Raw genomic sequence first — 139,585 nt, forward strand, 5'->3', positions numbered from 1 at the left:
TTGCTTTCCCGTACTGCTTATGGGACATACCCTGGAATAGCCATGCCAAAGGGTTTCGCTTTGGCAACACGTACGCTTGAAGCTGTAAAGTGGGACCTAGCAGCTGTTGTGGAATTGATATAGACCAGCTGTGAGTGACATAAATACTTCAAAATGCAATTTTTCCCTTGCCTTCTAATTTAATTACGTAGTCTGGAATGGTTGATCCTCTCCCTGATAATGTTTGTTGACTACCAGCAAAGGTGCTCCCCTTTTGGTAGCTGGAATAAGTAGGAACACAGTCTGGGCAAAGCAGAGGCCTCAGATCTTACTGAAACAGGTAAGAGAATAAAAATGAAACCATGACACCATGTGTATGAAACTGGAATAGCTTTACTGACATTCAGAGGTGTAACACAACCAGTTCAGAGACAGCTTTGAATTTAAACATTCCTACAAAAAAGGTTCTAAAAACCATTTAAAAAAAACCCCTTGTGTCTAGCATGAAGTCACAGAATGTTAAAAATATCACAACACAATAAATACACCCAGCCTTTGCTAGAGCCAGGAGCCACGTTAGCTCAGAAGTTAAAAAAGTTTGAGGCCAGGAGGAAAGTGGAGGGTGCTGGTGGAACAGCAGGGGCAGGAAGGTGAGTGGATTCCCAAGGCCTGCTCTTCCTTTCTGTGCTCCCACTCCTCCCAACTCCAGCTTTTCTGTCCAGTCTGTCCAAGTGGAGACACCACCTTCTCTGCCCGCCACGGTTTATTACTTGTTCTGTCTCCTAGATGGCAAAACTGCCAGCTAGCTCTGGACAGACCCTCCGAGCTCCTGTGCTAACACTAGGATAGATCAAGTGAACCATTTGTCATGTAAGAACCAGCTTTGCAGACTGGAGTGGTTTGATAGAGTCCCACCTCATCTAAAACCCAGTTTCTGACTTGGCTCGCCCACTGTAAACTGCAGTATAAACCCCATCCCTCCTGCCCCACCATGCAATTCTCCGAGAAGTACCAGACTGGGTAAAAACATGGGCTACTGTCACCTCCACAGCAACAGGGTGAGGAGATCCCTTTTGGTTTGCAGGTGCTTCAGGTATTGGTCCAGATTTTGTGTACCCTGCACTGGCCATGTTCTAGTCTACAGGACATGGTAAAAAGAAAAAAAAAATTAAAAAAAAAAATCTGTCCTGCTCCCCCCTGAGAGATGTCCAAGAAAGGCTGGCACAAAGTAAAAGCCTTCCATTTGGCTCTGGGTAGAACAAGCTGTATGATCGTGTGTGTGTGTGTATATATATATATATATATACACACATATACATGTATATATATGTATGACAGAGTCTGCCTCCTTCTGGAGAGCAGCTGCACCTTAGAAAGGCTGACCTCGAGGGAGATCCTAGAGCACTGCTAGGCTTCCTGGCACACAGCCCACAGCCCAAGGCTCAGCATCCTGGAGGGAAATGGATTCATCAGAATACCAGTGCGCTAGGGACAAGCGCTGATAGGCATGACAGGACTGTCTGATGTGTTCCCTACAAAGCCTGGCTACTAGCACCCAGAGGAAGATTAGGGTAGCCCCTTTTCACATGGTGCACTACTCTGCCTTTTGCATTAATCATAAGCCCCAACGGATGAAGAAGTGGAGCAAGAGTGACCCAAGGCTACAGGATGACCAGGCTTTACCTAATGGAGTCTATGGACTCAGCTCCCACCTTGCAGAGAAGCAGAGGTCTAAAGATGCTCATCCAATGGAGGGGAGGGGAAGGAATCGGGGAAAGCTTAATAGACTCGTTCAAATGTCACCGCAGGCCCCATCCCAGTGTAGGGAGAATGGGACAGGACCTGTAAGGGGCTTTATTCAGACAAATGCTTGTGGAGGTGATGACAAGGAGAATCTAATGTGCTTACTATAAGGAGAGACAAAGTATAAGGTAGGGGAGGAGATGGTTGCAGCATCCCAGGCTCAGGGCTCAAAGAGTGCAGTGAGGCCCTCTCCATCCTCATTTTCTAGCACATCTGTCTCCAGTGATGGCTTCACCTTTTTGAAGAGAGATGGGAGGTTCCGGATATGAACCTCCTTGCGGAACTGCTCCCCGAGGGGCTTCTGCAGAGGACAGACAGGCAGGCATCAGTCATTACTGCCTTCATAGTAATGGGGCAGCCTGCTTGCAGATCAGAGGCAGACCCCAGATTCTGAGCAATCCCTAGGCCCAGACCCCGTGCTTGCATTTTGGGGAATCTCAGGCCTGGTCCTTCCCAAGTGCCAGGGCACTGAGGTAACCACCAGCGCACCAGCTCCCCAGCTTTTAACTCAATGTACCAGACTCCAATGCCACCATCCTCACGAAAGCCCAGGACCCGCTTAGCAGCTTCGTCTGAACATTTTAACACCCTGTTCGCCTGGGCACCCTTGTGCCAAGGGTAACCAAGGGATCAAGCTCAGCCAGCATGGGTTTAGGAAAGGCAGGTCCTGCTTGACCAACCTGATCTCCTTCTACGACAAGGTGACCTGCCTAGTGGATGAGGGAAAGGCTGTGGATGTTGTCTATCTAGACTTTGGTAAAGCCTTTGACACGGTTTCCCACAGCATTCTCCTGGAGAAACTGGCTGCTCATGGCTTGGACGGGTGTACTCTTCGCTGGGTAAAGAACTGGCTGGGTGGCCAGGCCCAAAGAGTGGTGGTGAATGGAGTTTACTCCAGTTGGCGGCCGGTCACAAGCAGTATCCCCCAGGGCTCTGTGTTGGGGCCAGTTCTGTTTAATATCTTTATCAATGATCTGGACAAAGGGTTCAAGTGCACCCTCAGTAAGTTTGCAGACGACACCAAGCTGGGCGGGAGTGTTGATCTGCTTGAGGGGAGGAAGGCTCTGCAGAGGGACCTGGACAGGCTGGATCAATGGGCCGACATCAATTGTATGAGGTTCAACAAGGCCAAGTGCAAGGTCCTGCACTTGGGCCACAGCAACCCCATGCAATGCTACAGGCTTGGGGAAGAGTGGTTGGAAAGCTGCCCAGAAGAAAAGGACCTGGAGGTGTTGGTTGACAGCTGCCTGAACATGAGCCAGCAGTGTGCCCAGGTGGCCAAGAAAGCCAATGGCATCCTGGCTTGTATCAAAAATAGCGTGGCCAGCAGGACTAGGGAAGTGATCGTGCCCCTGTACTTGGCACTGGTGAGGCCACACCTCAAATACTGTGTTCAGTTTTGGGCCCCTCACTACAAGAAGGACATTGAGGGGCTGGAACGTGTCCAGAGAAGGGCAACGAAGCTGGTGAAGGGTCTGGAGAACAAGTCTTATGAGGAGCGGCTGAGGGAACTGGGGTTGTTTAGTCTGGAGAAAAGGAGGCTGACGGGAGACCTTATTGCTCTCTACAACTACCTGAAAGGAGGTTGTAGAGAGGTGAAATCGGTCTCTTCTCCCAGGTAACAAGTGATAGGACGAGAGGAAATGGCCTCAAGTTGCACCAGGGGAGGTTTAGACTGGATATTAGGAAATTTTACTTCACTGAAAGGGTTATCAAGCATTGGAACAGGCTGCCCAGGGAAGTGGTTGAGTCGCCATCCCTGGAGGTATTTAAAAGACGTTTGGATGAGGTGCTTAGGGACATGGTGTAGTGGTGGTCTTGGTAGTGTTAGGTTTACGGTTGGACTTGATGATCTTAAAGGTCTTTTCCAACCTATACGATTCTGTGATTCTGTGCAAGGTACCCCCTGCCTCTCAGTGAGAAGTCACTGCTGGAGGGGCTGCTCAGTCTGTGCTGCCATCCCCACTGCACCTCCAGGTTGAAGAGACACAGAACAAACACTGAGAATATGCTGCAACAGCTTCCTGGCTGGGAAGGGGGGTGGCTGGAGAGAGGCAGGTAGACTGGCTGCCCTGTCACTTCTGCAGGGTATGGGCGTGAAATGAAACAGGTTAATTTTCTTTCAGGATATCACCTACCCCAATGCAACCTGTGATGAGGCGCTTGAAATGATCCTTCCGGCGCTTGTCTGCTACCTTCTGCAGTGTTGGGTTGAGAAGCTTTGAATCAAACTGCTCCAAAGAGTCCCTCTGGATGTCTGGGATCTGCTCCATCACTGCCTTCAGCTCAGTGTAGCGAGGGCGCTGCAGTGAGAAGTACGGTTAACACAGCTCTGCTAGAGGAGGCACCCTGTCCTCCTTGGAGGGCCATTAGCTCCTCTGCCCCTGCCCAGTGGGCATGGGGTTAGTTTTCCACCACTCCCCAGCCAACCTAGCATCTAGACAAAGAGCAGAGTTTCTCACCAAGGCCTCGTAGATCTGGAAAGCCAGGTGGACAAGAGCTGCCATGCAGCCATCGTGCTGCCCGTGTGTCTGTAAGCCCTTCAGCACACTTGTGTAAAACCAGGACACAGCATCAGGCAGGAGGTTTCCTGGAAGCACCTGGGGAAGAGGCACTGTCAGCATGGAAGCAGGATACTGACACATGACTGCCTTTCTGCAGCAGCTTGGTCTTCCTGAGGGAGCAGGTGCCCAGGGGTGAAGCAGCCACGCTTCTCACTACATTCAGGGCTTCCTCTCCCAGCCCTGCCAGAATTAATCCCTTCTTCCTCCCAGAGGTACCTGTTTGAGCAGTGGCCAGCAAAGCTGTGTGGTGGTTCTTTGGCAGGACAAGGTGTCCTTCCAGGAGAGGGATGTGTAGGCAGTGATCAGCAGCGCAGTGCAAACATCCTGAAAAGGAGTCAGAGAGGGAAACCAGTCAGAGGAATGATTTCCTATCTCCACGGTTCAAACCTGAAGGGAGCCAAGAAGCAATCCAGGGATTCTGCAGGAGCTCCTTAGGGCTATCGTCTGAGAATCCTGCATGCTGCTGCTGTTCCAGCTGAAGGTGCTCAAAGGCACCCAGTGTGCACCATCATGAGGAACCAATGTCAACAAAACTTGCTCCCTTCATCTCCCCTGGAAAGGCCCTGGACCACCCATGGACTTCCATCAGCTGCTACTCTCAAGTCACTGCAAAAGCTTCTGCAAGAGCTTCTGAGGCATCCACAGGAGAGGAGGAGTACAGAGGTATCGGGATGAAGGTACCCTGCACAGGGGGTTGTGTTAACACTTTGGCTCCTGTGCCAGCTCTGGCAGATTTTACAGAAAAAAAGAGTTGCTGGGTGAAGTTCTTCCTTGTGGAGGCTAGAGCCCAAGATGGAGGCAGAGCCAGGGGGCACCCTGGGGGCTGAATGCTCAGGGCCTCGCCCACAGAAGGGCCGAAACTCTGTAGCTGCATGTTATACTGGATCCTAACCCCCATTTGCTTTGTGGCTTCTGCAACCATTAACAAAGCCCTTAAAAAACACGTATGTTCCCAAGAGAAGATTCTCACACTGGGGAATGCTCCAGCAGTGTAGATCTCTGTAGCAGCATCTGGCTGCACCACAGACAAGCGTGACAAGGAGTACAGAGAAAGGATGGTGGAAGTCAGAGCACGTGCTCTTACCTCCTGCTTCATCAGACACTTGCCAAGCTCGGTGAGCTCTGCGCTGGCAGGGGGAGTCACCTCCGTGGCCATTGCCTCATCATCTGCAGAGCAGAGAAAAGGCAGCACTGTGAACATGGCCTCCCGAGGACTGAGGGAGACACAGGGAGCCACAGTGAGAACTAAGCTGGGAGCCAGGGGACAGCACACAGAATCAGTATGCTGGCACAGCCTGCCAGAACATCTCTCCAAGCAGAAAGCACCCACCCTTTGTGGGGCAGGAAGGGCACCCAACTAGCTACCTCCAGCTCTTGGGAAGACTGTGCACACCCCCCTCTTCTCCTCAGCCAACTTCTCGGTACCTTAAGAATCAGCTGCTCCAACATGCTACCTGTGAACCCCTACAGCACATTTGTTCCTAAGCAAGACTGGGTTTTTCTGTGGCCTCCAGACACACTGGGCAGGACAGAGCTGAAGGCTTCTTACCAAACCTATACCCCTCACACAGAACTTCCGGCAACAGGCCAGCCTCTCCCTCAAGAAATGCATGAAGAAATGGAAAAGTGCTTGCACACACCAAGGGGAGGAAAGGCAAAGGTGGACATTTACTCACCGTCTCCGTCTACAGCAGCAGTAGTGTTATGCTCAACACCTTTCTTAGAAACACAGCAAACAGCTGCAAAAACAGTTGCAGGTCAGAGGAGCAGAAAAGAGAAGATGCTACTTCAGAACATGCAGAGATTATCCTACAGACTCTGATGGGCTCACAGCTGCTTCAGGCTCCCCCAGCTCTTACACAGTATCTGAAGAATCTGAAAGCCCGTATAAAAGCCAAATACTGTGCTACCTGGAAGGTCAAAACACACCACCCACAGCATCCACCCACAGTGGAACCTGCTGCACAGTGGCTGCTTCAAACTACTGAGAACCAGGAACATGCAAAACCATTTGAAGCCTATAACCTGAGAAGAGCAGCATCTTAAGGCAGATCAAGAAAGGAAATATAAGGTTGAGGACCTGTACTCTCTATGCAGAGTCAATTTTTCCAGCCACTCTGCTCAAAGCCACGCTGGCAAAAACATGATGTTGGAGAAAGGGAACACAAAGCAGATTGGCTGGGGGGAGGGACTCTTCCCTTCTGTCTGGCTAGAGACATGGCAATTGCCAGCAACAAAACTGCTCTATGCTCAGGTTGTCCACAAATCAATGTCCTGTATTGGGCTCCAGGGCACAGAAAGGGAGAACCCAGATTCCAAAGGAGGACTGGACTCCTACAGGGACAGTGCCAAAAACCTGGAGCCCTAAATTAAAGAAAGACAACGCTCTTCTAAAGGTTTTTAACTGATCTCTTACTAGGTTTTAGCTAAGATTTTGGCCAGGTTAACTCTCTCACAGCTAGCTTCTAAGGATTATGTTAAATACTACTGGCCATTATAATTAAGTTTTACTGCACATTGGAAATTGCTATTGTCCTCTCCAAGGCAAACTTCCCAAATATCCCAGGTGACCTAGCTTGATTTCACTTACTGATGAGATCCATGACTTCTCGGGTCAGCAGCCTGACCAGCTGTTCCTCAAGCATCTCCTGAGACTCGGGGTTGTCATCTGCAGCATCATCCTCACTGAGGACAACAGGGTTTAGTGTGAAGGGAGCCAATGCCTTAAAGCATCCCCCCTGCCCAAGCGAAGGGAGAGTTACCATGAGGGTAAACACAGTGTTTTCCAGCCCTCTGCTGGCAGGGCTGTTCCCTGGGCAAAAGGCCAAAGCTCCATCCCACTTCCCATTTCCCCCTTTCAGTACTCGTATCAAGGGGTGAAAGCTTACCAGAGCATGCTTCGCTGGTTGATCACCTGCCATTTCTGAGACAACCTCTGTTCAAGACAAAAGGGAAGATTCAGTACCTTCCTAAGGAGCCATGCTGGACACAATGCAAAGAGGCCCAAGTGATAGCTGCTGATAGAAGCACGAGAGCTTTAAACACAGCTCTCATGCCAAGCCCCATTTTGAACGGGACAAGAACTGCTACCAGCTGTGCTGAAGATGCTGTGGCTGTGCTGGCTGTAGGAATCTGAGTGAGCTGCCAGGAAAATGAGGGGACACAGGCAAAAAAAAACCCCCAAAAGTTCTCAGGGCTGAAGATTGAGGAGCTGATACCCACAGGTTTGAATTCACAGCAAGAGGTGCTGTGCAACAGCCAGGGTTCAATGCACCTCAAAAGCCCCCCCTAACCAGCATCAAAATCACTCAGCATCAAGGCTCTGCCCTTGTCTCTGCTGGCTTTGGAGACAGACGTTCTCACATGTTGCTGCCAGCTGCTACAAAGGAGTCTAGGCTGCCAAGGAACAGGCATCAAACAAGCTGTTTTCTTACCATGTGCAGATAGGTAAAGAGTGGTCCCAGCATGGGGCAGACAAGGGTTTCGTAGTATTCTGAAGGGCAGGAGAGTACCAAGGGCTTCACAAACACACCTGCACAGACCAGTTAAGGAAGAGACCCAGTGCATATGGCCAGCTGCTAGGGAGACTGCAGCACACTGCCCAAACCAGCCCATTCCAGTGGGAGGCCAAGTGACAGACACCTCAAAGCCCATCTTCTCACAGCCCTGAATTAACAAGTGGCATCTCTACACAGCAAGAGCATGAAGTATCCAGCCTCTTCCCCTGACAGTTCAGCTGAGAGAGCTGAGGGTGCTTAGCGCCCATTTCCTAGCTGTCAGACTGATCGTCCAGCCCTGGAAGTGGGCTGGGAACCCCCCATGGTCTCCCACACAAGTACAAAGTCTAGTCAGACACACTACTGCTAAGCTCCTACGCTATCCAAGCCCCCTTGCTCCCCAGAAGGCACTACCCACCTCTCATGGTGCCTCCAGGACCACACAAATCCTTTGCACTTATTCTCTCTGACCCCATGCACTGCTGTTTCTGCTCATGCCCTCCTAGGCTCACACCTCATCCATACCAGGTTCATCCCTCTTTAACTCCTCAATCACCCTTCTTTGGCTTGGCCATACTGAAAACAATGCTAGGAAGCCACCGCGTTTTCAATTCACATGCTCAAAGCCTCCCTAGCTGGCCTGAGATGGTGACGGAAGGATACGGAGCATGGGACGCAGTCTGTAATCAGGAATGTTGTTGAGGTTGATAAAAGCTGAGCTGAGGAGCTGGGTGGCAAGACCCTCAACGGTGTAGAAATCCTGTTGCATGGAGGGGCCTGCATTTCCCAGGATGTGGAAACTTCAACAAAAAACAAGTTAGTTGCAACTCTGCTAGAAACAGGTACCACGCCCCTGGTCTGGAAAGCCTGCAAGTACTATCAGCTTGAGATTAGATAGTTGCCATGCTCTTAAACAAATACTATAAAGGAATTTTAGCATGGTATCTCTTTTTTTCTGGGATACCTCCACAGGGACAATGAATTAAGCATTTAAGCACTATAATGCACTTTCAAGTGCTGATATATCCTAACCCACACTTAGAAGTGGCAGAGAGACAAACTAGGTCAGGATATCAGATAAGTGCTCCAATCCGACTACCTAACTGCAGAAGAGCTAAAAGCAGATCCACATTTTGAGGTACTTTTTCTGGCATGGTAGATTACAACCACAGCGTATAGTTCACCGCTGCAACTTGTACTTGGATATTATAGGATACGGCTCACATGAAAAGTCTAACTCTAGAAGAAGTCAGCACCCAGCAATAGCGTACTGCTCCAGCTGTGCAATGCTGGATTGCGTGGGGGATATTTGGTGCTCTTACCAGTTGTCGTAGAGGGTACAAAAGAAGCCCTGCATCCTTTCTAAGACTGTTTTGTAAACAGGAGAGTCATAAAGCTCCAGCAGAGGCTGAGGAAGACCTGTGGGAAAGAATAAGCTTCAGTGATATTAATGAGAGAGCACAGTGCACCTTCAGAACATGCTGGACAGGCCCCAGCCAGCCTGATGGCAGTGAGAGAAGTGCTTAGTAAGATCAACATGCAGCCAAATGGGAAGAGGTGCAGCAACCCTAGGGCAGAACCTCCCCTCAGAGGTCAGCCAAGTTTAGGTCGGTGGTACCCACAGCACAGGTGTTCCCACTAAGGTTGTTATAGCCCCCTCATTTCTCCAAAGCAAAACTTACTGGAGCTATCAGAACCCAGTCAGAACCAAAGCTGACAGTTGTGCAGCTCCTCTAATAGCCCATCCCTTCAGGTTTGTATTCATCTCTGTCAGGACACAAGCTACTGCTGAACTATATTAAAAAGTTTAGAGCAGAGATCAAGGCCCTGCTGCTTTATGTGCAGTGGTTCACAGACAGAGAGTTTATGGGTCACAGGAAACAGGTGAAGGAAGCATCTCCTCATTTTACAGATAGGAAATGGAGATAAGAAAGACAAAGCAACTTCCCTGAAATATTTCACTGTCTGTCAGAACCTGAAATTAAACTCCAATTTCCAGAGTCATGGTCCACATTTTATCAACAAGACCACCCACTTCTGCTTGGCTGGAAAGGCTTCTGTGTTCACAAGCTCAAACCTGTTTTAAGATGGTTCCAAAAGCCTCTTTCTAATACACTGTCTGGAAACAAATGACAGGGCCATACTGCAGGACTTGGCTCTTGCCCTCCACGACAGGTCTCTGCACCAGCACTCAGGGATCCTGCTGAGCACTAATTCTGCTCAAAAGCAGACTATTACAGCACCCCCAGTCTCTCCAGCCTGAAATGCCATGTTGCAGAGACCACCACCCAGCTGGGATAAGCAGTTTGGTAGGGTACCCTTCATTTCATGCAGAATAAACCAATTTGAGACCAATAATTTAACTTCTTCATTTCAGCAGGTTCAAATCATAGCTGAGCTGCAAATACTATGAAGAAGCCGGCTCTCCAGCCCTTCTTCACTTCCACTGCTATTGGTGGACCACAACCTCAAATACCTCTGAGAATCTGCCCACACACTCCTCCTGAAGAGAAGCCCCTTACCTAGGATGGCATTCTTCTCCACCTCCAGCATGTCTAAGGCCTTTGCAAATGTTTCCCCCAGCCTAGCCACCATCTCTGGCATGTAGAGATTGTTGTGAGTCCTGAAACAGAAGAGCACTTGGTTTATACTCATGTGGCTCAACCCCTTTTGCCCTTGACAGTGGGATCCTCTCCTTCAGCTTGTCAACAGCTCCTCTGAGGCAGATGATGAGGAAGGTGAGACCAAGCACGTGTGCATGGGATCCCCCTTCCCCACCTGCAAAAATATTGGGGAAGCTGACCCGACAGAGACATGGAGTGACTCCACCTCATGTCCTGAATCTCCTGGCTGCCCCTTCCACTTATTTCAGTTCACCCCACCCCTTGCAAGCACTGGCAGTAAAAACTTCCAGCAATTCTCCAGTCGATGCTGGCAACAGCTTATTAGCTTGGCCAAAGGGATCAGACAATGTGTTTTAAAAACTGACAAGACATAGATTCTGTAATCTCAAAAGATCTTCTGCACCTAAGGCCCCTGCAGAGGGAGGGGCTGTTTCAGCTCCAAAATACACACACTGCCCCCCAGGGATGGGTCACAGTCCCCAGAATGGCAGGTGGCATTGGAGGGACTCTAGGGAGAACATCAGTCGGATCAGATGTTACTTGTGGCAGACACATGTGCCCCCTGGACAACACATCCAGCTGGGAACAATTCCGCATCATCAGGAGGCGGCCACGGTCAGCTCTCCACAAGGGACACCAATTCAGCCACGGGTGGCTGGTTCTTGCCATCCAGGCCAAAATGGGTCCCCTCTTAGCCAGGGTACTGACACACACTCAGAGCTGGACTCGGCAGGGGGTGTCTCTCTCACCTACCTCTCTCCTTTGAGACCTCAGACCTCCACTCTGGGTGTCGCCAGCTGCACACAGCACAAATCCTGCAGCCTCCTCCAAAACTGCAATGCCATTGTACCTGCTGCTAGAGGTGATCAAGGGCAACTCAGTATCTCCCCCTAGAGCAGCGTTTCCCAAAGCAGGGGGGTACATGGGAATGGCTGGGGGAAGGGAGCGCGGACAGACCTCAGTATTGTCTCCAGAGTCTCAGCTTTCACTCATGTCTGATTTTTATTTTTTTTTTTTTAAGGTTTCTGTTCACAATCCTGGCAACCCTGATGCAGTGACGTCTGCCTGAGTTTGCAGAGAGCCTGAGTTAGCTCTGAAACGGCAACTATCCCATTTCTCTCTGCAAGTGTTAAATACTTCCCTGCTCACTGCATGTGAGGAAGGCAAGTATCTAAGTTTCATCAGAAAGAGCTACACAAATGACTTCTTAATGAGTCATACTCTCATTCTGGGCTGGATCTAACACCATGCAACAGGCCTCAAAGGGGGCACAAGCTGGTTTTACTTTCCCAAGAGGGGCTAGGGAGCAGCCCAGCCTCCACAAAAGTTTGGATAATGCTGTTCCACTGACTCAAAAAACTGTGCATTTCTGCTTGAGGCTATCCTGAAACCTAGCTACTAAAATAATCTCCTCTTGTATGTGTCCTGCCTGCTCCATGCCAACGTTGCCTTTGCCTCATGCTGGGCAGAAGGGCCGTGGGGCGAACGCAAGGACTGTGGAATTGTGGTGGTGAACCTTGAAATCCCACTGCTCTAACCCCAGCAGGATGGGTTAGACAGTCATATCCTGAAGCTGCGGTCATGGTCCTTAGTTGTTTCAGAGTCCTTGAAGCATTTTCTCAAGTTTGACAGTTGGGAGGGCAGATGTTCACTCATAGGCCGATCTCCCTTAATTAATACTTTAGCAAGGTCCCAGTGGTAACGGAGAGAAAATGTCTAATCAGCTGCTCCCCATGGGAGTTAAAAAAGCATCCAACAGCCCTCATACATGATGATGATGTAGCCCCTAGGCATGTTCCAGCTGAGACTCTCAGCAGTGAGCAGCACTCCTGGGCATCCCACACAGAGGAGAACATGGAAAAACAAAATTCAAGAGACATTTATGCTTTAGAGAAGACAAGCAAAGGATATGGCAGGACTTGGGGGAGTGTATTTTCAGCGATGGTCACAGCTCTGCTGGAAAGAGTGTCTGATGTCTAGAGAGATGGGCTTGAAGGCCAGAAGATGAGTCCTTTAGGACAGCCCATGCTTGAAGAATCTTGATCTAAAGCTGGAGCCATCTACACCAAAAATGCCTACGGCATCCATGTCTATCCAACAGTTCTTTCACCAGCATTAATGCCTTGGTAATGTCAGCATCTCATCAAGAGGAGTTCCAAAAAAGCCTTTGTCCATGGCAAAGCATTTGCTGAGCCTGACCAGTCCATTTGTAACAAAACATGAACAAATCCCAGCACAATAAAGGTGCTGCGCCAACCAGTTCATGCAGCTGACTCCAGAAACGTGCCTTTATCTAAAGATGGGTGGAGATCGTGATTTGGGTTTAAATTCAGGAGAGAACAATTTAAGCCAGAAGCTAGAAAGCACCTAGATGAAATGAGGTACCACAGAGGACAGGAGAATCATCACTCAAAAAGCTGCAAGGAGTGATTAACAAAGCAACCTCAAAATCATTCAGTAAATACAGCTACCAAGACAGAGACAAATATGGATAGGCACAAAAAGACAGGCTGGCAGGGAAAGCACCACACTGTCTATGCCACTCAAAACTACCTTCTTTTTCCTTGTTACCTGGACTCCCTCTCATTCCTCTCGGCTCTTTGGTCTCATCCATGACCTACCTTCAAGGTACTCACCGTGGCAAAGGCCCAATGGCTTAGCAACTTCCACTGCTTCTGTCTGCAAACACAGCAGAAGAATGCCACACAACATGCAGAGAGCGGCAGCCCCAACTGCTCAGCCTGCAAAACACCCCTTTTTTTTTTTTGCATACTGGTGCCTGACTTTGTGTTCAATTAAGCTGTTCAGTAGGATTCGTGCTGCTGCTACTTGCAGATCTCCTCACACAGTAACCAACACAATCTGTGAGGACTTCCACATCTGCTTTGTGCATAAGCACATGAGCAACACTGGACCCTGCTTATCCCCACAGAAAGCTGCCTAATGGCACAGAGCTAAGAGAAGCATCCATCCCCAAGCAGTAACGCAACTATGTTCCTGAACGCATCCCCAACACAGGAAGCTTTCCTGCCAACCAGCCTTCCTCATATCCCTGTACTTCCTGCCTGCTGACAGGCTGCTACAGATTCCATATTAGCTTGTGTAATCCATATTAAAGAGGACCTGAGGAAGCACTACATGGAAAAGGCACTCAAAGCCAGCAAAAAACACACCAGAAGCTCCACAGCACAAGCTCAATCTTCTCCAGAAAGACATAAGCATCATCAACATTTGCACTGAACAACTACGAGCTTGCAGTTGTCACACAAACAGGCCTCTACATCCAGCAGCAGCCAGGAAAAGTATGAAGTGGAGGATCTACTGCTCTTAATACATCATTCATTGGTTCTTGTTGGAGCATCCAGCCTTAAGAAAAGCCTGGATACCTCTGAGTGAAGTACAGACCACTCCATGTATGTTACTACCATGTGCTCAGAAAAGATTTTGGTCTGCAGGGGAGATGCTCAAACACCACAGATGCATTATCTCAAAAAACAGCCAGAGCGTGTCTTCCTTTATATAGATGGGGAAGCACTGGCAATAGAACATAGCTCATGTGCTTTCCTGGAGGTGGTAAACAAGCAGGCACAGAATTTCTGCTTCTTTACAGGTAGCGATAAGAGTTTGACAATAGTTTCCTAAGCTGCTTGTAACAGAGATCCCAAGTGTTTTTAATAATGCATAAGTTCTGGCAAGAACAGCGATCACACAAGCAAAAAGTCTGTCCGTTGCAGCCTGTTCAGACCTTGGGCACTGGTTTAGTTGGTCTCCCACAATATGGAGCATGTTCCAGACTCTGGAAGAAATGGCATGAGGCATACTCAGGCAACTCTACTCTACCCAGCCTCTCCCAAAAGCTCATTGATAGGATCTTCAGCCTTCCAGGATAAAAGGCAAAAACACTTCCAGCATAGCTCCACAGCCATAATAAGATGGTTTAACCCTGCTCACTGGCCAAAGTACCACCTGCTGTGCCACACAGAGCTTTGCGATGAGAAGCACCGCTAGGGTGGGTCAAGACAGCACGTGCTTGTCCTACCAGTCCAGCATGCTGCTTCTCACTGGAAGCAGCACAGTCCTGAGCTCAGTGACTACCAAACACACCTGAGTAGACAGACCTTGAGTAATAGGGCCCCTTTCCCCACAGGCCTGGGAGCTGAAAAATCTAAGTGGATCTGACAATGCTCTTTCCCAACAGGCTCCTGCCAAGAACAGAGCCTCAAGTTTTCAAGTACGTAACAAGTAGTGTTATCTCACAAAATTGCCCCATAAGCCCGGCAAAATGCCAGTGTCAGCAGCTACCCTGAGACAGATTCCTCCTTTATAATTCTGGGCACTGTGTTATTCAGGATTCCCCTTTTCTGCCTTCTCTTGCTCCCTCCTCTGGTTGCCCCAGATGTACACAACACCAGTGACGTGCAGAGAGGCACTGCAAGGTAGCAACAGCCTGAGAGTATGCATCCACTGATTTCAATAGCAGACAGTGCTTCAGGAGGCTGGTGTTCATGTTCAGCAAAACCAGCTTAATTTGACACTGAAGGGAGAACAACGCAAAACAGGATGCGATGAGAGCTGGGACTGCCCTGGTGGTGACTGGAGAGGTGGCCTTGTAGGGGCTGAGGGCAGAGCAGAGATGTTAGTCGAGAAACGATTAACTGGGTGGCAGATTTACAGCAGTGGAGGTGGGGGAGGCAACCCCAGCCCAAGCTCCCATTGGCTTTGATGGACTCTTGTAGGCCAGGCCAATGAACATTCAGAAGGCTCCAGTTTCCCCAGTGCCATTCCCCACTGTGAACAGTCAGGAACAGTACTTGGGCACCTGCACCAGCCTGTGTTCCCGCTGGCTTCACTGGGAGAACATGCTCTGAGCATTCCATGTATTTATCACAGTTTGGCTTTCAGAGATTCTTAAGTCAACAGAAATTATTTCAAGTCAACTTGACCCACCTTATAAGGGCAAGTAAATTGTCAAAAAGCTTCAGGACCTGCTCAGTGCAGGGATTACGGTAGATTGGACTTCCACTGGGCATGTATCCCACCAAGAATCCTCCAGCTTTCGCCTCTTCAGTAGCAGCAGGCCAACGAGCTCGTTTCACAACTCCCAGAATGGTGTACACGCAAAAGCTTATCTGCAGCAAGAGATGTGGAGAGAGTGTTTCTTAGCCAGAGCACAACCTGAATAAGTAGGTTTTCAGAGAAACCCATCATCATCCCATCTCAAAGGGAACGCTCTACAGTGAGCCTAATCTGGTGATAGGAACAAACTCTGGTGGGTTTGCGGCCAAGAAAATGCAGCAAATGATCATGCTATGTTCCATCATCTTCAGTGACCCTTGGCCATGGGAGGACGGCCTAGGAACTTGCTATTAGACATAACATCAATGCATTCGGTCTCAAGAGTATGCAAGCAACCTGGTAGGTTGCCCTCTAAAAGGAAGGGTCTACACCGCGAATTTCTCATCTCCTTCACGTGCTGGGATGGATGTAGAGATCTGTGATGACACAGTGGTCAAACTGCATTAGTGCCAAATCACAAGTACAGCTCTGTGGACTGCATTTCAGTGTCTTCTACAGACCTAAAGATAGCAACTCCATTTGCAGTCTGTCCAAGAAGTGAAGACATTTCACTAACAACTCAAACATCATGAATCTTCTCGGATGAATTTTAATTATATTCCATGCTGCAGTCTCAGCATGACGCTTTCCATACTGCCTGGCTCAAAAAGCACAACTCATTACACCATATTTCCAAAAATCATGTAAACCAATTGCTTCTCCAAAACCAAACTCTGCTATACAAAGAGTAGGGAATAGTGTGCTTCACTCTGCTGAATAATCTGGTTTTGCATGGCCTACATGCTCATTACTGTAGCTTAAGGAGGCAAAAGCCAGCCTGTTATTCCGCAATCTGAAAAATCTACTGATCCGCACCCTAAAGTAGATGATCAGGAGAGATCTTGTGTGTAGCCACCACAGAAATGGGGGATGGAAGGAGGCAAGTCTCATCTCGCTAAGGATTACACCTCTCCTGGTAATGATACTCACTCTAGAGCGGTTCAGGCCACTAGGATCTTCCAAGACTGGATCGGCAATTTTGTTGTCTGCACCCACATAGGAGATAAAGGCTTCAGGATCTGAGAGGACTCTGGCAGCAGCAAAAGACAGCAACAGGGATTATTGTTTGTACCAGGGAATTTGAGCAGAGCTTTGCACTGCCAATAAACATCTTAACAAACACAGAGCAGGCTAGAGAGACTAGCTAGTGCTCCACACTGTATGTGGAAACATGATAAAAAGCACCAGAGACGTGTGCACTATCCAAATGTCTCCAGTTCTCTTGGGTCATGGGGACCTAAAACCTTTGAATCTCTTATGAATATAGCCCTGCCGGGAAAATTCTTGTACATGCCCAGCTGCTCAGGGCTGCAGGACACTTCAGCTTTAGTAAGGAGAGCTCAGCTTCCTAGCTTCTCCTGGAGATGAGCAAAGACATCTTTTATTTCTCATCTTCTGCAAATGCTTTGAGCATGCTGGGAAGTGTTCCTCTATCACCTTACACAACTCTTACCTAGCAATTTTCAACAAACCGCATTTAGACTCAGGTGGCAGTTTCAGAACTGCAGGAGAGCTACTACCACAATGACTGCCCTGAGCACAGGAGGTCACAAGGCACCCCATCACCCTCATTTGGTTTGCACATTCCCTTATTGGGCACAATGTTACCTCTGCAACACCTCCAGCTCAAAGCTCAGAAAAATGACCCATACCTCTGCATCTCTGGGGAGAGCCATAAGCCAGCAACAGGAGCCATGAGCTCCTCCAGGAAAGCTTTCTGCCGCTCATAGTCCTTGAACTGGTTGCTGATGAGGACGAGGGCCTCCATAAGAGCACACTTCTCCATCTGTGTCAGAAGCAGCTCATTGGAAAGCAGCTGCTTCACGTGGTTGTACAACATCTCAAAGTTTGGCTAGAAAACACATCCAAGTGGAAGAGTGTCATGCATTTGGTGTGGAGGACCACTGTGGGAGGCAGAGGTGGGGTGTACTGTACTACGCAGAACAGCTGGAGGAGTATGTCTAAGTTACCTTTTCTCTACATAGCCATCTCTTTCTCAGCCTCAAGTTTCTCTGAATGTTCAGTCTAAAAGAACCTCTTTTCTTCCCTACCCTCTATCACCGTCCCACATCCAGTTTACTTTAGTCTCCAGAATGACTGAAATAAGCAGAGAAAATCCCTCTCTGCTAGGCAGTCATATCCCTTACAGCACTGTCACACCTCAAAATATTTCTGGTGCTTTTATTTGCTCACCAAAAGTACCTCGCTCCTTTGGCTCTCAAGTGCCAGACTTAGGACTCTTCCATCTCTTTGCTACACCTAGGTTAATAACAATTCCTACAGCTATCACTATCTCCACAGGAATGGTTGAGTTTCTTCCTACCCACTCTAGTCGCAACTATGTCTTCCTGTAACTTTGTATAAGCATTAGCAATCATCCCCTTCAGCAAAGTCATCTGAACATGTTTCGGGGCAGCTCTGGGCCCTTGGCTCTTCCAGTGAGGATGTTTGGCTGGCCATGGGAAAGAGTGAGCTCTTGTAGTCCATGTAGTTCAAGGACCAGCAGAGTGGGACAAAGACAAACCCGCTAGTTCTTAGCAGCTACTGCAGAATGCAGACTGGAACCCCTAAATTACCTTAATTAGCAACCTCAAAAAATGTCTTTGTTTAAACTAGCAATGTCCTATGGTGCTCCCATAATCCTAGAGCCACTCCACACAAACACTCCTACAGAAAGGAGTTCAGAGCTACGCATGTTGCATGCAGGCTGCTTAGTTCAGCAAAACCAAACAAAACACCGGCTCCTGGATTTTAAATGTATCTGTTTTTTCTAGTCTCCCCAAGCTAACCCAGAAAACAAATACTCTCCTCTTGCTCCTACATTCTGTTAAGTAACAGAAGAAAGTCTGGAGATTAGTCACGCTAGCGTCTGCAGCTGAGGAATCGAGACCACCACAAGTGACAAAATGTAAATTCAGCAAACTTTCCCATAAAATGAATCTAGTGCTGCTTGTATCCTCCTCATCCCTTTTGCATTTAATTCATCACCTTTTCATTTAACTCATCACTTTACAATTCAAGTCTTCAGGCAGAAAATTTTTCGGGGTGGGGGGGGGAAGAAGAGAGGCGCAGGGAATGAAACACTTTGCCATTTGTGCAGCAGGAATGTTTCTTGCAAGAAAAAGAGAGGCTGTAGCCGAGGAAGCTGAAGATCTCAAAAAATCCAGCTGAAATTGAGGCAAGACTCCTCATGATAGAGTTGAATTTACATACCAGGACAAGCTGAGGGTAATCTCGACACATCTTTATGATTGAGGAGCATGCATGCCTTCTCACATTCTTCACTGCTCGAGTTCTAGGAGCCTGGACAGACATAACAAACTTCAATGCAACAAAACAAAAGTTCAGACAAATGCAGGGTATCTTCAAGAGACAAATGCATTATATACAGTTTTCTGCACTGCTGCGTACAGATGTAAGAAGCATTTCCACACCCCCCACCCCAAAAAAAATCACACAACAACCAAATTTCCTATGAAGCAGTAGCCAACCCAAGAAGCCCATGTTCGAACAAGCTGTGCTCAAGGAGAGAGGATGCCATGGATCTTACTCACTATTTCAAGACTCCAAGCACTCCCTAGGTAGCTGGCAGCTTTACAGCCATCCTTCACAGCCATATATACCAACCACCGAAGAGTACCCACAGCTAATGAAGGGATTTCACTCTCAGGAAGGCCAACACAGACTTTAGGACTAAGTGCACTGGCCTTAGGCCACACCTGTGGCCTTCTAAGTTTGTGAGCCAAAGCTTATTAGGCTATGTCAACCAAGAACAGATCAGTTTTATCTAGACTTCCCAGCCCTTTCCAGGAGCAGGACTATACTTGAGAAGCCTACTACAGCAGAGTCTTCAGACTCAGCATGCTGTCAAAGTATGCTCTCAAGAGTACGATTTGATCCAACTGTTATAGCTTATTAGTAGAGAATAATTCAGACATACCTTACTTTCTTCTATAACTTCAAAGGTAACTGAAGCAAACAGCTGTGAGAAAAGGGAGGAAAAATCCAAAACCTCATGTCATTTCTTAATATCTAGCACTCGTGTGTGTTTTGAGCTCAAGGAACACATCATAAGACTTTGGTGCAATTTCATTAAGGTCAGTGAAGAACCCTTGACTAAGTTGACAGATGAATCATCAGCACAGTGAGGCCTTGAAATAAAACATGGTGTTTACTGGCCAGAGCATGCACTTAATGTTAAGATTTAAGGCTAGAAACTGCAAAATTTGTGTTATTTGACATTGTTTCTTCTTGAACAAGACTCAGTCTCAGTTTTTCCTATCTTTAACATGAAGGATAGTCATTCCCTGACAGTAACGCCAAGAGGATTAACTCCTGCAGTTTAGTACAAGGGCCTTGCACCGCAAAAAGCCTACTTGATTTTAGCATGGTCTGTAAGTACCTACCTTGGAAAGTACTTGCGGTAGGTATTCTGGTCGGTAAGTGACAAATGGGAAGAGAGCAGAGACATTGGTGAGCACGCAGGACAGGATGAGAGGATCCTTTGTTTCAAAATTAAGGACAAGCTGCAGCAGATCTATACCATCATTCACTGGGATTTCCTACAAGGCAGGAAAAGGAAAGCAGAAGGAAAGAAAAAAAGAGGCAACACTCAGTACTTCAGCCTGTAGCACACATCCTACAACTCCTAGAGCTAGGCCACGGAACTGCTACTATTGTTATCAGGCCTCTCAGCTGAACACAGCTATTGTCAAAGCAGAAAGAAAAGCAGTAGAAACCTCAGTTTAACTGCATGCTATGTGCACTTGCTGAGGGAAAAAGAAGAGCAGCATTGCCATTGTTGGTAGGGCAGTCTTGAGATGTCAATCTCAAGTCCCCATACTATTGCCTGCACCTCTGGGAAAGGCAATTTTCCTCTCTCTGGCTCCCAATTCTCCTCTTGACTCTGTCCAATAGATTCCACGCTTAACCAACTATACCAATGCATATAATTATTTTACTGTGATTAGAATGATGAACTAAAGTACATGAGCAGCCTAATCTAATTAAAAAAATCGAGTCAGCCTACATCAGACTGAGAAAAAAAAGCTTTCCTTCTGATTTGCCTGCTGTTGAACAAAAAGCAGAGGGAAATTGCTTCTGATGATCTTCTCCCTGAGCATGAGTTTCTCTCATTTAGTTAAAAGTTAAAAATAAAATAAAATTTAAAAAAATCTAATCAGGGGATGATTAAAAAGAATAAACTTAGGAAATTTCCACTTAAGCAGTCCTCTTCTCTAGCAAGGCTTTATGTCACAGCATGCCACCTGAGCGCTCCGCTGTGACTTCTCATGGCACAGTGTCCAGAACCAAGACATGCCTGACAGAGTAAGCCAGTATGAGTTTTGTCCCACCTAAAGAAGGGTCACTACTCCTCATGCGAATCACTCACCAAACAATCTGGGTTTTTGCATGGAAGTAACCAGTTACTACACACTTTTCAAGGACAACATAGCTGAAAAAACCCACTGAAGTCAACCCAGAACAAGCCAGAAGGGCAGGCAGGAGCATCTGGTACACATACATCTTTATCCAGGGTTCGAAACATCTGGCTGATGACACTCTCCGAGAAGAAGGTCATGGCATCCCATTGCACAAAGGATGGGGAGAAGATGGAGCAGAGACCTTCGCCTGTCTTAGCTGAAAGGAAGAGAACAGTGGAGCTCTCACCATGCTCCTCCCCACATGTACACCACCAGACTGATAAACCCCTGTGCTGCAACATCTTAGCACTCACAAGTATTTTGGTCACACAGCCCTCCCTGCAGATGCCTGGCAGGGATGCACCGGGAGCAATTAAGGTACTCCCGTGTGATTTGCCTCATTCAAGTGAAGGCTCCCGAGACTTCTATAAGTCTGATCTTTGAGATACTACAGGGAGCAACACCAACAAATCACAGAAGGGAAAAGGAAGGGAGGGAGACCACATGCCCAGACTCAGCACTGCAGGCAAGACTGCCCTCGGTGTGACTTTGCAGAGCACCAAGTGGCCTTCCTTCACAGGAGGAAAGCAAGGTGACTTACAGAGGGATTTGCCACTCAGGCAGAACTTCCCTGAACAAAAACAGTATGTTACAGAGATAATAAGGCCCAAATAATTGAAAAATTGTATCAGAGGGACAGCTGCATCTGTTTTGCAGAGAGATTTGGGGAAGGGAAAGGAAGAGCCAGGGGCTTTACATTAGCTATTCCACAGGTAGGCTGCAAAGGGTTAAATTTGGGGTGGGGTGGGTTTGATTTGATTTTGTTTTTAACTTGCAAAGACCTTAAAAGCCTGAAAGCCTAGTGTTGGGTCTTGGCTCCCCCTTAAAAAAAAAAAAAAAAAAGGCAAATAAGTTTCTTCTTGGCTTGAATTAAAAAGCAAATCCCATATCCCTATTTTTTTTCAGGTAACTTACAGTTCATGGGTCCAGTATCAACAGGAGCTGTGAGCTGGTACTTCAGCCATTCACCAGCCATTTGGAAGCCAGTTCGAGGGTCCAGACGACAAGCCATCCTCATCACCTCTCCTTGCTGGGCTCGGAAAGCTGCAGTGAAAAATCAGACACCATGCAACAAGCTGATGGTACAAATGCTCCCTCTCCCCAAAGCTCACCTGCAGCTTTGCAGACCTGGGAACATTACGGACTATTGCTCTGGCAATAGCTGTGTAATAAGCTTAGATATACAGTCAGTAAACTAGGTATAACAGGATGGGCAATTTTTGGAAGCAATTTAAATGGACTAAAAAATGATGGATTAACATAAAAAAAGTGCAATTAAAATGCAATATGAATTATGAAAATCTATGCTAAACCTAGATTTACTACAATTAAGCCTCTTTTTCATTAAAATTCTTCAAATTATACGTTTCCTGCTTACAAAGCACCTTGAGATACTGAGATAGAAAACCAGCATTAGATAACTACGACTTCCTTCAGCTAAACAGACTTTTTCTAGATTATGCAACTTAACCCAGTTCAGATTCTAGGCCAACAATCTAGTGCGAACTCAAAAAACCCAAAGAAGTCTTGTTTTCAATTTCAAAGATATGAAAAGCAAAGTACAGAACAGGAATTTCCTTTGTTCCAAAATATTCCAGTACATGACCACACCAAAGAATCAGCTCTGCTGACTACAGATGCAACTTGCATTGTTTAAAAAAGTTGTTTTATCAAGTAATTTGTTTTGTGTTTCAAATCAGTTTTATTTTCTTATATATGTAATACCTTCAGTATCATTTAACTCCCTAAAACCATTTTGAATTCTGGCTTTATGCATTTAGCTACTTTTTGATTTCCACCCAAATAGATTTATTACAATAAGTGAAAAATAAACTATCTAATAAGCAGTAAAAAAATGCAACACTTAAAATCTTCAAACATAAGTGTAAAAAGTAAGAATTTAAGTAATTTCTCTTCCCAGCCACCAAGTGAGTACCAACTATACCAGCCAGTGAGAACCAACCTCGGTTTTGGGAAGTAAAATACAAAAAGAAAGGAAAAAATAAAATTATTAATACCCAGGGTTCCCCATTTGCTGGTTCAAGATCACGATTAAATTTGGCTATTTTTATTGCTCAACTCTAGCTATTGGTACTGAAACAGAAGCTTCTTAGCAGGGCCAAGACAGGTTTCTTCCTGGAATGACATTTGAAGTCTTTTGTAAGCTGCCTTCCTCTCCTGAGCAGGACTCCAGGCTGTTTCATTTCCTCCCCTAGGTGACCAAGAGGCACATTTTCTTTGACACTAGGTAGCAAATGCTACTAGGCCACCTACCTGGCCAGCAAGCAAAATAACATCAGAGTAAGTAAAATGAAATGCCTGAGCTGCCACAGGAAAATCCTAATTAATTTTACTCCAAGATCCAGGCTGAAAGAGTCAAGACACAAATGGAAGCTGCCAAGCCAACGTGGTAGGCTCCAAGCTCAGCCAGCAACTGAAAGTAAGAGGAAAAGCACAGACAACAGCTTCCACACAGGGTGATGGCAACTTACAGTTGAAGAAGGCATTGAAGTCCTCATCACTGTCAAAATCGAAGCGGGAGTATTCACAACTGGTGCTGTCTGTTTTAGAGGGAAAGCCCACCTGGAGACAGAATGGACAAGGTCAGGAAGGATGAGAAGTCACCCATCACAGCTAACACCAGCTTCAAGGAGATGAAGACTGAAGGCAAGGAGCAGACAGTAAAATGTTGAGATAGAGCTGTTTGTTCAGCGGCCTGGAGATCGTGTCTGTGGCAGACACAATAAAAATGTAGTTTCTCCCCCATGATCCACAGGCCACGTTCACCTAGGCACCTTCTCACACCTGTCTGGCCACAGTTCCCACATACCTTCACTAGATTGGTCATAGATGCACGGAGATACTTGGGAATCATAGCCAGCAACAAGGGGTCACGAGACAGAACTTCATGCCGGAAGAGGGCCCCCCATGTGATCTGGGTGGAAGAGCGCAGAAACTGGGGGGAGAAGAGGGAAGAGAAGGGAACAGAGAAGGATTTCAGTACTGGAATCTCCACGGCTAACATTAAGCGTTGCTATTAGAAGGCAACAGCAAATTACACTGACTATTTGGTTGAGTCCAAGGCACCTTGCAGGCTCAACCCAAACTTCCAGAACGCCAAAAATCTCTAGGTAAATAATAGGGCTGACTGCAAATTCTGCACTTTCTACTCAGCACCTCTGTGTCAGGCACTGTTCCTAATGGAGTGGTAACGGAGGAGAAACCACTCTGCCTTCCAGGTCTTCAGCTGAAGCGAAGAGCATGGAAAGCAATATTCGGCAGCTGGAGTTCTGCAGTCTTCTATAGGTTAGTTCAATTATGCATTCACACATTCTTACACAGACATACATGAAACTTTCAGCCCTTTATGTACCTGGCTGGGATGGGTTGTGAAGGCTAAAAATGAGTCAAGGTATTTTCCAAAGTTGGTTGGCGTTTCCACATCAGAATCTGGGCCCTATTAGGAAGACAAACAATTTCAGACAAAATACTAACTATATGTCACTCTGGGCTCACAAGTGGTATGTCTCTGGGTAAAGTGGGAGCACTACATCCAATGCCACAGACTGAAAAGAAGCAGAGAAAAAAAACACTGAACAGCAGCAATTTTTTCTGAAAGCAGTATAGCCTGAGGATTAGCAAGTTCTGCTGACCAGCCTGGGGGTGCTGGAGACAGCACCACCCTCATTCAAGAGAAAAGGGTGACTTCTCAGATACTGGACTTCTATTAAAACCAAATTCATAACCGCTGGTGCTGCTGCCCTGAGTCACAATTTTACTGCTATTGGGTCAAGCCCACCCAGCAGTACCGAAGTGGAGCAATTCTCAACTGCAGAATTTCACAAGCAAATACACCCAGATGATTTCAATCCCGCTCCTCCAAATGTTTCCTGCATTTAATTTATGGACATCTCTTATCAATAACTTTCTGGGAAGTTTGTCAGGAAAGTAAGTTTTACCTGGAGCCAAAAATTCAAGGTTTTGCTGCTCCTCATTAATCATAATATGACCTGGTGCCCTCAAGAGCCCTGTTCTGGAGCTGCACAGCTCAGTACTGCCACTCCTGAGTGAATCTGGATGAGAAGACTCAAATCCCCATCTCATTACTTCATTATGGACTAACAGCTCCCACTGCCTAACAAGTGAAGTCACTGAAAGTAATAACCCACCCTTTGCTGTCCATTCCTTTTAGGGATAAATTCTCAAAGGGTGGTTTTTTTTATTTCCCTCCCTGAGAGAATTTACTCTGCTCTATCACTTGCACAGCCTGGCTGCCTCAGTCTCCCCAAGAACAGCATCTCCTAACAAGCCTGCCTTCCTTACTGTAGAAACACTGTAGAAACACTTCCTTACTGTAGAAAACTGAATGGAGGGAGCAGGAATTCAGCAGCCAGCACAGCATGCAAAATATCAGTGTGCATCTTCATCTCAACATTGACACAAAGCATCGGAAAGATGAACAGCAGGAACAAAACCTGTTTCTTCCCTCGTCTTGAGAGAATCTTCGTAGAAGAACAAGTATACTCTTTGAGTTATTTTTAATAGGGAAAATTAAAAGGCTTCCAACATGGGACTGATTTCCTGGAGTAGTTTTTCTGTAGCAGTAGACAGCGAGAAACTTGACCAATTTTCAGTAAAGCTTACAGAGGTTATAGGAGATTATTTTTGATGATAGCAGAGGCCTGGAATCAGCCAGAGTCCCTCCATTCTCTATTCCTATGACTTGGCAGGATACAGTTATCCCACTTGCAAGCAGAACCATTTCTGCCTCCACCAAATGCATGGAGAGAACCCTGCAGCTACCAAATGCGCAGAGAGAACCCTGGTCCTACCTTAGCTCAGAGTTGCCTCACCCCCAGCCCTAAAAACCAGCCTTGCCAGGGTTGCTGCTGGGATAAGTAGAGACTTACTAGCAATGCACACAGCTGGCTGCCCAATGCACACAAAACTTGGCAAAGTCTCTTCAAGAAAACATAGTGCTTCTCCACCAGGCCTTCTCCATCTGCTGTCCTGGGAATGAGGGGAGGGGAAAAAACAGGATCACAGTTACTCACACTGTAGGTAACAGGCACACTGCTATCTATCTTGTAGATAAAAAGAGGACTAGAACAATTTGATTTTATTGCAGTGGGATTTTCTTTGCTATTATCAAGAAGCACTGCTTTAGTGGCATCTAAAACCTCTGAAATTGCCCCTCTTTTGAAAGAGTCCCTCCTGATCAGTTTCAGGCTAAAAGATAAAGCTGGGGAAGCTGTGGTATTTACACCACTTTGTCCTTCAATTACGGGATTTGAAAAAACTTGCAATTTTTCAGGTTTTGCAAAAGAAATGGTGGTTTTCTTCTCTCCTAGCCCAGTCCCAGCTTCCTGCAGTTAAGCAGCAATATCTTTTGCAAATCACATACATAAAGCCATTTGTATGCAGTTTTGTGTGAAATTACAGCAGCAGTATGGTACTCACTGGGCAGCAGAGAGAATGTAGTGCATGGCAACGTCTCCAAACAAGACCATCAGAGGCTTCCGATCCTCCAGCTTACCCTATGTGTAAAATAAGCCAAATGCCTCGATTAGAACATAACTATCCCCATCCACAAGTGAAATTAGGAGATCCCCAGTTGTCCTTTCATCTAGGGAGGGGCTTACAGTCCACAAATTATTTCAGTAAAAGCTTGCCAAAAAATCTAAGTTATTCCCGATCTCAAGAAATAATTTCCCCAAGCAATCCCACCACAGGAACTTTAAACTGAAAAACTGATCTTGAGACATTAACTCTTCTTCACTGCAGACCGGCTAGTTATGTAAAGGCAGCTGATAAACACTCAGCCTTGACACTAAGCTGCCTGTGAACATATGGGTCAAATCACCTGTTTAGATCCTGCTGCCATTGCTCTGAGCTGCCAGATGACACAGCTGGTGACAATATTTCCCACTTCACAGTTGTAGAAAGTTGGGAAAAACACCTTTATGGGGATCACCAACTTCAAAACTGCAAGGAGAGGCGAGCACAGAAGTTGGAGAGGGTTCCAACAGTTGCTGTACGTATTGTGCTGGCATGACATTCACGCTAAATATCATTATCGTAAGCAGCCAAATTTGAATTTTGTTTCTTAAATAAAAGGGCAAAGATATCATTGGTCAATCTGAAGAATTATATAATATAACAACTCACTTTCCTGCTGACAGCAATCAGGAGACACTCTGCTGCTCCTATTTGAAGCTCTGGCTCATTTAGGAGCAGACACAACATCTCCAAGAGCTTGCAGTTGTCTGCTGTAATGTGGCTCAGGGCCACCCAGTCAATGTAGCCAGCCAAAGTGTTGAGCGCTGCTATCCCCACACGGCAGTTTGCCTGGGCCTGTGAACGGAGAGGAGGCAAGAGGTCAGAGTCAGAGAGAAACACCAATTCCCACCTAAAGCTGTCCACCGCCTGGAAGAACAGTATCAGGAGGTATCACCCTGAGAGTGAGGTGGCAGCAGAAGGGTCCAAGTCCCCACACCAAGGATGTCAGTTAAGGCCTGGGCATTTCTCCACTTGTGCCTCACTTCTCTCTTCTCCAGGAATTTGTATTATGGGTGAACAAACCCATCCATAAATAAGAACTGCAGACAATAGACTCCAAAGCCTCAGAGAAGCCTGGTTCTAAGCAATCTTGGTCTTAAGAATGAATAATGCACCAACTCCCACATAGCTCCACTCACCTTTGGCTCCTGAGCCAGATCAGCCTTCTGAAAAAGAAAACAAGAGATGGCAAGTGAGCAGCTACAGCACACACTTCCACCCAGCCACTGCTGGACAGGCTTATTCTCGAGAACGCAGCCAGAAGCAACTTCACAGAACAGCTCCCTAGTGACAGAGGCTGCAACACAGTCTCCTGCTCAGGACATTGCTGCAGCCATCATAACCATCTCCACAGCCCCCGGCAGGTAAGACAACAGGACTTCGAATTGCAAGTTAAGCCACAATTTCCTTCTCATCCAAAAGATGACACTCCAGTCAGCAGGCACCAGGGAGACACAGGGGACGAGAAGGAAAGGCATTTTGGTGCTTCCTGGAAGCTTCCAGGGAAGAAACTTTTGACCTTTTAGAGCATCTTAAATCCAAAAGCCAGACTCTGAAAGATGCTGGTGGCTTTTATGTACTGAGATTGATGTCTGAAAAGGTAAGTGATTTGTCCATGGTCAGAAAGGCAGCTGGAGAGCGAGCTGGGGCAAGAGCTTCCAGCCTGACTCCCAGTTCCAAACACTTAACAGCAGCAATGCACTGCTTGCACCATCTTTTTGACTAATGCAAACGGTCCCTCAGACACTCAGGTTTGATTTGTTTTTCAGATGCAAAGACACCATAAGCATTTCTTTCCGCTGAAAGGTTTTGGTTTGGAAACTCTGTCCATCAATATATTCAGTGCAGTGATTTTAAGTTAATCTGGTTGTGTCCCAAACATTTAACAACTGAGCCACCGTACCAGAACTGCATACTTATAAGCACCGCAGATTATTATGGTCTTGGGGGACTGTCCATCATCTCCCCCACTCTCAGTGTGCAGACAGGTAACTGAACACCCAACCCTCAGAATTTACCCTGTGCACAAACATCCCAAAGATCTGCTAACCTGTGGAGTGGTGAGGGCTTCTTGTTCCTGGGGTGCTCCAACCTTGCCAATCAGAAAGATTCCACCGTTAGCAGAAGTAGCCACACTTCAGAGCCTCAAGCACTGCAATTCAAACCTTACCTGGAAATGCATTTCAACCAGACTACAAAATGCACCAGGGTCTCCCACCCACCACCATGAACTGCACAGAGAACTGCCTGTTCTACAGGTGGGTTTGTTCAGCCTGTCAGTGCATCAGGAAAATGAACAGAAGGCAGGTAGGAGAGTGTTTTTCATTGCCTCCCAGTTTCACATTCAGTGTAACCATGGATTTTAATTCACAGAAAAAAAGAACAAGAGATACACCTAAGCAACTTATTTCTAGATTGGTTTCTCAATTGTGCTTCACTCTCAAATCCACTTCCTTCTCACAGGAAAAGACTTGCCATCACCATCCATCTTGACCAACCTGCATGACTCTGACTTTAAGTAAAAATTCAGGAAAGAAGTCTCTTTACACAAAAAGGAAGAGCATTCCTCACCACAACTTGACAAAAAAGGGCTTCCTGACCTGAGCTCTCAGAGAAAAGGACCGCAGAGGCCCAGATGCAATGCTGAGATATCAAACACTTATGCATTTTGGTGCATCACCACAAAGACACCACTGCAGCATAAGAGAGCAGATGAGAGTCCAGGACGGCATCTCTTTACCACTGTGTGTTACATAAACTACCCCAAATCTACCTGTTTCTGCCACAACCACACCTTTGTTTTGCTAAGCTGTACACCCCTAGCGTCAGCGGAGCATTCCAACAGTATGGATGAGGCACACATCCACTCAAGCCATTTACACTATCAAATCCAAACTATCAACGCTAACCCTGTCAACCTTGTTCAGTCTCTCTGATCAGCACTGGCTTCCCAGGCCACAGCAGATCCCTACCTCACAGTGACAGAAAAGGATTTCAGACAGTTCCTGCACTTGCTTCCCCAACAACTTGCAAGTTGTATCCCAATTCCGAAACGCCTCCAGCACTGACTGAACCCAAGGAAAGGAGACTCTTACCATACGTCTGTACTTGTTGACGTTCTGCTGCAGGGTAGTCAGTAGGAAGCTAAAGATCTTCTCCATGTTCTGGGTGAGGGTTTGCTGGATATCTCGTCGCCGCTGGGTAGGCAGAGTTTGAAAAGTCACCACATCCTCTGCCAAACGTAGGAGGATGAACATCACCAGTTCCGTCTGAGTTTCCTGATGTCCCAACATGAAATACACTCCATCAGCACAGTTCAAACATTTAAATCTCTAGAGGCTAGCTCAGAGATGTAGAGACAAAGTAAGCATGCATGAAGACACAAGTCACACCTTGGGAAAACAAGACAGGAGGATCGCCTTCTCTCTGCTAAAATCACCTCCTAGAATAACTTAATCTTACAGGAATTTTTGAGTCCCTCATCAGCCTGTCTGACCTGACCATGAGTGAGTTAGGCTTTCCTCAGGACGATGGAAGACTGAAACCCATACTATGAGCAAGAAGAGACGAGACAGGTGTGTTTCATACCCCTTGCTTGGAGAGGGTATCCAGCTCCTTTAGCATGTCAGGCCAGTGCTGAGGCCATTCGCGCTTGATCATCTCCACCACAATGCGAGACAGAACATCCTTAATGTGACTTTCCTCTTCCAGAATACTTTGAGTTCCCTGTGATAGAAGAGGGGCAGAGTTATACAAAACAGCAATCATCAGACATTTATAATTCTGACCTGGGAAGCACAGTGGTTGCAAATATTCTAAACCACACAAAATAAAAACAACAAAACAAAACACAACATTGGGCAGCTCTTCATCCCAGCTACCTTGGATGATACTCCTACCCTTCCAAGCACCCATAGCTAGCGAACTCTGGGAACCGAACGGATTTTCCTCAAAAGAAGGTCAGTTGGTCATGACAGCAATCACACAAGAGAGAAAACACGACTAAGATAATGACTTTAGTATTCTTAGAAAGGATAAGAACGTCCATATTTACTGAATTTCCTCCTAAGAAAAGTACCTTATATATGTTACACAAGCCTCACAACTTCCTGCCGTGTGAGGTGACATGGTTATTGACCTGACTACAAGACAGAAAAAAACACTGGAACTACCAGGGATGCACAGCAAGAAAGTAATGAAATACAGAATTGAATTCAGGTCCTCTGTGCTAATTAACTGGAGTCTTTTTTCCTTTCATTCCCACTTTCTATCTCCAAGTGACAGAATCACGTTTCAGAGAACAGGCTGGGGTAGAAGATACTTACACTGGATATGAGGCCCATGACATTGTTCTTTAGATACACTTTTTCTAGGCGAGGCATATTGTTCCAGCGGAACCTGTTCGAAAGAGTTTAAAAAAAAAAAAAAAGAGAGAGAGAAACAAAAAGAACACCAAGTCAAAACATTAATAAAGATCTCGGACTTGATTCCCAATGAACCATCATTTCTTTACCTAAACTAGAGAGAGACACTACAGCTCGCTGACTGCCAGTGCCCAATCCCTTAATGAAAAGGCCGAGTTAAAACTGCTGCTGGCAAATGGGTGTGCACCACTGAGGTCAACAGACATGAGAAGCAGCAGCAAAAGCACAAAGCATCAGGTCTGTGGAGGCGGCAGAGAGAGGAATCTCAGAACTGAACTCATACAAAGCCTCTTTGTTAGCATGAGGTTAATGACAGAGAATGCTGCAAAGACCTACTGATAACCTTATGTGCTTATTTACATCTTGCGATGTCAGTGTGTCTTAGAGCTTGGTGAATTAACCTTCCCAATCTGCCTGAAAGCCATTTTCTCCTCTCCTTCTGTTACAGAGGAGGAAAGAAACAGAGCAGGACAGCAACTGTCCTCTGCTGCACAACAGACTCTCTGCGTCCTGAAAGTGTCTCCCTGAAGCGGGAGGCACCGGAACAGGAGCAGAGCCCATGCCAGTGGCTGCGTGGCAGCAGGCCGGCACCTTTCCCCGGCGCCAGGGCGCGGGCGGCGGGAGGAGCTGCCTTACTTGACCACATGCTCCAGGATCTGCAGGCCGAAGTGCCGGACGATGGCTGTCTGCGTCTTCTCCGCCAGCTTCAGCCCGCAGGGCACGCAGATGGGACACTTCTCCTTGAACTCCTCGCAGAACTGGGAAAGGACCGGGGACACGCACACGCAGTTAAAACACAGGAGCGGGCACGGGGCGGCCAAGGGGCGGCTAGCAACGGGACGGGGCGGCCGGTAACGGGGGGGGACAGCCCCAACCCCTCGGGGAGCACACCGCGGGGGCCACCCGACCCCCTCAGCACCGCGCAGGCGCAGCCCCCGCCACCTTCCCCCACCTGCTGGCGACTCCCGGCGACTCCCAGCGCCTCGGGGGCTGCCCGGGGGCTGCCCGGGGGCGGCCCGCCCCACCTCTCGCCCGCCGGGCCCGAGCGGGCCCCGGTGTGGTGCGGACGGGGCACCCGCGTGGCCGGAGCCCGGCGCCTCCCCTCCCCGGCCAGGTACCTTGAGCGCCTCCAGGCGGTAGCGCTGCGTGGAGGCCGGGTCCATGATCACCGTCACCGCCTTCACTAGCTGCTCGCAGAGGCTGCTCACCTGCTCGGCGGACATGGCGGCGGCGGCGGGCCCGCGCCACCGGCCACCGACGGGCGAAAGGAGGGGGCGGCCGGCACGCGGCGCACGCGCGGCCCCGCAGCAGCTCTGCGCATGTGCCGTGGGGAAAGGAACTGGCGGGGGAAAGCGCATGCGCGGCGCGCCGTGGCCGCGAACGCCCTCGAGGACTACAACTCCCGGCGTGCCCCGCGCGGGGACTACGGCTCCCGGGAGGCGGAGCGGGGCGGGGCGGTCCCCCCAGCCGGGCGGGCAGTCAGTCAGTCAGTCAGTCAGTCCGTCCGTCTGTCTGCCTGCCTGTCGGGCAGGAGGCGGCGGCGGCGGGATGTCGCGGGGGCGGGAGCGCGTGGTGGCCCTGGTGGACATGGACTGCTTCTTCATGCAAGTGGAGCAGCGCCTCGACCCGCAGCTGCGCGGCCGCCCCTGCGCCGTGGTGCAGTACAACGAGTGGCAGGGCGGCGGGTAGGTGCCGCCGCCGGCGGGCCGGCCGTGGCCCCGGCCCCTTGCACCCCTCCCCGTGGGGCCGTGGCTGGCCGTGCCCGCCCTGCACTGTCCTCCGTGTCTCGCAGGATCATCGCGGTGAGCTACGAGGCGCGCGCCTTCGGCGTGTCCCGCGGGATGTGGGCGACGGAGGCGCGGGCGCTGTGCCCCGAGCTGGCGCTGGCGCGGGTGCCCCAGGCGCGGGGCAAGGCCGACCTCACCCGGTGAGCGGGGCCGGGGATCGGGCCGGCGGTGGTGGCGGCGGCGGCGGCGGCGGGGGCGGGGGCCGCCTTACGCGGGGCGGCGCCTGAGGCTGTGCCCGCCGCCCGGCAGGTACCGGGAGGCCAGCGTGGAGGTGATGCAGGTGCTGTCGCGCTTCGCCGCCATCGAGCGGGCCAGCATCGACGAGGCGTACCTGGACCTGACAGGCAGCGCGCGGGAGCGGCTGCGGGCCCTGCGGGGGCGCCCCCTGGCGGCCGCGCTGCTGCCCACCACCTTCGTGCAGGGGCTGCCCGGCGACCCCGGCCCCGGCCCCCAGCCCGGCGGGAAGGGTACGCACCGACTCGGCCCCGGCTCTGCCCGGCCCCGCGGGGCTTCGGCCGCCGGGGCCGGCGCTTTGCACACCGCGGCGGGGCGGCTCTAACGGCTTTGCTTTGAGGCCGCACAAGATGGCGAGAAAGGAGCCCAGTGTTGCCACCCCCGGGCCCCCTGTGCTGTCCCTCTCCGCTCCATCGGTAACGCTCCCTGTACATCAACAGAGGTAGAGGGTGGGCTGCTTTATCTCCCCCGAAGCGAGAGCATGGTAAATGGGATCTATGTTTTCCCCAACAAATGGCTTTTAAGGTGCCCGCTTCTTGTCCTTGCTGTTGGCACGCAGTTACAGAAGTATGTGGCTGTTGGCTGGGGCTGGCTGATGCTACCGGTCCCTTTGCTGGGCTCAGCAAGAAATGCCCACGTTCATCCCCTTTGTGTCCCTTTTCTAGAGGAGCTGCGGCAACGTGGCTTGCACGAGTGGCTGGCGTCGCTGTCTTTCGATAACTCTGATTGTCCTGACCTGCAGCTGACCATGGGTGCAGTAATTGTGGAAGAAATGAGGGTGGCTGTAGAAGCAGCCACCGGATTCAGGTGTTCAGCTGGGATTTCGCACAACAAGGTACGTGTGTAACACATCAGCCTGATTTCTTCTGAGTAGCAGAATCAGAATGTGCTGTAGACACTCTCCTATGCACTCTTCCAAGTCTCCCATAGATGAACTGAGTGGGGAAGGCAGCCATGTGTAAGCATATCTTTAGGGAAATTATAGGACATCTGGGAAGGGGAGGAGTTTTTTTCCCAGAGATGTGGCCTATGCAGTCAGCACTCAATTAATTTACTGCCTGGATTCCTGGTGTACCCTAATGAGTTAGCTCACTAGGAGGAAAAGGGTTTTAAGTCCCCCAGGAGAGTTTTCTTCAGGAAAAAATGAGAGCTTAAAACAGGAAACCTACACCTTGAGTTTTAGGCAACAGTGACTGTAGCCAGGGAATGGTTTTTACTGACACAAATTCCCAGCAACTTGGAGGAAGAAGAATACCAGTTTGGGGCACTGAGGTGAGTCGGGTTGCTTTTCCTCTTTCTGGTCAATCAGTCTTTACCCCTGCTGGCCGCGCTTTGGGTGATGCTCAGCCAGCTGCTGAGAGCAGCCACAGGAGCACCTCGTGCATGACAGCAGCTGCAGCAACAAACGGACTTTGGTGCTGCAGCTATAGAGGGTTTCCTGCTGGGTGAAATGCAGGGTGGTTTACTGAGAGGACCTAGCACTCGTTTCATTCTTTGCAGAAAAGGTTTGTACCTACAGAGGTGAGCTGGCTGTGGAAGTACTGTAGCATGTTCTGCACAGCCACATGGAGGAACTGGTAATCTCTGCATTGTGCTTGCTGGTATAGATATACAGTTCTTCAGGGATAGCACAGTACATCATAATTTCCTTACTCCCTTTAAAAAAAAAAATGCTGGCATAGAAAATGGAAGCTGGGAGAAGCTGCTAGGGATAGCAGGGATGTTCTCTGTTATTCTTGATTAAAGAGAGCAAAAAGGCAAATTGAACGTCCCTTCCACTGGAAATTTCTACACCAGTGATCTTTCTCAGCTAGCTCATTTCTGCCTCACAGACTGCTCTAGTTTCAAGATGAGCCGGTGTAGAACTAGCTCTCCAATACCTGTGTAGAGCTGATAATAGTTCCACTTGTTTCTGCAGCAGTCTAAGATGAAATTTATCTTCCTTAAGTTCCAAAGCATCCATTTAGTATTTATTCTTTTCTTTTTTTTAGTCAAGCCTGCATTTTTCAAGTCATAACTGTACAGATAAGCCCCTTTTGCAAAGAATGAAACGAGTGCTAGGTCCTCTCAGTAAACCACCCTGCATTTCACCCAGCAGGAAACCCTCTATAGCTGCAGCACCAAAGTCCGTTTGTTGCTGCAGCTGCTGTCATGCACGAGGTGCTCCTGTGGCTGCTCTCAGCAGCTGGCTGAGCATCACCCAAAGCGCGGCCAGCAGGGGTAAAGACTGATTGACCAGAAAGAGGAAAAGCAACCCGACTCACCTCAGTGCCCCAAACTGGTATTCTTCTTCCTCCAAGTTGCTGGGAATTTGTGTCAGTAAAAACCATTCCCTGGCTACAGTCACTGTTGCCTAAAACTCAAGGTGGAGGTTACCTGCTTTAAGCTCATGTTTTTTCTAAAGAAAACTTTTCTGAGGGACTTTTCTTCCTAGTGAGCTAACTCATTAGAGTACACCAGGAACCCAGCTGATAAATGAGACCAACTAATTGAATTATCTATTTGGAAGCACCTGGAGGACAATAGCATGGTTTTATCATGGACCACTTGTGCCAAACTCACTTATGTGCCCTCTTTGACAGCATAAGTGGCCTAATGTACAGGAGAAACTGTAGATGTGAGGTGTTGACCTTAAGGTTTCTAACACACCTCACCCTGAGTTGCATAAGCTGACAATGACACCCTAGCAAAACACAACATGACTGAGGTTATCTAAAGGGCATGCATCTACCTGAAGAAAATTAAGTTTTCCATAATTATTTTTTTTCAGTGAGTTGCACTCAAATTGGGATGTTTAGAGTGAGATCCTGGGGGGATCCTCTGTCTGAGGTCCACTAAGAGCCACTATTTTCACTGAAGCCTATAGAGAGGGAACCGCTGTAAGAATTCAGATGATGCTAAGCACAGATGGGGCTCAGGGCCTGGGCTGTGAGAGTTCTGGGAGATTAAATTAGAGCTGAAAATTCTGGGCTTGGAAAAGCCCAGAAACAGTCTGAAATCACCAAGCAGTGCTTCTTGTATTCCTCACTGACTGTTTTTGTGGTTTATGGAAAAAAGCAACCAGCAGGCTTTTGGCTAAGTTGCAGTAAGTCAGGAAGTAGCCTGGAGTTATTGTGGACAAGCAGCAGGATGAGTCAGTAATATGAGTGCTCTTGTAGAAATGGCAAATCCTGTTTCAGCATGTGCAGGTGCAAAGAAGGTGTCAGAAAAAGTAAATTGTTTCTCCCCATGAAGTCTCAGTGATTGGTTCAGCTTGCAGCACTTCACTTTGTGAACAGTGTGGGTAAACTTTGAAGAGTCTCCAGTGAAACAAGAATAACAATAATTGGACATCTGAAAATGACTGGATATGAAAAGTTGAAGGAAAGGGATTTACTTTGTGTAGAAAAGAGTGAGAACGTATGTAAGCTTGTAAAAGAGGTTGTTAATAAAGATCATAGCTCAATAGGCAGGAAATAAATTTTGCTTAGTTATAGGATGTGTGGTAAAGCAGTGAAAGAGGAAATTATTAGACTTGTTCAAAAAAACCCCAAACACCCAGCTAAACGTATCTCAAGCTGGTCTGTGTATTCTTGATCCTGTGGTAGATTAGAGTGGGAGGGGGAGCTGTATAGCAGATAAGCTAGAGAACATCCCTTCCAGGCTAGCAATTCTGTATTTTGCACGTTTCCTTTTGCAGCATTATGCTGCTGTGGACCTCACAGAGAGAAGATTAAAATAGTGACACTGAGAAAAAGCAAGACAGACACAGAAGATGGAGCAAGACATAGTGAGAGAAATAGCCTGGGGAGGAACATGGAAATGTTCTGGAAGCTCTAGCATGCTTGCCTGATGGAAAACTAAGCCAACCAGAACAGGTGATAGACCCAGATCCCCTAAGCTGCCTGGAGCCAGAGTCCAGCCCTTTGCAGAGCTAGGAGTCTGGAAGCAGCAGTTCTTTCAGAGTACCCAGCCAGAGCGTGCCAAGTCCCAAGGTGCGTACTACCTGGGAGCAAGCAATAGTGCAACCTGCATGTCCTTCCTAGCAGCTATTCCAAAGGCAGCTCTTAGAGGTGATACAGCACAAGCCATTAGGCAGAGTCACAATGAAGTCAGTGCAAATTTTGTAATAGCAGGGTTTCCACCCTCTTCTGTGTTACAGACACTGGCAAAACTGGCCTGTGGGTTAAACAAGCCCAACCGCCAGACGCTAATATCTTCGCGATTTGTCCCGCAGCTCTTCAGCCAAGTGCTCATCAGCAATATGTAAGTACTGGGGAGCTGCCTGCGTTTGTGCAGCTTGGGGCTCAGGCTAAGCTGCTCTGTGGCAAGAGCATGTATTTGAAATGCCGGTGCTGTGCTTCCGCAATCCAGGCTTTTATTGGGAAGAGCGCCCTGTTTGTCTTCATTGTTGTGGCACTTGCTTCTGTTGCTTTGTTACCATTGCTTGTGTGAGCAGAACTAAAGTGACCTGAGGGTAGAAATCTGTTCCTGGCCACCTCAACAGAGAGCAATTTCATGCTAATTGATAGCAGCCAGCAAAGGCTTTCCACTCCACAGTAACTGCTTGTCAATGCTTGTAAGAAATGGGGAGGAAATCCTGCCAGTAATCCCTCACAGCTGTGAGCGACAGTTCAGGAGGAGCATGCAGCCCTGCCAGTGAAGGGACTGCACTCGAAGAGCCCACTAGCATCCTGTGGGCAGCCTTTCCCTGGGTGCTCAAGAAGTCTGCTGGGGTGCATAGGTGTAAGCCAGGAGCAATTGTGGGCAAGGAGGCCATAGCTGTGCCCCAGTATGAGTGACAGAGCTGTGCTCCCAGAGAGCACATGTGGTTTGGTTTTGAGCACCCACACTGTGCACAAGTACTTTTCCTGGTGTAGGGAAGAGTTACCACCACCGCTGCTCCAGAGGAATGGATCCCTGGTCCTGCTCCAGACCTGCACTGCTGCTCTCTGCCTTCAGTCTCTCACTAGGGATGGAGAGGGGTGTGGGTGGGGAAGGGTCCTGTCTGTGTAAGAAGAAGCAGGGAGTGTGTGAGGCATTCTTCAGAGCATGGTTTGGGATCATGTTTTGAAGATGGAGCTGAGGGAGAAGCACTGAAACTGGGTGAGCCAAGGAGCAGTTCCCGCTTCAACTCTTATGTGTCCTCCTACTACAAGCAGAAGAGCGGTTATATACCAAGTGTTGCCTTTTGTCCTGCTAGTTCCTGACTGCTTCTAGCTGTCCTGATCTAGGGATAGCTACTGCAGGAAGACTTGGCATAGTCTCCACATGATGCTTCATTTGTGGTTTTTCTTTCTCTTTTTCTTTCTCTGCCGTAGCCGTAACCTGGGAGGCAAGCTTGGCACTGCCATCACAGACATCCTGGGGGTAGAGTACATCGGGCAGCTGACAGAGTTCAGTGAGACAGAGCTCCAGACTAACTTTGGAGACAAAACTGGGTAATGATAAACCACTCACCACAACTTGCTCTTGGCAGGAACCGAGACTTCCTTTCAGTCACAGGTTGTTCTGCTGTGATTAGGAAGGTTGGAAAGTAAAACTTCAGTGACATCTTTGAGAAGCATTGGTCTGGCAGGCCTGCAAACAGGTTTCCAGCCTCGCCTGCTCCCAGGCACCCTCTCCAGGATAATGTTTTGCCTGTCAGCCAGCTCCTCTGCCTTCCTCTACAGTGTCTAAGGATGGGGCCAAGCTGTGGAAGGGCTCCCTGCAGGCTGGGAAGCAGGCAGGCTTGACAGTCTTGTTACAGAAGACAAGGCTGGACTGGAGCCTGAAACAACACTTCTGGGCCCAGAGCAGTGGTTGGGGTGCCCTGCAGACTTAGTGAACTGTTGCCACTTCAGGAGAAGAGGCGGAGGAGTTGTGCCGACAGGCAGTTGTGGCCTGAAGGAAACCTTGCCTGTTCAGCTGTGGCTGCCACTGCAGAGCTGGGGATGAGAGGCAGAGTGACAGCTTGCACAGAGCTGAAAGCATGGCTCAGCAGAAGGCTGACTTGCTACCCAGTGATGCCTGCCTGTCTGTGGCTGCCTTCACTTCATGCTTCCTCTGTGGCTTTCAGGTCCTGGCTCTATGACTTGTGCAGAGGAATTGAAGAGGAACCTGTCAAAAACCGGTACCTGCCCCAGTCCATTGGCTGCAGCAAGAACTTCCCAGGGAGGACAGCCCTGGCCACGCAGAAGGAGGTGGGAGAAGCCTACATCTAGCACAAGGCTTGGCCTTTGCACTGGAGAAGATGAGAATGCTAAAAGCTGAGGCTGGCTTGCAAAACTGCTGCTTTTCTGTGTCATGGTGCCCTGCCCGGCCTAGGGACTCAGTGGAAGGAGAAGGCTTGGGCCCCAGAAATTAGGGAAATCCCTATTTGACAGAAATGCATTGATGAACTCCTGCATAAAGAGTTCCAACCTTGTTGTAATTTCCACAGGCAAAACTGTGGGCCTGTGCTGTTCAAAAGGTATTCACGGTGCCAGGCTTCAAGGGCTTGGTTGCCAGAAAGAAGGTAACTAGCCCAAAGAAAGAGGGACGATACACCTTACCTGTTAGCTGGGGAGAGGTTCCCACAGAGCTGTAGGGAGATGCAAAGAGAGATCCAGGGCAGGGGACCCAGATTACCTGGCAAAGTCTGGTAATAACACTGCAGGACTTGTATGGTATCTACAGTGCCTTGCCTCCAGTGTTGAATCCTCACCTGGGCCGATTTCTCCAGGAGTACTCCAGATATGAGGCTTCATGATAGTCTGTGTCCATTCCAGACTGATCCTCCTCCAGCATTCCCCAGTGTGCAGAGTGTTGCTCTGGCCTGGTGGCAGTGCTGTGAGGAGAGGCCCAACCTGTCTGTTACCACTGTTTTGTCCAGGTGCAACACTGGCTCCTGCAGCTGGCCTTGGAGCTGGAATCCAGACTGATCAAGGACAGGAGCCAGGTAAGGAGGGGAGGCACGGGGACAGTGTTCTCCCTGCTGGCCTTCAGGAAGCCATGCAGCACGTTTGCACTGTCAGCTGTTTGCAGGAGGCTGAGGGTGGTGTGCGGTGGGGGAGGAAATCTGCTCGCCCTCAGATGTGTGCCTGTGTGTTGAGGTGCCCCAAGCAAAGAGGTGTGCGGGAGCCCAGCCAGGAAGGATGGTTTTGCCTCAGAACACTACAGGGTTAAGGAGGGTCCTTGTCCCATGCTTTAGGATGCAGGGACCTGAAAGCCACCACACCTTCATCCTGCCACACTGCTGCTCCCTTGCAAGCCCTTTGCTGATGCAGCTCTGCCTGGGCTGTGGGCTGTGAGAGGAAGCGATACGCCCAAATCAGGTTGGTAGACTGCAGGCCAGGGTGAGATTAATCTGCTAGCTTCGTCGCTGCAGGGAAGCCAAGAAAAGGTGTGTGGCTGCCTTTGAGGGAAAGCAAGGACTAACTGCTTCCCATCCTGTGTGGCACAGCTGTACAAGCACTTGCTGTCCTGTATCTCATCCCTTGGAGATCAGGCCAGGCAGGACAAGCTGCCACCTGTCACACAGCATCATTAGGAGGTGGTAGCTGGTAGTACAGGGTTCTGGGCAGCGAGACGGTCTCCTCGGCCTTTCCTGCTCTTTCCTGCAGGTGTCGCTTGAAACACAGCTACCTCTTCTTTCTGCAGAACCACCGAGTGGCCAAGCAGCTGATGGTGGTCATCCGCATGCCGGGAGATATCCGGGTGTCACGCTTTTGCGCTCTGTCCCGCTATGATGCCCAGAAGATGTGCAACGATGCCTTTGCCCTCATCCAAAACTGCAACATGGCTGGGGCTCACCAGGCGGCCTGGTGAGTGTGGGAGAAAGTGGCTCATGTCCCCGTGAGGGGCTGTTCTGCTGCAGGTGGTGCAGGATGAGCTAGGGACCTGACAGAAAGGAACGAGAGCGTTATGCAGACTGGCAGGAAAAGTGATCCCCAGCACACGCGCAGTGACCTACCGCTAGCGGTAGGACAGCTGTGAGAGCCTGGCCTCTTCTAGACCCATGTCTGGTGAGACACTTCTGTACTTGGAGCTGACGATTGGTACTGGCACAGAGGTGTCCAGCTGGAGCGAGGCCATCCTTGCCCTGCTGGGCTGGAGAAGCTAGCTAGGCCTTGCTCTCTTCCCCTAAGGACAGAGGTGCTTTTTGGGAGGAGGCCGTTGGGGCAGGAAGGAAAACTAGGGTGCACAGCTCCCACATTGAATATTACTTCCTTCCTTCCTCCTGCTCTGCAGTGGGGGCTGAGGCATAGTTAAGGCAAGAAGGTCCTGTCTGTTAGGCTCTGACAAGGCTGCTGCTCCCTTAAGGCCCTCTCACCTTGCCTGGGAGTCTCACAGCAGCTCCGGCCTGTGGTGGACTGAAAGTCCAGGTGGGCAGCCAGCCACCCCTGCTCCAGTGCCCTTTCCTTTGGGAAATGCTGTTCTGGGAAGAGACTTTCTGCTCTGCCCAACACAGCTTGCTATGTCTGTGGGACTCTGTTCTGGAGGTAGCAATACTAACGTTTTGTCAGATGAAACATCTCTCCCAGATACCCAGACTGCAGTTCCCCTGTCCCCTGCCTGTGAATGTTTTATGTTGCTTAAAGTCTTACATCAAAAGATTTCTTGCTTCCCAGGCTGGTCTCTGAGCTGATGTTGGTTTGTCCTTTGCAGGTCTCCACCACTCATATCGGTGCTTCTCTCAGCAAGCAGGTTCTCAGAGCCTGCCACACACCTTTCTGCAGGCATCGCCACCTTCCTGACGAGTGATACCCAGCCTGATGGCACTGCCACCACCAGCCAAAACACCACATCTTCTAGGAGACCCAGGGTCAAGTTCTTTAGGAGCCCGAGCAAAGAGCTTAGGCAGAAGCCAGCTAATGCTATTGAGTCATTCTTCCAAAAAGCGGCAGAAAGGCAGCAGTCAGTGACAGCGGCAGCAGCCAGCCTGCCTGCTGCTGCTACTGCAGAGTCACCTGTGCCTAGCTCCCCAGAGCACCAAGAGAGAGATGGCTTTGGACTCGCCTCTGTGCAGTGTGACCTGGAGTCCCCTGTGAAGCGGCGTCCCAGAGATGGGAGCCCTACTTCTCCTTACAAGAAGCTTCCCCGTGAGCAGTCGCTGTCTGATGCTACACAAACACCCTCAACTCCACCCAGCTCCAGGACCCTTCTGAAATCAGAGCCAGCTATGGAGGGAAATGAGCAGAACTTGCCACCCTCTCCTGAGCTTTCCCCACTCCCTCCTGCCTCACCGGGGGACCAGCAGTGCTGTGAGAAGTGCGGCCAGCTTGTGCTGGTGTGGGAGTTCCCAGAGCACATGGACTACCATTTTGCTCTGGAGCTGCAAAGCTCCTTCCTGGAGTCCAGCGCTCCCACAGCTCCAGCAGCAGCTCCCAACCCAAAGGCTGCAGCTTCCAGGTCTCCTGCCAAGGCAAAGAACAAGCCCAAGACTCCAGCAGGATCTAGTGCAAAACAACCCAGAGAAGGTGCGACAAGAACTTTAGATTTTTTCTTTAAGCGCTTACCTCCTTAACTCCCAGCCACACTGGGCATTTTTAGATAATCAGTGTTTTTAAAGAATCAGTGTTTTTAAATAGTTAAAAATTTTTATACTGCCTGTCAGTTTTTAATGCAGAAAAGTCTAATAAATTATCTCTACCCCAAGTCTAAGAGGAACTGGAACGTATGATGCTGGACTTACCCGGTTTAGCTAGTGGCAGCTAGCTTGCCTCTGCCTGCTTGGTGCTACCAGAAGCTGCATTGTACTCTCACGTACACCGCCTGCCATGGGTATTTCCATAGTGTCACTGCTCAGTAATTCTGTTCCTACTGTAAAAGCAGGCAATGTAAGCACAGTGACTTATGCCAGGGAATCTCCAGCCAAGCCTAGGCCTGAACCCCTCTCCTGTCACTTAGTATGAAGCCTTCATCTCATGGTGATTCTCCTTTAACTGCAGTTGCAGGCCTTGTCCATACTGTGTAATTTATATATGGTAGCTTAGCCCTGTGCTTCCTTCTCCCTTCTCCACCCGGAAGACACTGATTTTTATTGTCCCCCATCGGGACTTTTATTATAGACAGTTTGGCAATTCCCTCTGTGTAGCAGTCCATTGTGTGATGCTTATCACCAGCTCTGGAGCACACAAGAAAGACTGTTCCTGTCAAGTAAGACTTGAGGAAGCTGGAGCTGCACAGGCATACTTTTTGTTAGGCTTTTTGAAATCTTGGCAACAGTTCCTGATAATTGTTATTGCCACATAAACAGGCTACTGCTAGAGTTGTCATGGAAGGGATGGGAAACATGCCAGAGTCACACAGCCCTCTGTGAAAGCTTTCCTCCATCACAGAAAGAGTGTATAACCACATTTTTTCCTCCTTCCCAGACTCTGGGTGATACTACATACAACTTGATGACAGGTATCTGTTTTGATTGTGCTCTGCTGAATGACTTATTCAGCTCTCTGGGCCACAGTTCACATCAGAGTGGCTGCCCCAGCGCTCCACAAATTACAACAGCCAACAAAGCACAATATCATGGAGGGGACAAGTGGGCACTGAGAGAGGGTGAGACTGGCTCCAGGGCAAGAGACCCAGCAGGGCTCAGCTCGTGCTACGCTGCTAGCTGCCTGGAGCCCGCCAGCGTCTACCAGAAGTGCTGCTGCCAATAATTTGAACTCAGCTCTTAGGGCAGGAGGAAGGAATGTGCCACGTCAAGGCAGCACTGGGTGGGGTTTGGAAACACACTTTTCAGAGGGTTTCATCAGCTGCAGGCTTCCCCTCTCTGAGCAGGGGGAGAGCGCCTTGCAGGCAGCTGATAATGATGCAAAGTGCAGCTGTATTTGCATGTGCTATTTCCCCTTCATTTCTGAACTACACTGTCCTACTTGCAGCCATCGAACTGCTCTCCTTCCAGCAGACAGCCTGTGCTGGGAAGCTGCTATGTTGCTGTCAGTGCGGGTCTAATACTTCACAACAACACAGTTGTGAGATTTCAGGAAGCACAAGAAGCTCATTCTGGCGCATGCAGCTCTGCTGGCAATCAGCAGAGGAAGGAATTATAGAGTTATTCCCATTAATGACAGTCCTCACATTGCAAAGTCCTCATGTAAAGAGAAGTACCAACCAGTCTGGCAGCGTTGCCTCATGCTCCTGTGACAGCAGCACATCTCATTTCCTAAGTGTCTGGCAGGACTGGACTCAGCAGATGCCACTACATGCCACAAAAACAAGTTGAGAACAGGCAAATCCCTTCAGTGACATAAGTCACCTTCACAGGGAAGCCTTTCTGCCTCTGCTTGTCCCAAGGGAACAACCTGTTGTCATGGAGAGAAGGCAGTTGCAAACCCCTTGATAAGGTCGAAGCTATTTTTAAAAACAAACCACCAGTTAGATGTGTGCCCTAGAAAGCATCCCTTTAATTAGGCTCCGGGGGAATTTGTGGCTGTGAGGAAGCACCCACCCCAGCCCGTTCCACCCACGGCAGCCCAAAGCGCTGTGCTCAGTGTGACGTGGCTGCCTGTCACCCCAGGCTGCACACCCAGGCTTGCTCAGATAAGCTAGGAGAGCACGGTTGTAAACAGCAGCGTGCGTGCATTCCTTCCACACCACAGGATGGTATTTATAGGGCTGAATGCAGGAAGCTTAGGAAGGGGTGAAGGGCAGCCATCTCCAACCGTGACCCAGCTCCAAGGGCAGCAGGGCAAGAGCCCAGCTCCACCCTCGCTCATTGTACCACTCAGCAAGCTCAATAAAACATCTTTATTCTGTACATTTATATATAGATGCTTGGGGAACAGGGACAACCCCCAGCATTAGAAAAATTCAAGACAACAAAACAGCAATTATGAAGAGCATGGCACCAAGAACAGTCATGCCACAGATGGCAGGGACAAGGTGAGACCAGCCATCAGCTACTTCAGAGAAGGTCACAGCACCCCATGCCCGCTTTGGGGCAGAAAACACCAGGGCTGCTGCAAACAGCTGGAGTCCCCCCCACCCCCCCAGGCAGCTTTTTTTGTGACCCACTAGCACCAAAGGGAAGAGCCTGCTGGCAGCTGGATCTGTCCTTCTTGCAGGCAAGACCATGTCACTGTAACACCCAGACCACTGCCAGGATGGGAAGAAAGAGGGATCCTGCGTGCGTGAGCAGCGACCCTGAGCCAGCAGCTGCTGTCTCACTGCTGGGCTGATGGGGAAGAAGCCGATTTTCACTGGGTCAGTGCTCCCGCCAAGGGACAGGGCACTCCTGTCACTACTGAGCTGCCTCTGAATCCCTTCATTGATACCACTATTCCACCGGCTTCCCCATGCCTCAGCATGCTCTTCGCAGGGCACAGCCGCCACCTCCCCACTGCCAGAGCCCAGCCCAGCAGAGAGGACCACTTCGCAACATCCACAGATCAGCACGGGCCGCTCAGCCCCACAGGCACTGCCTGTGCCAGCAGCCCAGAAGCAGAAATTGCTCTCAGGGTGGTAGAAGGGCTATTTGGGTGTCCGAGTGCTACCACAGGCCCTCGCCCTCCTCTTCGGTCAGGGCTGGCAGGCCACCATGCCATGTGACAGGGCTGGCTGAAGGCCTGTTGCGCACAGTAGACACATTTGGTCTAACAGTCAACAATAAAACGAAAAACCTATGTACAGCTATACAGCCCCTGCTGCACCCTCCAGGCTACACGGGAGCTGCACGACAGCAAGAGGGAGACAAACGTCCTCCACTCTTTGTGCACAGAGTCCTTGCTGCCAACATCGGCTTTCCTCTGACAACAAACCCCAGTGGCAAGGGAAAGAAAAGAATTCTTCCTCCAGGAGAAACAGAAATAAAATCACGCCACTGTCAAATCACACCTAAACAACAGAAGTCACCTGGTTTTGTGTTAGTAACGCAGCCTGTCCTCCTCACACATTAAGGCAAGCACGTGAGGACCAAGCTGGGCCAGGACCTGGAACAGCCACACCAGGGAGCCCACTGCAAACCACTGCTGCCAACGTGCAGACGACACCATCAGCTGAACATCCATGGAAACAACCTGCACACGCCAGCACAGGCCCAGGCCCCGCTCTGCTCCACAGAACGGTCTCCTGCCCAGCTGCTGCAAGGAACAGATACAAGTGCAAACTTTGTCTTCACGATGTGACATCGGGAGGCTGCGCCACTCGGAGCAGCCACGGCTTTCCAGGAGTCAGAAAGCAGGATGCTGAAGGAGTGTGTACATATGAGTGGGGAACAGGACATTTGTCCAACAGTAAGACACTCAGATTGGAGTAATGCAAAAACCAACACACAAATGGACACACAGCAGATTAAAGCCAACCAAGATTAAAACGGTTAAAAAGTGTCCTGAATGCATTCTGAGAGGTTCAACCAAGCCCCTGTTGTGGGTAGCAGGGCCTCTTCCATCCTCTGCCCAGAAGGATGTGCTGCAGGATGACTCAAGAGAGGATTGTTACCAACCCAGTGCTCAGTGAGCAGAAATGGGACCAGATCTTGTGTCAGAGATGGAAAAACATCCCTTCACTGCTAGTCTTCAAGGGTTCTGCTCCTCCCAACCAGTAATTTTCAAACAGTAAACAAAGGCAGAACTTGCCTGCCCAGGTCTGCAGGTGCCTCTGATCTATTCTGAACGAGGGCAGGGTAACAAAAGCTGCAGGCGATGTGGAGAACATGCTTAACTTGCCCCATGTACGGCACTGAATGTGAGAAATTCTCCCAGGCTCCATCTCACAGTGCGGAGGAGGGACACCCACGCTAGAACGGGACAGCAGCAGCTCCAGGCATCACTCAGCGAGCCATGGGAGCTTCCATCCTTCTCCCCAGGTGTTGGTGAGTGGAGATCTCTCTGACCTACTGGTAGTCAGAAGCTCAGCTGTCCAGTCCCCAGGGACTCCTCCAGGCCGTTTTCTTTGGTGGTGATGGCTTGGAGGTCAGTGACATGCCCAATGCCTTTGGTGACTCCTTCACGGAAAAGCAGCTTAGCTCCAATCTTCAAGTATTCAGGATGCTTGATGAACCTGAAACAGACGACTGCCTTCTCTCCTGTCCGCAGCTTGTCCTAAAAAAAAGAAGGGAGAGCTTAGACCCATCTATCACACCAATGCATGCAGGAGAGGTGCATGCGGATGCTAAAAAGATGAGGCAAATGAGCAGGTTGCCTCCCTCAGACTGCATGGCTTGAGCCCTTCCCTTTATTGTATGCAAAGGGGAGACAGGATGACACAAGCTCTGGAGAATGGAGCGTTCACCTCCCTTCACAGTCTTGCTGTAGTCCATCATGCTAGTTGTTTTATGAGGAGGGAATTCTTTAACATGTTGGGAAGAAAAGCAACCAAATAGGCAGGATAAAGGGATGGAGTGTGCTCCTAGGAAGGGACACAGCTACCCAAGATACCAGTAGCCCCTAGCTTTATTAGAGGGCACAGTGGAATCCCAACAAACCCCACAGGGAGGTCCATCTTCCTCCCCTTTCCTCCCATGCCTACCTTTCCGTGGATCTTCTCCACGATAGCAGTCTGTCGCACGTTCCCCACGTGCACCGTCACCTGAAACCCTTTCCGGAAAGTTGTGGCATGGAACAACAGCACGATCTCGGCTTCAAACACTGAGCAGATGGTAGGGTTCATTTCTGGGCTCACCATGACCATGCCCTGCACAACAACCCGAAGTGCAGATCAGTTAGGGCCAGTCCCCTTGCTTCTGAACAGCCCCCAAAACCACAAACACATCTCCACTCTGTGACTTGGGCTTGCATCCCATTCTCAGCCTTGTACTCATCCTACTTCGTAGCCTGGCCATTTCCTCCCCTTCCAGCAAGTTTCCTGCAAACATCTCTACTTCATTCCCACCCTACCAATGGGGGTCTCCAGGGAAGCCTCCAGGCCTGCTCACTGAACCAATGAGCAACCTGGCAACAGCAGGACTCACCTTGCGCAGCAGGGAGCGGTCGAAGGGTCCGAGGGCCAGTGTGGCTGCCTGCCCAGCCCGCAGCACACGGCAGGCAGAGCGGTTGCGTTGGATACTGCACACTTTCAGCCGGAGGAACTTCCCGTCGTCAGTGGGACCAACCACCAGGTTCTCCCCTTCTCGGCAGATCCCACTGCTCAGGGCAGAATCATAGAATCGTTTAGGTTGGAAAAGACCTTTAAGATCATCAAGTCCATAACAACTGTTAACCTAGCATTGCCAAGTCCACCACTAAACCAGAAGAGCAGGACAGAGTTCATCAGGAGACAAGGAAGAAATTTCACCCTCCAAGATCAACCTGCACAAACTCCCCAAGGCCAAGGAGGTGAGTGTCCTTGGACTCTTACCCAGGACCAACTAACAGGGATGCAAAGCTGGTGGGAACAGGGATTTCCTACAGTAGGAGCAAAAGCCACACTATCCCTCCTAAGAATACCAAGTACAGGCAGGGGCCATTCTGTCCCCAGTGCTCTGCCACACTGCATTGTTTCTGCTGGAGAGACTGCAGTTGACGCCTGTTCTGTGTGGATGCACTGGTAGCCAAACTGCTCTGATCACTCCTGAACACTGAGGGACAGCTGCCTTCTCATGGGGTAGCATGCAGTTAACCTCTGCTGGGACTGAAGGACTTGCCCTCTACATTTCCTCTCCCTGCTTGAGGAAGGAGGAAAGCAATGCCTTGGGATCATGGCTAACCTCTGCCAACTCTGGGTCCCAGCATGCCTTCCTTCAGGACGCTACAGGTCTCATTCCTAATCCAGCAACTTTAGAGCAGACTCTCTGCTTGCCACCACATGACCAATGGTCTACTCATGGCACCTCCCAACACCCTGTAGGGCTTTACCCTCACTTGGCTCAGTCATCCGGCAGCAGCTTGCACTGCTTCCACATCTGCAGTGGGTGACTCTAACCTTGTGGGAACTCCAGCAACCATTCACACCCACACTTGTCTGCCTGGCCTCGCTTACCTCGACAGAGTTCCTCCCACAACAGTCCCCACCTCTGGCACAGTATAAATTTCATCGACCTGCAGCAAGGCAACAAGAATAAGCTGCTCAGACAGCTGTGAAACAGCACTCCAGAATGAGGACAAGGTGCCCACCCCTTGTGTGGAGGGAGGTGAGCTCTCTGCTGGTCATCAGACACCATCTCAGAGCTTTCATCAGCTCCCACTACCTTCCCATTAGAGGAACCTCTGCCTTTTAAGTGGCAATCAGAGAAACAATCTTATCCCCGAGATGGGCATCCCTTGGTTAGGCCAGAGCCCAGCCCAACAGGCTTTTTTCAGAGTGAGCCCTTTCTTTACTTTAATGTCTCCCAATAGTCCAGGAGTTCACCACATCCCTCCCCATGGTGTCCAGATCCCCCAGATGTTTGTCCCATGTCACAGCAATGAGTGCAATACCAGAACTGGAAACAAACTACCCTTACGCACCTGAAACTCTGTGAGTTGCTGCATCAGTTCTTCCTGCTCTTTACTGTTAGTCAGTGGAGGGAGGATGTTGAGGAAGACTTTTAAGAGATCCAGGTTCTCCCCAGAAACACTGGATAGTGTGAAGATCGGGGTGATGCTGTGAGAGACAAATAGACAGGAATAAGCAGAAGGCCAGAGTGCAGCTGCAGAAGGTGGCTGGGATTCTGAATCTACCGAGTCTAGCAAGAGGACAGACTACAGCGATAAATGGCTAGAGCGGGAGGGCTAGGTACAACTGCAGTAACCGCTGCCTCAATGGTTGGTCGAGGCACCAGTCCCCTGCCAACCCACACTTCTGTCATGGAGAAGTAACTCCAGTGCAGCCTCAGGCACCTTCTGCTCCCAGAGCCCAGAAAAAGGCCTGGGAGGGGTAAATGCCTTCTTGCAGAATGCAAAGGTAGGAAACTTGATGAGGAGCCAAGATGTTCAAGATGTGGTCACCTCCCCTGTGGTTGCCCTTCCCCAGCTCTGCACAGCAGCCCAGTCTGAATTGCCTGCTCCCACCAGAAGAAAGGAATGGTCCCTTACTTGGGAGACTGTGCAAACTGCTGTGCTGCTGTAACAGCGTCGTCATCTGAGTTCACAAGCAGGGGGAGCTTGTTGCAGCCTGGCTGCTTCAAGATTCGCTCCAGCTGCTTCACTGTCCGTTCCACGGTGGCTTTCGAACACAAATCAACTTTGCTGACGACAATGAAGAAGGGGACCTTGAGGGCCATGGCCAAGCCCAAGTGCTCTCGCGTTGTGCCTGCTGCAGGAGACAAGTGAGAGTGCAGGTGCAGTAGCAGTCATCACTGTTGCTTGTTTAGGCGACAGCTATGTCTCCTGACTCTCCCCCACAGGCCCATTCTAGAGATTTCACCCTAACTGCTTAGTTCATCAGGCAATGAAAAAGCAAACTTATTCTTTTAAACAAAACCAAACATCAGTCCAGAAAAATAAAAACCACCAAGAATTTTTGTGACTGATCTGTTTGTTTCAGAAAGATGCAGTACTTTTCATTTTTGGGCTAGAGTTTGCCAGAAAACAGCCACAAAAATGTCAAGGAAAGATGTGGGAGAACTCCAGCTGCCTTTTTACAAGGCTTTAGGATTCAGCACCCCTAAGAATATGTCAAAGTTGGTTTTTTTTTCTGACAAACACAGCCTCAAATTCCAAACAAAGCCTCTCTGTCCAGGGTACAGTTTAATGTGTTCTACAGCTGGTAAAAGGATCCCAGCTCTGCTCCCCTCCCAGGCACTCATAGGCACTGGTTTACAACAAATCATTAGAGGCTTCCAGACTAATATTTTTTTCTGACAACCATTCCCGGCTAACAAGGACCCACTCCCCCCATTCTCCACTTCTCTTCGCATGTTGCTGTCAATCCATGCGGGCAGGGCAACACTCACCAATGCCAGTGTTGGCGCTAACCACCAGCATAGCAAAGTCTGGGCAGTAGCTGGTGAGGCCAAAGATGGTTGTTTTCAGATACTTGTGGTGGCCAGCCAGGTCAATGAAAGTGATCATTTTGGAAGAACTCTCACAGATCTCTTCTGCTGTTCGGGAGTCACTGTAATTTACCACCTGAGGAACATAAGGACTCGGTGAGAGAAGGAGCCCCAGCAGGCAAGTGAAGAAAACCCAGCTCTTGTCTATCCACTTTGACCTCAGAATTACCGAGGAGAGATCATTCACCATGGGTGCAAGAAACAACATCTGTTGCAAATGGACAAGTAGCACTCAGGTTCAGCTAAAGGGACACAGAGCTGTGCCACCTCTCTTCCCTCATGTCCCACTCACAGTTGTAACAGGAGGGTAGTCGTACTCTCCTCCATCTTTCTGAGTTCAGCAGCCCACTCCCTCACCTCTCCTTTGCTGTTGAAGCCGAGGATCTCAAAGCTGATGCTTGACGTTCTTCCTGACTGGATTTCATGGAGATGCCGGAAGAGGTTGAGGCGTGCTCTGCCCCGCCCGTTGTCCAGCTCTCCTTGTGTTAGGACACCCAACAGGGTTGACTTCCCCGAGTCCACATTCCCCAGCACAGCTACTCGCAGGTCTAAGAACTACAGGAAGAAGAACAGAGAAATCATGAAACTTAACCGCTGCTGTGCTGAGCATGCATGAACACTACATGGCAGTGGAGATGTGCTTCAGAGAGCTTCCCCCCGTGATGGACACTGTGCAGTGTAATCTTGCTCAGATTCTGCTCTTGCTCCCAGCAAACCACTGCCTGGGAGTTGTGATACACTCTCTAGAGTTGTGATGCAACACATCAGTCTTTGATATCACAAAAAAGGCCATTTGCTGCAGCAGGACCTCTAAATCCTTCCTTGTTTGCACACTGGCCTGCATCAGAACTGTTGCCGTAGAAGTGAAGTAATTTCTTACCTCTGATCCAGGCAATTTCCCCTACTGCTATCTGCCTCAACCACAATTTGGAGATGAAAAGCATTATCATCAAGCCTCCCTCTGGCAGCTCTTTAAAGCAGCTGCTATGGGCCAGTCTATGACAAAGTGCCTCTAGGGTTTGGGCTCCCATCCCAAAAGGAAGCTACTTGCATGAAGCCTCTAAGTCTCCAGCAGGAGAGGACGGCCAAGTCGCAGATCCCTACCTGCTGGTTGTCAGGCACCTTTCGGACAAGCACCTCCGTTATCTTCCTTGGAACGTCGCTGTCGTAATCAACCTCCCTCTCCCGCAGCACCGTAATGTCAGCCCCAACCCTGCCACAAACACAAAAGGAAGGAGTGAGACACACACTTGTACTCCGCAGCTCTTGCACTTCTAGAATCACAGCTGGCAAAGTGAATGGGATGAAAGCTGGGGATAGCAGGGAAAGAGCCTCAAGCTTCCAGCCAAAAGCCCTATAACTACCTTCGTATTTCCAGAGCCTCATGATGAGGGAATTTCAGTCATACAGAGGCTTTGTAGAATGGAGCCACCAGTTCCTCAGGGGACTCCTGAGGCAGAGCCTCTCTACTGGAGGCTGTTTATGCCTGCGGGTCCTGCATGAAAGGGAACACATACTTCTCTGCCATACGGCGCAGTGTCTTGAGCGAGGCACGCATCTCCTCCTCTGAGAGGCCCACCAGCAGCCCGTTGTCCTCCACGCCGATCTGATAGACGGCCTCACCTCGGCCTTCTTGTAGTCGCCACTTCATCTGTGTCACCAGGTGCTCAAAGCGATATTGTGAGGGATTCACTAGCTTTAGCTGTTTAACGGAGGGGGTAGTTATAGTCACCACCTGGATGCAGAGGGAATCCCATTGCCCAAGCCAGCAGCTCTCTAACCCAACACCATGAAGCAATGCCCCCAACTCTGACCCACCTCTAGAAAACACAGCCCATGTTAGTGTCTGCACAGAAGCTATAGGACAGGTGAGAAAGGGTTTCACAAAGGTGCATACATAAGGTAGAAGAACTTTTCTGCATCTTGCCAAAGGGATCTGTACCCTGCCTGCTGTGGGGGTAAAGACAACACTGTGGGACCTAACTGTGACACAGGAGGCAAGTAAGTGCAAATGGCAGAATAGCCACAAGAAAGTGACAAATAATTATCAGGGACACCTGTGGCTCTCTCTCAAAAGGAAGATTTCAGGAAAAACACAGTGGGTCTCGTCTCCTAAAACAGATTCATAAAAATGAGTACTGAGATCAAACTCTTCCAGCTCAGCATACTGGGTATCGCTAGGCAGAGACACAGAAGATGACTGATAATTCCTTAGTACAGTGTCCACTTTTCTGTCTCTTCCTTGGACGTGTTCCCCATATGCTGTCTTTGGTGAAGTTACTCACTGCAAAATAACCCTCTGGGAGGAAGACCTCCTTCTGGAACCTAAAAGGCTCACCTTGTACTCGATGTTCCCATCTTCTGCCTGGTCAGAGAATGAAACAAGACAGAAAGGTTAGATGCTGTGCCAGCAGGGACTTCTATAGGCATCAGCTGCCCAGATACTCTGCAGCTCGTGCTGATGGTTTCAGAGAGAGGGAAAGTGGCAGAAATATACTGTATTAGGTCACAGCCTCTTCTGCCATTCATTCCTACACTCAACTGGAACTTACTTTAGGTTTGTTTCTGCTGTTTGCATCCCACATCATGAAAGCCAGAGCACAAAACTAGAGAGGGACACAGGGGGTGATACTGTTTTGGGAGGATTTTTTTACTGCCAGTAAAGAATAGGGCCAGTCTAACAGTCACAGAGAGAGAGTTCCAGTTTCAGAAAGGCACAGGCCAGCATATGATTAAAAGTCTCCCCCTTCACCCATCCATGACCCACAATGCTACCCACAGCATCCCACTCCCACCTATCCAGCAGCTTCCATCCACCCAATGTGCACAGAAACAGAGGACTGGGAACAAAAGTCGCTGCCTCCTCTCCTGCACACTGATACCTTCCCTCACTCAATTAGTTTTTCATTGACTCCTTTCCATATTCTTGCGTATTTTCTCTCTGCAAGAGAGAAAGACTAACAGACATAAGGAAGCAAGCTACTGACTTCTTTGCAGTACAGCAAGCTGGTCACTGGCCTGACAGTTCTGGAGAACCAGACCTGATCGGGACTGTCTGTACACAACGTGCTCAGAAGAACTTTCCCAGGAAGGGCTGGAGCCAGACTGGGTTGTCACAGAAAGGCCTGGGTACTCACCAAGCTCACTCCAACCACAACAGGCTCCAGCTTTCCAAAGAGAATGTATAGCCAATATTGAAGCAATTTTCCCACTGATTCGGTCTAAGGACCACTGAGAAAGGGCTGGAGCCTGCAGGAAGCCACGTATTCTGGCAGACTAAATGGGGCTGCCAACACTAAGCACTTCCTTTTCCTCTGGACACCGATTTGCATCTCAGGAGAGGCAATAGCCCTCTCCTTGCCTTCTAGCTCAGCTCCTAACCACAGCGGTGCTTATGGTGGCAAAAGGCCAACAGAGGGAAGTTCTCAACTGTCAGCTCAGCTCTCGGGCAATGGAGCTGTGCACTGAGAAAAGGGTACTTGCAGGTTTTCCTCTCTTACCACCTACCAGCTTTCCAGCTCTAAGAAAAACACATTCACATACTGTGTGTCCTCTAAATAAGGGGGTGGGTCTCTTTCAAGGCAGCTGAGACTAGAAAAGCAACAAGCCTAGACTTGCTGGGCCACATACTGCATAGGGTAGCCAGGGACAGGAAGCTGTGCTGAAACCACAGGGCGCTCTCCAGCGTCCAGCTGAAAGGAACAAAAACTAAACTGCGGCTGCAGGGGACAATCCTGCCCGTGGAGAAGATCTAACAGTAGCAAAGCGCTGTTTTCCCTTCTTGCCAAGAGTCACAGCCCTACCTTGTGGAGGAATTGCTCCCTCCCAGCACAGGCTCTTATATATTTTACAGAAAGCTCACCGAGCGAGCCAAGCAATCAACTCCAGGGCAATGTAATGCTCCCCACAGTGGCAGTCCTATTAGTGCGGTGCCAACTGCTTGAACTAACCAACACACCCACTTACTACCAATGCCATCTTTTCCTGCTGCAAGAGGCAAGTGCCTCACACTCTGTCAGTACTGTCTGCATCTCCATGTAAGAAAACAGTCGCCAACTTAGCTGGGAAGGGAGTCACTAGAACCTGCTGAGCAATGTCTATGAGTTTGGCAGCTGGAAAGGGACTTACACCCACCCGATCGGCTCTCAGGGAGAGATGCGAACAGGATGCTCGGGACTACGAGTTGAGCAAAGCTTTATTTCCGAAGCTATTTAGTTCCCAGACGGCAAAGCACCCCCAGACAGACGCCAGGCAGTGAGGTACTACTAACGGACAGGGTTTGGCGGACCAGGCAGGGAGCTCGCTGGCACCGGGGGCACAAGCACTGCGCACTGCCACGTCAAACCCCGGAGGAGAGACTGGGGCAGGAGGGCACACAGCTCTCGGGGCCGGGGCTGCGGGACGGCCCGCAAGGCTGCTAGCCCAACCCCGGCACGACCCCGCACCAACACCGCCGGGACCCCCGGCCGAGCCTCTCCAGAAACTGCCTCCAGTCTGACCCGCGACCAAACCTGCCACGGTCGGGGCTGCCGCGGGGCGGCAAGCCCGCGTCGCACCGAGCCGCTCGGGGGGACACACCATCCCTCCGCCCCCTCCAGCCCCGCAGCGGCGGCGCCCGCCGCCCCCGGGCCCGGGCCCTGCCCGGCCCTGCCAAGAGCGGCGCGGGCCCCCGCGGCGGCAGGCCCCGGGGCGGGGGGCGCCCCCTCCGCGGCTGACGGGACGCGCCCCCTCCGCGGCTGACGGGACGCGGCGGCCATTGGCCCGGCCGGGGGAGCTCACCTCGGGCGGCAGGTACGGCGGGTTGTTGGCCTTTCCCCCCCGGCTCCGCCCGTTCTTCTTCTTCGCCTTCGAGCCGCCGCCGCCGCCGGGCGCGGGCCCCCCGCGCCCGCGCAGCGCCCCGCCCGCCCCACCGCCCGCCGGCCGGCAGCAGCCCCCGAACAGGTCCGACACCCGTGAGTCCATGGCGGCCGGCGCGGCCCCGCCGCCCCGGTGCGGCGCCCGCTCCCCGCCCGGGCTCCCCGCCCCGGCCCCGCCGCCCCGGCGTCAGCAACCGCCGCGCGGCGCCACGGGAAACTGAGTCCCGTCCGCCGCCAGCCTACAACTCCCAGCACGCCCCGCGCCCCGCCCGCTCACAACTACAGCTCCCGGCGCGCCCCGCGGCGCAACGCGCTCGCTCCCTTATGGGCTCCCTCCGCAGGGGCGGATGGGAGTTGGAGTCCGACGGAGGGGGCGCCGCCTGGCGGCCGCGGCGGGCAACGCGCGGGATGCGGCCGCTCCCCCGGCCCTGCCCTCCGGGATCTGCCGGTGTCCGCGGGTTTCCCCTTTGGCAGTTCACAGGCTTTGCGGCGGGGCAGAGCCCCGGGTCCCCTGTTCAGTGACAGCAACCGATCAGCACCCGTTCTGACTGGCATCGGGGAGCTAGAACGTTTTTGAAGGTGTTTGGCACTGGAGGTACCTCGTAACTACACAGAGGCAGCAGCCCCGTACGGAGCTATCCCGAAGGACAGCTTTAAGCTACCCTTTTAGCTCCCGAAGGAGCCTTAAGCTCCTGCCGAGGGGGAGGTAACAGCAACAGACCCTCCTGCCCCTCACCGAGTGTTTTGCCAGCCTCCCATGCCACCGCCACCAAGCCTCGTTTTTCTCCGCCGCATCCCCTGGGGGAGGGCGATGCTTGCTTAGCGTTTGTAAAACTTTCACACTCCTCGGCGCTTTTAACAAGCAGCCAAGGTTGCCGTACAGGAACCTCGCCCGCCGCCAACGCCGGGGAGCGGCTCCTCCCGCCACCCCCCGCCAGCGCCCGCCCTCCCCTCGCCGTGTTTTGGAGGCAGCACCCAATGGGGCTGCGGCCACTTTGTTTCCAAACACGGCAGCTCCCACTCACTGCGCGCTCCTCGCCTCCGCCTCCCAGCTGCGAGAGGAGGAGAGCCCGCCGCGGGGCGAAGGGAGTTCCTCTGCAAGGGACCGCAGCCAACCGGGCTGCCAGCAGGAGGCGGAGGGCGTTCAGCGGCCCGGGGGCGGCCGGCGGGGCTTTGCTCCCTCACTGCCGCGCACCTTGCGGATGTGCTCTGGGTGGGCCCCAGCACAGTGCGGGGCGAAAACCAGTTGACCTGTTTTCCGGAGCCCGCCGGGCAGCCCTGCAAGGAGGCAGCCGCAGCTCATGGCGCCCGCGGCTGGGCTGGGGCACCTAGGCCTGCCGCCGCGGTGCCTCCTCAGCGCGGCGGTCGTTAGCCCCACCGAGCACCCCGGCAACGGCCCCTCCACTTGCTCCGCGCGAGGCTGCTGAGCCCAGAGCAGGAGAATCGGACCACCCCGGTCAGCCCGCCCCACTCCCCGGGGCGGGGCGGGGCGGGGCTGCCCACGGACCCTGCTCCTCCCGAGCCGGGACGAGCGCTGGGCGGAAACCCCGCTCCTCCCTACCAAATACGGCGCCTGCACCGCCGGAAGCCGCGCAGGACCGACCCTCCGCCACTCCCATGATACCCTGCGGCGGCGGCCATTCAAATCCCAGCCGGCCGCTCTCCGCTGGCCAGAAAATGGCGGCTCCTGGAGTTGCGGTAGCTTCTGCTCCCGTCCGAGCGACCTCTCCCCCGTCCCCGCTCCTTATAACTGAGGTGCCGCCGGCCCTGGATCGTGGTGGCGGGATGAGGTCTCGGCGGAGCGGGCTGGCGGCGGCGGCCTGCCCCTCGGTGTCCGTGGTGTTCCCGGGCGCTGTGAGCCGGGCGAGCTGCTGCCGCTTCGCTTGCGAGCTCCTCAAGCACGTCCTGCACCAGCGGCACCAGCTCCCGCTGCCCTATGAGCAGCTCACCTACTTCTGCCGGCGGGCGGCGCAGGTGAGGGGGGCCGTGGCGGTGCGGGGGAAGGCCGGGGGGACCCCTGGGCCCAGGGGCGGCCGTGCCGCAGAGGCGGCGGCGGCATTTGAGTCTTGCCTGTTAAGCTAACTATTCTAGCTCAGTAACCCGTATTTTAATGGGTCAACTGCTTCTAAAGTAAAGTGTTCATTGCAGCTGTATCTTTAAATGTTACAACTTCATTTAAAAAAAAAAAGCTTTAGGTTAGGTGGCTAAAGGTCTCAACAAGTTACTATTTATCTCTTGTTGCAGTTTCTGCTCAAAGCATGTCACTGTTTTGTTTGTTACTCAAACAACTCTAAGAAAAAAATAATGTTAAGTGGTTTTGGAGTGATAGCTGATCTTTAAAAGATGGGGCTTCTAATTCTTGTAGGAATTAATCAGTAGTGTGATAGAGATTCAAACTGAGCAGCTATAGAGTGGCCTTTTGTGTTCCTCTTGGATCTGCTGGTTCTATATGTGGGTACCTGTATCTCTTAAAAAGGGCATAAAACCCTTTGAACCTTCCTTGACTTTCAGGGATGGGATGGGCCATGCTTTCTGAAGAGTGTATTAGGACTAATATGTCCTAATAATGACATGTACTAATCTTGGCTTTGTTTTGTTTTCCAGGATGGAGATGTAATTAAGAAGCCACCCTCCATGGACCTGGCAAGCAAGAAGTGCCAGCAGGCGCTGATGGAGCTGGAGGGAGTGCTCCAGCACTTGGAAGTAATGTTTAGTTTGACACTGGTTCCTCGGGTTCTTATTCTACTTGGAGGCAATGTCATGAGCCCCAAGGAGCTCTATGAGCTCAACTTGGAGGGTATCTGTGAGGGCAGTGCTGAGGAGAGCCTGAAAACTGCATCCTGTGTTCGCAAGCTCTTTCACTCACTCTTCGTTGCGGATGTCTTCAGTGAACTTAAGGCTCTCCCTGTCATGGGCACTGTTGTTATGCTCCAAGGACACCGCGATTGTGGTGTTGATTGGTTCCGGCCCAAGCTCAACTATAAAGTGCCGACCCGAGGGAAGAAACTAACTGTTAACTTGTCCTGTGATGGAGACATCAACATAAGTGCCTCGCCTCCTCAGCACATGACTTCTACTTGGGAGGACTATGTCTGGTTTCAAGCACCAGTGACGCTCAAAGGCTTTCATGAATGACCTGTGCTCTGTAGAACTTTAATGGAATATTGAATAACCTTTGGTGCTGCTTTAAGTGATAATAACTTTATCAAATGTAACCGCATATTCTTGTCTGTCTGGATCTCTTCTCCAGGGCATCTACTGCCTTCCTGTAGCTTGACTGTGTTCATCTGTCTTCATCTCCTGAATTGTATTTGCTTTCAACAACCCTTTAAGACACAGTTGCACACAGATACAGTGATTCTTTAGGGATCTGAGTTGTGGCACAGGAGATGAATTAGTGTGTTGGGAGTAAAACTTTCCTGCCATATACTTACTGAACTGGCAAATACTGGATACAGTCTTCTCTCTCCTGAGTTTTAATGTGGCCGTTTTTCTGGTAATAATTACTACATTAGCTGATTGTTTGGGACTCTAGATAATGTATGTGATTATTAATACACTTGGCCTTTACTATAAAGGCCATAACCATTCTTACCTACCCTATTCCTGTAAAAGGAGACCTTTCCCTACAGTGTGATCAGGCTTGAATACTCAAGTGTTTGCCCATCTATTTGATAAAATTAGGCTTCCCCATAACTCAGTTTCAATTAATTAATAATCCAAAGAGTGGGACTTCTCAGCAATTGGGAGGTCTTGTACCTGGCACTGTCTTGTACTGGTGATGAAAAGAGGTTGAGCAGTCAGTCCGGTGGAGGCAGGGAAGCACATCTTCCTATTTTTTTTTACTAGCCTTTAGTCGAACAGCCCTGACAATCAGTTAGCTACACAGTTAAAATAAAAACCTTCTTCAGAGGAAGTTAGGACTCCTGCCCCAATATGCTAGCTTATTCTCACTTAAAACAACAACAAAAAAAGTTAGTTTCTTGCTTACTTTTACCTCTTGGAAGTCTTAGTCTTAGACTTTAAATGTTTCTGAAATGTGAAGAAGAGGTGAGGGGAGTGTGATCAAGTTCAGCACTATCTTTACCTGTCAAATTCCTGTTCTAAGTCAGAATGTATTACTTGGAAGCAGAACTTGAACCCTTTATTCTGGCCTGGTGTCTAGTGCAGAATGGGAGAGAGGGAGAGAAACCCTTAGAGCATGGTGTGTCAGAACTGCTGGGGTTATCTTCAGTCAGCTGGGTATGTATCTGTACTGTAATGAGCTTAATAGCTCCAAATAGTTCTATCCCATTTGAAGAGAAACTCGAGCCTACTAGTAGTAAGGTTGCTTGCAGCTTCTTGCTAGCAAAAATTGCATGATGGGGTGGTAAAAATCCTTTGAAAGGAGGGTAAAGGTTGAAGTAACCCTCTACACTTGGTTTCTATTTTAACTTTGACCTTTTGGAATGGAATGAGATTATAGAACTAGGAGGAAATTAAGTTGATATTTTTGAGCTTGGAGAACACTAGGAGTGCTGTCTCTGCCTTATTATCCATTAACAACTGCTTACAATGTGTAGTAACCGCTAAAGCTAGCTCTAGGGGAAAAACTGCTAGAACGAAGAAAGCTGCCTTATGTGCAGCTGCCCACTTGAATATGTAATTGCAGGTCTGTTGAATGAAATATAACTTGAACGTAGGAGTGTTTGTGCTCAGTAGATCAAAACCCTTCCACCAAAGCTGCTTGTAATGCATATTTAAGAATGCTAGCACTCAAGTATTTAAAGAAGCTTTTGAACAGAAGCCTTGGTTCTGAGGAACAAGGGACCAGTTCCTTTCTACTCTCTTCCCCAAATGAGTGCAATGTTACTGCATTAAACTGTTTACATATTCTGTTATACTTGAACTATGAATGCAGCAATGATATGGTGCCGGGAATGAAAGAAGACAAGATGCTTTTTTTTCTTATGAAGAGCTTTAGAGCTTGATTAACAAGTTTAGTGCTATAATCATTATCAAAATAAAATGCTGGCTTCTGTATGCGATTACATTGGATTTATTTAATCCCTCAAAGTAAAGGTTGTGCTGGTGGCAGAACAACTTGCTTCCATTCTATGTATGTATCTAAACTGCAGGTTCACAGCTGTTCCACCTTTCTCACAAAGTGCATGATGTCTTGTGCCAGAAGCTTTGGTTCCTCAAAGGCAGCAAAATGTCCTCCACGTGGCATGTAAGAGTAAGTGATGATGTTCTTGAAGATCTCCTTTGCCCAGACATGTGGTGTATGTACTAGCTCCTGAGGAAAAGCTGCAATCCCTGTGGGAACATGTACTCCAACCCTAGAAGACATTAGTTAACTGCATTTTTGAAAGGAGTCCTGGGGAAAGTCTATAAAAACCTTCTGACTCTAACTGCCACGGTCAGTTGGAGAAGTTTCACCACAGCAATCCATTTTGTGGTCTGTACTCTGCTGAAGAGCTTCACTTATATTTGGATCTCCTTGAGTTTAAGAATGTTATACCCAAACATGTGTAAAGTAGAGCCAACTTTGCACACAGTTCAATCTTGAAAAGTTTCAGATTTTTAAGCTTACCTTGTTTTGTAGTTTTGTGATATGTGGCAAGATGCCACACCTCTTTGAAAGTCAGGAATGAGCTAGCTCATGTTTACTTTAGAATTTATGGTACCAGCATAACAAATTACTGTCTCAAGAGGAAAGGTAAACTGGTTCAGTCTACAAAGAAAAAGACTCCCCTGTTTATTTGTATGATCAATCACTTGGAGAATTCTGCTCAGCAGCATTTTCCTAGTCAGCCTCTCTTATAGTCATCTTAAAGCCAGTGGCTGTTAGAAGGTGCTTGGTTTCAAGTAGTGCTCTCCAAATTGATTCCCCAAGTTTGTGCTTAACAGTTGTAGTTCTTGGTTTATCCACCAGTAAGCCATATCCTTCCTAATTCAGTTTAAACTTATGTGTTAGAAATGCTCATGATTTTCTATTTTGTTTTTACTGAACTGAGCCACAGATTACATTTGTTTGGTGAATAAGTATATAGACCTGTATGTTGAACACAAACAAGACTGAATATACTTTAAGTCTTTTGCATTATCTTGGCCACAGACTGCCTTGTGTGAATTATAGGTTCAAAAGAAAAGTGACCCTTAACTATATTTGTAAAATAAAAAAAAATCCAAGTTCTTATTTTCTAACTAGTTAAATTTGCTGTTGTGATCTAAATGTTTATACAGGCAAATGTGGTTCAATCTTATTTGCAAATCTGTCTTGCACCTGCCACTTCATTACCTGGCATCAGCAGTTAGACCAGGGTCCTTGGAGATGTTCTCCTTGTAGAATCGCATTGAGGACACAATGGAGGATGTCACCCAATAAATCATGACGTTGGTCAAAAGTTCATCAAGAGAGTATTTGCTGTTGAGAGAGAAAGATGAAGACATTTCATTGGAAGCTGTTTCTCAGTATGCTATATTGGGCTCATGCCCTGGAGAACAGTTGTTCCTCTTGTTCCCCACTTGTTTTCAAGCAGCAAATTAATTGGCACCCATGTGCCCAGACCAAAACTGCCTGGTGCTGAAGTAGTAGTTTGCAGGCAGTCTGCTATAAGTTTAAACTCTACTTGTCATGTGTAATCTTTCATCCTTAAAATTCAGCTTTGACTGGCCAGTCTTTTACCTATGTCCTCATTAGTTATCATCACTCATTTTTTTTGAGTCCTCTCATGGAAGAGCATGTGTTTTCTTACCTTTCCAAGCCTCCATTGTCTTTATGCAGAAATGATTTATCTGTCCAGGTAGAGAATTTCTCCAAAATATATGCAGCAAGCCCCACAGGGGAGTCATTCAGTCCACAACCTAATTCAGGAGAATGGGAGAGCTATTGCAGTTGCCTGGCATTGCAGTGCTTCAGTGGAAGTTAAACTGGACTTTCATGAATTTCTCAGAGGCTTCTATGAGAATTGAGTAGAGAGTCTGTATTTTACCAGCCCTGGTAGTACTTTACTCTTGACAAATTCACCCCAATGGAATCCCAGCTGTAACCAACAGTGTTACAAACTCAGGTAATTCCTATACAAAAGAAGCTAAGAGCTAAGAAAGTCCTGTTGGCTTCTTGGTAATGTGTAGCAGAAGGAGCAAATTCAGATGTAAAGGGATTACACTCTGAAAATAAATTTCAGATAAACTATTTGGGAGCACTGTCCTGCTTAGGATGGATAACCAGGACCCTGAGTGCTTTCATCACTCTTTATCTAATTTAAACAGTGGAGTGATGTGTATCTGTTATCTGTTCCTGCCTTTGGGGAACACTAACAAACATTATAAACACAGTGGGTACACAGCATATTATGTCTATGTTCTTACCTGTTAAACAGGGATAGGGATTACTTCAGTAGTGATAGAGGCTTGCCTTGGGAAAATTCCTGTACCATACCCTAGGCTGTAGTTTTACAGTATACTCAGTATTGCCTACTCTCAAGTGTATTTTAGTGTGACTTTAGCACTGAGTGACTTTGTAGAAGATGATGCACAACATGGTCTCAATTTAATAGTGGACACAGCTAATGCAAAGTAAGTTTGTGCACAGTTTCCCTGCACTGGCAGGCCTAGGGTGATTTGCTACCGATCAAAGTCATGTAAATGCTTTGACCAGCAATGGTAGGGTGGGCTAAAATGTGCCGGCTAGCACATGACCCATCTGGAGATGAGCATTTTCTGGGCTGAAAGCTGCCTCTCAACCACTGTATTCAATGTCCATGGATTAGATGCTCAGAAATACCAGTCTTGTTTGCAGTTTATCACTCATTCAACCTGTACCACATCTTAGGTACCACAGTTTGTCAGTGAAAATACTTTAGCTTTGCTTTAAACCTGCCTAATGAGAACTAAACTGTTAATATATATAGATATTTCTTGAGACTGGGTAGGGAATACATTTTTTTTCCCCCTATTCATTTTCTACATTTCACAATTTTAGTGTGCTACAAAATCCCTGCTCTTCTTTTTCCAGGTTGAAGAGTCCTAGACTATGTATCGTGCTTGTGCGGAAGCTGCTCAGTCACTTCAGTCTTCCTTTTCTCCCCTTCCTGTATTACTCTGATTCTAAACTATATTTATGAAACAGGCAAACAGGGGTGCAACAGATTCTGAATATCATGGATTTAGTGTTTTGTCTTAGCCTGTTTTTGCTTTCTTTAAGAGTTTGTAAGATTCTCTTAAACTCTGAGCTGGCTGATGTTTCAAAGCACTATCCATGACTCACGGATTCTCTCATATGGCAGCAGCCAAAGTAGAGCCCATTGTGATTTTCTTCTGCTACTTAAATTGCTTTGGACTTTGTTGACATAATTTTTTATTGGCCAGTTTAATCAACCAGTCACTTAAATGTTTTTGCAACTCTCTGCAGTTATCTTTAGATTAAAGATTATCTTTAGACCCTGGATAGCTGTCAAATTTTCACTTAACCATTAACTTTTATCTGTAGAGAAATTAGGATCATGTTGAAATGTACAGGTGCCAGCACAGATTTTTGTGACACTCTCTCTCCCCTGGAACTTGCTTACTTATTCCTATGCTTGGATTCTCATGTTAACTAGTTATTAATCCATGAACTTAATCCTTTTCTTAAGGCAGTTTAATTTCTTTAAGAACACTGCGGGAGGAATCTCAACAAAACTTTTTTGGAAAGGAAATATGTTCCATTACTGGATCCACAGCTCTTTGATTCTGCCAGAGCTCTGATTTTTGAAGCATGATTTCCCTGTGATATTATCACCTGTAAATCAATTCTCCTCTTTAAAATAGTTTTGCTAGTTTTCTCATCAGAGACTAGACATACTGATCTTCATTTTTCTGGGGCTACCTTCACTGTTTGGCTCTTAACCCCCCCCCCAAAAAATGCCAACCTGGTATCTTGTTTGTCTCCTTTTATTTCTTTGGTATTGTGACCAGTTCAAGCAACCGACTAGGCATTAGTTAATGTTTCAGTTTGAGTTTCTTCTTTTTCAGTGAATTGCCAGGATGGGGTGCTATTCATTCTATGGTCTCCACATCTGACACCAGTCTGAGACAGCTCCGCTGTCTTTCCTGATGAGGGATTATTTCAATAAAGGAATACCCCATAATCCTCGCTAGTGGAGACTGATGCAAATAATTCATTTAACTTTCCTGAGGTGGCCATATCTTTCTTCAAACTCCTTATCTACTGGCCCCACTAACTATGTCAGGCTTCTGGCTTTTCAGGTGTTAGGGCTGTGTCTACCTTTCTGCAAGTTTCATGTTGCACTTGCTTATGATATTTTTCTTGTTTTCACCCACATTTATTTCTAGAAGCTTCAATTTCAGGATCCTGTGCTTTACTTTAAGAGGCTTTTTGCAAAGGGGTTCTTTCCTCAAGAGAAGTGGCATGTCATTTAAAAGCCCTTGAAAAGTGATATTTGTAGTCTCCATCTTGTTTTAAGCTGTTCCTTTTAACTTCCTTTTACACAGTTCTTGTCCCTGTGTCTTGCATTCAGTCACCAGAACTCATTGCTTCTCAAACACAGTTGGCCTTTGTTCAACTATAAGTTTTTATATACCATAAGCAGTTCGTATACAATGTTCATAGTGATATAGAGAAGGTTCATTACCTGCAGTGTCTGGTTTGGTGGCTTGGATATGTAAGTATCCAGACTCTCGCAGAAGTTCATATATATTCTTCTGGATGAAAGGGTACATACGTCGGACATCTTCCCTAGTGAGGCCTACGAGCCATGGTACATAAGCCCCAAGCATCACAGAAATCATCCTTCTCAAACCTTGATTGCTGACGAAGATGAGATTCAGATGAAGCCCTTTCACAGATCTAAAATTAAGTTAATGAATAGAAGGTTAAATCAAGCAATTTTCTGTCTCCAAATTTTCTAGAAAATAAGTCTGACTGGAGCTGTGATAGAAGCATTTCACTGAGCCAAATACATAAAGCCCTTCAGGTTCATCATGATTAAAAAAAAAAAATTATGGGAGTTAGAAATGGTACAGCTGGTGCCATCTCCATCCTGCTGTGCCACTGGTATGATGTTAGCTTTAGGTACTCAGTTTCTGGATGTGGCATATCCACGCTAGTAGCTCTGGCTGTTGATCTTGTGTTGTTTTGTGCTGTAGGGAACAGGCTGCGTTGGGTATTTTCTGAAAAGCTTGAGTAGATCACATGTGGCCACAGTGCTCTGGGTGCTGTGAAGCACAACTGCAATTGGGAACAGTGAGCTGTTCAGCCTGCTATCTAACTGCTTTAAGAGCTTTCCCACTTTATCTGTTCTCTGACCTAAGCGTGGCTGTGGTGCCTGCTTTTCATTAAATGCTAAACAATGAGCTGTGATGCCATCTTCTAAGGAAGGTATTGTGTTTCTTTTCCGATCAGTCTCAGCTCTGCATTTTAGATAGGAAAGTCCTATACTTCGTGGTACTGTTCAGCTGCTGAAAGGCTGAGCTCCTTCCTTCTTTTCTCCCTACTGATTTTAAATTTATCTCCTTCCTGATTTAGAATGACGATCTGTCTCCTTGAGGTCTCAAATCAAAATGCAGCAGAGTTTACTTCCACAGCTAGTGAAAGAGAAGCCAAACAAACAGCACTGAAATTTAGAAAGCATGAGAACTGTGCCAGTATCAATGCAAAGCATATGAATACAACTGAATGCACAAGGGTGGGGATGTTCCTGGAGGAAAAAAGCAAAAGGGGATGAGAGGCAGGGCAAACAGAAGGCAGGACCAGGACCATGGAGCCAGAAGGTAGGGTGAGAACTGGAAGCAGCTTTTCTGCACTGATTCCCTTTGCTACTCACTGTGGCAGCATCTGGGCCATGTTTGTGGTAATACGAGATCCCCAGTCTCCTCCCTGTAGGTAGTATTCCTTGAAGCCCAATCTGTTCATCAGCTTATGAAATATCCGAGCAGTTGCTATGGTGTCAAAGCCTGTAGGTAAAGAGAAACACAGGAGACCTGTGCGTCCTAGTTTTCATCCCCTGGCCAAAGATCGTGGCCTGACAGAGGCATATGAGTATGCTGCTGTGTGAAGGCACAGCGTGCTATGCTGCTCTGCCTCATTCCTTGGCAATAAAGTGAACACAAGATGATAGAAATTCAGTGGGAAGTGGAGAAAGTGGAAAGAGGACCTGGCTTCCAGCTACCATTGCCTTCCAAATCTCCATAGCCATTCCCAGAGCCTCAGCCACATGGGTGTTAGTGCAGAGCCAAGCATCTGCATTCACAAACTGCAGTGCCCAGGGGGCCTGGGGATGGCTGAGGTATAACTCCAAAAACCTTGCAATTCAAACAGAGCCTTTTCATCGCTTACCTTTCTGGTGTGGTGCCTCCGAGAAGCCATAGCCTGGAATGGATGGACAGATGACCTCAAACACCACATCGCCCTCATTCAGGCTGTGCCTGGCCGGCTCGGTGAGCAGAGGGATGATCTTGTAGAACTCGTAGAAGGAGCCAGGCCAGCCATGGACCATCAGCAGAGGTTGAACAGCTCGACCGTGAGGGACGTAGGAGGGCTTCACATGGATAAAATGGATATCAATCCCTGCCACATATCCAAGACAGATAAATTAAAGCTGTGGTTCCATCACAGTTTCTGTTCTGGACTCTGAAGAAGGAGGGTGGCAAAACTGTAATTAGCATTCGTAGCAGAAGTTACACAATCAACGCATTGCAAGAAGATGCCTAGCTGAAAGGGAATGCCTGGTATTGTACCTATGTCTCATCTTTTACCTACAGACAGAGGTATTGATCCCAGCCCCAGATACGGGGGTCACAGGAGATTGAGCAGCCATCTCCTGAGAAACTGGTCTCACAGTATATAAGTAGAGCTGCACTTAAATAAAAAGCATAATGCAGGTAAGACACATGCAAAAACATGACAAAATTACAAAATATGTGGGTAATAAAAAGAGAAACATGAAAAAGTGCAAGATAGAAGTTTAACCTGCAGATCACTTACCTGAAGTCTGGCTAACCTCACGTGGCTAAACTGGGTGGTGGAAATTCTAGCCTCAGAGTATGGGTAAATTTTGCAATTTTCAAAGGTGGCTTCAAGGCAATAGCAGAAGAAAACCTCATCGTTAGTTAGCAGGGGTTCAGAACCAGATGAAGCCCATCTTGAAGCAGACCTAATCTTATTGCCGCTGTGTAATGGTCTTAATCTATAGAAGGTTATTAATAATATAGTCTCCACTAGTGATATTTCACTCATATCACTAAGCTGTTATGCATACTGTTGTCTTAAATATTGTAACCTCTTAAATCCCCCCCTTCTCTCTGTGCATTTCAGAGCGAGACCTGCTCAAGCCACAGAGACCCCCTCACCTTCAATGGTGGTTTGGAAATGGGGGTATTTGTTCAGGACTTCCACTTGCTTGCGCCAGTCAAACTGGTTCCTCCAGTAGGCCACCACCTTCTGCAGGTAGCTGGAGTTGAAGCCATAGTGGAAGGCGGCCCCTTCCAGTGGCGGTGCGTAGCGGGCCTGCTCCAGGCGGTGGTGCAGGTCCTGCGGAGGGGAGCCCTTCTTGCAAGGCTGGCCAGCTGCCCGCACGTCCCCTACGCTAGGGCAGGCATGGACGGGCTCTCCTGGCTCCGCCGGCTTTTGTATCACTATCTGGGACACCATGAGCCCTCCTGAAGCAGTGGCATACTCTGCATAACCTCCTGAATCATTTATATGGGGAATATATTTTTCTGCACGTTACTAATTCCCGTAGGGCACCCAGGAGTACTGGGTCCTACTCTTGCCTTGCTGCTAACTTGCTTTAGGGTTTTTGGCACTAGGAGCTTGCTGGCACCGCCGGCTGGGAGAATAATAAGAAGCTCAGCTGGAGCTGCTGACTGCTAGTTGGCCAGATTATTAGGGACAGGCATGTAGGGACAGAGGTGCTGCGACTTAGTCAAGACCCCAGCCCTCTTCACCCTTCCAGCCCTTCCCTCTGTGGAAGCCCCTCAGTTCTGCCCCACCAGTGCAACTGCTGTCCTGATGCCCTCCCACCCCACTCCACCATCTGCAGACTCACTGTCAAAGTCTGCTGCTCAAAGTGTGGCCTTTCTGCAGGAGCAGCCCCAGGTTGCATGGAGGGTCTGTGGTCTCAGAAAGTCTTTATGGGGCATTGCAATGAACCTGAGCTCAAATCCCATTCATAAAGGGTGGTGAGCCAGAGCATCATCTAACAGTGCTAGGTTGCTGCACTGGTGTATATAAGTGCACTGCTGCCACCCCCAAGACATCACCTTGAAGCAATAAAGTAGGTGATGGACTGGCTCAACCTCGCAGCTTTCTGCCCCTCCCTACATCCAGCCACCGGTACCTCGATTTCTTTGTCAGACGTTTCAATCTTGAAGGGACGGATACTTTCATCTTCTTTCCCTTTTAGGGGTCTTTCACCTGAGCCCCACCATCCATCGCCCATTTCAATGGTCTTGATCTTGTGTCTAGACCTCAGCCAGTAAACCAGCATCCCTCCAACCCCCAGGGCGGCCACAGGGACCAGGGCTGCATTCTTCTGAGAATATTCAAAAGACCTGGGGAGGCATAAAATCGATTGTGTTCAACAACAGAAGTTTCAAGGGTAAAGGGACTACCCTGAGGCTTGTATTCACATTGGTTGAGCCTGAGCAGTGACAAATGCCTACAAATCCCATGGAGTCAGCAGGGGCTGGGGGTTTCTGTTATTTTTGAAGATCACAGGCAAGATTTGGGGCAGGGTTACATCTACCAGTGCTTCTTAGGGACCTCAAGTCCTTGCTGATCAGGACTTGCTGATCACAAGGCTTCCTTGTCCCTCTCCTTGTGAACCAGGGTGCCCTGGGTGACAAGGGTCAATAGGATATGGGCCAGTCTATTTTAAGGCAGGTACTGGAGTGAACGGGATAGTAGCAGCTGGACTCCTCCAGGAATAAAAACTGCACAGACAGAATGGGTTGAGGAGCAGGAGCAGAGACAAGGGTCCTCAGCTGCTGGAGAGAGCTGGATGTGCTGGACGTGCCCCTCTTGGCAGTGCTTTATACATAGCTCCCCTACAGATGCAATCACCTTTTAGGGCAACACTGGCTCTCCACCATAGCTTTGCAGGGGTAAGGGTCTCAGCTTGTCTGTCTGGTGCCCCTGTTTCTGTTCTAGACAGTAAGGTTTCAGACTTTCTTGAGGTGTGGGAGCTAAGTCACCAGAGTTGGTTTTAACAGACATGCAGCATGTTTCAAAACCATTCAAACACTTGAGCAATCAGTCCTAAATGTAGTGTACCTTCTCATCTCTCTGACCTGTGCCTCAAGCTCTCCAGCTTCCCTTGGGGATTAGTAGAGGTGTCTGGGGCTATTGCAGGGGGCTGCAAGGGGACTGTGAATGAAGGTTTTGTTGTTGTTGTCATACAGGGTAGGGAAGGGACTATGCTGTGCCCCAACCAGGGTGCTAATAAAAAGTGGAGGCCTCAGCACAGAGCAGCTATTTCACTCACCTGATCCGGGACAAGATGCTCTCCCTACAAAAGGGGGGCAAAAAGAAAGAAGATCCTTATAGTCTTATAGTGTTGTCTGAATGGTACCAACCCTTGGGTATAGTGCAAAGAACATCACCTGCCAGCACCATTTACTGCCCACCCATGGGATTACAAGCTGTTTAGCCACCCGGCAACATCTGCCATTATTTTTCCTACTTTTTGAATGGGACAGAAAGAGAGGGGCTCAGAGCACTGCCTCTGCACAGAGATACAGTGTTTCTGGGCTGTGTTTTAGCTAGATAGTTTGTTGCAGTAATATTCCCTCCTTCCGCACAATTTAGATAAAAGGCACTAAACAACTGGGTAGGTGTCCTTGCAGAGTTTCATCCTACAAGCGGCTGTGTTACTTCAGCCAAGAAAATAGTTTATTTTGACTGCTGTGTAGCGATAGGTGCACAGCCTTGGCAGGGGACTTTCAAGCTCAAGGGTTATTCTGCTACCAGGCACGTGGTACTCATCATGCTGCAGGGCTGGCACAAGGAGAGGCTTGTGGGACCTTTCCCTGTTCAGCGTTCCATGAGCTGCTATACCTTTGCTACTTCTAACTACTCCTGACTGGATATCAAGCTTTTGGGTCTCATCTGCCTGCAAGAAAAAGAAAACATCCTCCTTGGTTCTCTTTCAGCCTGGTAGATTCTCTTGCAAGAAAAGCACAGTCTAAAGTCTAGCAAAATTAGAAGTGACAAGAGAAAGTCTTGTTACTCTGCCTTGTAGAAGGCAGCTAGATTAAGGGAGCCGTTTGGTGTCATAATTATGATACCTTGAGACAAAAAAAAAAAGGACATGAAACTCCATGAAAAACCAAGTCTGCTGTCTGTTTCTTTTTACATAGTATCATTTCCCACTGCTGCCTGTGATGCAGAACCTAGTGCCTGTACTGGAGACCCCAGCAGTCCCCAAAGCAATTTGGTAATGATCTCTGAGACAGCCTATGTATGATTTTTAAAGGAGGTATCTCCTTAAACCACTCCCAGACAAGGAAGAACAGGGCTCCTACGAGCAAACAGTGTCAGCTTCCATCTCATTGGAGGCTGAGCAGCTTATGCAACGGGTAATAATACCCCCCTGCACTTGCATCCTCCCGGAGTTTAGTGAGTCAGAGGCATGAAACCAGTTATCATGGCAATAGCACAAACTCGGCACTGCTAACAAAACAAGCATGTCCCAGAAGCAGCTCTCTGAGCGACACAAAACAAGGCTCAGTCTAATAAAACCTCCTCCCCACTCACATTCAGGAGAACTCAGCCACATGCTCCCACCCTCCAATGGCCTGGTGAGCCCGCAGGGGCTTTCTCCCGCCCCAGCCCCGGGGAGCCCCGTTCGAGGTCCCTCCTCCCCGCACCGAGGGGATCTCACCAGGCGTTTGGAAGAATCTCCTGCCACATGTCTGCTTCCTCCTCGCCTGGCCGCTGCTCTGAGCAAAGCAACCCAGGTGTCTCCTCTGCTGGCTTTCTCTTGGGCAGTGACGCTCTCTCGGTGACAATGCAAGCTACATCATCTGTTAGTGCCACCTATTGCCTAAGTGTGCAGTTGCAAATTAAGTTCAGCAGAGGCAAATGCAAAGTCCTGCATGCGGAGGGAATAGCCCTGTGCACCAGCACAGGCTGGCTGCCAAATGCATAGAAAGCAACTCTGCGGAGGCTGACCTGACGTCCTCAGCTGGGCCTGAGTCAACAAGGTGTCCCTGCAGCAAAGGCCAGCTGCGTACAAGGCTATATTGCAAGCATGTTAGCCAGCAGGCTGAGTGAAGTGATCCTTCACTCTCTTCAGCACTTGTGAGACCACATCTGGAGTGCCATGTCCAGTTCTGGCCTTGCTGGTAGAGGAAAGACTGGAGTGAGCCCACCCTTGGTGGTGTAGGACCACCAAGCTGCCAGGGGACTGGAGCACGTGGTGTATGAGGAGAGCCAGAGAGACCTGGGCTTGTTCAGCCTGGAGAAGAGAAGGCAAAGGGGGGATCTTATTGCTGTCTACAGCTACCTAGTGGAGAGCATAGGGAAAATGGACCCAGACTCATCTTGGAGGAGCAACAGCTGAAGGACAAAAGGCAATGGATGCAAATTGCAACAAGGGAAATTCTGGTTAGATATTAGGAGAAATGTTCACCATGGAGGTATTCAGATATTGGGACAGGAGCCCAAAGAGGCTGTGGGATCTCCATCCTTGGAGGCATTCAAAATTTGACAGGAACAAGGCACTGAGCAACCTGACCTACCTGGACCTTCTCTGAGCAGGAGGTGGGACAAGCTGACCTCCAGGTGTCCCTTCCAACCTCTGTATGATGTGGCTCTATTCCACGTGCACCTGTGATTTGCAGCAGCCAAAACAAAACACAAAGGAAAAGTTATGTTTTTCATTTTCCACAGAAATCAATGCCTTGTTTTAGCTCAGGGAACTAGATTTAATTTCCCTCATGGTTGGTAAAATCTTACTGGACAAAGGCTTCTCCTTCCTAAATTGTTGCACAGTGTCCTTGCTGTGCTTCACTCCAGGAACAGCTACATTTTACTGTCAGAGGAAATGATTCCTATCTCCATGCAATGCTCAAAGTGAAGTACCGTCACCAGTGAGAGCTGTGGTGATTATCTCATACTGCTGTGCGTTCATATGTAGCCACTGTGCCATCAAAAAGAGCCATGAGGAAGAAAAGCTTGTAAATCCTTCATTTGGCCAAAGTTCAATTTATTGCTACACCATAGTTATTTCTGGCTATGTCCATCTGGCGTTACTTTAGCTTTAAGGTCCTATTTCCAAAGCAAACCCAGGTCTCTGGAGGCCTTTTGGAAGATGGTATCCCTGATTGCAGAGGGGACTATAGTCAGAAGACTAGAGATTTATTAGCAACAAGAGGAAAGAATTACAACTTGTGTGGAAGGTAGCTGAGGACCCTTTAAAGCGCCAGGTTGAGGTATAACAGGCTGTGATGTCTCCAGGAGACAAAAGAGAGCTTGGGAAATTTTTATATCTTACCTAGCACTTCAAAAAAGCACATAAGCTGGTGGAGGAAGTCTGGCTTAAATATCTGAGAGTGAAATTATCTATACCAGGAATGTGGGAAGAGCTAGCAGAGCTAGTTAAAGCTGCAGAGAAAAGATACAAGTTGCTGCTCTCTGTTCAAAAGATTTGGGAGAATCAGAACAGTTTTTTCTTAAGATATAAGGAGACACACCAAGGCCATTAATACCCTGGGGCTAAAAGGCAACAAACCCCTACTGATAAATCTGAAACAGCTGAGATGACAAGATTCCATCTACTGAAATGCAGGGTATGTGCAGGAGTTTTGTGTGAGTGCTGGTGGGCAGAGATCAAAGGGTCCCAGAGGAAATCCCGTGCCCTGGGATGCTGTCCGTGGAAAACAAGGTTTTTCCCTTATGTCTTACAACCTCTAGTGGCCAAAATGCACAACTCCAGGCAGAAACTTCTTGCTGGAATCAACAAGGCTACTTCCCACGAGATTTTGATGCATGTCCCATAAATGAAAAGGGGAATCCCACAGGAAAGGACCTGTAAAAGTGTTTCAGAGCATCTCCCTGCACTGGGGCAGGATCCCTTATCCCTAATGACAGACGTCTTAGCACATCCATTTTTAAAAAGCCTCCTCGGGGCACCATTACAAAGTTTTCTGCCTCTGTCCCAGTGCTGTGATTTTGCTGGTTCAGCTGCTATGCTGGCATTGAGGGAAAAAAAAAAGAGAGACAGAATAATATTTGATATACTGTATCTCACTATTGCATCTCCATCTAAACTTCCAATTGCTGCCATACTGCAGTGCCTTTACGACTGGCATCATTTTATGAAGGGATTTCATACGTTTCCATTGCACAAATCACATATTAACAGAGAGCTTGTTTCCTATGTTTTTCTCTTGCCCGTCACTGATCTTCAGGATCACCCCTGCAGCAACGATAGAAAATGCGCACATGAAAATGTTACCACAATGTATTATTTTCAGCTGGTTTAACAGCTGGATACAAGCAGGAGGAGCCACCCACAGCGTAACCTGCCAGATCTCCCAGGCCCATTCACTAACGCTGGCGTAGTGGGACCTGCTGCTGGAGAAAGCACCCAAAGGCCAAGCAGCAGTTCGGCAAATACTGGGTGCCCTCTAGTGGGAAAGAGGAGCTCGTAGTACACGTAATACCACTTTTGGGGGTTCTTTTGTTTTGTTTTTTTGTTTTTCTGTTTTGGACTTTCTGTTTTTTCTCATTGCCCATTGCATGTAATCATAATCCAAACCTCATAAATACCATTAATACTGAAACCTAAGACATGGAGAGGAAAGCTGGTGACTTCTGGTTATGAAATGAGCTAGTGAAACAGAGGTAAGAGTGGAGCATAGAAGCTTTTAACACAGCTCTTTTATAGCTTGAGATGCTGTGGGAACTTGGAAATGATTATTCTGACCTTTAGAGCCATTGCAAGACCCTCGCTGAGATTTATGGCCCCAGCTGTAATGCTCTGCCCTTCATCTTACAGCATGAAGACTTTGCTGCAAAATTTTCCTTTTGTATGTGTAAAATCAGGTTCACTGTCTTAAGAATATTACTAGAGAGCAAATGGTGCTCAGTAACAGGGGATCTTTATGAATATGGTCTCCTGACTTATACCAGGGACCAGATCTCTCCTTTTTATTTGGTCAGTGGCTGCTACCAGTGAGCTGCTGGCTGGTGATGTTGCAGGGCAGGGCAATATCTGGAAGCTTCAGATCTCCCCTGTGCTCCTCCAGGCTCCTGCAACCCTGCTTGCCCCATAGTATCACTCTGACTTTGGACTTCACCTTCTTCTTTTGCTTTTAAGGAAGGTCCTTAACCCTAATGAGGCTTTCCTTTGCTTCCCTGGATCTTTGCTCTCACAGGCCAAAGATACCGAATGCTATATTTCCCTGCATGACTTCTGAAGGGGAATGGTCCCCATGGTCCAACAGGTCCAAGCTGGGACTCTCCATGCACACACAACTCTTCTCAATAGGTATTGTATGAAAAAAACGCTGCCCAGAAATGGGATTGCATGGGAAAAATTGGAGAGTTTACAACATGTGGCTGTGTCCTGGGCATTAAGGAACAGCCCCAAGCACATCACCCTACCCGCAACAGATGGGCAAAGTTTTCACCTTCCCAGTAAGGTCTAAGGACATTCAGCTGGTTGGTGGGAGATTTGGTTTGCACCAAAATCTACTCCAGCCCTGAATGGCAGGCTCTGTGCTCAGCCTCAGTGGTCACATCCCTGGAGGAAACACTGAGCTCCTAAGCACTTCCAAGCTGTTAATTCCTGAATCTCATTAACAAGAGCCAGCTTAAACATCTGAGGGCAGATCATAGCAACACCTTGCTCCTGCCTCCACCGGCAGCCAGCCCATGAGGCCTCTGTGCTGCTCCATGGTATCTTATATAAAACTCAGATTGCAGGAGTGATGAACAACTTGGGAGGGCCAGGGACAATCTCTCCTATCCCCTTTTCCCCTTCACAAATGCTCCTTTCTTGCCTAGAAAGCCCATCATCATTTCTGCAAGTACCTTCCCCCCACACCTTCTCTTTAGTCCTCTGCTCTGCACTGTACGCTGAATAAAAGTTAGTGTTTTCCCAGCTGGAAATGGCCCCTTCTCTGCCTCCCTTATTCTCAGGAGACCTCTCAAATGTTTCACTGCTACCTCCAGCAAGGACTGGCCCCTTCTGTTGCTAATTAGGGAGTTAAGAGGTTCCCCCAGGCACTTCCCAGTGAAACCGAGCCCATTAAATGAATGGCAGGCAACATCTCTGGGGGTGGGGAGCAAAGTTACACAACAGCTGCTTGGAAACAGGCAGTTTGTTACGTGTGCTGGTTTTAGAGACTCGGCAACATTAAAAACAAAAGCAACTTTCAAGTCCAAACCAGTGTATTTAGGTCACTGATACCCTGGGGATAATCTCGGGGATATTGGTGATGGGAGGCAGGCAGCAGGCGCTGGGAGCTTGTGCTCAGAGCCCAGATGTGCAAAACGTGATGGTCCCTGCATGTGCACCCGGCCATGGGCTGTGCACTGAACCTCGGGTGTATGGGTCCTTTCTGTGCTCTGGGATATGGGTCCTGCTATGCTGCACACTAGGAGTGTTAATCCTGGAGCGTAATGTGAGACAGAGCCCTCTTGGGCTTGGACACATTGCTGGCAGTGGAGGACACATTGCTGGCAATGGACACATTGGTGAGTGAGTGCAGTGGAGGCTTGTGGGCTTGGCTCAGCTAACCTGGGTGCCGAGCAGCCTGGACATGGGGAACTTCTTATACAGAAGGAAACTTCATACAATCAGTACAGATACAACTTTAAACCCTGGTCAGTTATGCCATTTTTGTTGTCTTACAATCTTAGGAGTGCATTGGGTATCTCCTGCAACCATTGCTCCAAGCCATGTAAAATTATAATCTTGCAGAGAAAGCAAGAATCATTAAAAAAAAAGGATGCAACTGACCAAAGGCACTTGAGGGAGGGACTAGTCTTAAGATCTGTAGGACAATATAGATATAAATGTCTTATGGAAAAGAATATCCTGGGTGATTTGTCATTACTGTAGTGACAGAAGCATTGGTGGCAGAAACAAAGGCCTTATCTTCAACAAAGGGTTGCAGATAAATCAGTACGTGTAGGGAGTCTATACTCAATAACTTATCTAGTTTAACAAAAAATTCTCTAAAAAAGCAATTATCGTATTTGGCTGAGGCAAAAAGAAAGGGCAGAGAATGATCTCCATCCTTCTCAATAACAATGACTGCTGCTGAGGATCCTGTAATAGTAACTATTATCATAGGCCAGATCCCAAGTTCCTTTTCTCCATCCTTATCTTGGCAAACTCCTGGTGTTGCTTTCAGTGGGCATCAGTGCTCAGCAGCTGTGAGGAGTAGGTGCATTGCAGGAGAGGGGCAGGTTGTCTCTCTTCCATTGCTCTGCCATAGCTCTGTATAGCCAACTTCTCTAAACTAGCCCTTACAAAGAAGGGCTTCAGAGGGAAAAGGAGAAGCCCAAATCTAAGCATGGGTTTTGCAGAGACATCAGCTGAACATTAGGCACCCACAGAGCTCCCACAATCGGTACGGGAGGCAGCTGAGGGGCTGCTGGAGCATGTGAGCTCCCCTTTGCAGGCCTGAAGGAACGTGCAAGAGGAGACGTGGTTTTTGAGAAGTTGGTCTCATGATGTGTTCAGTTCACTGAAAGTTTTGGAAAGTTTTCTGCTCTGATCCTGTGCGTTATTTCCTCCCTTTTGGGGGACTGCACTAGCTATTTTGGCCTCCTTTCTGAATAATTATTTATTCTCTCTATGGTTTTTCCTACTGTCCATTATTAGTTGTTATGCCTACATTGTATAACAACAACAACAACAACAGTAATATGAAGAAACTCTTCAGGTCCAGAGGCATTAAGAAAATGAAGACTGAATCAGCTGAACTTCTAACATAAGGATATGATTTTCATTTTTCATTAAAAACAGCTAGTCTGGAAAACCAGGGATGTTTGAGTATAATGTAATAACAGCACTGCAGACATCTCATCTAAAGAAAATAGCACTATGGACCTTGAGCCTTGTACAAGGATGCACGAATACAGACGGGAAAATAACTAGGTATTGTATTTTAAGATATTGGTCTGAATATGGTAAACAAGACTCTATCAACAAGTCTGTAAGTATACTTTTTTTTCTCTCCTCCAGCTTTTCAGCATTCTTGGAAAGACTTATCTAAGCAAAATCCCAGCATACGTAACTGACTGGCCCTTCCCAAAGGTACAAGGATAAAGCCCTTTGCAAGTGGCTATTAAGAAAACTTGGCAACAACAGCTTTCAGGATGAATCCTTGCCAAAGATTAATACGCAGTTCCACAAGCAGTGGAACTAATGAAGCCTCATTTCCTACACGTATTTGCAAAATACAGCTACTATTTGCAAATACAAAGAATTTGTATTTTCCAAGTACAAACACAAAAACTTTCTAACTAACTGGATTGTTCTAAGACTTTGTTTTCTCTAGGTATGTTTATAAAATTCCCCCTGCACTTCCCAAAGCAATCAGTTTTCACAAAACATGCAGAAACACCTTTCAGAACTATTTTTGAATTCTCTGCTTGCCGAAGTTGTTGAAATCAGCAAACAGATCAAAAAGGTACTGGGAGGATGCACCTATAGACACACCAAGTGATTGTACAAGCATTGGTTCTGCAGGAAGCAAGGAACTAAAGGGAAGTTGTGAAAGAAAACATAGGAGAAAGCATCCATTTCTTAGCACTGACAGGAGTTGCAGGGCATCATCCCCCATGATCAGTGCTGAGACGTACAGTAGCCAAGAATGATCCAGTCCAGCTCCTTTCACTACAATGGCAAAATCTTCAGCGCCATTAGTGAGACCACAGCTTACTTTTGCACCACATCCAGAGGATGAAGTGTTCAGTGAGGTGGCCAAATCTATGTAAGATGCAGAATGATTGGAAAAAACTTCAAAAGGCCCTAGTAAAGGCTGCTCCTTTTAAACGCAATGCATGTTTTGGCATTTGCATTCGGTGGGAGCAGGAATGAACCGAAAGTTGGGTAAGTGGGACAAAATGATGGCAGATGGAGCTCTCTGTATGCCAGTATAAGTTAAGGGAAGCTGGAAAAAAATATTTCACTTACCTAATATTTAAATGAAAAATTCTGAATTAGAGCTGATCTCAAGGAAAAGCTCTGGGCACCTCTGTGGATAGCGCAGTGTTGAGAGAGGAAGCTTAATGCAGAGCAAAGCAAAACCAAAATAAGATGTCATGTATTAAATAGGTCAGGCATGTATATATTACCATAATAATTCCTAAATAAATCAGCTGTGTATCTCCACCTTGAAATCGGTGTTAGGTGTGATCATTTCCATAATAAAGGGGCAGAGAAGAATAGAAAAGGCAGAAAATGAAACAGCACCATAATCACTGGCACAGTGGAGGCTGTGGGAGAAGGGAATGGATGGGAGAAGGGAATGAGTGAGCAGGATGGCTTAGCTTTGTGAAGAGTTGAGTTAGAGGAGAGATAAGCACAACAAATTTCTAATTTGGCCTTTAATAAAGACTCTTGTCACTTTCTGAGCACCTTCCATGACTTTATATGAATTATAACTTAGGAGTTACAGAACACCTGGTGTAATAAAGAAAGTAAATCTTAATTTTATGCCACATATAATTTTGAGACAAAAAGAATTGCTGAAAAATGTGACCAAGACAAGTAGCTGTAGTAATAAAATTAGTATTAATAAAGTTGCTGATGGTGAAAGTTTATAATTTCTTGTGCCTCTTGTCTTAGGATTCCCATTCAGCTTTGCGTATCTCACTAAAGCTGAGGTTATTCCTGCTGCTCTTTAAGCACAGCAGCGTCCACATGGGGAAACACACTCAAAATGCAAAGAGCTAGAGCTGAGGATGGACAGCCAGAAAAAGTCAGTGTAATCCTGGTTTCTGTCGCAAAGGCATCACTTAAGAGAGTGCAGTTATCCTTTCTGCAGCTCTCATGCAGTTACAAATCTCTGTCATGAAGATATCAGAGGTTTTTTTTAAACGTGCATCTTCTCTCTGGAGTAACCACCTGAGGGCAACATCACACACACAATGGGACACGCAGGGCTCCTGTGTCTGGAATATTGTGCTTGCTTCCAGGAACCGCATTACCAGAAAAATCGTGACAAACAAGAAGCAGCTCAAAGAACAGCAACAAAGATGATTGGGAGGCTGGAGCTACTATGCAGACAAACATTACAGAAGCAAAATCTAGTTTGCCTAAGGCATGATTGATTAGGAGCAGGATCCTGGCCTCCAAATATTTGAAGAGTGAAGAGAAATTATTCAGCATAATAAAGGAAGATAGAACTATGAGTAATTGGTGGAAATGAGGCAAGGAAAATGTGCCTGGTCTTCCTGATGTATTTTTCCTACCTGTGAGATACTGGACTGTGAATTGGAGGTATTCATATTCTGATTCTCTAATGAAAGATCAAGGCTCTGTCAGGGTAAGCATAGTACTGGCCAGGAATAGAGATGAAGGTCAAGAAGAGGTCAAGAAGAGCAGCTCATAGTCTACGTGACAGTCAGGAGATGACTAGTGGGTAAAGCACACGAGTGTTGTAGGGGTGGAAAGATAGGGATACCACGAAGTAAGAAATTCTTTGAAAAAGAGAAGTCATTCCTCCAAGAAAAGTGTCAGAAGTCCTGGGAAATCCAAGCTGTTCTCTCCCATCCACAACTTTCAAAATACGTATGGTTCCAAGAAGGATCTTTCTTCTTTGCCAGCCTATGACATATTTTTGGGGGTGCTCTAGAGCAATACTGATTTCAAGCCGGGGCTACTTCTCCACCTTCCCATGCCTGTCCAAGGAAGTAGGTGTTTGGGCCCTTGGTCAGGCATGACAGTGGTTGGAGGCAGTCTTTGGGACACATCACCATTTACCATGATTCTGGAGAATTATTTTTCTGGTAGGGAGGGGAGTGGAGTCATCCTGTTCTGTGCAAACACTGAGGTTTTGCCTAGAACAAGGCGTGGAAGGGAGTGCTGAATTTATAGTATTGATGTGAAGTGCCACCTATGTGCGCAGACAGATCTAGAGAGGGGACACAGAAGTCTTGCCTGCCCTGCAGTCCAGGTTGGCTTCCTCACTGCATGGATTTGTCTATGACAGCACAACTTTGGCAGAGCCTCACAGTAGTGGGCGATGAGGTGTCGCCATGCTGATGAACAGGTAGTGAGCCATGGGCTGGGAGAGCCATGGGCTGGGACTGAGAACCAGGCATCATGCAGTGTGAACACAACTGAGCACCTCTAACGGCCCACAGGATGGCCATGATGGAATCGGTCCAGCCTGGTCCCTCCTCAGGGGCAGGCAGCCCTCCCCAGCCACCTGACAAGGTGGGAGAGAGGCGCAAGGAGTCTTCCAGTAAGGGGTGGAGGAGGATAGGACAGGGTGAGCTGGATGCACTGGGCAAGCTAGCAGAGCTGTGGTGCCCCAAGGCCTGGTGCTGCCTGAGCCTTTTCAGGACAAAGAGCGGATTTAGCAGCCTGGGAACGTACACAGTTGGCAGGATCATGCTGTGCCAGTGCTGAAGGCAGAGCTAAGCTGCAGAGCTAAAGCTGTGGCACTCGGGGGTAGGTTAGCATCTGTCCTCTGCTCAGGAAGCGAAAAGCTTACGCAGTGCTCACAGGGGGAGCTCTGCATGCCCCTGTAGGCACAACACAAGAAAACGGTGCTAAGACAGAGGCATGGCCCATCATTCGGTAGGGAGCTGCCAGACTGCTCAGGTTAGCAGTGCTCAATAAAGCAAGTGTTACAAACTAGGACAGTATAGGGACGGCATCTCCTGTCTGCTCGTCTAAGCCCAGTCTGCACTTCTGCCGTATCCAGCTCCCTTGTGGCACTGAGTGGGTGTTTTTGTGCAGGTCTTGGAGTTACTAACCCTCACCACCCCCAGCTCTCCTGCACCATTCCCCTCTCAGTATCCCTTGCTGGTGAAGTCTGAGTGACACTGGTCTATCTGAGAGCCATCTCTTTCCCCACTTCTCCCTCAGACAGCTGTTAATCATCTACCTGGCACCTAAATTCAAACCTCCCCATGCCAGGCTATCACTTTCTTCCCTTTCTGTTCCTCTGTTAGCCACTGATGGGGCCACACCAGCCCTTGGAACATGCCAGCATGAAAATCAGCTCCTTGCACAGAGCTCCCTGCAACCACAGAAAGCTATCCAGCATTTTCATACATGCCTGGCCCCTAGGCGGAAGTGGAGTGGGCTCAGCTAATCCTGAAGGGAAATGATTAGCAGCTGTAGACTTGCATCTCAGTGGCACGGGATTTGGGATTCATTTTCTTTAAAAGTGCAGAGCCAAAAGCTTCAGGGTGATCTGGGGCCACTGGAGAGCCCTGGAAAAGGAGTGATTCTGGACCTGTCCAACGTGTGGAGTGCCCCGTTACACCAGGACTTTGCAGAAGGATCCACAAGATGTTCCTTATTTAAAATGCAATCGGAGAACGGAATGCTGCACAGGCAGACTCATCTAGTTCCAAGTAGTCGGGATGTCAGCAGCAGTGAAGCTGCAGCAGCGTGGTCTAACAAGCTTGCTCAAGCCCCTGACTAGACTTGATTGGCCTTCCTGGAAGTCTGTCTTGCCGTTACTTCATCCTTGTTAGAGTTTATATACGGTTGCTATGCTGCAATTAAACACTGATGCTGTGGTAGGAATGCCCTAAGTGTGATGGAGCCTGAAATTCTGGGAAGCAGACTGAGCTCTAGTAACTAAACTGACTCCAAACAGAAAGCAATAAAAGACAACAACCCCTCCTTCCCTTCCGAGATCCCCTATTTAAGAAAGAAAATCCTAATTCTTCTAACAGTCCTGTTACAGGACTGAACTGTACCAATTATGACAGGTCTTTAAAAAAAAGAAAAAAGGGCAAATCTGCTGCCTCCTCTCAGAGGGCTTATTTGCAAATACGGCTAACCAGATCTCTTTCCTACAGTCTGCAGCAATATTTTTTTCCCCTGAGACTGAGAAGTCAACACTCAAATACATCAGCCTATCTCAGACCCTGAAGGAAGACTAATGCACCCTCTCCACTAGACTATTATCCCCACAGCCTGCTGTTTTCAGGTTCCTGTTAAAGATTAATAATCAAAGTGCAAACAGCTTTTGTTTTCACTCTAATACTGATTCAAGCCTGGATCTCTGTTTAAGCAAAAGCAAATCAAGCGAGTGTTCATTTGTTTTGAGAACCACTGGTTCCTGGGAAAGAGGACAAATTTCTCTTTCCATCTTCTGGACAGTTGATGTGGGCAGCTCTGTGCCCAAAAGGCTTTCATGCCTCCATAGCACAGTGGCTGGGACCCGGAGCATGTAAGCCTGTAAGCCTGTAAGACAGGTCCCTATCCTGCAAACTTAGAAGAAATTTTTAGGAAAAAAAAGGCAAAGTGATTTTCCAATAGAGGGCACTAACCCATGGCTTTTCTGGCAACCTAAAGCCCTATCTGTTCTTTACCAGCATCCTCTGCAGGTTCCCAACCTGGGTATCTCTGAGCTGAGGATGAGAAGGGGAAAGATGGAGACCAGTACTGAGGTGCTTATTGCTCTGTGTTGGTTTCTAATATCTCCTACCCTTAGGTTCCACTGTTGCAAAGCAACATACAAAGTGTATCTGGCAATGCATTCAAGTACCTGACCTGTGCAGTGACATGAAGAGGGAGATACAAACTGTTCCGTTACAGAAGACATGGCAGAGGTCCCCCTAGCTGGAGGGAAGTCACCGCTAGGAGACTGTTTTGTTTTTCCTGGCAGTTCCTTCCTGGCTTTGTAGGGTCCTTGCCCATAGGCTGTCTCCCTGGGAGAAGCAGTCAGAGAGGTTCATTTGATTTCATCATATCCTGTGTTCACTGGCTTCTGGATAATAAAGCTGTTGTCAGCGTGAAAGAAAAAAAACAGGGTTGAGCCCTTGAACAGCGACCCGTGGAACAGCAACAGCTTCCACAGCTATATGTGCTCCCCAGCCATGACAGTCCCTCCCTGCTGCACAGGCCCTGAGGGAGGAGGTGCAACAAAGTTCAGCATCCTCCCCCTACCACAGAGATGGGGACAGGAAAAGGTGTCCAAGTATCTGCTGGTGCATCACCAACAGGTGACAACCATCACTGGCTCCTGCCTCTTGAATGTATGAGCAGGGCAGCAGCTCAGCTTTCCAGGTGTTTTCTCGCTCTTTTACTTTAGCTGCAGGGCGCCATTATTCCACCCTTTCCCCTTTTGACTTCAAGAGGAGGAGAACGTGTCCACCAAAGCAGAGACACACCGGCCAGCGTGAAATGATGTTGGTCTGGGAAATCTGGAAGCCAGCAGCCCTCTCTGCTTAGGGCCTCACGCTTTATTCATCCTCCCTTGCTCTGAGTTTTGGGAATATAGATCCAGCCAGCTTTGTCTTACAGCTGGACATGGGGAAGGGTCATTTCACAATCCTTTGGAGCTGCTCTGGGTTTGCTGGCCTCCAGTGTCTGTCCCATTGTGTATTCCTGACATCCCTTTTCCAACTGAACTGCTCTTCCATGGGTGATACTGCCATCATTACTGTTCCTGACTGCAGCATGCTGTCGTGCAGAAGCTGTTGCCTCACTACTTCACCTAAGTTCAGTCCCATGTACGTTCCTCTTGATGATTTTTTCCTGGATGACAAATATTTGCATGGATCCTGGCCCTCATGTTTCAAAAGGCTCAGAGGTGGAAGCCAATTAATATCCTCCTGTGCTTCCTGACCTGGAGGAGTTGCAGGGACACCATCAAACACCAAGAAGGAAGTTATCTAGAGTTTCATAACATTGTTTGGAGAGAAAAGCACCTCCCCTCCTGAAGTCTGTCTAAATCCTTTGTATCACAAGGAGCCTTCACCCTCCAGGCTGCTGCCCTGGATGCTGCTTTGTGAGTTCCTTCAGCAGGGAGAAAGATGCCACAGAGTATCTGTCACTGCTTTTCTCAGCAGGAGACTGTCTTTGGCTCCCTTCCCAGGGTTGCAGTGAACTTCTGGAGGCAGTGGTGGAAGCTGAGAAACTACAAGGCCTTTGCGGAAGACTGTTAGTATGTTATTCACGTCTTTCCATTTCTCCTAACACAACTGAGTACGTTCCATGGCATACACATGAGGTTAAAAGCATTGGTGGCTCCAGGCGAGCAGACCCTGCAGGTGCAGACACTAACTGCGTAATGGGGTGTGAGTGAAAGGAAGCCCTGAAGGTTTTCCTGACATGAACCCCTTGTAATCAAAACAACTGGAAGTAGTCACATGAAGGGGAACCAACTTGCACGGTTCAGCCTCTTCCTGATGGAGTCTGGTTGAGCCCTGGGAATCCTGCCGAGTCTGGCAGGGCAGGAGCTGGGCCATCAGAAACACACTTGAGTCTGTAGCCTGCGCTATCTCCCAACATGTTGCAGCCTTGGAGAGCTCTTCAGTCCCAGCAGCCCTGCCTGCCTGAGGAACCATCGTCCAGGAGAGTGGCTGGGGATGTGCCAGAGCATGTGACTCATTACGCACAAAAGCGCTACACCAAAACATAAAGGAACAAGAGATTAAAGGGGAACAGATGTTGGCTGATCTTGTCCACCCTGCTCCTGGGAGGCGGCCTGGTGCAGCTGCTGTCTGCCCCAGGCTCTGCTAGTTTCAGGGTAGCAGGGCTGGGGTCCTTGCAGCCTTGCACTGCTCTTCAGAGCACAGTACTGAGTACGGCCCTGGTGGTATCCTTTTCTGCTGTGGCAGCTTGTTTCATGGGGCGACCTTTCTGTAAAAATTCATTTAAATGAACCCCCGTGATCATAAGACATGAGCACTTAACTGCAGGATGCTGGGCCCCACTGAGGTGAACCATCCAATCCATAATGGGAAAGGAGATCTGAACCACTGCGTCATTAGTCCCAAGCCACGTTAAACCATCCGTGCCATCAGAAAAGCCAGAACGGACTACTGACACTGCCTGACTCTATATACAGTTCAGCTGCCAAAACTTGTTTTTCTCACTTAGTGCATAAGCGTCATTATGCCCCATTTTCCTATCTTTTTCCTGCCTTCCTTTCAATACTCTGTCTATCCCTGCCTCCCTTATTCTGCACTCTGCTGTATCAAGCCACCACTTACTCATATAATGGCTGGACTCCCTCTCCTCATATCCTCCTTGCTCACCCTCTCTTTTTTCCTAAATCCTCAGGGAAATGCTGCCACCCACACTGACATCTCTGAGGGATTTTCAAAGGCGCCTCAGCCAACTTCCAGAGAACTTATGCTCCCGTGTCACTTAGACAGTACAAAAAGGCCCAGTCTTCAGTCATTTAAATTTCTGTCCCTAGAGGGTCCTGATGGAGAGGGATGAAAAAAACCTAACCAAGAAACAGCCCAAATTGAACAGCTTATCCTTTTTTGAATATTCTCTCTCAGTATCTCTAAGCCCTTTCTACTGTTTACTGATCCCTCCCTTCTGCCAGTCCCCACCACTGGGAGCTATTGTCCGCCTAATGCAGAGCAGAACATGCCAGTAAGGTCTGGCCAAATTCAAATCATTAGTTGTAATGTGCCTACCACTACAGTATCTGCAAATAGCTGTGAAATCCCAGAGAATTAAGCTTGAAGACTTAATGGCAGAAACTGGCCTCTTGATTTTTATTTGCATATAATGGCTCACTCATACACAGTTGATAACTGAGGAACTGCAGCTGTAACCGTGCAGTGGAGCTCATAGCCTTCCAGCCAGTGACAGCACTTTCCCCGCAAGTGTATCCTGCATCCTGCCCTCCCCATCTCCTATATAGTCAGAAACAGGAGGGGGGGTCAGCCTTCCTGGTGCACCTCCTGGACTGTCCTTCCCCCCTCCTTGCCACATGCTCCAGGCTGTTGTGCTCACAAGACTCTGCTGAAAGCCCAGCGACATGGCTACAGCTCTGAGATCGCACCATGCCTTCCCTGTGAGGCCACTTTAACAGCTCACCATGTATCCCTGCTTGCAGCTGGGACTTCCCCAGCACCCAACGCCACCAATAGCACCTTTCCTGTGTTTCTCCGATACAGCATTATATGCTACCTGATCCTTGCAAAAAAACCCATCATTCTCAGCAGGTGTCCTGAGCCCCCCAGGAAGTGTTTGCTGTTCTCTGTTTGCAGATCTCTTCTCATTTATCAGGCCAGCCTGGTCACTCATCACCTCCTGATGTTAATGCTGGAAGATAGGGCCACTGAGTGCAAGAGTGGCAAAGCTGTCATGCTCCAGCTGGGCAAAAGTAGAGCCTCACTCAGTAAATATTGACATGTCTGCAAGCAAACAGAAGGCAGCTTTCAGCAAGCAGCTCTCTGGCTCCCTGAGCTGATGCTGGACCAGAGACGCTTGGTGCTTTGTGGTTATGAGCTGCTGTTTACAGAGGGCAGGATGCAGGAATGGATCTCCAGCAGCTGTGATGACAGTGGCAAATTGATGGGCTCACAGGAGTCACCAGCTGCATGCCCACTGCTCACCTGCAATACAACAAGTGGCTGCAACCACTTCAGCCTCTGGAAAAACAAGCTGCCTTTTCCATCCCTCAGCAACTTCCAGACAGGCTTTCTTCAAGACAGTCTCCATTTAAAACAGATAGCACAAAACAGAGATTTGTTCCAAGTCTTTAGTTCCCCTGATTTCCTGTCCTAAAACATTGCCCTTAGTATTTAGGTGGTTATTACACCTCCTGTAAGCTGTCAGATTTAGGCAAGTCACAGGTGCAAGCAAGTATAAACACAGAAATAATCTGATTGAGTCCTTCTCATGGGTCCATGGAATTGAGTAGCCAGTCATTAGCAGCATCAGCTCTTACAGAAATCCCGAAGTTTAGTTCTTATACCTTTTAAAAACTACAACTTAACTTACATCCTAAACCAGGAGTTTTATGCTCCCTTTCAGACTACTGCCTGGTAGCTAAATGACCACATTCCCCGTGCAGATGGAGCAGAGTCCTTATGCAAAGAAGAGATGGGATTTCAAGCAAGAGGTCGTGATGGATTGGGTTCACTTCCTGGCCCACCCTCTCTATGACTTTGGGCAAGTTATTTGATCTCTTAATGCTCTAGTTCCCATCCATGAAAACGAGGTGATAATGCTTTCTGTCTCCAGCTCTTTCTTTTACCTACTTAGACTGAAAGCGACTTTGCTTTTTTCTGTGCTTCTGTGTTTTCTGTTTGTTTGTACTCCTAGAACAATTAGATTCTGATCCACAGCAGAAGTTCCCTGTACTGCAGTAAATGCAAATAATTATCTGTTCTCATTTAGAGCCTGTGGGCACCATCAACAACCAATAAACAAGAGGATGACTCAGATCCTTAACTGACACTGTATGGATCTTAGAGAACTAAGGAGTGGGACAGTAAGCTCAGAAGCAGATCCCAGGAGTAACCATGCGATTAGTCCCTTTCACCTCCCTTTCTGAATGTCCATGTTCTTTCTTTACATTTGTTTTCCACTCCCTGGTTTGTTTCTACTACCCGCCTCTCACTTGCAGAGTAAAGACAACAGTTAATCTCCAGTTCCTTTCCCCTGCATGAAATAAACACTCTAAGTAGCATGCATGCTTTGGAGAGAGGGCAGATCTCTGCCATGGAGCATATCTTCTCTCTTCTTCCTTGCTGTCTCTTGCCATTTTTCATTTCTAAGTCAGACTGACAGTTTCTTAGAGCAGGGACGTTGTCTGTGTCAGGGAGCAAGCATAGTGTGCCTATAGCACTGCAGTACGCTTGACAGGCCATTGGTGTAGACTGTACTAGGAAGAGTTTCTTATTTAGTAATTTCCTAGAGTAAGTCAGTCACTGAAAGTTTTGTGTCAGACAGTTCCTTTGCTGAACCAGGTGTTGGGTGATGACAGGTACCAAAAGTGTGGAAAAGGAGGGTGGAAACTGCAGCCTAGGGACAGTGGAAGAGAGCCCAAGTCTTTGGTTGGTGCAAGACCATACATCTCACTGCTACAACAGCTACAGCCCAAGCTCTGAGCAGGGCTGGAAGGCACCTAAGTGCTGCTTTGACAGCACTGGTCTTCTGATCCAAACCTCAGCTTCTACAAAGCAACTGTTTGTTAGTAAATAATTTCAGCTGTTCCTCTCCTTTGGCCATCCCTGCTCCGTGGGGCCTCTGCAGAGCTCCGTAAGGAAACCCACAGCTCCAGGCTGGGGTCAGTTCTTTTGCCAAGATCACTGGAGATCACGTCAAAGCCAGTGCCAAAACTGCTGTGTGCCTCCAGCACTGGCAAGTCTACCAGTACAATGGAATTGCAGGGAATAAACATAACAAGGCACATTGCTGGAGATCCAGGGGAGGGACAGAGAAAGAAGAGGGAAACACAGCAAAGGACGAAAGGAAAAAGAAAGGGACACAGCAGACAAAATGGACCTAAGAGTAAATTAGAAGGGCAAACTGGTGATACCTTCTGTTAAATATTCATTGAATGATGGTTTGCACAATTACAGCCAGAAGCAACATTAACAGCAGGCACTGAAACTTCACTGTGCTGGCAAGCTGCATTCCTCTTCCAAAAGTCACCCATCCCAACCACTGCAACAGTATCAGTGTAGAGCTGCCAGTATATATGATGCTGAAAATTATGCCAGGCAAGTTTTTCCTACAAACTGCTTCCAGTATAAAAACATACAGGTAGAGAAACCACACTGTATGTCACCTATGCATTGAAGGCAAAATGAAGAATCCTGTTATTTGGTGGCTGGTCTCCCCACTTGACATGGGGAAAGGCGGGACTGGACTGCACCTCTGCCTTCTGTGCCTAGAGGAGAATAAACAGTAAATAATTTATTTGGCGGCTTTTTCTGGCACGGACAGATGTGTATAGACACAGAAAGGAAACATTGCTTGCTGAAAGGTCACCATATATTGGTTATGAGCAGGGGAATGTTCTCACAGGAAACACTGGGGGCTGTGCAGAAGTAAACATACCTCCAGTGTGGAGTGGCGTGGTGATCCAGCTGAGTCCCTCTCCTGGGACTAGCTTCCCAGGGATGATGCACAAGGCCCTCGGGGTATTTGCACAACCCGTTCTCTGAAGACCAGCTGCCACTCAGCACAGTTTATCTTCTTTTCCTGATTATTCAGTTTGTGTTTTCTTTGCTCCTCCTGGCTGCCTCTTCTTCCAGTTCCTGGAACTGTGAGGAGCTGAGGGCCTCTATAGCACCTGTGTGTATGCGCCAGGCACAGCAGCTGCCGCATCCCCCAATGCCAAGTGCAGCCTGTCCACCACACGCATTTCCACACCACTGGGCAATAAGGCTACTTCCAGATCCTTCCCATGCAGGTTTGTTTCCAAGCCCAGAAACTTTGTATTTTCCTGCAGCATGAAAACTCTGCTCTTAGCCCCTGGCACCTCCATGTTTTGTGTTTCTTTCAAACAGGAGGGCTCCCCGAAAGCCCCATCTTCTTGTTGCTACCAAAATGAGGAGAGGAGAGACAGTTCCAGTTTGTCACAAGCCTGGCTGAACTGTAGTAGAGGCACAGGGAATATAATGAGTGAGGAATGATCCCTGCATTTGGGTCTTGCAAAGGCTCCAAATTCCAAGAGCATTTCAACAGAAACAGCATCTGAAGCGGATACAGTCCTGGTGCTCCTACAGAGGGTCAAAGCCCCTCTTTATTTCTGCTGGCAAGGGCTTGCGTGTCCATGTCTGCTAGATCTCCCTGCTGGGACACAAAAGTCTATGCTCAAATATTTGTTGTGGTCTCCACTTTGGGCTGGAGGAGCCCTGACTTGCACAGGATTTCCAAACACACAAAGATTAAGCAGGCCAGACTGAATGGCTGGCATCTCTTCAACATACTTCTTAGCCAGACTTTTGCTTACTTCTAGCAACAGCAAGGTTCAGAGGGATGCATTCTTCTTTGTGGAACAAAGAGGGCACTGTCTACCAAGCTTTTGCTGTACAAAATCTGTTCAGTGAAATTCCCATTTGCTGCTTGCCTGCTCCCTACTTTCACAGGCCTGCTGTCTCGACTACCTTCACTAGACCCATTATTTTTTGACCCAACCGATGTAACAATAAAAAAAATCAACATGAGTTGCCCATAGAACACAATTCACATCTGTTTCTGAAACACAGCACCTAAGAGAGAGACAGAGATTTCTTCATTCACCCCAGGTCTTTTCTAGAGTCATAACCCTGCAAAGAAAGAATCCTTATAAAATATGATTTAAAAAAGAGACATACTTACTAAATGCACAAACAGCAGCTTCCCTTGCTACCTTCAGATTCTATTAGCATTAAATCTCTCAGTTTAAAAACAGTGGAGGAGAGGAGATATGATAATGTTACTATTCATGAGCTGTTCATAGCACCCAAAGATGTGCTGTTTAAACTAAATAGAAAAGAGATTTCTTGCATGCTGCCTTCTCCCAAACCAATTCTTATAGGGCAGGAATGAGTGCCTTGATGTTCTTACTATTGAGGGAGCAGGGGGGCTACTCTGGTGGGTACAAAGTCTATGAATGTTGACAAGGTAGGATTTCTACAGCATACAAGGGAGCTAGTCATCAGCCAAGGTTACTTCTGGCTTGAGCAATCAGTTCAATGGACTTTAGCATTGTTATATAATTGTAACCAGAAGTCCTCTGACAGTTTGAACCATGCTGTCGTGCTCTCACAACAAGTAATTTGTGAGGCATCTCTCCCCTTAGGAGTCCACAGTAGTCAGTAATGTGGAGCAGCTATGAGCTTTCTTTAGGAGAGAGGTACTCCCAATGACCAGAGCCCAGGTCATGCTCTAATCATCTCCATGATGTTATCTTACAGCTTTTCTTCAGAGCATGTAGCCACCTCACAACCACTTTAACTTTCTCATCAAATTCATATTGTAGGTTTATAATTTTGTTTCTCCATGCAAAACATTGAGCATCATACCCAACCTTACCACAACTGTTTACTGCCATTTCTGCTACTGCTGTTCCATTGGCTCCTCATTTGCACTCTACAGATGAGATCCTGATTCAGCAAAATCAATGAAAGCTTTGCCACTGACTTCTGCCAGACCTAGACTTCAACCAGTAGCCTCTGGCTGTTGCTAAACCTGTATTTTAACCCAGATACAGTTTCTGATTTCATTTTTTTTTTTCACAACATGATTCTTCCAACCACTCAGCAATACACACAACTAACAGCCTACCTGAGCTCCTATTGCTGCTTACATCAAGTAGATAATGTTCTGAAACAGGCTACAGCTTTCACCTACCCTCAGTCAAGTTCATACAGCTGTGGCCCATCATTTCAAAGATAAATGATCTCAAGTTGCCACGATGTGATTCTGGGTTAACAGGGACAAAATAAAGCTGTGGCCAAATGAAAAGGTAACATGAAGTTGTTTTGTATTTTGAAACTGATTAAGCATTTACACGCAGAGACTCACTGAAGTCCTAGAACTAGGCATACAGATCAGTCAGTACTGACCCAAACAGCTCTCTCCCAAAACAATTACACCTTAACTCATCCCTGCAGGTAGTGGTAGCTGTAAAAAAAACAGTGTTTGAGGTTGCCTCGTGGTGGTTTTCTGGGAAAGGAAATTTGGCTCAAAAGCACTGCTGTAGTCCATGTCTGCATGTCTCAGGTGCTCAGAAGTTGGCAACAGCCCATCCCACAGTGATTCTGCTGTGCCAGGTCAAGCTTTGTGATGTGTTGTTATTAGTCTGAGATGAACCATAAGAGACGCTATGGCTGTCTAAACCAGGAGTCCACCACAGCACCTGCTCCCCTACCCTCAATCCCAATTTTCTTTCCAATGGAAAGCAGGAAGCATGGCAGGGAGGGGAGGGAAGAGAGGGCAGACAGTTACACATCTAGGCTGCATCCTGACAAGCAAGCAGGATGTGACTGCAGTGCACATCTGGGCCTCTGAGCTGGAAAACAGTCCCAGGCCTCACAGTTCAGATGCACCTCTATGCCTCAAAGGTTGCTGTGAGCATGAAATTGCCCTGTGGCTGGCTATAAAGGCCAAACAACTGACTGTGTGAGACCCATTCTCCATTGGCATAGTGCTGTGCTGCTGCATTGACAAACTCACAGTGGGGGCCTGGGCATGTGGTTTCTCTTATTGTCATTGAGGAAACTTCCCTGGCTCAGATCTGCAATGACCTTCAGACCTTGCTGGACAAGGACAAGGTCACTGTGCTGCAGGAAATTCTGAGGTAGGGACTGGTAGAAGCAAAGGCAAATATAGCAGTTACTGCAGGAAAGCAAGCTGGTAGTCATTATTATCAGTATTATATGTGACACTACTTGTATGCCTGTACAGACTAAAGACCACAAGTGAGACAGGGAGGAGGATTAATTCTGCTAGGTGCTGAACAAACCCAGATTGACCCTCCATCCTTGCAGTTTACAGGTGTAAGCGTAAGCCAGGTTCATGTAAAAGAAAATCTCTAAAGTTGCAGTATGTACTTGTTAACTTTTTTGCTGTAAATTCTTTCACTTATTTAAAGAACAGAGAACTGGAAAAAAAATCAAATCAAGAAAGGCTGGAGTCTGCAAGGAACTGTATGGCTCAAGCCTACAAATTATGATTTTATAGAGTTAATCAGGTTTTGGGAGTGATGCAGACGATAAGCAAATCAAGGCAAGAAGGAGAGAGGTAGGAAATAAATTTCAAAGGATTATGACTCTGGATCAGGTTATTAAGAAGAGTCTTCATGCATGCCCATGAAACCACAGACTGCATTCTCTCTTTAGATCAAATAGGAGTCTCTAAGCAGACAAGAAAGAAAAATTTATCCTCCTGGAGCTCTGTCAATAAAGGTTCAGTTGATTAAAACAATTTCCCAACACAGAGGATAAAATACATTTTACAGGGTGGTCTATTACTTCTTCCAGTGACAACCCTTCTCTCAGTTACAAATGATTACTTAGCTTTTCACTTTTCAATAGCTATGTTGGAGGCACACATCCATTTAATATTTGGAATTTTCCACATATAATTCCCTTCTGAATGGGCAGTGTGTGTTTAAGATTTTACTAAATGAATAAGGAAAAATTCTGCTCTTTGAAAATTTGACGTAAATCTGAAGTATCTGCCCTAATATAGACTTACACTTCTTGTTAAATCAGAGTAAAATGAGAGCACACTTTGCCCTCATGCTATCCAGCACAGGGGCAGGAATATAATACAAGAAAGGGTTACTTTCTAACTGCTTGTAAGATTTAAGGCAGATAAATAAATAATAATAATAAGTCTTTGTTTCTGAAAGGAGATATTCAGTCTACCCAAAGCACCATCCAAGTCATTAAAGGATTCCCAGGTGCCAGTATTTGGAAAGGGTATTAGCTATTCAAACAGTTTAGGCAGAGGTCTCTGCTGTTCTCTCTCCTGGGTCATCTCAGATTTCCTCAATCTCTGCCCAGAACTGAGCACAGGCAGGAAAGGAAGACTGGAAATTTCAGAGGAGTAACATTTTCTCCAGAACTAGAAAGAACATATTTTTCAGTCTTGCAGTAAAAATGAGGAAAACCCTCCTTTGTTAGTGCAACTGCAAGGCTGGCTGGGCAAGGGCCACATGCTGCATGTTGGGGGACAGACTCTGAAGCAGATGCTGTGCAGGGAGCCCTCTTTTCCTCCCCTTTTCAGATATAATTTACCTGGCTCCACTCTGTAGGAAAAGAAACCACACAGAAGTGTCAGCATGACACAGCTGGGCTGTTCAAACAAAGTAATTCAGCAGCAGGTGGGAAGAGTGAATCCACACAAAGGCAAAAGGCTTGCTGAGGGGATGGCTGAGCTCTGCTGACAAGAGTCAGTGCCCCAGAAATGGGGATGGAAACACCTCTCCAGGTGTTTGATGCTTGAGGGCGCAGATAGTCATCTGAAGCCACCCACCCCATCTGAGTTGGTCTCTGGCTCCTGCACATTTTTAAAGGTTAATAGTTCTAAGCAGGTGCCTGAGACGGAGCAGAAATTTCAGATTGGGAGGTATTTTCCTGAGGGAAAAAAAAAGGCACTGGAAATAGCAATCACTATAGAAAGCGACATGAGAAAAGGCCAGTGGTCTCTGACTATCTGGCAAAGGGAGAGATACGGATGTTTCCAATGGGAATAAGCTCTGCCTAGATAAAAGCAAAGCTTACTGGAAGAAGGATGTTTTCTGAAAATGTCATCTTTAGTTAATGAGATCTGCCTTGTCAATTGTTCTGATCCTAGAGTCCCCCTGGATCCACTTCCTCACTTCTGCTCCGCACTCTCAGGGTGTAGGCCAGAAACGCTCATTCCATCATCAGCTTGCCACATGCTTTTCTCATGCATCACCCAGGTCTTTGTTGCCCCTGTGCTTAACGGTTAGAGAGGTTCTGCCTGGAGACACCTGCAAGCGGCAGACTTGTTGGCCTTTCTTCTAAGGACAAGTTCATTAAACCTTGTTACACCAAGACTGTGCTTACTTATGGCCGCTGATTCATTCCTCTCTGTGAGATGTAATCGTGGTCACAGCTCTGAAAAGCCTAAGTCATTCAGGTCCCTGCCACTATAAGACATGCTCTTCCACCATTTCACTGTAGCAACTGCAGCTTGTAGAGACGAGATGATTGTCACTCCTAAAAATTGAACTCTTAAAGACCAGGGATCATCGTCAGCAAGCTGTTTCCAGGGAATCACCAAAACAATTTGGCAATCTTTCATGCAGTGCCTATCCTTGCTTAGGGTGTCTAAAAAAACCCTGTATTAGTTATTTGTGAATATATTAACTCCTAATGCCAAGACACTAGGATGATGGGCAGCCTGAAATGTGGATAATACCTATACCAATGCATTAAATCCTCCTGAAGCCTAACCACAGTCAGGACTACGCTTACATAGTGGTTTCTCACTGTGCTGTTTTGTCTTTCCCAGGGTTCCTCAACAGCATCCTCCTACTCAAACTGTCAGCAGTTTGACTGGCAGCATCGTGGGTGCAAGGTTAGAGGGCTGCATCTCACCCCTCTGGGTACCTGAAAAACACAAAGAAGATGTGTGTGTTCAGTTGCCAGCTGGAAGAATCACAGCTACTCATGTGATGCCCAGGCAAGATGATATAATCAGCACATTGGTACTTCTTACCCCAGTAAACTCTTTACCTGTCCCCTGTGCCAAGAGCAGTCAGGAAGACAGATGCTATTAGGGGAGCGATGAAAAGCATGAAATGAACCTTAAAGGCATAGAAAACTTCATGTCACAAAAACAACAAAGCTCTTTGGCTATTGTGCCTGTCTTTTCCCAAGTAGTGTAGGGTAACCACTTTTTTGGGCATATTGCCTGCCCAGGATTATGCCAAAGAGAATCTCCAGGAAAGTCTTGTCACAGTCATCCCGCAGATTTCCTCTTCATCTCAGCGCAGCTGTTCCCATCCTGACCTACTAGCCTGATTTCTTGCTGACTTGTTACTGAGAATGCTACTGCAGGGATTCCAGATGTGGAGGAGCCCAGCCCACTGCACACATTGTACCTTCAACCCTTCCTCTCCAAGTCTCCCAGTGACTGTGCACAGCTAGCTCAGGTCTCACTGATGGAGAAAATGGTATTGGTCCCAGATGAGCCAGAAGACCCACATCCTTTTTCTTTGAACAGTTTGCAGTCAAAGTATTCCCAGAATTTTACCATATGTAGTACAATCTCCAAGACAGAGGAAAGTGCCTGTGTTATACCAGGTAGGGACATCCCTGGTCCCTTCTGTTGCTGTTAAACTGTTACTTGGCTCTAGTTCCTTACTTTATGCTCAGCATAGCTCAAGGCTTCGCTTTGCAGTTCTTGAAGTTTGTTCAACTGTTTGTCATCCACAATCTCCTCCCCTTCTGTCAAGCAGCCATCTATTATGCCTTCCTTATTGAGAAAAACTCTGTACTTTCCTTTCTTGTTTACTATCTTTTACTATCCTATTTGCCTTATACAATAATGACTTACATGCAGGAAAACGATTCAAAGCTGCAATGTTTCTGAAGCCAGAGATAGTCTGAACTTTTTAGATAATTGGGAGGAAAATCATACTTTCTGTTCAACACACCTGGGAGGAATAACTTTATATTCAACACACCTGGAAGGAATAACCCCTGTCTGTTTCTTGCTGCATCAGAACCAACTGCAGACTGTCCCCACCACATGAAGAAGTGACCTAGGTGATGGATAGCAGTATCAGCCTAATGGATGCTAAGGACAGTGCTACAGTTGTCCTGCAGGAGTATTTTGAGGGCAGCCTTCTTAATCTGTACCAGCAGAAATGATGACATGGATTAATAACTATTTTTCTTTCTCTTGAGATGAGGTATACTAAAGAACATGAAGGAAGATGAGCTCGCTTCCTACTACATCACTAAAAGTATTTTCAGATGTTTTGTAAAGCTGTGCAAGCATACAGGAGCTGCTGTGTACTCAGCAGTAACTTACATGTATTTCAAGATGTTTTGCTCTGATGCTGCAAATACTTCTGTGAGCTTCAGTACCTTGCCTGAAATGAGTGGAAGGGAACCTGGGTTTGACTTGTCACCCAAAAGGATGCCAGCTCTGACAGGGTGGAGTTGGGAGGAGCTGAAGCTGTTTGGCACACAGGTACGTGAGTGTTCTGGGCAAAGGCAAGGGAGCTCATGATGGGAGCTGCTGTGCACTGCTGGAGCATGGCACCTTCCCTCCCTGAAGCAGGTCTCTAAGAAAAGCCGCTTGGCCAGCAGCCAGCTGAATGATGCCTGGTGCCTCTCTTCCCTCCTGGCTGCCTGACTGCTGAGCAGCTCCTTGTTTGAGCCTGGGATGGCAATGGATGGGAGAAACTGCTTTCAAACTGTTTAATAACAGTGATGGTAACCTTTGACCTTGCTGAATAGCAGTGCTTTTGACCTTTCATTTGTTAAATAATACAACCACTTACTTCCCGATCCTTATCAGTGTTTAGTAATTGGGGTCAAGACAAAGCAAGGCAGAGTACAATTACCCACCAGACTTTACTGAACAAGGAAGAATTTCCTTAAGCTATAGATTTCCTTTTTGATAATCTTCAGTCAAGACAGGAGACTGGATGACTTAGGAGATCCATAACAGGCTAAAGAGCCTCTCAGCTGTTAGCATCTGGTTTGAATCCAGCTGTGGCTGACAGTGGCAGAAATTCATTATGGTCTCAGGTTGCCTCTCTGACTCGTATGAAATGAGTTTGGCTTGCAGTTCTACTGTTTACTGGCCGGATAATAGCCATAACAAAATACTAACACACTGTTCTAGAGACACTGGTGATTAAATGAATTTACAAAGCCTGAAAATTCCTATTCCCATGGAGAAAATCAGAGTATGGCACAGTGGTAGGTGACAGTGTGGACAAAATTTTGCAGTCACTCCTGCATGTCCTGCATGATTCACACCAGAGAGGCAGTTAACCTTCAGGAATTGGTTTGCTGAGTTGCTTTTTGTGTGGTGTAAGTAAAACTAATGGGTCAGATTGTGTGCTGTACAGCTCATTAAACATCTCACTTGACAGACAAGCAGGTGACGGCTGTTACAGGCAGAGGTCCCAGGATCAGTGTTTTCCTCAGAAGTGAACAGGAAACGGATGAAAAAGAAATCCAAGAATTTATGACGTGATAATGGATTTAAATGTAAGTGCATACACATATATTTATTTATATAATGCACACATATAAAAACTTAAACTTCCTGAAGATGTCAAACAAATTCTATTTGTCTAAGCAGCTGCACAATCTCATTATGCATTTTATATTAAGCCAGACTGCAAGATTTTTAGGGCAGGAGCTGTTTTGTGGATGTCTGTCTGTACATGATTCAGCAAAATGAGCCCCTAAAGAGTGATCAAAATGCTGTCATTTATAAATAAGCCACGTATTTATAGATGTACATGAACTAGATAAGATCAGTAAAACACCACCGTAATTAGTGAGATTCAGAGTTGTTTTTTCTTTTTTTGCCACTCATGTAAGAAATTAGGAAAATGGAGCCCTTTGTGGTATCCCAGCTAAGGTGCAATACAGTTGTATGCCCTCCTGCTTTTTGGACTTACCTTTGGATTTAGGCCTCTTGAAACTGAGGAACACCCATGCAGGACAGCCACCCCTAGCTACATTCTTAATGGGTTGCTGCCTGTCAGTGTCTCTGGGCCTCGGGACAGGGTTAGCTTGACACAGGACTGGCACAGCCAGATCTGCCTGCACAGGCAGCTGCCTGCAGGCTCTCCAGGGCTCTGCTTCCTCCTTCTTTGCTCTGAGGAAGCCCGCGGCTGACCCACACACGGCTCACGGCCTCCTCGCCGTGACTGCCCTGCCCTCCTCAGCTCCCCGCGGAGGGAAGGCCCGGGCCGAGGCGGCGGCTGAACCGCACGGGAGTTGCCGTCGCCCCGTGCCTGCTCAGGCGCTGAGCTACTGAGGCCCCCATGAGGCGCCCGCCCCGCGGCTCCCTGCCCGGCTGGGCCCTCAGCCCGAGCCGGCCGCCCTCCCGGGCTGGGGGCCCGGCCCGGCCCGGCCGCCCAGCGGGTGCGGCGGCGGCGAGCTGCCGCCATTGTCCGCCTGCGCCCACCGGCGCCGTTTCCATGGCAGCGGGGAGGCGGGACCCGCCGTTGCCATGTCGGCGCCGCTCACCGCCCCGCCGTTGCCAGGGCGCTGACTTTGATTGACGCTTTGGGCCGTTCCCTCCAGCGGAAGCATGCCGTCACCCTTGACCCCAGCGCTGCGGCAACGGCGCGGCGCCTGCCCGCCCGAGCGACGGTTGCCTGGCAACGGCGACGCGGAGCCGCCATGGAGGCGGCGTCGCTGCCCGCCGCGCTGGAGCTGGCGGCCGGCGGCGGCGCAGGGCTGAGCCCGGAGAAGCGGGCGGTGCTGGGGGCCTCGCTGCTGCTCCTCCAGCGCGACTACCGCTTCGAGCGGGTCTGGTTCTGGGGCTGCATCCAGGGCGTGCGCGGCGCCTACTACATCGCCGAGGGGCTGGGCCCTGACCTCGCCGCGCCCCGCAGCCGCCTCTACAGGTGCGGAGGCCGGGCCTCACCGCCGCTCCGTGCAGGGGACGGGCACCTCCCTGGGGAGGTGGGACCGGGGAGGCCTAAACGGCCTCGGGAGGCCGGTTTGGGGGCTGGGGGGAGAAAAGAGGGAGTGGGGGGGCTGCCCAGCTCTCCCGAGGGAGCCTCGCTGTGCCCCTGAGGGGCCTGGCAAGGCTGCATCGAGCCCTGTGCTTCAACGGGCTCGGGCCTGTGTCGTGCTTGTCGCTGGCAGCTTCAACTGCGTGGAATGGAGCCTCCTGCCACCAGCGACCGAGGAGATGGTTGCGCAGGCTCAGCAGCTGAAGGGCCGTTTCCAGGGGGATCCTTCTTTTGAGTACGAGTACACTGAGATAAATGCAGAAGATGCTGAAAGATTGTTTGAAGATGGTAAGGAGGTAAATACAGCAAAACACTTTCAAACTCTCTTCGTAGTTGTACCCCTCACACTGGACAGGTGGTGGCTCCTCCTTCTTGTTTGTAATAAGCAGCCTGAGCCTGTGCTCAGGCGGAATATATATAATTTCCTCTTTGCTGTCATTGTGTAGCAACGGCTTCTTGATTGAACTCTTACTTCAGTTACTCCTGGAGTTAGACACAGCTCAGAAATATTCTTTCTCCTTTATGTTTTATTATGCACAATTGGTACAGATCCTCACTGCAGTGTCTAAAGCTTTACTGCAGGTACCATTCTTTATAACTGAATAGACAAGTCATGAGTAGCTTAATTGAGAGGGAGGAAAGGATGGACGAAGGGAGGGACAGTTAATTCTCTGGTGAAGCTAGACTGCTCCTGCTTCTCTTCTTAAGAGAAGAATGTCCGATTTGTGGTCCTCCTCTTAGTGCCATCAGGCTCCAAGTTGATGAGTCTTTTGTAGTTTCTATTGTCACCTCGAGTTTAATTTCAGAAATGACAACAAGGAAAGTCCTGCCTTTAAAATTTGCCTATTTTTCTTTAAAGCCCATAATCAAGGAGGAGTCCCGCCTCGTAGCTACGATAGAACAGATAGACAGAGCAGTTGGTGTCATCCCCCGGGGGGCATTTGTGAAGACTCCTCTTGGGTCTGTGTGTGAAAACAGAAACTTTGAAGGTAAATTCTCATTGTCTTTATCAGGATCGACTGTACTTTGATCATAAAGGCTATAAATTAAGATGACTTTCTCTAGCTGATGTTTTGATTTCAGGTTTGTTTTCATCTTGGGTAAGATGAACAGGGAGGAGAGAATCCAATGCCACTAATGTTCAGGTGCATGACTCAACTCTGGAAGGTGGGAGGAGAGTCAGTAATGGCTCTGAGTCATTAAAACTGTAGTTTCATTTGTCTATGTATAGTTTATGTCAGTGTTTAGCAATTATAGCTGCAGTGAATTCTGCATCTAGAGATAGGATGTAACCAAATGGGCACAGAGAGTTGATCTCAACTCATGCCCACTGCTTATCTGGGACTGCAGTTAGCATGGTCTGTAATGCACAGCATCAGGGAGTACTGCCACCCATTTCTGGCAAGTCTTTGGTCTTCTGTGGAGTCTGTTGGAGAAAGATTGTGATTCTGTCCTATGCTGTGCGCATTAGAGAAACTGTATGACATTCAATGGTATAATGTATGTTAGCCCAGATCACTGTATTAATGGTCACCAATGGCTGTTCGCAGGTCTTTCTTTTACGGAGGCAAAAAAGTTAAGTTCCTATTTCCACTTTACTGAGCCTGTTAACCTGAAGAATAAAACCCTGCTGGAAAAGGCTGACCTGGACCCATCCACTGACTTTCTAGACTCTCTGGAGCATGATATCCCACAAGGTAAAGGTAGCAGAAACAAGAGATGCAGTGAAAGGGAAGGCAGTCCAAGTAGCCTGGGAAACGCTGAGGCGACAAGGTGTGGGCTACTGTGGAGTTGGTATGCTTGGAAGAAGCTCCTGCGAATCTGTAAAGGAACTTTATCCTTTAATGTTGTAAATGTTGTTCTTAATTCCCGTTTTAAGAAATTATAAATGCTTACAGTGGTAAGATGTAAGTGTACCAGGGTTGTCACATCCTCACAACAGGTCTGACTGCATCAGCAGTTACCCCCTCTCCCTGAGTGCCATGTTCCCTCCTGACTTTTGTAAAGCCTGTGACAGCTGGTATCCCTACAAGGAGAGATAACTCCACCAGTGATAGAGGGAATTTATGTGGTTTGAAGTATTTCACACGTCTTGTCCCACCCAGTATTGCTCTTCTTTATCTGAATGGGCTCTCATTAACACTAAGCTGATATCTCTGAGAGGCTGAATTCAAGCTTTCCTTTGATAAACTGTGTTAGAAGTGCTGTAGTGTGGAATAATCTGTACTCTACCGGGATTACACACTGTGGAAGGAGAAAGGTTCTGCTGGACAACTGTGAAATATATTTAAAGCCTCTTCCAGGGATTCGTCTGGCAGGATATTTCTCTAAAGAGATGGGAATGACTTCTTATTTGTTTCTATCTGTTTTGTGCTGATTTGTTGCATTTTTTGGATTGGGCCAAGTGTCTCCACATCCTGTTGTCTAGAAAGATTCTTGGGACACAATCAGAACTTAGGTTTGCTATTTGCTATTTGTATCCCAGAGTAGCAGGATAGGATAGTAGGCATCCTATGCCAGATGGAATTGGCTAGAAGGACAGTGAATTGCCACTGCTGTAAATAGCTTTTCAGATTTTATCATATCTCTCTCTCTCTATATATATATATATATCTCCCAATCTTTCTTTTGGCAAAAAAGAACTGAGAATGAACCTAGTGAGCTCCTGCCTGAATTCTGAACGTTTTTGACTGTTCAGAGCATAAACAGTGCTAAAATCTAAACCATTGTTCAGCTTACTGGGAGTGTCCTTGCTGCAGTCATTTTCCAGAAGTGTAGTCTGGAGAGACTGCACATTTTTACATACACTGGCTCACTGAATTGGCCCTGTTGACTCAAAAAGGAGTATTGCAAAGGGGGGTTAGGTCCTAGATACCTCCTAAGAAAATTTTAGCTGCAGTTTTGTATGGTAGTTCAGGTGTTGCTGTTGTTTGCATTTTTCCCCCCTCTTTTTTTCTAGGGTTTGTGGTAGGGAGACTTTAATTTTGTGAGGCCTGAAACCAGAAAGCCGCTGCAGCAGGACATACATCTGCCATGCTTTCTATGTTTCCACTAGAAAACAGGCACCAAGGGCTAAGGGCCTGAAGGCTAATTTGCATCTCAGAGTTGGTTTTAGCCACTTTCAGCTGTGGTGGAGAATGGCACCTTTGAAAGATTACAGATACCACTCTGCAGTGTTTTGTATCTAGTTCAAGGGACAAGGCAACTGGCAGGTCGTGCTGTATGTTAGACATGATGGCGGTTTTGTTGAGGTCTTTAAATCAAATTGGACTTGTAGCTGTATTTTACCCTGTGGCAGACAGAAAGTGGGGCTCAGCCCTGCCACTGTCATGTTTGTCTTCCTGAGGCAACCTGAGGTCTGTGTAAGCATGAACCTTTGCCTCCTTCCCGGAGGCTGTTGCTGTTAGTGCAGATCTCAGTCTCCTCAAAAAAAGTTACCTCTCAAAGACTACCTGAGCTCAAATGCAGCTGAGTGCTTCTTAATGGAAGAGAAGAAGATTCATCACAGTGCCTGTACAGCTCTGGCTGTATTGTCCTGCTCTTTTTTGGACTGAACCTGGGGATTGATGGAATGAGCTTGTCAGGCGAAGGAAGGAAGATGAACTGGTTCCAGGATCAGCAAGGCATGTAGCCTCTCTAATTGCACTCTACCACATGCAGATAGGAGCTCTGACATTAAAGAAAGATCAACCCACCCCCCTTTAACAAGCATTCAGGTTGCCTAAAGTACTGGTTGCTTGTGAAAATGTGGGGGAAAAAAAAAGAACAGAGGGCAGACACAGGCTTTCTGCTGATTTTTATCAGCATGGCTCTGCCAAAGTCACCCACTCCTGGCTTGCAAGGCACTCAAGCTTTGGTTCTTGGATTACCTTCCTTCAGCTCTGCCAGTCCATGTTGGTCCTGACCCAGAGCAGACAGTGCTTTTTCTATTTCCTGATATGTTGTTCATAGCTCTGTCAAATCCCCTCATTTTGACCTGAAGCTTTTCTTGCCTTTCCTGGCTAGATCCTCTCTTGAACAGTTATAGAGCATAAATAGGAATTCCCAAATCTATTGCATCTAGAATTGTGACTGAAGCCAGAATTGTCTCTGCCCTCAACAAATACACAAAAAGTGGACGGAAGGTGAGCGATGTCTGAGTGATGCTCCCCTCCCAGCCTGCATTGGCTAGAATTTCCCTAGCATCTTAAAAGACCTAAAGAACAGGATTGAAAGATTAAGGGCTGATTTTAGCCTGTCTAAAAGTAACAACTCAGTTGGAATAGTTTTCTTTATTACTTGGAGACTGAGCATCTGTGACGGCTGTCAAGAGGGTAACTGTCATAAAATGTATGGTGTATCATTATAGGAGAGCAGAGGTGTCTTACAGAATGGAAAGTTGGAGGCAGAGAGAACATTTTATATGACAGCTGAGAGGTGGGAAGAAAGGAAGTTAAAACCAGGCTGAATAAAGGAAACAATGGTAAAAGCAGAGTTTAGTGCAAGATTGGAAAACCTGGAGTTTTGTAACAAAACTGTCTGCCATCCTTATCTTTACCAGTGATATCTGTGGTGATTGCAGGTTCCAGATTCTGTCTGTGTGTCTATCAGGTTATCTGTGCACTTTAAGAGTTCAGAATATGTTGCTGCTCCTCCCCTAATCATACTGTGAGTCTGTCTGTTTTTCCTTTGTGTCTCAGCTTCCAGAGACAAGTGACTGTGTGACTTAGCTTTTATTAAAAAAATACATTTTTTTAAATGATTGTGGAGAAAAGTGGGAGAATGTGAACCCTGTCTCTAAAGCAAATTAAATCGGTTTATCCCCTTTAAAATCTCCACCTCTCTGAGCCAAACTCATGAATTTGAGTGGCCTGACTCATGATTTTTTAACATGGAGGGGTTGCGATACTGATCTTCTGTCACCACAGTATCAGATCATGTAATGCTTCATTCTGATCCAAATGGCCAGCTGGCTAGAGTGTTGCATGCTGGGATCTGTAGGTTTTGCTGGCCATATGTCTGCATTAAAGATAAGCTTGTTTGCTGTAGTCTAAGCAGACAATCTGCTCAACTTTATGCACAATTAGATGTAGCCTTTCAGCTGCTGGCAGATTGTCAGCCCGGTCCTTTCTGCTGCATGGAGTTCGGCACCCTGGGTGATAGCATTTCAGGAACTAGAGTTGTGGCAGTTTTACATGTGCTTGTAGATAATGGAATAGCAAAGCAAATAGCAATAATTCCTAGCATGCCTACAGAATTTTCACTTGATGACCCAATATTGTGTAGATATGAAATAACAGTCACTTTTCAGGAATTGACATGATGGGGAAAGTGAAAATGGAGGGGGAAGGATGATTTTACCGAGACCATGGTACCAGATCAGGCAATGCTACATTCTGCAAGGATAAAGGAAGGGGATGGGAGAAAGCCTAAGGTACTAGTGTAGAATGGAAAGCTTGGGAGGAAGGAAAATAGGGGATGGAGAATTCAGTTCTTTGGTGCTTTCAAACTACAGTTCAGAAAAGCAGTAACTTGACTCTGAAGGTTTGTTACAGGCTGCTGACTCAGATCACTTTGATATGCAGATAAGGGACACCAACAGGGCACTGTTAAAAACTAATGCAGGAGGGGAGGTATGTCAGAGGCTAAGGGAAAGAAAAATGTAGATAGGAAAAGATATGAGTAGAAATAGGATTTCTATGAGAAGAGTTTATTCAAAAGTCATGACTCCCAGTCAAGAAATAGCCACTTTTGGCTGAAAGCTTACCACAGTTCACTGGTGGAGTAAAAGTAGGAATTAGAATTTAAAAAAAAAGCAATATAAAAAGAAATGCAGAAAGTTGTGAACAATTAATGCTTGATATAAATTGGAGTTGATAATGAGTAGAAAATGACAAAGGAAGCCGGGATAACCTGGAGTAATCCATGACAACTGTAAGGAGGATTTTTTCAAGTATATTGAGAGGAAAAGAAAGCATAGTAATGGTACTGGAAACTGTCACTAAATGGTGATGGTAAAAAGGTTGATAAGAATGTGGAAGGGCAGATATGCTCAATAATTTTTTTCTGGTTTGTTTTTGGAAATAATATGGACTCGCATCAAATGAAGACAATAAAATACTCTTTCAGACTATTTGCTAAGGCAGGGTAGAGTTAGGCAACCTTTTCCATTCGTCAAAAAATTAAAATGGCAGAGCCAGGTAAGTTACTCCTGAAATCCTTATCTCAGGAGACTTGTGGCATACTTACGATGCTAACCTTTAATAAATCCCAGCATTGCAGAGATATTCCCCTAAACTGATCTTGATTAGTAGTTGTGATTCAGAAATCACTGAATGGGCGTATTTCTGGAAGGGGTCAGAAGGGGCTTCAGCTGGGACCAGTGCCAGTACTGATACTCTTCAACTTATTTATAAATGATCTAGAAGTAAAGGATTGGTGGAGAGACAAATAATGACAAGGGCAAGACGGCTACAGAGATCTGGCAAACTCGGCTTACTTAAATAAAGTACGTTTTGATGTAGCTACCTGCAAAATCACGGATCTAAAAGCAGGGACTGGAAGCTAGACTTGTATTCTGGAAGCTGTGGCTCTGAAAGGAAATCCAGGCACAACCCACTGAACATCAGCTCCCAGTCTGATCCTGAGACTTAAAAGGCTATTTTGATCTGTAGATATATAAACAAGGGCGTAGCAAATAGGAACAGGGAGGTGACTTTACTTTTGCATATACTGTTAGTGGAATCAGAAGTGGATTACTGCACGTTGCAAAATGAGAGTTGCAGAAAAGAGCTACAAAATGATTCAAGGGCTGGTAAGAGACATAAACAGTTTAATCTGTTTATCTTATGGAAAAGAACATGAGAATGACTGTATTACACTGTGTAAATACTCCATGGAGTTAAAGTATTGGGTACTGAAGATCTATTTGGTATAGCAGAGAAAGGCGTAACAGGAACCAGCAGCTGAAAATTATAGCCAGAAAAACTAAAATGAAAAAATAGGTACAAATGTTAACAGTTAAATGACTACCAGCTAGCAAGGGCAATGGATAAGTCCGTGTCTCTTGCTATCTTAGCATCATGCTGGATGTCCTCCTGGGAATTGTGTTTTAGCCAAATGCAAATATAAGTTGCTAGACCCAGACATGAGTGACTGCATTCAATTTAATGGGCAGTGGTATGCAGGAGTCCAGAACAGATGATTTCCTGGTACGCCTGGCTGTAAACTTGACGGCAGCTGTGGAGGGTGATATTTAGCTCGGGCTTCTTCATTGTCAGTGACAATAACACAAAGGTGACAATGGGTTCCTGAGATGGTAACTCTAAGCGCAGGACTCGCAGTACAGCTGGCTTTGCTTCCTGAACTATGATGCATGAGGGCTCAAAAGAGGACTGAGGAGATTCCTGACTTATTGCTGTCCATTGTGGAGGGTGAACTGAGGAGCCAAGACCCCTCAGATGTAGTTGCTGACTCTGTAATGCTGGGAGAGATTTTATAGCATCATTCTAAATGAGTATACAGTGGCAGGGTGGATCATGGTGAGTCTTGTCCACTTGCTGTTTGAAGATTCAGCTAGAGGAAGGGGAGAAGTCCCTAGACAGATCATTTCAGCTCCTTTACCATTTTGACTGTGGAGGCGATGACAGTCACTCAGCCTGTAGCTGTATTTCTTCACCCAAACGTGCAGTGTTTTTGGAGCATTCCTTACACAGCATTGCAGACAAAAGGATTTATGGCTATTTCCCTGGCTGAATACTTTGGGCACTAGCCTTTCTGTAAACTTGCTTAGCAGTAGCCTGGGTTAGAACACTAACCTCCTGTCCTCTGAGCTTCATTAGCACACTCTTTATCAGTTTAGCAAAAGCTGGTGCTTAATGGGCCCTTGAAGATGGAGAGATTGCATTTCTAAGTGGGAGATACTTTCCTTTGGCCACTCTCAAGGGCCATTTTGGTAGCCCCATCTTGGCTGCCCCAAAAGCCCAGGTGCTGGAAGGAAGAAGGCCAGGAGACACAAACCTGCTTTATCTCCATGCATTAACACAGCTAATTAACTCCCTTTCGACCGCCCCCCCCCCCCCCCCCCCAAGCGATTAATCTGCTATCAGCCTCCGTCTCCAGCCATTTGAAGAGTCTGTGTCTGCAGAGGTATTTACAACCCCCAGCTAGCCAGCAGAGAGCAAGTTGGTCCGTTATCAGGGCTCTAAGACAAATGGCTGCCTATCTCCCCAGTGGCCTTGCAAAATCCAGCAAAGTGCTATGCTGTGCTGGCCACCTACTTTCACCCAGCCTCCCTTCTCCACTAACATTTCACAGATGTGACCTGAGCCCTCCCCTTTCATTGCTTAACAATAAGCAGCACCTCCCCAGCTCTGTGAAAGCTGAGAGCAAGAGCACTTTACTTCTTAGCCTGCCAAGAGCCACACGGGGACAAGGCTTTTCAAGCTGTCTCACTGAAATCCAAACTAAAAGACCCATAATGAATGAGGGGCAGTGGTTCATGTTAGCAAGGATAAAAAGAGGTAGCCAAAATGTAGACCGAAATACTTAGTGTGGCTCACAGCTATCCTCGTTCTTGGTTAGGAGAGGTCATCTGTAGGCTTGGTGAATGTATGAAACTGAGCTACAGTATCCCATGGAGTTACCTGACATTTATACAAGTGGTTTTGACAAACAAGCTTTATAACACAGTGGTACAGAAGGAATAAAACAGATTAGTGTGCATCAGAACAGTCAGCTTTCAGATATGGGAATCGAACCGAATAGCTGGTTCAGTGGGTTATTAGTTAAAGCATTGGTACCTGAATTTCTCTGTTAAAAGTGAAGTCAGCCATCCCTAGAAAGAATTCTAGGATGGCCGTAGCTGCTACCTTCCAGCAGGGTGCACTATGGTGCCAGCATTGTCAGTGCTAGGTACAGGAAAGGAAAGCACAGAAAAGTAAAATGAGAAAGAAAAGCACAAGAGCAGCATCAGATTGAGGAGAAGGTAAGGCCTGAGTTCCCAGACTGTGTGTGGTATACTGACCTCCTGAACTGTAGGTATGGACAGAGACTGTCCCTTCCAAGCTTAGGCAATTTCTGGAATGGTCACTGGACTTTTCAATAGCTTTCTTAGCATCCTTAGTGATCACAGGCATGTAATGGACATACACAAATACATAAGCATGTCTCCTATATCTTTCAAAAGTAGACACACTTCATTTTTCCTAGTGATGTGTGGGCTGGGGAGCCTTTAGAGGCTGTTAAGTCCACTTCTGCAGTGACCCAAGAGAGTTGCCTGTGAGCAATACAAGATACTGTCCCTCCTACAGCTGGGGTGCTGCCAGCTCAGGAGTTCAAGATCAGACTGGAACCTCTCATGTGGAAGCACAGCAGGAGGACTCCAGAGCCAGCTAGTATTATAGCTTTTGACTGGCTGTCCATGATCTGCCTTGATTTCTGGAAAGGAGTCTATTTTCCTTGGGCTTTGTGTCTACGGGTAATAAAACAGTGCATTCACTGCTTTTGGGTCCTAGGTCTGTTATCACCTCAGGGGTCTTGTTTAGTCAGAGGTCCTGGATGAGTTTACACTGGAGCAGAGCTGCCCATCAACTGAGAGCTGTGGTGGAGTCTTTCACCCTCCTGACTGCTGCAGTGAAAGAATGAAGACAGAAGCAGAGTCTTCATAGCAACTTTCCAGGGATTGTATTTAAAGTTTTTTCCTCCTCAGTAAAAGAAATCATTGCCCACCCTGTCTCCATTTCAGCTCCTGGTTCATTGGACATGAAAAGGAGATGAACTTCTTGCTGAACTGATGGGAAATGGTGGTAAAGCCTCTTAGAACTAGAAGTTGTAGTTTTATCACCACATCAGTCAGCCTTGGCCTAACCCTTTCTCTAGGGAATGATGAAAAATTACTTGCAGGGGAAAGCCTAGGGCAGTCTGTGTGTCACTGAAGTCAGAATGAGGTCAGCTTTTGCTAGGAGTGGTCTATTTCTGAAGGGATTCCACGTAAGGAGTGGCAGCTCCTGCCCATGCAGCAGTTGGCATTGGTGCCAGCCCTGCATATAGCCTTGCTTTGCTGTTTGCTGCCCCTTTGGCTATAGAATTTTTGCAGAGAGGAAGTCAGTGGGCGTTGTCTTGTTTTACTGTACACAAATATCGTATGGATTGAAATTCTGCATGCTGAAGGAATGTGTGGCTGTGTGTAGAGGGAAAAGGACAAGGGACAGTTCATCTATGGGTATATTTGTACAGCAGTTGTGCTGTGCAGAGATAGCTAGGCTATCCCAGGCACTGAAGATGCTTAGCCATCTTTAATGTTCAGAATTAGCTTGAATATCAACACAACTGCACTGTGCTGTGTGGATATGCTCAGTGTGACAGCCTTCTCAGAAACTGGTAAACTCTTCAGGTAATTTGGGCCAGAATTTGTAACTCGTTCAGTACGAAAACGTCGACAGTTTATAATCCGTGCCATCTGTTCCTTGTCCTAAGCCCTTTTAACTAGTCCTGCTAATTTGATGATGAGGTAAGAAGTACAGCTAGGGGACTGACAGGCCTTGTAGCCTTGCCCCTCCTGCAGGAGAGTGAATTGGATGTGCTCTAAGCATTTGGTGGGTTTTGAATCCCAGCATCGACTGCTTTGTGTTCTCTCAGAATTCAGAGATCAATGTGAGGTTCTTTGCCCCTAATCCAGCCCCTGTTCATCATTATCACCTCCTCAAAGTGGCCAGTGCTTTGTTATCAGGAGAGGCAAAATCTTACAAGGTGGCCATAATCTCCTCTGAGAGTCAGACAGATATTCTCCCGTGGGTAAGAAAGTGACAGTGACCGAAAGCTCTAGGGGGAAGCAGGCTAGAACAAAGCTGTCCATTGCATCCTTTCATCAAACTGTTAATCTTGCTTTCAAAGACATCACATTTGTTTGGTGACAAAAGCCCCAAAGAAGCTGAATTGAGCCTGAAATCCTGTAGCAAGATTTAGAGGAAGCGTCTTTCATTCAGAGCAGGGAGGGGCGAGGGACTCCTTCTTTTTCTTCCTACCAACCAATGGGCTCACAGAAGCCCACGAAGGTGACGGATTAATGCAGGGGCTCCCCAGGTAGATGCTACGTGACTCCTGGCACGCTCCAAAAACGTTTCCACAGCGACCAGCTGAACAAGAAATATGGAGTGTGACGGGATCCAGCGTAGACCTGTGCTTTGGAAGGAGGGTGCTTTGCCACTCTGAGAGATTTCTAAATTTACTACAGAAGACCCAAGATACAATGATCTGTATTGTAGTTGTCAGAATCCAAATAGCAGGGATTTTAATCAGTTGCTCCTACTCTGTATAAGTTTTGATTGCATATTGTCTTGCTGTTTCCTCTAGTGCACAGCCCCATTCCAAATCTTTGTTCTGGATGCTTTCTGTGCAAAGTCTGCATCTTTTTCTTAACAACAACAACAACAACAAAAGTGAAAAGGTTTCTAGCTCTATTCTAATTATCAGGTGGATTTAGGACTAAAGAGCAAACTAACTGGGCTATAAGGGAGGCTGTAATTTGATGTGTATTACTTCTGTGCTAGCTTTTTCAGTCCTTCCCATCCTCTGCTGCTCATTTATGTCTGTGTATTGTCCCTTCTTTTGTGTTGGCATTGCTGGCTCTGCAGCCAGATTCCAGCTGGAAAAATAACTTTATTTTTGGCTAGACTATTTTTCAGCCAAATAATTTCCCTGACCTGGTTCACTGAGCAGTAAATAAACACTTTTGTGGTCTCTATGATGGAAGAGTGATGGGGGGGGCGGATAAGGGTTTGAGGGCAGAGGCTGCTTCAACTGGATTAAGCAGCACTGTTGTCACATGTCTAAGTATAGCCTGAATTTCACCCAGTACTCGGAGGCACCTGAATACTGTGCATCTGGGACAACATTGCAATCCTGGAGTCTTCCTTGCCAGCAGGAAACAGGTACTTTGTGTGTAAACAGAAGGCCCAGGCCTGTCTTAATCATTTGTGCTGCAGAGGCATCCCCAGTGGGAGAGGATAATGGAGAGAAAAAGCCTCGGAAGTAAGATGATTTTACTTTGAGGTTTGGGCATGGTTGTATTTGTGTGTCAAAGACGTGGCAGGCATTAGGACCATGCAAGAGCCATTTGGCAGCATCTGACTGTTTGTAAGCTGTGCTTTCCTGGCTCTGGTGGCTTTTTAAAATAGTACTGAACCTGCAACCAGTCTGTGTTTTTATTTAATTATTATTAAATAGTTATCTGGGGAATTGGAAATATTGACAGCAGTGTTAACATATGGGGTGCAGGTGGTGTGTCAAGCAAATGAAGGATATTTACTTTGCAGCCAGTAAGTGGCATGAAGGAGTTTGAGCCCCACGTAAGAGTGTTTGGATGTGTCCTTATGGTTGGTAGGCTGTGCGTGAAATGTCCGTGTGGCGAAATTGTTGAGAGCCAGAGCACAGTGACCTTTCCTTACAGCTGCTCTGCTTTGCAATTTGTCTTTGTTCCCTACAGACAGCAAATTAGAAGTAGGAAGGTCTTCCCAGTGTAGGATTTTCTGTTGGAGGGAAATGGAAGCTAAATCCCATGGGTGTAGCATACTTTTGTCAGAGCTAAGTGCTTGGGGTCACACAGCCAAGCAGCGGCTGCTTTTGCAAAGGGAAAGGTTTTGTTGCCCCTCTCTGGGTGTTAATATTTGTCCTATAACTCACTACTTCACTCTCACTCAGGACTGACTGCAGCAAGATCTGTTATAACCTGCTCTTGCGGCAGCATATTGTGTTAATGGTAAGTGCAACCGTGCTGTAGCTGCTTTTCCCTTGAGAGATTTCCTCCTTTGAAGAGGAATTGATAATGTCACTTTTATGACCCTCTGTGAGCTTTTGCAATGTGGAACCTCTGTATCAGGCTGTCTAGCTTTTAAAGCTGTTTCTTCTCAAGCTTGCACTGAAATGAGGCATTGCTGAATCACCTCCAAAGCAGCAATGTTATGAGAGGTCATACTGAAAGTGGACCAGTTACGGCAGGAAAGTTCTGCAAACAGCCCTCTTAAAAGGCTTTTGTTTAAAAGCTAATGTCTCACGAACCTTATTGCCTCTGTGAATTACAAGATTCAGCCTGTAGCTGAGACAGACATGGGGGATGAGACTGGGATTTCTATCGGCGACTGGAAAGGAAGAAGAAGCTGAGAAGGAGGTTGACTTTTGAAATTCAGCCCTGGTGTCCTGGCAGCTGTTGAAGGGCCATAAAAAAGGCAGTGGTTTAACACTGGGTGAGCATCAGGATCTTCAAAGCACTTTCTTGTTTGGGAAAGATGTAAGGAACTCCTCAGAATTCCTGCCTGTGTTTGGAGGGGTGGAGGCTGCAGCCTGATCCAAAGAGGGAATAGGAAGCTCCAGATCTTCATCCAGCGGATATTTTTCCCATGCTCTTTCCTCCCACACAGCAGCTCCCTCCCTTCCCTTCTGGAGCAGCAACAGGCAATAGTTTCAGCACAGACAGTGCTTGGCTTCCTTAGGTTTGCTGGGTGCAGCTTAAGAATTAACTTGCTCTTTTAAAAAAATGTATTTTGAAGAATGGTAACCTCACCAGAGCAGTGTTACTGTGAGAAATCTCTAGTGTGAGAGCAATGACCTCCAGTTTTCTGCACCTCAGTGAGCTTTGCATGATGAGTGAAGTTAACTCTGCTGCCTGATTTAGGGACAATACAGGCTACGGCTCACACGTAGATGCAAGTTAAAATTGATGTTTAACTCTAGGAAAGCCAGCTTTTACTTGCTGTCTCCTAGTTCTAGTTGTATTCCCTCCAATGCAAATAATAATAATTTTTAAATTTTTTTCCTGACAACTTTTATCTGGGAGTCTTGGTGTACCTTACAGACTGATGCTCTGAGCTTCCCAGTCTCCCAGCAAGAGACATGTTGTCTGACACAAGGGCAATGACGAGCACAGGGACTGCCATAGGATATTCTGAGCCAATGTTAGAAAGGATTTGAAGACAACATCCTGCTTCTGCATTTTTATAGTAATACAGACCTACACCTACCAATGCAATGATTTTACTCCAAGAACCATTTGTAATAGCAGGGAATTTTAAAAAAGAAAAAAAAAGAAAAAAGAAAAAAAAGGATAAAAGCAGCATTTAATTTTCATAATTCTCATCGCTTTTTATATTGTATTATTAAATGCATTTCTGAGGCTTTCTCTTGAAGGAGGAAAGAAGGCATATTCATGTTAAGATATTATTTCATACTGTTCATTAGCTACTGATTAAAGTACTTTTAGAGTGATTTATGACATCGTTATTTCAAACTCCTACAAGAAAGGTGGGCCTGAAAAAGCATCTTGTTGTTTGAAGACTGCGAGATTTGAGCTGTGATGGAAGAGAATACTTGGATCTTTCAAGGAGAACAACTTTCTCCATTTCTCATGAGTTGAAATATTAATTTTGTTTTCTGGACCATTTCCTCAAATGCTGCTAATGTGGAGAGGTACAGAAAAAATAAGTACTGAGATAATGGGCCCTAATTTCTTCCTTTTCTTTAAAGGACCACAATAAGCAGATAGGTTCCAGAACTTTAATGTGATGTCTTCTTAGAAGGCAGACACCAGTATTGTGTATCAAATGCAGTTTCTGAATGGGTTTTGTGTGTTGCAAAAGTCTAGTCTGGAAAAGTACACTGAATAAATCAGCTTTGATAGCTGGGTTAGAAAAATGTCCCCAGTGGTCTGCTTAGTAAAAGGTGGAAGGTGGCGCTGCTGCTGCTGTTTGACTGCAGAATAAAGAGCAGCTATATGACTAATCATAATTCTGGCTGAAAACAGAATCTGAGTGAAAATGACATTACCGTTTCAGGCAGTTTCTTATCATTTTTCCTGTTCTCAACCTATGTTGCATCAGCCCAGTTGGGATTACCCTTAAGTAACCTGCTTGTTTTGTTCAGGTCCTTATTTCACAGGAAGACTTATGCATCATCAGCAAAACTTTATTGTCCATATTTGCGTAGAACTAGATGCAGAGTCAAGTATCAGAGAAGAGCGGGAAAGTATAACAACGTAATATTCCCCAAAGATCTCACATTTATAAAATGACAAATTTGAGCCCTTTGAGCCCTTTGCAGCTTGGACAGATGGTAGGGAAATGAAGCAGCTGCACATCACAGCCTTCAGAGATCTAGCATAAAAAGTGAATGGAGCTGTCTTCAATTACATCTGTCCATTTCTGCCAGGTGTGAAGGTGCATGGGAAGTTCCTTTGATCAGCAGTTAACTGCTGATGAATACTCTGCAGAGATTGATAAGCCTGTGTGACACTGGGTAAATGTTCTGAGGAGATCATGGGTCCATGTACTGTATTGCCCCAGAGCATAGATTGGGGATTTAATCAAATTGAACTCTATCTTCTCTGCAAATTTGTCCAACAAAAAGAAGTCTGAATCCACACATAGTTCCTGAGAGCATTAATATTCCTGCTTTCCCTCTCACCTTTCCCACTTGTCATGCTCCAGGCATTTCTTTTTGTTCTTTGTAAATAGTTTGGGGCAGAGGGTTCATCTCTGTACATGAACATATATATACAAGCTATCCCATGTACACAGGCTGCTGGATGCTTCCAGTATGTTGGGAGGCATTAGCAAACTAGATAATCCCTACAGGCTTTCACCACCCAGCAAGGCAAGGCACAGTCCTATCCTTGACAGACTTGCTTCTCAGAGGACTGGTCCTAAATCAAAGACAATGGGAGTTCCTCATTCCATTACCTTTTTGTCAGAGAAACTCTTCCAAAAGTTTAGTCCCCCTTGCAAACCAATGTGTAAAGCTGCAGCAAGAACCACGAGTATTTGGATGAAGGGCTTGCAGATCATTTCTCCAAGTTCAGGCTGCAAGAACCCTGCACTGAAAGCGAAGTCAGGTCAGTGTATTTGTCACAATTACATTCAGACCTATTTGCTTTCTACTTGTTGCTCAATGCTCCAATACGTAGTCTAGCTACTGCCCCTAGCAAATGCTGAAAACTTGTAGTGTCAAAGTTCAAGAAACTGTTTGAAAGCTTGTCCTTTGACAGCAGATGGCTGTAGTGCTTCAGCCAGTGGATGATCTGCCTTGTAGTGAAGTGTTCTTCATCTGGGTTTCCATGCTATCCAAGTAGTGAAGTTTCTTAAGAACATGCAGATTTTGTCAGAGACCCAGTCAGTCAGTCAGAATTTGTAATCCCAGTGGCTGAACCGTAATATGTTTTTACTCCAGGTATGACAAAGATCCAGTCCAGTTTGTGTCCATATGAGTGGCACTGGAGAGACTGCATGGGAGATTGGGGTTGCCTTGTATGTGAAACTACTGCTTGTGAAGACACTAGCTCATGTTTTAACTGGGACCCATGCAAAGAATGTCACAGTGCAAGGAAGGTGAAAAGATGGCACACACCTGTACTAATGCTGCCCTATATTAAATAGTGCTTTGCTTTACTGTGATTCCAGCTGTTTGTCTTTAGTGGAAACATGGAGCTGAGTGAGTCAGAAGTAAGCTCTCCAGTGCAGAAATCTCCCGAGTCTTTAAAGACTGTGAATGTCTCCTTTGTACTGTATCCTGCAGCCAGAGTCTGTCAGAAAATTCAGTGACTGTCACAGAAAGTAGGGGTTCTTGCTGTTCATTTAGTTCCATGTTTGCACATAACTGAAGAGAGTACTGTGAAAGATAACAGATCAAAGATGATGCAGGACTTGTGTTGTGCATATTATGGTATAACAAACCTGTGGAACTTGCTATTGAAGGAGACAGGGGACAGTGGTGTCCAAGAAACTTTTGAAAAGTACACAAATACAAAGAGAAGAGATAGGTAACAGGTGAGCAGCACAACTCACGACACCTGGTTTTACAGGGCTTTGAATTGTGTTGTTCCTTTCTGATTCTGCAGACACCATACATATGTTTCCCCTCAACTTCGCTTCTCCCTCAAGCCCTCAACTACTGTAGTTTGCCATGAACTGCATGAGAGACTACGTGTACTGCAATCGAGCATGCAAGAGCCCAAAGCTAGGCAAACACCGATTGCCCAGCTAGCTGGTGCCTCTTGGCTGCCAGGCAAGCCAAACAAATAGCTTCACGAGCTGGAGTCAACCCCTGGGCCATGTCCTGTGGCGACCTGTTGTAGGAACTTGTGGTGTTCAAGCCCTTCAGCCCTTTGTCGGATGTGACTAAAATTGGCTAAGAGTCAGAAGTTAGTGGGAGGGGGAGGACTGGCAGCTGACAGCAATCACAGAAGCCCTTCCCCAGGCTAACCATGACATGAGTAAGCATGAGTCATAGCACAAATTGATGAGCCTAAAATTATCTACAAGGATGAATACCGTCTAACTGGCCCAACACATTATGGGCTTTCTGCTTACTCTGGAATTGGCAGATTTTGGCTTTGGGTGCAGATAGGCTGACCGCTTGACTCTAGGCCAGTAGTAGCCTGACAGCTCCAACTGCATTTTTTATTTATTTGGGCCTGCTGCTTTTGCTTTTAGATGGAGATTCAGCAGGAACCTTCTTCCCTACATTGCAGCCTCTAGGCATTACTGATTTGGTGCTGAAGCTGGTATTTTCTTCTCCTGGCAGCTCCTTGCCCTCCGGCACTGAATCCAAGCTGATGCTCCAGTGCCCTCCCCTCCAGCATTGTTCCCAGGCTGTCGTGTCAGATGCAAAACAAATACTCAGGGGCTCAGAGCTCTTGCATCCAAAAGAAATTGCATTTTCACACTGGCTCTGAACCTCCTCTGCAGAGCCAAAGCAAAATTAATGCGGAAACTAATCCCTTTGCCCTTACCACGCACATCCTCTTCAGTGGTGGAGCCAAGAAAGACTGAAGAGAATTAACCTTTTCGGTAAACTTCTCTGAGATAGAAAATACCCTGCTTTTCACTTTCTCTTCTTCCTCTTTCCCAGCTGCTGCACCAGGGAAACCGGTCTTCCCTGGAGCAGGAAAGCGTCTTCTTCCTCTTCCCACTACTAATGCTACGAGTTTATTTTAAGAAGAAATTTCATACCTGTGCAGGATTGCTATAGCTAGTCTTGGCTCTCTATAGCTATTAGCTAGACCAAGTAGGTGGCAGAGCTTGTTAGAGTAACTGCTGCCCACTCAGAAGCAGCCAAGAATAGCTGTAGGCTCTCCTAGGTATCAAGTATTCAAGTCTGGAGCTCCAAGGGTCCCTTCCTGTGATGCAAATGACATTACCATCATAGCCATGGGAATATGCTACTGTGTGAAACTCGACACAAACATCTGGAAATGAGGGCAGCCTGTAATGCTGAATCAACAAAAGAAGAAAGGGCATCAGGTTTCTGGTCTCCCCGACTTCCCTCTTTTCAGGTGTCACAAACTCCAATGCAGCCTTGTGCACTGTTAACTGGTCAGGCAGAACCCACCACAGTCCTTCTCCCAGCTTAGGGACAGCTTGCACCAGGAACGCTGCCTCTTTCTCCTTTGCAGTGACTCATTAGCACATGTTCTCACACAGGCTCCTGGACTGTCCAGCTAGAGAAGGGAGGCACGGTGGTGGTGCTGCGGAGCCTGCTGTGGCTGGGACTGACGTTCTACCATGTCCCAATGACCAAGCAATATGGCTACGTCTACTTTGGCACTGGCGAGAAGAACTTAGATCTGCCCTTCATGCTATGACTCTCCTGCCTGGGATGAGGACTCGAGAACGTTTAGATTTATACTTAAGAGATTTTTGTTTATTGCTTGTTCTAATAAATGTATGAAACCTCTGCACTTTGAGCAGGATTCTTTTGTGCCTGGTCTCCGGCCCTGATTCTTTCCCTAGGGCTTCACTGTGTGCAATGCTCCCTCAACTCCAGACTGAATTCCCTGTAATGTGTCACTGCAGATCCTTTAGATAGTAACAAATGGCATTTTCTTCCATGACGGGTGAAGCCCTAGTTCAGAAATCAAACCTAGGCCAGCTGTCTGATTACAAAGACACCATGCTTACACAAAAACTAATTTGGAGACAACATGAATGAATGGCTGCTGTCACCCATGAATGACAAACAAAAATAGAGTTGGAGTCAGAGTAGAAAGCTGATGCATACTGTAAGGGATCCATACTAAACCCTGAACTCTAGAAAGGCATATTGAAGAGAGTATTTTGTTTTTCAGATGTTAGGTTTCACCAAAATTAGACGGGCCTTTCCAGCTCATGGCACTAAACTGTAGAAAAAAATCAACTGTGAGCATCACCTGGTCTTTTGCAAAATGTGCTCATTCAGGTTCATCTCAAGGCAATGGTTTAATCCAGTGACTTTTCCATTAGTAAAGTTCACTGAGTAGAGCTATCTGGGCTAGAAGACATAGTAACTTCTGTATGTAGGAGAAGAAAGAAAAATCTTTTCGTTTCTGAAGGGCTGTAGGTTTCAAAGCTTCATAAAATAGAGATGGTCAGCCAGAGATTTTATCTCAGCGTAGTTAATGAAGTCTTGGCTCTGTCTCCCAAAGGAAAAAGATCTTGGCCAGCTCAAGGGGCTGAATGTAGGGCTTCCATTTCACAAAGTAAGGCTAAAAAGAACCATTATAATCTAATTTTATTTCCTGGGTAATACGGGTTTATCCTTACCCTTTGTTCCTGTCCATACCGATAGGTATTAGCAGATGATGCTGATGAAAGCAGTACAAGGTTAAGTGGCATAGTAGTACATAAAAAAGTTGTGTTGATTTGTAGCCCCCAGATAAATATCAAAGAAATGGAGCCAAAGCAATAATGACCCTGTTAAATTTAATGAGCCTTTCATACCAGCCCCATAAGTAGCACTTCTCAAGTAGCAGTGGTCAGTAGGGGGAAGGTGCATACATGTACCGTACAGGGAGAGAAATGGTGCCACCTTTTTGTTACAGGATGGAAAATTATGCACATCTATCAGCCCCAAACTGTCTCAGGAAGCAGCCATATCACTGACACAGAAGACTTATGGCAAGTGTATTTGCAAGGGGTGAAAAAAAAAGGCCAAGTCATCAAGGATGTCAACACTCTGTATTTGCTAGAGCCAGGAGTGAAGTACAAGCCAGGAATCCTTAAGAGGACATGTAAGATGCACACACGCTGTCTGCCACTGCCACAGGTATTCTACTGCATATTATGCGTAGTACAGATTATAAAAAAAATTAATTTCAGTAGTCATTAACAATTTCTGTTACTGCCAAGGAAACACACTGCAGGCAGGAGTCTTTTTCTTCCATCAGTATCACAGGTACAAAAGCTCAAATGAGGCAAATCTGAGTTGAAACACACGTTAATGGGGAATCACCATTCATTGCTGGAAAAAGAAGGAAACATCCTTTTCCAAACCCAGTTGTGGACCATAATGAAACAAAAGCCTTCAGATCCTTTCTGGCTTTGAGATAAAAGTCTTTGTTCCCTGCTTTCTCCAAATCATTCTACACATTGAACTTTGCTTTTCTGAACTTTTCTTGTATTCTCCTAGAGGAGCAGATCGCAGCTCATTCACTGGAGACAATATAGAGTACTAATGACAGTTTTGGAATAAGAAAATTGGAGATACTGACAAACTCGCAAAAAAAAGCAGAACAGTGGAAAACAGCTGTGCTTACTGACTATGCCAGTTGTGGCCACTAGTGGTTTAAGTAGAGAGGCTTGTGTGTATATTTGACATTATCCTTCAGCAAAGGGTGTCCGACTGGCATGGGTTTTTTGCACCACTTAGGGCCCCTCTTCCAGATGGGCTTTGCAGATCTGACGGACCAGCGGGTCAGATACCTGTCAAAACAACACGAACGCATTTCAGTTTGAGACTGATCACTGAGAAAAGGTTCCAACTGAAGCAGGAGCAGGCACTGTAGCATTGCCTCCCCACATGCCTCTTTATAAAAGGAATAACCGTGAGCAGAGCTCCCTCAATTCAGAAGGGACCACTGGAAAGGAATTTTTGTTTGTTTTGGAACTTCTAAGCTGCACCTCTGTACTGAACCCACTGGCACCTGCTTGACTTCCAGTCTCACAAAACAAATCAGGTGTAGTCTCCAGGCTGCTGGCAAGTTGTCCACCTGCAGCTAAACTGGAGTGCCAAATTCCTGCATTGCAACTAAGCCCAAGACTGAATGCATCCAGCCTCTATGGGAGGTGTTATTTAAACAGCTGGCCTCAATAAGGTAAACTAATTACAAAGGCTAAACTCTGTGAGAAATAAAGTCTCTAAAAAGGGATTCGTTTACTTTCAGAGGATAATCAGTTATTTCTTCTGCATGGGATGGGTTTCTGGCCTAGTCTTGTATTTTCATACTTTTCATATTTTCATGTATTTTCATATTTCTTGTATATGCCCAAATTTGCTTTAGTATTCTCCGTACAATACTATTGCAGCTTGCTGGTGCAGAAAGTCAGAACCTACAATGTAAGAGGTACTAGAATGGAATTATCATCACAACTACAAATCTCTGTGAAGAGCAATGTCTGGCAAATATCCTCTGCTTTTTACCATTTGAAGTTTTAGATTTGGCTTTGCAAACAGGCGGGGGATTTCAGATCTAGAATCAGTTACTGGAAATCTTACTCTGTGGCTGGGTGGCCTGGAGTTTTGTTAGGCTTTAAACCTTTTGCTACCAGTAGAGAGGGGAATAGAGGTCCTTAGAGAAAGAGGAGTCTTTTCAGACAATAAAGATTCAAAGTAAAACCCCAGCATAATCTGCACAAACAATGCTCCAACAAATTAGAATTTGGAACAGACTGATAAACTTTGTCCAGCAATGTTTGCATGCCTCTGTTGAGTAATCCCATAGTCTTAATGTAACCTCAATCAGTCATCCTCTCCCCAAACAGCTTTGTTACCTTTTATTTGCATCGTGCAAATGTGAGATATTAAGAACTTTGGACAGAGACCATGTAATGCATTTGTTTGAAGGCATTTGGCACATTCCTGACAACTATAAAGAAAGCTTGCTATGCCAGGCAGCTACAGACTATAACAGCAGCCCATTTTCCTAGCACTTTTCTCCCTCAGCAATCCCGAACAGCATAGATTGAAAAATGAATTGCATTTGGAGGTTCCTGCTGCTGAAATGAAGCCACTTCCAAAATGCTTTGCTTTTGCTTTGAGTTGTTTATGATAGTTAAAACACCTAGAAGCAACAGCAGGAGGGATTTTGGAGACGGTGTAGAGCAAGATCCAGCCGCTTGTTCTCCTATGTGTGCATTAAATTAGTCTCTTTTGACCTTTAATGTTATGCTAGTGCATTAGTGGAATCTCTTACATAACATCAGGACAGGAAGTAGGAGAGACTCTCCTGTCTCTAATTTCACATGCAAAAGGAGTCAGAGAGTCCAAACGCAGGTCCCCAGTTTGGGATCTGGCAAAGAACCATGGCAAGGCAGCCCCTTTGGGAGAAGCTGTAGTGGTATTTGATGGGCACATGGGGCTAGGTCCTTCTTTTCACATTCCCCTTGCTGCAGGGGAAGGTCTGTAGCGCAAGTTTTGATATTGCAAGACTGCACTTACAGCGGAGGAGGAAAAAAATCCCAAATTGTTTTAATGCATCAGTGTGCCAAGTGCAGTTCTGGTCACGTGTCCACACGCTTACGGGAAAGTGCTCCCGTGATAATAAATGATCTCACTGGGAGAGAAGTGAATGTGTGAATGTGAGATACACATCAATGCTGTATGCAGGTTTAGACAGACAGTGGCTTTTTAAGAAATCCCTCTGTTTCTGTGTGGGGGCTGGAAGTGCACACCCCAATTCTGCATAGGAAGGAGGATTTAGTAATGGCCTGATTTTAAAGCTTTTGTTATTTCTCTTTTGAGCAGGTCTAATCCAGCCCTCTGGTCCAGGCTTTTGGCTTCCTTTGGGGACTGCAGGCTGGGGCTTTTCATTGTTAGCTGAAACAGACATTTGGACGCTTTCCCTTCCTGGAGCACATTTGCTTTTAGCGCTTTTAATACTTGCTTTGTCCAAACTCAAACTTGTCTTATTTTGTTTGCTGCCTTTTTTTTTTTTTTTTACCTTGATTCAGCAATGGCAAAAGCCTGATGCCTGGGAGCAGTCAGTCTACAAAGTTCCTTTTCCTCTTTGACTAACCCCAGTTCCTACTGTTTCACAGACAGATTTTTTTTTCCTGACAGTAAAAACAATCCACAAAACTCACATAAAAGAGCTTCAAAGCCCAGCACACAGGACTTTTCCGCAAACTCTGCCATCCATGTAAGGTAGTGTACCCCCTTTTCTAGCCAAGTCACCCAACTTTCCATTGTATCCAACCACGCGATTTGTCTTGGGGAGTTTTTACAAGAACCTACAAACACACACTGGCAGATGGTCTGAATTTTCTCAACCAGCTGAGGGTTGTCAGGACAGAGCCTCCATGTGGATGCCAAATGCAGCTGGCCCACAGTATCCTAACCTGTTATCTCAGTGTGCAGAGCTCTCACTCTGGACAAATGTGGACAGAACTGCCAATCTTGGGGACTGGCAACTCACCTCAGGGTTCTGCTTGCCCCCTTGAGTACGGTAGGATCCTGGTCAACAACCAGAATCCCTAGACTCCAGTTGCACAAATGAGTAGTTTGGATAAAGCACAATGGGAATCCTGGTGGGATTTCCCCGATGGGAAAAGGCAAGATATAAACAGCATGGAAACAACTGTGGTTAGTCACCTGCAGTCACTGCAATCGCCTAAAATCTCTGTGGCACGTGGAAGTCCATTTCCACGGATTTTATTCAGTGAGCAGGAGGGCCCCAAAGCCTTCCCACTCAGAGGCTGCCACTTAACACCTAGGAGTAGGCACAGGGCTTCCATGTGCTGGGTGAGGAAAATGACCTACCCATGGGACAACTGCAGTCCTGCACGCAGCCCAAGCAAAGGCCATGTTGGTGCAGTTCAAGGCTGAACTTCTGAACCCTCACTGAACTTTTTAAATCTAGCTTTTGTTTGGATTAAGAGCAGAAGGCAGAGGGCTACAGACTGCAGGAAGCACTCGATCAAAATGCTGGCAAGACTGCCTCCTCCCTGCCACATCCCTTCCCATGACACCTCTTGGCTTTGCTCACCTGCAGCCACTCTGACTCTTTGCTTTTGAATTCACATGCTATGCACAGCACAGCTTCCATGCAGATGAGAGAAACCACATGCTGCTGGAGTGAAATGCTGATAGCAGTGAAACCAGATTCTGCTCCCAGGGACAAGAGGTGTCCACAAAGCCTGAGAACTTTGTAATTCATGAGGAGTTCATATGGAACGTGCCTCTTCCCTAACACATAGCAACTTCTTCAGTTCAGGTGATGGAGGTGGGATTGAGTTGGATATTATGTGTGCCAAGTTCTGCTCTTCCAGTAGGAAGCTGAAAACGGAGTGGCAGCTGAGCACTCAAAATCAAATACTTCATAATCTACAGCACCTCTTGCTGACAGAGCCCAGACTCAGGGAACCTGTGACATCCCTTAGTCCTTTTGGAAAGGGAACAACTTCACAGTGTTTTGCTTTAACCAGTATTTTGGACCTGCCAGAAGAAAATGAGTGCTATATTCACATTAACAGAGCACCTAGATGCTGGCCTGAACTCAGTGACTGTTCTGGATAGAGTGTTAGTCCACGCTATCCATGCGACAACTTCCATGCTGGAAAGAAAACTGCTGAGCTATTCAGGTTTCCATTCCTGAAAGCAAGGATAGAAGTTTGACCTGCAGCTGTGCTTGACTGTTTCCCAAATAGTTCTGGTGTGTGGTGGCCTGCAGACACATGAATCTGGAATATGAGAACAGTCTGTCACTCTGCACCGTACTGGTGAAATCCCTGAGAACTTCCTCGGCCTCATGGGCTAGCAAAAATATTTTGTTTCTGCAGCACTTAACTGGAACATGCCAGGCTGGAGCACAAATGGATGCAGAAATAACAGCAGGAGGTTTTGAAAGGGAGAGTTCAGGCTGAGGATGAGGGAAAAATCCTTGGCTGCAAGACAAATTTGCTTGTGGAATCATCCCTTGGAAACAGCAAAAGCCCCAGACTGGGCCAAACAAGAGAAAATGAACTGTAGGGAGTAATTCTGCATTGATGCGGAGTAAACTTCATTGGTATTCCATGTCCAAGTTCTGCAGGCAAATGATATGGCAGAGAGGGGGAGGACAGTAGACCCAAGAGTTTATGGGTGATGTGGGTACTCCAATGGCTATTTCTTCAAAAGCACCCATAGCTAGTAAAGCAGTTAAGTGATAACATTCATGAGCTATCACTGTCAAAAACAAATCAGGCAGAAAGCAAAAAGGCAAAGAACTATAGTCCAAGAAATGAGAAATATCATGGTAAGTCTCACTTGGACAGTGTCCCAACTGCAGGGGGTAGAAGAGAGAGCTGTGGAGCACTCCCTCAGTTCAATTCTGACCACAAGGTGTTCTCACATGTCTCCTACCACCCCCAGAACCACACAGCTTGGCTCAAACTGGCATTTCACTTTCATGTTATACCTTCTTCTGCAGTTCCCAATGTCCTCCTCTACATTACATTACATTCTGGATGGGTGATCCCACACTGTGCTAGACAGTTGGATGACCAAGAACAAGGCAGGATCTGCAGGCCACTACTTCCCAAAGCACTCTGCTCTTCCTCTTGCATTCCAGTAGTAGAAACAGGATCAGGAGATGGGGTGAGTAGGGGGAGGCCAGCTGCCAAGTGACCCAGAGCAAAGCAGAGAAATTCTTACCTCTGCAGAGAAATCTGGGGCATGCAGGAGGGAATGTCCAAAGTTCGTACAATGGAGACAATAAAACCACTTCAGAAAATAGAGCAGGGATTCTGCTTTTTGGAAAACATAATTGAGTAAGCACCAGAAGAGCACCTTCTAGAGGGGCAGAGCAGGCAGAGGGATTCTGGATGATAAATCCACACTTCACTTCACTAGATCAATGGCAGGGCAGCACCCCTGACCTTTGTTAAGACAGTTTGCTGATAGTTCCATACGGTGGCATGTACATTTTAATCTCAGCTAGGTGATAGCCAGTGCATGCCAGACACTTTGTATTTGAAGCAGGCTTACTTTAAACAGGGTGACCATGACATAGGCCAAACATTCTGGCCAAGATAGCCACAAGTGCTGCCAAGGAAAAACTGAGGAGCAGCTTTTCTGGTGCTCTCAGAAGTATACATTAAGACAGCTCCTCAGCCCTTCTTTATGTACTTCCTTAGCATGTTTGCCCAGGAGCCATAGAACTCCTCCTATGCAGCTGGCCTGTACATCATCTCAGGGGCAAAGAGCAGAGACAAAGCAGTTTTTCATCAGGCTGGTTTGTCCCTCTTTCGGCAGCAGATGAAGCTGCTCTCAAAAATACTGACACAACCTTGGAAGAAGCCTGGCCAAAGGGAGCATCAACCAGAACTTTGCAAGACTGGAGAGAAATGAAAGGGATTGCTCATCCAAATGAAGTAATCTGCCAGACTTCTGCCAGGAAGGGGTTGCTGCTCTGAGTCTACAGAACATCCACAGAGCCTACATGCAGTAAGTGAATGCTCAGGTCTGTATTATGGTAGAGGTGCTGGGCTCTGACTCACACTTCAAGTTACGCTCCCCACAATGAATCTCCTTCAATCTCAGGTGGTGTGAGTGGAATCAGTCCCTAAGGTTATCTTAGGCTTTCATCTTGGTCCTGTCACTCTAGCAGCTGATGGTCTAGTCTAATGTCAAGAACTCTACCATCAACAAAACATTCTTCAAGCTCAGTGTAAGGTTTTCTGTCCCCAGATGGTAGGAATTCTCATAGAATTATGTGGGGTAGCATCTGGAGTAGACAGTGACTTCTGAGAAGTCCCTCTTTTACAAAAAGTGAAAGATTTCTCAATTCAGAGTGAAGAGTTAGACAACAGACTGCTTACAGGGGGGCAATGAGAGGAATTTCAGGGCTTAAGGGGTGAGCACACAAAAGTACATATAAGACTCTGAAAGAAATGCTTTCCTTCAGCAGGGCAAAGCTTATTGTCACAGTCTTGACACAGACTATATGCCTCTATGGTGCTCTATCTATTCTTTTCATCTTGCACCTTCCTATTTTGAAGCAGTATAGCAGGAACTGTGCCTTCTGTATGCAAAGCTTTCTTCCATGTGCAATGCAAGCTCCTGATGGCAAGAGAATAAGTGAAGATGAGCGAGGGGGAGAGACAGCAGGAATGGAGGACATGTGACTGGGAATGGACTAAATTCTCAGTATACTGGATACTACTAGTCCACCTGTGAGAACTATCCATCTCAGTTTGCAGACCTGACACAAGTTTGTCTCCATCTCTGTTCACTGGCTTGTTTCCGCATGACTACTTCTTTTGACCAAGGAGGACCAGACTGCTGCAGAGCCAAGCAAGTGACACCTCTTTCACCTTTGCAGGCATCAGTGCACAGCAATAGGCAAGCTGCTGTGCCAGGATGCCTGGTTCCCTCACAGATCAGGTTAAAGATCCCTCAAGCAGCTGGTGGCAATTCAATAGCATCTACAACATGGGCACTTCAGTCTGGTTCTGAAGTGTGGCTGGTGAGGGTTATTTTGGAGGGAATGGGGTGCACGAGAGCATATTTCAACGCCATACTCAGAGTAGACCCACTTGTGGAGCATGGAAAAAGCCATCACTGCAGGCAGAGCTGGAGAGCACAAGGGCTGGTTAAACTGATGTTAAGAAATGTACATTACCTGTGTTCCTGTCTTGGAAGAGCTTTAACAAGGGGCCCAAGCATATTATGGGGCACCTCAGTTTCTCCCCATTGGCATTCCCAGGGCTACAGCAGCGGTGCAAAAAGGCACTGTTACCTCTCATTTAAGCAGAGAGGTGAAGATGACTACAGCAGCCAATACAGTGATCTCAAGAAGAGCTGAAGCTCAAGGATTTGGAAAATACATCACTTAACTGCAATGTACTGCCTGCTACGATAGGCTCACTGTACATCCTGTTCATCCATTCATGGGCTGACAGTTAAAAACCCAGCAGACACAAACGCAGTGAAAGGACAGGCTAAGTTAGGTGCGCAGCCCTGATATTACACCAGACAGGATCAGAGGATGACCTGGTCATGTTCTCATGGCACCGAACATGGCAGCTTGTTCCACTCAAAAGTCCCTGCCCAATTCTGCCCCTGTCCTCCCCTGCCAGCTCACTTGCATTTGCAGCACCACTGGTTGAGTGCTTCCCAAATTACTACAGACTTACAGAAAGCTTTAGAAACAAGTACAGAGGCAAAGACAAGGTAAGCTTGGACAAGTCATTTATGTGGGAAACTTTTGATATGAGCTCTGGCTTCATTCCCAAAATAAGTACTGGTTGAATGCCTTCAGCATGTGGGTACCCTTCAGTCCTCCCTTCAGACTAGAGGAAGGAAGCAATTTATATCTCCTTACGTGGTGCCAGCTACTGCTCCAGAGAGCAATATGGGAAGCGCAGGTGGGGGTATGCACAGTCAAAACTCTCACAGAACCACAATGGCCAAGATTTCGCAAGGCTCCAACACGCAGAGCTTTCCCCTTCCAGCAGGCTGAGAAGACAATATCGTGAGGGACCAAGACAGCACTCCTGAAGTACCTCTGCAGTCTATCCTGGCTCTGGGACTCACTTGTTTAGTTCTAGCCCCACCACCAAAACTTTCAATCCCATTTCTTGATCCCATTCTCTTGTGTTCACCCAGACCCCAAAGCCTGCCTATTTCAATGCTGTTTCATCTCCTCAGCAACAGTTCTGCTCTCTTTTTCTAAACTCTGCTTCCACCCTGCTTGCTACGTTACCTTGCTAGGAGGAAAAAAACAAGGGTGGTATAGGGAGGGACTAGCAATGCAATAGGGAGGGCTTGGATACTAATCTCCAACTTAAATCTCTTAATTTTAAAGGTGTAGCACACCTACTTGCATGTAGAACATATCTGGAGGTATCCATTCTTTGTTCTCACTAAAAGTCTATGGAACAATTTATAAAAGTCGAGGCATTAGATCTGGAGTCCTGGTGTGACTCCAGCAAGATACAGGATTTACCATTTCCTGTCTCAACCTGCTATGCAGGGTTGCTATGTGAATGCTAACTAGATAATGTGCTCCACCCCACAGCTGCTAGATAGACACGGCTACTAAAGAATCCCAAAGACTTCTAAGACACAGGAAAGAAGCAGCTTTCAGAGTTGAAGTATCTGATGGCTACAGGGCTGTATCAAATGTAAAGTCCTCTAATTAGATCCTCACTGATACCCAGTGTGCAGCCTGCCAGTATCCACGGGACAGTTCCAAGAGCTTGCCTCAAATCTCCACTGCAGAGAGTGAGACCTGAAATGCAGGAGTCTCCAGCTGCCCCCAGCACTGCAGCCTAAAGCTTTCCCAGAAACAGCCCCATGGCCTCTGGTAACCCCACGGCTTGCTAATGCGAGGTTCATAAACCGCTCTGACATCCCCATGGAAACAGAGTGTGAGGTCATAAACAGGGGATTAGCACCTCTGAGCGCCCAGCACAGTGCAGGAGGTGGCCGCAGGCTTTCCCTTCACCCACCAAAGGCCAGGGGCCATTCAGTCCAGGGAGGGGGAAGAGAGCCTGTAGCACAGGAAGGGCAGGTGGAGGGCAAATCACTGAGTGGGGAAACGGATGGGGCAGAGAGGAACAGGCTTGTGATGGGCCCTTGCTGGCTGCTCAGCCCCCCACTCACTGCTGGTACCCCTCCTGGGCACCCTCCTGCTGTTGGGGGCCAGGCAGCAGAAGGCCAAGAGAGAAGAGACTGCTCAGCCTGGAGAAAAGAAGGCCTGGGGGTGTCTTACCAATGTTTATAAATACCTGAAAGGAAGGAGTAATGAAGACGGAGCCAGGTTCTTCCCAGTGGTGCCCAGTGACAGGACAAGAGGCAATGGGCACAAATTGAAACACAAGAAATTCTGTCTGAATGTAAGAAAACACTGTCTCACTATGAGGGTGGTTCTCTGGAACAAGCTGCCCAGAGAAACTGTGGAAGGTCCATCCTTGGAGATATTCAAAACCTGACTGGACATAGTTCTGGGTAACCTGCTCTGCTTGAGCAAGGGGGCTTGGACTAGATGATCTCCAGAGGCCCCTTCCAACCTCAACTACTCTGTGATGCTGTGACTCCATCTCTGTGGCATCCTCCTGTGACTGCCCTACTGAGTGTTAGTGATGAGGAAGCGAGTGCAGCTGAGGAAGGGAGGACAGACTCTAACGTGTGGCAGTTTTAATCCTGTGTGGATAAATGTTTTGAGTGAGTTGTGGTTTGTCCTTAAAAGACTGACAAGAGAATATTGTGACAGATGTTACTCCTCTGAAATGCTATGAGTACTCTTTATGAGCGCTGTTGCCTGAGGCATGTTTTACCCAGTTACAAGGAACTGCTTTTCTTCTTCCAATGTATTCCTGAAAAAAAGATGCAGAAAGACAAGACTATTCACCTGTTGAGCTTGGGTTTCTTGGGAATATGCCCTTCAGGAAGTGGAGGCCTGTGGTTTGGCAACAAACCTGAAGCAGAAAAAGAAAGGCGTGAGAATATTTTGCAGTGCCTCCTTGCCTCTATAGCATCCAGAAGTTACATTACACCTCATAAGCCAGGCAACTCAGATCCCTACTGCGACAGCAAAGCAAAAACTCAAGTACAGTAGAAAGGGTATTTTATCTTTAGTTATTGTTGAACCTGCACCCCAGCCAAAGAGAAGCTAGGAGGTTCTGCTGGGTATAGAGAGGAAATACACACCAAAGACACAGCCACTTGGGCTCATTGAAGAGGCTTTTTCAGAGGCCATAAGGCACTGGCATCCAATCAGATTCCATCTCCAGGATGAAAATCCTACTATTAAAATTGTCAGTCCATTTAACTTGGATACAACTCAAGTACCAGGCATAAAGATCAGCACAATACTCCGACTGTGTCAACCTGTGTCCCACTCCCAGGGTAAAGCAAAAAAGTCTTCACATGGCAGATGGTAGACAGGTGCATGTTATTAACAGGGTAGGTCAAGCTTATGCTAAATCAAGTGATTTCAGAAGCTGGTATTTAATCATTAGTTACTAGAGACTGAGTCACTTCCCAGATCTTTCTGCAACAGTAGACTCACCTACAGGGATAAGTGTCTGCTGCCAAGGCAGGAGCCAAGACACACAGAAAGCAGAACAAGTAGTCTCTGGTCCACCATCCTGTCCCAACACCTGGACCATAACGAGTTTGCTGGGTGACTGGACAATGACATCCCACTGAGCTACACTAATTGGGTGGAAGACCCCTCTCAAGGGGTAAGGGGTTGTTTCAGGAGGAGGCTAGTACCTGCACGGTGAGCCATCTGCACACAGACAGCAATCTTCTTGTGCTCCTCCAAACAGAGGCCTGTGATCCTTCGTGGCAGCATCCCTCCATCAGAACGGATAAACTGACTCAGCAGCAAGACATCCTGAGAGAGCAAGAGAAGGGCAAAACCATCAGTGCTACAGCTACTTTAACTGCTGTGGTTCTTAGGTGTTGCGTTGACCCTCGTGCTGCATACAGAACTCAAAACAAAGCAAAACAAAACAATGATTCCTTCCTACGTGCTTTGGCTGCAGCCTGACAACAAGTGGCTTTTGCTTGCTGTCACTCCGCCTGCCAGCTTAGCTCAGTAAGGTCACTCAGATGGTCTGAGTCTTCCCCTGACTTCACTAGTGTAAACACATGATGTCAGCTGCAATCCCTGCTACTTCACTGTCGCTTGCTCCAACATTCTAGCTAAGATAATGTGTCCTAGGTACTCAGGCACAGTTACACAAGACCTACAGATGGACAGTGTTTACACAACTTGAAATGCCATCACAGCTGCTATCCTAAAGGTCATAGAGATGTTAGATCACCTCTGGCCCTCTCCTTGTTCCCTCAGAGCAGGATTGTTCTCTGCTATCTACTCCTCAAACATTTATCCAGTTTCCCATGGTGGAACTTCCCTCATGTCTTTCTGAAGGGGTGGAGCGCAGGGAAATGGTCCAAGATCTCGCACGAAGAAGCTTTTTGTAAGAAAAGAACGTGTGCTGATGAGAAAGACCTAATAGGATAAACTGCTGCCTTCAGTCCTTCGGCTGTCCATCTATGAGGTGGGGCTGTTACAGCCATGCTGGACGGAAGGAGCACTCGGAGCATGCCAAGCGTTCGTCTGTGATTCAAGAATCATTTAGATTACACTGCTGTTGACCTTTCCAATTAAGAGCTCTAGAAATGTAAAGCACTCTTAATAAAAACAAAAAGGGATCTCTAGGAGCAGATAGTATCACAGAGCTGGGATGACAAATTTTTAAACACAGCAGCAACAGCTGTTGCACGACTGTGCCATTAACTACACAGTACAACAGCCCAGTGTTTAGATATGTGCTCTCCATTTCCACACACAGCACCACTGCAAATATACCCCTCAGGCCAATATAGGCAGGTCCCCTTGACATGCTGACATCAGCATAAGTTGGCCCAAAGGGCCTCTGGAGACTCTGTGCTTTTTTTTTTTCTCCATCTATTGACAGACTTGTTGCTAGATGAGAGTTTACTTCTCCACCGCTGTTGTAAACATGTTCATAGTTGAGGTAGGTGGACCATGTGGAGGCTGCCTGCAGGCTGGAGGGATCTGCCACTGAGCACCCCAACAGAATGAGAATTCAAACCAGGTACGTCAGCACTTTACACCCCCCTGTCTAGGGCGACAGGCGAGAACAAAGAGTGCTTGTTGCTTTTCACATTGGGTGACCCTGACTCTGCCTGTTGTTCAGATTTGCAGACAGATTCGCAGACCTGCTCCCATCCCCCTATCTTTGCTCTTTTACAAAGAGCTCCCTGGAGCATTCCTAGCTTCATTTACTGCCCTTGCAAAAGCAAACAATCACAAGTGGATATAAAATGAGTATTCAGAAAACCTAGCTATCTAGGAATTATACATCCACCTCCACTGCACAAGACCAGCTCAGCTCTGAAGGGGGCTGTTGGAATTCTGTATGGCTTTCTGGTAATGACCGATTCTGACAGATGTTGTCATATAAGTGTTGCAGTCAAAATTTAGAGTTTTTTGTTTGTTTTGGGTTTTTGTGGTTTGTTTTTGTCCTTCCCCCTCCCCGCCTTCAATCCCACCCTCACTAATATCATCATGACACACAATTTCCCTCTTCCCCTAACTGGCTTCCTTTCTACCTCCACTTGTCCACAATGAATGTGTTCAGACTGATTTTCAGATCTAGCTCCTTTGAAAATACAGAAGGTTAGGCAACTTCTCACTGATACAAAATGACTTATCAATCACCATACAGAGTGATGTTTTATCCAAAGAACAAGAAAAGCACAGCTGAGCAACTAGCAGCAAGCTCCTGAGAGGCCATCTATGGTTAAAACAGAAGTGAAGTGTCCTCAGCCCAACTAACACATGGCCTTGCCAATGAGAACAGTAACCAGGGGACCAGTTGGTGCCAGCTGCGTTGGTGGAAACTGGACAGAGGCCAGCCAAACAGTCCAAGGGCACTGACTTTCAGCCACTCCTGAAATGCACTGGATTGGATTCAGGAAACCAGAGCAAGACTCTATCCCTTTTTCCTCTTCTTTAGCCATCCAGCCCTCCAAAACACCAACAGCTCAATTTGCCATTTAGCACAAACATATCACTTCCCTAGGTGAAAAAGGGCTGTTCAGCTCCAAGTGCCTAGAAAGAGAAAAACTTTCTAGACTTTTCTACTAGCCCGCTGCATTACCCTGTGGGGAAGAGAAAAAAGGGAGCTGATGGTGAGTTTGAGGCTGTTCCAGTCTTTGCAGGCGTGAAAGCCTAAGGAGGCCACAGGCTCTTGTGAAGGGTGTGTGTGGTCCAAGTGATTTCTCATATTACCACCACGCCTCATGGAGTCACAAGCTTGTTATCAAGTGTTTCCATGCAAAGGAGGGAGGTGGGAAGCAAAGGGAGATAGCCTTTCTTTTTCTCCCTGTGGAAAAAATCAGGAAAATCCATTCTCTGTTATCATCTCTGACCAACAGTGTCACCAACTGACTAACACCCTTGTGTGGCAGTCATTTCTTAACTGAAATCATCTATGTCTGAGCCGCTGCAGCTCCAAATTACACTCACGCCATTTGGCTTAAAATACTGCACGCTCGACAGAAGGCTTGTCCATTTCTGAAGATCCCCACAGTTAACAGGCCAGGTGCCTCTCCCAGAGTACTCACACAGATGCATCTTACCACAGGGAGAATGCAGACAGGTACAGCCAACTTTATGGGGCAGCTGTGGAGGGGAGCGAACAAGTATGTGCAGTGGTCAAAGAAAAAAATATGTCTGGCAAGTTCTTGTGGTGCCGTCATGTTCCATGAAATTAACATTCTGTGCTAGTGGACAGCCAAGCCTGTAACCACGAATTTGTTTTAATCACTGGACAGCTCCCACGAGGCTGGACCCAGACTCCCACCCCTGTAATCTGCAGCATTTGATGAAAACAACTTGGATTGAATTAATCTAGGGCTAATAGGCAAAGCTTGCAGTTTGGTTTCCCCTAATTGCTGCCAAAGCAAGATGACATATTTACTGCCTACTCAAACTAATGATGTTTGAAGTGGATAAGGGAGAAAATGAAAAACAAGTTTAGCCTTTACCTCTAAAAGGGCTGGATAAACTTGCTAAGCGAACACTACGTACAGCATGTTCTTGTGAATGGATGGCAACTAAAATGCAGAGGCATCTCTGCATTTTATTATCTGCAGACACTTTGAAAAGCAGGATCCTTGTCTGGTTACATGCGATTCATTGAAATCTTCATTTACCGCAAGAAGAGTTCTGTCTGTGTAGCCAAATTAATACAGGGCTATATCAGACAAGTCTGCCAGTCATTATTTCCAGTTATCAAGAGTCTAGTTTTTCCTTTCTCCCTAACTTCTGGAAGCTGTACACCATTCTCCAGGCATTTTGTAACAGGATTGCAGGTTTCAATCCAGTTGCATCCTGACAATGACCAAAATAATTTTTTATCTCCAATGGATATGAAAAAAATCAATTGAGGTCTCAGTTTCAAGAGACAGACACACAGAGACCACAGACTGTGGGAATTTATACCTTAGGCTCTGTTATCCTGAGCCTCAGCAGAGGCTAAGGACTGAACTGGCAAAGACAACTGCAGCCCTCCACACCGCAGCTCGGGCAGGTTGGAATCATGACCTGCTAGTGCTCACAATGCCTGTTCAGTTGATTAATAACTTCAGAGACATTGATCCCCCAGTTCTCTGACAGCCAAAGTAACTCATTATGCCACTACTTTAGCTTGTGCTAGTTGCACAAGACAAAAGGAAAGTCCTATGAGGTCATATTACTCAGCTCCCTCAGGGGCTAATTCAACACTTCCCTTTTCATAGTGCCTCATTCAGTCCAATTACAAGCGTCCCAAGCAAAAAAGCTCACACTTCTGTGCAACTGACTGATCTCAGCTTATCAATCTCAAAGGAACCACTGTGATCCATCTATTCTGATCTCTTACCAAGCACAGATTATGGGTTATGCTGTATGAACTAGGCTATATCTTTAACAAAAATAGCTGTTCTCAATTTACAGACTTTTAGGACAATTAACCACCAACGAGTAAATTGTGCCACTGTTTAATTACTCACACAGTTAAATGCCTGCACTTTATTATTTAAGCATTTCAAGATTCTGCTACTCACCACTGCTGCAGCAAAGAAAAATACCAGAGTGCGCTTTTGTGCAGAAAAGGGAGATTTTATTCACCTTAACATTTAAAAGCCTGAAAATCCATGACTGGTACAAAGCATTCAAACATAAGGGACTTATTCAAGCAGAAGAGGTGGTCTACTCCAGAACTGAAATTTCTCCTAGTTCTCATCAGCCCCACAGAGGAATGCTTCTAAATACCGAGGTAAGAACCTTCTACGATTCTACGAGTTCACACTGCCCTCTTTAGCTTTTTGTCCAGGTTCTCCTCTGCTCTACATCAGGACTACTCGATATATATATGCCAGATGCATATGCATTCAAAAACTACACAACAGCCAGGATGGACATGTTCCTACTTTGTCTCTTGGGGCCACAATTTCTTAGGAATGATCACAGCAATGATTCTCAAGACTCTGGCTGCCCAATCTCTCCTCACATTTGGTCTTCTCTTGCCTCCATACTGAACAGTAGAAATCCGGATTTAAGAACCAAACTAAACTGAAGTGTGGAAAACTCATAATCTTAGTTCACTCTACAAACACACCTAACACTCATGCTTTACATTGTCTGTTGGGACCAACAGCCTACTTCTCATCCTGGAATTCAGGCTCTACAGCATCGTTGTCTAAAATGGCTTCTTAGGTTCTTGATAGCGCTGTTATCTCTACGTGCAACACAGTCTTCTACCACAGACAACAGTAGAAAGTGAGTCTACATATTAGTTTCTGAGATTTAAGTCGCTCCCATGGCTCATTTAATCCCTGAGCATCAGTTTACAGTTTCTCTGGAGCTGTTAATGTGTGACTCACAGAATGCTTTCTGGAAATCTGTAGAACTACCCAGTTTAATGATGCTGTTGACTCCTCGCATTTAAAAGTCACATAAAACTATATTAACCTTAAGAAAGTATTTTCCAGTGTGATTGGTCTGTTTTGATCATAACACAATTCAGCAACCATGAAAAAGAAAAGAGTTGCAAGAAATCGCAACATTCAAACATGAGCAACACAAAACAAATGTGATCTGTTTTTTGTAGTACTTTCCATACCTTAATGGTATTTGCCATTTCTCCTAATTTATTATCATCTGCAAATTCATTGTATTTTTAGCTTTCCCAGACTGTTGGGAAACCAGAGCAGAGAACACTAAATACCTCCCTCTCCCAACTTATTTCATTGTTTAATATTGCATTCAGCCTGAGTCAGAATCACTGACAACACTCAGATCCTAGACAACATCTGCAACACAGGCTTTGAAAGACACTAAACTGATACTTCATTTACATCTCACATCTCGTTTCACCTGCCTGGAGTAATTGTAAGTATTTTGCCTGGCACTATTTCTGTACTTATGTTCTTCATAATTCATGAGTCATAATTAGTTCTATCCAACAGGTTATTTGTTTTTACTCCTAGTTGATACTATTTTACTTGGAATTTGCAACGTTTGATTTACCAAGTGGTAATCATCAGCATCATTCTCCTTCCGCTCTCACCTACTTAGTATTTCACTTGCTATTTTCAAACCATTTGGTGATTCCTTAGGATTTTTTTCACACTTGAAAAAAATCCTGCAAGTGAAGTAATATATTTGTTAGCTAATTCCCTTAAGATCTTGGGGCTACATGCAATCCAGGCCTGCTGGTCTGTACCTAATTCAATGCTTAAGTTATTTCCGTACCTGTTTTTTTCCTGTGGTTTCACATTCGCAAGATTGCCATTACTACCTAGCTATTAAAACATAATTTTTGTGTGTGTGTGCTAGGACTGCCTGCGAGCAGCTTAGTCATTCTGCAGCCAACATGGCTTTCAGTCCCCTTCTCCTCTCATTAATGGACTTTCTCACAAAGATTTATTTTCCTCCAGATGCATTTTTATCTCTCTCGCCCTAATCCCATTGACATTAACTTACTCTGAGTTTTCTGTTGCTTTATCTTAGTAACAGCATGTTCCTGTCTAGTTTTCTTCTTTTCTAATTCCAGTACTGGGTTTTTAGCTTGCAAGGGGGCACTTAGTCCTTTTGTAAACTCTGTGTTTGAATGACTTCTTGTAAAGTTACATTCTGCATCTTCTATCTCACGCTTCTCATTCTAAAGTGTTCTTGACTGTTGTGCTTTTGTTTTAAAGCATTACAGTATTTCCCTCCCATCTTCTACATTTAGTGTTAGTAATCCTCTCATTAGTTAATGAACTTCTCATTAGCATTTCCTGCAAAAAGCTTGAATTAAACCTATGTTTTCTGTTGCAAGGGAGGTAAACATGTATGCTCACCTTCATAGCCATTAAGAGTTTTAAACGTTATATAAAAAAGTAATTACCTTAGCGGACAATGACCCAATGAGAAATTGTAGTGCTTGAAGACATGTAATTGATCTAGTCAAGTCTTTTGGCCTCTCTGGAATTAGAACAGGCCTGAATCAGTTGACTAAATGTTGCATTCCAGTTTGATTCTCCTGGAAGTGCAATGCTGAAAGGCAGCTGGACACAGAAGAGATACACAGCCTTCTCAGATCAGATGGCCATGTGTGTAAGTCCAAACCTCCTATTCGATATAAGCTCATCCTTCTTTTCGCCAGGAACACCATCAGCCAAGGCAAACAATTACTATGTAGGAAGCTCTTTTTACAACCAAGAGAAGCAGAGATGGAGTTAATTATCTTTACTACACCCAGCAAAAGGCAAGAGGGGCAGGTTGCACAGTATGTGTAAGAGCAGTATTTATCTAGCTGTGAGGATGGGGGAACTCTCCTTCATTAAACTTACCACATAATCGTACTTATGCTTCAGGTTCCAGCGACAGATGGGACACTGGCCAGAGGGGTTTGGAGGAGTTGGTGGTTCAGCATCCTCTATAATTCTCCCTTCAATCTAGGAAACAATTCAAAGGATATAATGATCAGGCATAGTTTAGACCTCTACCTGCACCTGTGACTTGAGGAATACTTTTCCTCAAGTCCACACATATTGACCAGTATTGTGCAGATGTAAGGGGAACAGTATCTGCATTATTCAACTTGCTTATATATAGATATACCAAGCACTTTGGATATACACAGACTATGGGGAAAAGAACAAATCCAAGGGGCATAGAGAACCATTCGGCAAATTCTTGTATATGTTTCACTAAATGTAAACTAGTTCACAGACTGTGTAAAGTTCTCATATTCACCTGAATTCCATTTATTACAGTACTCCTTTGAACCACTATGCCTTGAAATTGCAGTGGCCCTTTAGCCAAAAGCTTTAAAACACATTTTTTCTAGGAATAAGAGAATGTCACAGAATAGCAGATGCATGCTGTGGACCAAAACATGCAGGGGCATGCTAGATTATAAATTGCCAATAGGGAAAATTCTGAGCAAAAGTTAAATTTAAGAAAGGACTGTTAGGAGATGTCTGTGGGTTTGTGGTTTTCTTTTGGTCTTTGGGTTTTTTTTTGTTTTTTGTTTTTTTAATACACCAATATTTTATCCAGTTTAATTCCCTGAACAATTCCTTTAGGAGATAATTGTATAATCTTTTCTATACTGCTACGAAGTGGTGACATCTAACACTCAAGTTTTCTCAAAAGTAACATGCAAAGAGATGTAGAAGGTGTGTGTGGGAAGAACTTGAGGAATTTGTTTTCTAAACGTAGATATGTTAGGAATATGAAGTCTATCTACATGTGCTTCTTGTCTACATCTACTTGTCTTTTTTTGAGGACTTATGAATAGAAGCAAGAGCCATCTCAAATTGCAGCTGAATGGATAGAAAAGACAATAAAACTAAGCCTTTTTTTCTCCAAAATATTTTTGAAGTTTTCTCTGGTAAAATTAAGATTCAAACCAGATTTTGAACACCAACTGACAGCCTCAAATAAGCACCAGAGAGTTTAAAAAGAAACCCTGGGTGGAATGCAATGTTACTTTTAAGAAAAAAGCTGTCTGATTTAGACTGAACCGACGGGTTCTGTGCCTGAAAACCTGGGAAGAGAAAAGTATGACATTTTCTGTAAGCGTGCGTGGGACACTGGCATCCAGCTGAACTGTCAGAACTGTTTTATACCATGGATTTGTGTCTTTCTTGTCTAGTGATGTCAAAATGGAAACAGATAAGTTACTTGTAGTTCAAGCGTCTCGGTACCTCAAAGAGAGAGAATATTGTCAAT

The 139,585-nt window shown here is 47.1% G+C and overlaps 7 protein-coding genes across 13 annotated transcripts in view; 3 read left to right on the forward strand and 4 right to left on the reverse strand.

The window, feature by feature from the left end:
* Positions 1-352: 352 nt before the first annotated feature.
* On the reverse strand, positions 353-32,365 carry XPO5 (exportin 5). Of its 4 annotated transcripts, none has more exons than XM_072856642.1 (33): positions 32,167-32,365; positions 31,685-31,806; positions 30,950-31,022; positions 30,213-30,350; positions 29,720-29,902; positions 28,675-28,716; positions 27,764-27,790; positions 27,234-27,419; positions 26,526-26,602; positions 25,976-26,075; positions 24,439-24,522; positions 23,896-24,021; positions 23,558-23,648; positions 21,981-22,109; positions 21,107-21,222; positions 19,989-20,144; positions 19,523-19,564; positions 18,796-18,885; positions 17,235-17,434; positions 16,513-16,612; positions 15,415-15,596; positions 10,366-10,466; positions 9,166-9,262; positions 8,507-8,643; positions 7,781-7,878; positions 7,235-7,281; positions 6,937-7,031; positions 6,023-6,085; positions 5,431-5,513; positions 4,563-4,670; positions 4,245-4,382; positions 3,921-4,085; positions 353-2,083 (listed from the first exon to the last, which is right to left on the reverse strand). In XM_072856642.1, the coding sequence occupies exons 1-33, from the start codon at positions 32,269-32,271 to the stop codon at positions 1,943-1,945; spliced, it is 3,642 nt and encodes a 1,213-aa protein (XP_072712743.1). In that variant the 5' UTR covers positions 32,272-32,365; the 3' UTR covers positions 353-1,942. The 4 variants fall into 4 exon arrangements, with proteins under 4 accessions (XP_072712743.1, XP_072712742.1, XP_072712745.1 ...); XM_072856641.1 differs by having other exon boundaries at positions 18,796-18,903; XM_072856644.1 differs by lacking the exon at positions 28,675-28,716.
* Positions 32,366-32,596: 231 nt separating this feature from the next.
* On the forward strand, positions 32,597-42,660 carry POLH (DNA polymerase eta). 2 transcript variants are annotated; one of them, XM_072856645.1, is made up of 10 exons: positions 32,597-32,733; positions 32,841-32,975; positions 33,085-33,302; positions 33,735-33,904; positions 37,211-37,314; positions 38,370-38,489; positions 39,107-39,230; positions 39,902-39,967; positions 40,669-40,832; positions 41,677-42,660. In XM_072856645.1, exons 1-10 carry the CDS (start codon positions 32,597-32,599, stop codon positions 42,533-42,535), a joined length of 2,097 nt encoding a protein of 698 aa, XP_072712746.1. In that variant the 3' UTR covers positions 42,536-42,660. The 2 variants fall into 2 exon arrangements, with proteins under 2 accessions (XP_072712746.1, XP_072712747.1); XM_072856646.1 differs by having other exon boundaries at positions 32,717-32,850.
* Positions 42,661-44,746: 2,086 nt separating this feature from the next.
* GTPBP2 (GTP binding protein 2) lies at positions 44,747-57,195 on the reverse strand. Of its 3 annotated transcripts, none has more exons than XM_072856650.1 (12): positions 56,972-57,195; positions 53,259-53,285; positions 52,438-52,622; positions 52,025-52,133; positions 51,278-51,475; positions 50,822-50,996; positions 49,962-50,181; positions 49,395-49,530; positions 48,928-48,986; positions 47,921-48,095; positions 47,479-47,643; positions 44,747-47,051 (listed from the first exon to the last, which is right to left on the reverse strand). In XM_072856650.1, exons 1-12 carry the CDS (start codon positions 57,077-57,079, stop codon positions 46,854-46,856), a joined length of 1,755 nt encoding a protein of 584 aa, XP_072712751.1. In that variant the 5' UTR covers positions 57,080-57,195; the 3' UTR covers positions 44,747-46,853. The 3 variants fall into 3 exon arrangements, with proteins under 3 accessions (XP_072712751.1, XP_072712750.1, XP_072712749.1); XM_072856649.1 differs by lacking the exon at positions 56,972-57,195 and adding an exon at positions 55,700-55,897 and having other exon boundaries at positions 47,921-48,092; XM_072856648.1 differs by lacking the exon at positions 56,972-57,195 and adding an exon at positions 55,700-55,897.
* A 62-nt stretch (positions 57,196-57,257) lies between these two features.
* MAD2L1BP (MAD2L1 binding protein) lies at positions 57,258-60,817 on the forward strand. Its single transcript, XM_072856652.1, has 2 exons — positions 57,258-57,750; positions 58,381-60,817. Exons 1-2 carry the CDS (start codon positions 57,394-57,396, stop codon positions 58,909-58,911), a joined length of 888 nt encoding a protein of 295 aa, XP_072712753.1. The 5' UTR covers positions 57,258-57,393; the 3' UTR covers positions 58,912-60,817.
* LOC140649437 (epoxide hydrolase 1-like) lies at positions 60,743-71,778 on the reverse strand. The gene is made up of 10 exons (XM_072856651.1): positions 71,646-71,778; positions 70,248-70,271; positions 69,102-69,315; positions 68,113-68,293; positions 67,100-67,330; positions 66,588-66,717; positions 65,397-65,611; positions 62,517-62,625; positions 62,060-62,185; positions 60,743-61,097 (listed from the first exon to the last, which is right to left on the reverse strand). The coding sequence occupies exons 1-10, from the start codon at positions 71,672-71,674 to the stop codon at positions 60,896-60,898; spliced, it is 1,461 nt and encodes a 486-aa protein (XP_072712752.1). The 5' UTR covers positions 71,675-71,778; the 3' UTR covers positions 60,743-60,895.
* A 27,666-nt stretch (positions 71,779-99,444) lies between these two features.
* Positions 99,445-118,542, forward strand: RSPH9 (radial spoke head component 9). The gene is made up of 5 exons (XM_072856653.1): positions 99,445-99,747; positions 99,992-100,154; positions 100,718-100,847; positions 101,409-101,555; positions 118,305-118,542. The coding sequence occupies exons 1-5, from the start codon at positions 99,521-99,523 to the stop codon at positions 118,463-118,465; spliced, it is 828 nt and encodes a 275-aa protein (XP_072712754.1). The 5' UTR covers positions 99,445-99,520; the 3' UTR covers positions 118,466-118,542.
* A 1,005-nt stretch (positions 118,543-119,547) lies between these two features.
* Positions 119,548-139,585, reverse strand: part of MRPS18A (mitochondrial ribosomal protein S18A) — a 22,629-nt gene continuing 2,591 nt past the window's right edge. Inside the window, exons 3-6 of the mRNA XM_072856654.1 lie at positions 138,199-138,303; positions 131,056-131,179; positions 130,190-130,256; positions 119,548-120,560 (exon numbers count right to left, since the gene is read on the reverse strand). Of these exons, the coding sequence (XP_072712755.1) occupies positions 120,416-120,560; positions 130,190-130,256; positions 131,056-131,179; positions 138,199-138,303 (441 nt within the window). The 3' untranslated portion in view covers positions 119,548-120,415. The remainder of the gene's footprint in view (positions 120,561-130,189; positions 130,257-131,055; positions 131,180-138,198; positions 138,304-139,585) is intronic.

The sequence above is a fragment of the Ciconia boyciana genome, chromosome 3 (assembly GCF_034638445.1).
Source record: "Ciconia boyciana chromosome 3, ASM3463844v1, whole genome shotgun sequence".
Lineage (NCBI taxonomy): Eukaryota > Metazoa > Chordata > Aves > Ciconiiformes > Ciconiidae > Ciconia > Ciconia boyciana.

Coding starts and splice junctions, on each gene's coding strand:
- GTPBP2 (XM_072856648.1), bottom strand. CDS start 55,882: ATGGACTCACGGGTGTCGGACCTGTTCGGGGGCTGCTGCCGGCCGGCG. Junction 47,644..47,920: donor ACCGCTCCCTGCTGCGCAAG/GTGAGTCCTGCT, acceptor GTTGTTGTGCAG/GGCATGGTCATGGTGAGCCC. Junction 47,052..47,478: donor TGGAGAAGATCCACGGAAAG/GTAGGCATGGGA, acceptor TCTTTTTTTTAG/GACAAGCTGCGGACAGGAGA.
- MAD2L1BP (XM_072856652.1), top strand. CDS start 57,394: ATGATACCCTGCGGCGGCGGCCATTCAAATCCCAGCCGGCCGCTCTCC. Junction 57,751..58,380: donor TCTGCCGGCGGGCGGCGCAG/GTGAGGGGGGCC, acceptor TTTGTTTTCCAG/GATGGAGATGTAATTAAGAA.
- POLH (XM_072856645.1), top strand. CDS start 32,597: ATGTCGCGGGGGCGGGAGCGCGTGGTGGCCCTGGTGGACATGGACTGC. Junction 32,976..33,084: donor GGCAAGGCCGACCTCACCCG/GTGAGCGGGGCC, acceptor GCCGCCCGGCAG/GTACCGGGAGGCCAGCGTGG. Junction 39,968..40,668: donor TGATCAAGGACAGGAGCCAG/GTAAGGAGGGGA, acceptor TTCTTTCTGCAG/AACCACCGAGTGGCCAAGCA.
- LOC140649437 (XM_072856651.1), bottom strand. CDS start 71,674: ATGTGGCAGGAGATTCTTCCAAACGCCTG. Junction 69,316..70,247: donor AGCATCTTGTCCCGGATCAG/GTGAGTGAAATA, acceptor ATGCCTCCCCAG/GTCTTTTGAATATTCTCAGA. Junction 62,186..62,516: donor GACAATGGAGGCTTGGAAAG/GTAAGAAAACAC, acceptor CTCTCTCAACAG/CAAATACTCTCTTGATGAAC.
- RSPH9 (XM_072856653.1), top strand. CDS start 99,521: ATGGAGGCGGCGTCGCTGCCCGCCGCGCTGGAGCTGGCGGCCGGCGGC. Junction 100,155..100,717: donor TGTTTGAAGATGGTAAGGAG/GTAAATACAGCA, acceptor TTTTCTTTAAAG/CCCATAATCAAGGAGGAGTC. Junction 100,848..101,408: donor TGAAAACAGAAACTTTGAAG/GTAAATTCTCAT, acceptor GGCTGTTCGCAG/GTCTTTCTTTTACGGAGGCA.
- XPO5 (XM_072856641.1), bottom strand. CDS start 32,271: ATGTCCGCCGAGCAGGTGAGCAGCCTCTGCGAGCAGCTAGTGAAGGCG. Junction 16,613..17,234: donor CTCTCCCCAGAGATGCAGAG/GTATGGGTCATT, acceptor TGCTGCTGCCAG/AGTCCTCTCAGATCCTGAAG. Junction 6,086..6,936: donor AGAAGTCATGGATCTCATCA/GTAAGTGAAATC, acceptor CTGTTTTTGCAG/CTGTTTGCTGTGTTTCTAAG.